Source organism: Sardina pilchardus, chromosome 22, assembly GCF_963854185.1.
Source record: "Sardina pilchardus chromosome 22, fSarPil1.1, whole genome shotgun sequence".
Classification (NCBI taxonomy): domain Eukaryota; kingdom Metazoa; phylum Chordata; class Actinopteri; order Clupeiformes; family Clupeidae; genus Sardina; species Sardina pilchardus.
Window position 1 is genome coordinate 21,986,446 of NC_085015.1, and position 123,542 is coordinate 22,109,987.

General features: G+C 47.3%; 4 protein-coding genes and 1 long non-coding RNA gene across 10 annotated transcripts; 3 read left to right on the forward strand and 2 right to left on the reverse strand.

Annotated features, from left to right (window-relative positions):
* Positions 1 to 3,281: 3,281 nt before the first annotated feature.
* On the reverse strand, positions 3,282 to 31,309 carry shisa9a (shisa family member 9a). The gene is made up of 5 exons (XM_062526841.1): positions 30,447 to 31,309; positions 28,812 to 28,918; positions 8,186 to 8,317; positions 4,112 to 4,297; positions 3,282 to 3,490 (listed from the first exon to the last, which is right to left on the reverse strand). Exons 1-5 carry the CDS (start codon positions 30,965 to 30,967, stop codon positions 3,282 to 3,284), a joined length of 1,155 nt encoding a protein of 384 aa, XP_062382825.1. The 5' UTR covers positions 30,968 to 31,309.
* Positions 31,310 to 34,274: 2,965 nt separating this feature from the next.
* On the forward strand, positions 34,275 to 55,217 carry cpped1 (calcineurin-like phosphoesterase domain containing 1). Its single transcript, XM_062526527.1, has 4 exons — positions 34,275 to 34,477; positions 36,545 to 36,763; positions 44,338 to 44,760; positions 54,449 to 55,217. Exons 1-4 carry the CDS (start codon positions 34,414 to 34,416, stop codon positions 54,679 to 54,681), a joined length of 939 nt encoding a protein of 312 aa, XP_062382511.1. The 5' UTR covers positions 34,275 to 34,413; the 3' UTR covers positions 54,682 to 55,217.
* Positions 55,218 to 63,845: 8,628 nt separating this feature from the next.
* ercc4 (excision repair cross-complementation group 4) lies at positions 63,846 to 74,845 on the forward strand. Its single transcript, XM_062526575.1, has 11 exons — positions 63,846 to 64,375; positions 64,596 to 64,776; positions 66,711 to 66,906; positions 67,232 to 67,439; positions 68,045 to 68,225; positions 69,483 to 69,611; positions 70,108 to 70,215; positions 70,906 to 71,488; positions 71,965 to 72,057; positions 72,282 to 72,394; positions 73,767 to 74,845. The coding sequence occupies exons 1-11, from the start codon at positions 64,199 to 64,201 to the stop codon at positions 74,498 to 74,500; spliced, it is 2,703 nt and encodes a 900-aa protein (XP_062382559.1). The 5' UTR covers positions 63,846 to 64,198; the 3' UTR covers positions 74,501 to 74,845.
* Positions 74,846 to 75,096: 251 nt separating this feature from the next.
* Positions 75,097 to 115,602, forward strand: mrtfba (myocardin related transcription factor Ba). 6 transcript variants are annotated; one of them, XM_062526647.1, is made up of 17 exons: positions 75,097 to 75,227; positions 81,218 to 81,293; positions 86,006 to 86,241; positions 94,617 to 94,682; positions 95,862 to 95,917; positions 96,491 to 96,566; positions 97,574 to 97,735; positions 98,751 to 98,947; positions 99,618 to 99,761; positions 100,382 to 100,629; positions 102,521 to 102,710; positions 103,268 to 104,164; positions 105,184 to 105,321; positions 107,260 to 107,418; positions 107,844 to 107,978; positions 108,846 to 108,906; positions 109,972 to 115,602. In XM_062526647.1, exons 3-17 carry the CDS (start codon positions 86,106 to 86,108, stop codon positions 110,523 to 110,525), a joined length of 3,219 nt encoding a protein of 1,072 aa, XP_062382631.1. In that variant the 5' UTR covers positions 75,097 to 75,227; positions 81,218 to 81,293; positions 86,006 to 86,105; the 3' UTR covers positions 110,526 to 115,602. The 6 variants fall into 6 exon arrangements, with proteins under 6 accessions (XP_062382631.1, XP_062382633.1, XP_062382634.1 ...); XM_062526649.1 differs by having other exon boundaries at positions 98,751 to 98,941; XM_062526650.1 differs by having other exon boundaries at positions 98,790 to 98,947.
* Positions 115,603 to 115,687: 85 nt separating this feature from the next.
* On the reverse strand, positions 115,688 to 118,327 carry LOC134070337 (uncharacterized). Its single transcript, XR_009936922.1, has 3 exons — positions 118,181 to 118,327; positions 116,757 to 116,904; positions 115,688 to 116,458 (listed from the first exon to the last, which is right to left on the reverse strand). It is a non-coding gene; the product is annotated as an uncharacterized LOC134070337 (long non-coding RNA).
* Between the last annotated feature and the right edge of the window lie 5,215 nt (positions 118,328 to 123,542).

Here is a 123,542-nt window from a genome sequence, read left to right on the forward strand (position 1 = left end):
AGAACAAGGGAGCTTGATTTCGCCCCGGTGGAGATCTCTTACCATCAGCGGACCATTTGTCCTGCTTCTCTGTGCCATGTCTTGGGGGGAGGGGAGGGGGGGGGGGTTGAATGACTAACGAGCACCTCATCTGATCACTCATTGCTCTCTGTGTTCCGTTGATGCTGAATGACCAAATGCTGAGATACTTCATGATACAATGACATAATCGAAACGATGGATTTAGACACATTAAATTCTGCAGCCTTTCTGTATATAAAAGAATAATCAACCCAGCAGTGTCTTTCTCCGCCTCTACAGTTTATGCATTCGCATTCATACCACAACCCTGCACAACTGTGTTGCATGGCACTATAAATATGTCACCATGGCCAAGGTGAGACCACAAGGTGCTAAACTGTTGCCCTTAACATTTTCTTCTGTAACATTTTTTTTTACAGTTTCTTTACTTTTAATTATTTTATTATTATGTTAGACACATTTTCTTCAATGTACATCGCCTTAAAGGCTCATGCCTATCCATACAGAATAACAACTCAATACAATAATAATTTGGTGGTTTGTGTTTTTAGGCCAGAGAGATTTGATACAGGCTGAAACAAAGATAATACCAAAAAGAAGATACCATAAACCACTACTCTCAACACATGTTTATTTAGTAAGACTTGAGACTGGAGACTTGAGTAAGGTTGCGCGGAACAACCCCAGTTGGAAATGAGCCCACTCTTTAACAGAGCCCACGACCGAGGGAGCGAGAGCAAAGGAGAATGAGCCTGATTCTGCTAATTAGGTCACTTGCACCTCCACTCGCACCATTTGCCTGCCTCTAGCGGAGAAGAAACTTTGATTTCTGGCGGCGCTCGAAGGCCTCTCCAGAAGCGGGGCTCCACTCAAAGCACCAAGCCCATGCCTGGCACCTGGGCTGAGGTGAATGGGCGCCAGCTGGGGGACTGGCGTAGCCAACTTCCATTTGCTGCTGAAAAAGCCTGGGCCTTAATCAGTCAACCACTCGCTCCTTACGCGCCTTTTTTTCAGCCAGAACTTCTGCACAATGTGAAATAATGGAGCTTTTTTTTCTTTCTTCTCGCCAAAAACTCTGACTCCGATCCAAATTGGATTCAAATTTGATTGGCACAACGCCGTTCTAAACAAAACAATTAAACTAAACCCAGGATTAATTATTTTAATCAATGAATTCTTGTGATTATGACTGAAAAAATTAACACTAACCCTTAATTATGTTTGGGAGGGTAAAATCAGAATCTCTTTGGCAATTTCCATCCAGGTGTACTCCATTGAAGCATTTCATTACTTACTGGCGCCTCTCAGCTACATGCGGCAGCAATCTCACTAATAAAAAAAAACCATGCCACAGTAGACAGGTATGACAAGTATAGAGTTGTGCTATGCTAGAATTCAATCAGAGCCGAATCTGACAAAAGTGACAAAATGGCAAATGGCAGTTAACGGCGTTAAAATGGCACCTCCTCTGCGCTTTTTGAAGGCTGCCTGTTTTGGAATGCACCACAGACTGGAGAATGTGGTCACTCACGGGCCCTGTCAGAAGGGTGGGGGTTTCTGGGAGCACAAATTCTCATCCAAGACGCGTGTAATTCCACGCTTGCCTCTGCTCTCAGACCGGCACAGACAGGTCAAGCTCTCCCAGATCTGCACATTGTTGGGTCTAGATTGGCGATCATGGAACTCAATTACGCAGTCTGCGGATTAAGCCTATCGGTGAAGATCACAGACACCGTGACCTGTGTGTGTGTGAGTGTATTTTTTCTTTTTTTAGCTATCACAGTGAGAATTAGCATGTGGGACAGCACTGAATGCTATTCAAAACAACCACACGTATATGCAGACAAAGAGACAGAACTTTGACGCTTAAATTGTGACTGGGCAACTTCTAGAATGTACACTTATAGACAGTCACTTGCACCTTAGCCGCCTCAAAGACAGCGTCAGAGAGACAGCGTCATCACATTCTCTCTCATTTGAATGAGGCTAACAGGCTAAACAGTATTAAAAGGATATCAAAACGAAACACACCACGATAGCACAACTCTTCGCCAGACATTTTTTTTCTGTGTTGTGTGCAATTCATGGACCTGCTGGATGTAAATTGAAAACTATCTGGGCATGGGAGCCGCAAATGTTTCTGGGAAAGAAGATCATTTTCTGGCTTCACTCTCTCGCTTCACCTCAGTGTCTCCGGAATAGCGGGTTCCCTCTTTGCCTAAATGAGGTTTTTCACAACCCCGGTCGAAAATGCTAAACCGAATGAAAAATAACCTCTCGCGCTGACATTAATCAGCTCTCTGTTGGGTGGGTCTAACAAAATGAATCAGAAAGAAGTCTGTCAGGGCAAGCAGTAGGAGGTGTGAGGGAGGGGGGATTTGGAGAGAGAGAGAGAGAGAGAGAAAGAAAGAAATAGAGAAAAAACAATGAATGGCAACGCATGTTTGCAAGCAAGCCCACAGTTTAGCCATAGATAACCAATGAGTGACTGAGCTTCTGCAGTCTTGGTCTGTGATCGTCGGTTGGACAGCAACACGGTAGCTACGAGAAGACGGACAGCCCAAACGTCCAGGGAGTGGAGCCTGTTGTTGAGTTGTTTTTACGCAGACCTGCGGTCATTTGGCACATCCCGCGGGCCAGAAACCGGCCTCGGCCGCCGTCCACCCACCGCACTGGGCTCTCACCAGCATTTCAGTGCGTCTAGAGGCAGTGAACACCGTTTGTCCATGCAGAGATTTCAGAGAATGGTGTCTCTGTTTAAAGGATTACACACACAGGGCATAATATGAATACATGGCCCCTTAAAACTGGTGAGAGAGGGTTGCTATTGGTTAAGTGGAGTTCCATGATTGTTCCTTACAGTCGGGCATGATGTTACAGTCCTTTGAGTCTCGCCATTTTTGCCATTCGCTTTGACACGGTCCTATGGATTTCGATGTATTGCTTGTGTAAATTGTTTCCATACAGTCAATGGCAATCCCACTGAATCCTCTAGTAATTCCTTATTCGTGTTGATAATTCACTGACACTGTGGAATTGGATTCTAGTCAAGGTTCTCACAGACAGTTAACTCTTTCTTCTCCACAACCTGGACGCCGTTGACTGACAACCATGAAAAAAACATGTTCGCCTCCCACCGCTACCCCTCCCATCCACTGGAAGGCGCTGCTGTGCACATATATGCCCTGGACAGAGACAGACGGCCCATTGGGGGAACACTGCTGTACTTCTCTGCAGAGAACCACACGGATGCCCTCTTCTCATACGGTTACCTCCGTCTTACTGTTGGTGACGAAGTAGGGCTGGGTGGGTAGGTAGTGGTGGCTGCGGGCCGTGTGGAGCTCGTTCGGCTGGTCCTGCGGATGCGACTTGCGGGGTCCGTACATCTTGCGCCGGCCCACCGTCTCTGTCCCGTCCCAGCCCTTGAGCATGCCAGGGGTGGCTATGGTGTTGGAGCTGTAGGTCAGCGTGTGCATCCCCGATGCCCCGCCAGACCGCCCTCCTGACCTCATTCCCGTTCCCATGCCTGACCCCATGCCTCCTCCCATTCCCGAACCCATTCCCGGTCCTAGGGTCCCTCCCATTGCTGCTCCGATCCCTGCACCTGCTGCCATTGCTGCTCCCATCCCCATTCCTGGTCCTAATGTTCCACTCATCCCTGACCCCATCCCCGGACCCATTCCAGACCCCATTCCAGACCCCATTCCAGGACCCATTCCAGGCCCCATTCCAGACCCCATTCCAGACCCCATTCCTGGTCCCAAAGTTCCTCCCATTCCAGACCCCATTCCTGGTCCATACGTGCCTCCCATCCCGTGACTCATTCCTGACCCCATTCCCGGCCCTAACGTTCCTCCCATTCCAGAACCCATTCCAGAACCCATTCCGGAACTCATTCCGGAACCCATTCCTGGCCCTAATGTTCCTCCCATTCCAGATCCCATTCCAGATCCCATTCCTGACCCCATTCTTGGTCCTAACGTTCCTCCCATTCCTTGGCCCATCCCTGACCCCATTCCTGGTCCTCCTCCACCTCCCAAACCTACTCCCATTCCCATTCCAGGCCCTTGTCCTGGTCCCGGTCCAGCTCCTGGTCCATGTACTTTGCTGCTCTTGGGCTTCTGTCCGTTCTGCTTGGAGCAGGGGATCTCAGTGATGTACTTGGCCGTGGGTTCGTGGAGCTCCATCCGCATGGGATGAAGGGGCAGGCTTCCCTTTGATGCCGTTTCGGACATATGGCGGCGTTTGTTGTAGAAGTCACCGTTGGCTCTATCCGCTATCGGAGCAAAAGGAGAAGAAAAAAATATATAGTGAGAAAGAGCAAGAAATAGTGTACCATACAATGACAGATCAGAATTGTACACTAGCAGGAACATTTATTTGAAATATACAAATATCACTATCCATCTCATTTCACAAGCAGCTCTGACAGGGTTTCAGAACACACTGTGTATTTTCCTCCCTCGTGTTGCGGTTAGACTGTGACTGTTGGCTGTCTGCTCTGGAATGCTTCAGCTGTGTAGTCAATGGCTACTAATCTCTCGTGCTCAGTGATCTGGCAGTTTACATTCCACACCGCGTTAACCCGACTATTCCCCCTGACACAACACGGCGACCCACTGACCCAATGTTCCCGGTGACATTTGTTTACGAAAATGTCTCTTCGTGACCTTTACTCTGTCAAGCTGCCAGGCTGCGGTGGTGCACAGGTCCTGCTCACCCCGTGAGAAACAACGGGACACCCAGCTCTTGTTTACATATCTGGGAGCCACTGCCATTTTTGGAGTTTTTAATATCACATAACTCTGTGTGACAAACCGGCGCTTTCACCTCGAGTCGCACACAAGCGAGAGACGTAGTGTTTACATGTGTGGCCCCTGTCTCCCTCTCTCCTTCTCTCTCTCTTTCTCTCTCTCTCTCTCTCAATCTGTGTTATCGAGGCCGTTCATCTCCTCGTTTAACTGTTCATTCATCTCCGCACAGAGAGATGGGGGGGGCCCTGGCTGTCGCCGTGGCGGCTGGCCTGCGGAACGTGTCGTTTTACCAGGTGATTCATGTTCACAGTGGAGTCATCACTCCTCCGCCCGCGGCCCCCCCCCCAGCATCCCCCCGGCGTGACTTTGATGAGGCCGTGTTTGATGGTCTGTTGCTTTTTTAGCCTGTCCTTGAAGATAAACTTTACACGCTCGCAAACTTTGCGCCTCCGCATGGTGCTAAATCTTATTTATCACAAGCTCGGGTGGAGGGGGGCTGACGTGAAAGTGAGGGAGTTGTGTTGGGGTGGGGGGGTTGCGTGTGTGTGTGTGTGTGTGTGTGTGTTAGGGGGGGCGGGGTGACTAAGAGGTGATGTTATGCAGACGTGTCTCCGTCAGCAAAGGATTCACTTGGCCGACAGGTGAATCAATCCCCGAGCCTAATGGCGCGTCGGCACACGCAGAGACCAAACCGGAACACTTGCTTTTTCCAACCGACAGAATTCAAATATAAATCAGCCGTGCGGCGCACCACTGAGCAAATAACTTCACACTGGGTCAAAGTCAGCCGTGTCCACAACTAATCAACTCAATCACAGCTACTTGTTAGGTCTTTTTCCCCTCTCTCTCCAGGTCGATGACTCCAGAAATAATTGGCCGGGGATTTGGCTCCTAAAGAGTGGTATCCAAATATCTTGTGGGTGTGGGGGGGGGGGGGGGGGGGGACGTTTCCACTACACCCTTTTATTACAGAGTTCCAGTTCTTCATGGTGGAAGAAAATCCAATAGTGTGACCTTAGAGATGCATTTGGGGATGGGGGAGATAAGTATTGATCGGCAGAAGTGTGGCTTATCTGCACCTCGGCTGCAGATCCTATACCTTTGGGGATCTCAGGGAAAAGGCAATTACATCAAAAGGACGCGAAATAAAACCTAAAGCAGCAGAGAAGGCAGTGGAGTGGTTTTCCTCCTAGTGATCTTTTTGCAGCGCCCTCACAACATGACAAGAAATTACAGTGGTATTTCTTCACTCTAAGCTGTGTGTGTGTGTGTGTGTGTGTGTGTGCGTGCGTGTGCATGTGTGTGTGTGTGTGTGTGTTTGTGTAGTGCACGCACACGCGCACATGCACTGTGTTTGAGTAGTACAAGAACCAGTTTCTGTGTGTGATGTTTCTGTGTGTTTATGGGAGCGTGTCCAGTTTGCATACAGTATGTGTGGGGGATGGGAGATTTTATGCCAACATTAAAGAAAAAAAAAACTGGTCACACTTCGCTTAAAGCCTCTATGCATAATACATAGCATGTGCTTTTAAAAAACATTCATTATGGATTACAACCCTGGCAATGACAATTTACAACTATTCATGACTTCTGAAACAGTAAATAATGAATTACTCATTCATACAATAAACACACACTTTCTACTCAGTTTGCCCATACTTTAATTTCTTATTAATATTTCTGTTCCTTGATAAATAATAAATCACAGTGGTCCCTACATCTGTGTAATTCATTCCTGGAATATAGCTGTAATAATCCAAAGTGGAATTTCCATATTAAAAGAAAATATAAAACAGAAATGAAATGAGTGACGATTGTTCCTTTCGTTTCTTTGTCAGTTCCTTGACAGAGCGTCGGAAAAGTTTTGTCTAAAATCTTAGCGAGGATGATAAAAATGATGAGGTGTTGTTTTGAAAACACCCGCAGGTGCTGCAGCAGATTTCCTTCTTTCCCGCATGAAGTTGTCAAGAGGCATGCATATTTAATGAGGATGCGCCCGGTGCGTTAGCTGTTCAAATCCAGTGAAGGCCATGGCCAAATAGCGCTACGGCACTCAGCTACAGATTACAGGTTTGCTAAAAAGCAAGATATGGCTCCTGTGAAGTTTAATGAAATGCAAGGTCTCTCGACTAGGCCACCGACGCGTTTGTGGCGTGCTTTTTGAACAACACAATGTATTCCTTTTTAATGACAGTTCGATGGCTATAGCTACATTCAAACGAAATAAATACCAAAAAAATAATTGAGAGCCTCTTGAAAGTGGCAACCCATTGAAACTTCGCTTTCTAACTGCTGCCATCTCCAGACAGACAGATCCGCAATCTCCGAGCTCGTGTGCTATCAGCCTCGCAAAATGGGCACGGCAAAAAAGTTGTGAAGGTGCCAGACTGCTACATGCATAATGGAGAGTCGCTGTCTTTAAAAAGCGCATTGTCTGTCTGTCAGAATCGGCACATTAACCGGCAGCCGCTGTGAAGCTGGTTTAAGCAGTAAAGAAACACATTTCTAAAAGCCGGATGGAGCGGAGGAGAAAAGAGAGAGAGAGAAAGAGAGCGAGAGAAAGAGAGAGAGAGAGAGAGAGAGAGAGAGAGAGAGAGAGAAAATCACATCTGATGGGGGTTGGCAGATGAATAGGGTTTCTCCCGGCAAAGAGAATCGCACCCTGCTTGCGCTCACTGAGACCACTGGCTCCGTGCCTGCCTGTGCCCAAACTCCAGTCAAAGGGAGAATAATGAGTGATTATGGCGGGAGATTGCAGGGAATTGCAGGGGATTGTGTTAAGTCATTCCATCTCCGCTGACACGGTGACTCTGGCTACAGTTTCTTGGCAATAGACAAACAGATTGATGTAAAACATAAATGAGCACGTATAGCTTAACTTGTATGCCCATGAGAGTCGCCATAAGACCATGAGCAGAATTCTTATTAAGGAAGACCGTATACATATCGATAAAAAGCATGCTTGTATACGTTTTTGTGTGTGTGTGCGTGCGTTTGTGCCTGTGTGTTTGTGTGTCTGTGGACGCATACGTGTGTGTGTGTGTGGAGGTGTGCAGATGTGTGTGAGTGTTCAGAGTTAGAGGTGTGCAGCAAACTATGGCCGTGAATCTGGAGTGTGACTATCATACTTGGACTACAGAACACTGAGGCGCAAAATAACCATTTTCAATTGTCCTGGTTCGCGGCGCGCCGCCTTTTCTTGCCTCAAAAATAGAAAAATGTGGCCCGCCGAGGGTGGCCGTCTAAATGCAGAGCACGTCCCACCGCGAGCCGACCCGCTACTGGACGCTTGCTGGGCCTGTTGTTGTTGACTGTTGTTTTTATGCGTGCGCACACACACACGCACGCGCGCGCACACACACACACATGCCGCGTCCGTGGAAACGTGTGAGGAGATGCGTGGTCCTTACCGACAGCTTTGAGGGAGGCGTATTTGTTGAGCTCCTTGCCAGGCTGCTGCTGCTGCTCATACATGGGTGCTATCTGGCTCAGCACAGGATACGGGTGCTGCTGGGGCATGCTGTTGTTGATCTGCCCACCTTCTGGAAGACACACAGACAAAAACAAGACAAAAAGCCGTTAGTAACTCTGACACACAAACACACACACACACCTTTTTAAAGCAGGCGTTTTAACTTTGTTTTGGTGTTTGTACAGTATGCATGTGATACAGTATGTGAGAAGAATGACACGCAGATGGATTCACACAAATTCCCATGTTCCCCTGCAATAGCCAGGCAGCTCTCGTTCCCCCTTGAGACAGATTGTCTTTATTAAAAGAAAAACAAAAAAAAACCTCCAAAAAAACCCCAAACCCAATGAAAGAGTTGTTGTCACGAGCGCTGGCGTCTCCTCCGCAAACTACTTGATCATTTTCAAAGTGTAAATTAACTTTGAGTGATTTGAAAGGGCTTTGTGTCTCTGTGGCAGGATTTGCTGGAAAACTTCCCTCTGACACGTAGAGCGGGGTGCAGAAAAAAACCTGCGATGCCTTTGTTGCGCCGAGACAGGCTTGTCTCATTTATTCACAGCTGGGGTAAATGTCACTCAGAAAAAGCCTCCTGTTTCCTCTGTTTCGTCTAGGAAGAGGGACAGGTGCAACGCACGGCATGTGCTTGCGTGTGTGTGTGTGTGTGTGTGTGTGTGTGTTTGTAGGTGTGGACATGTGTGTTTGTCTGTCAGCCTGTATAAGCAGGTGCATGCGTGTGTGCATGTGTGTTTGTAGGTGTGGACATGTGTGTTTGTCTGTCAGCCTGTATAAGCAGGTGCATGTGTGTGTGTGTGTGTATATCCGTCTGTCTGTCTCTGTATGAGTGTGTGTGTGTGTGTGTGTGTGTGTGTGTGTGTGTACCTGTCTCTAAACGAGAGAGTGTGATATAAAGACAGTGGAGTGATGTCAGTGTGTGCAATGTGCAAGTATGAATGAGATGGTGCTATCTTATATTAGTCTGTGTGTCTGTGAGAAAGACAGTAGGAATGTCCATAGATGACAGTGCATTATCTGTATCTGTGTGTGTGTGTGTGTGTGTGCGTCCCGTGCACCCTCGGCCTCGTCTGGCGATGATGGCTTGTCGGCGCGGAGTGACGATGAAAGCCTCCTAACCTGTGTGGCATGGCTGCTGGCGTGCCACCGCTGTTGAGACTAATTAATTGCTCCGCGCTGATGCAAAGGGGGTCACTGACACCCGTTCGACTACAGAGAGAGACTGGAATCAGCCCGCCACACAAACACACACACAAACACACACACACACACACACACACACACACCTATCAGACGCGCAGACATCTGCTCGGCTGCGGTGTATTCATAGATACATAAGCTAGGCGGCACGATTTCAAAGAGCACCTGAGACTCTAATAGAGGTTTATGTGACCAGTCGTTTAATTTTAGCCTTAGCTTCAGTACCTTCCAAATGTCACTACACAGGCACTTAGCAGAAGGCTTCCTTTGAACCAGGCAATGTCAGATAAAGACTATTCAGTGACATGGCAGTCTATAGTTACAGGCTCTAGCAGTCTGCCTTCTCCGCTGAGGCCACTGGCCTTTAAATAGACTGAAGGTGATTGAATTGTGCTCAGACATTCATCATGCCGTCCTGGTGGCTGATGTGTGCTGTGAACTGACAAGGGGAAATGACGGGCAAAAAAAACGGGGTCAAATATGAGCTAAATGTTTCCGATCCGAAAGCGGCAACGGACCTCACCGGGAGAGAGACTTTGGCTTTTGGTGGGAGGCTTGTCCTTGGATCGAACCCTTTTGTCCTGTTTGCGTACATGCTGTTCACTTTGCATGCCGTCCTACTCGCTTCAAAAAAAAAAAAAAAAAAAAACATCACAAAAATGTAGCATGCCAGTGGGCGGGAGCTCATGGCTTGCCTCTATTCATCAGGGTATTTTCGTGTTTGTTTTTGTTTTGTTCGAGTCGCTGACTCATCGCCGGTGGGAAAAAACCTCCTCCCGAAAGTGTTCAGTTGGAAATTGTCTTATAAGACGCTCTGGCGATAGCGCGATTATCGTTTTCCTTCATCGCCGCCGCCGCGCTCCTGTTTTGGTGTTTGTTTCGCCGGCGAAGCGATGCGATGCACGCCGCACAGCCTTTCGAGTGCCGTGCGCGAGTGCTCTCCCACGTGAGCCCGAGTGAGTGAGTGAGTGAGAGAAGGAGCGAGCGAACGAGTGCACATCGAGATCGAAGAGCTCCATTTCCAGCCTTCCTGCACGCACTGATGAAAGACAACACCACCTCAACTCCTCATTTCAACATACTGTTCAGTGTGAGCTCCAGTTTGGAAGCGGACACCACATTTCCCTTAGTTTCACACACAGCCTCCAGATATGCCCTGTTTTGCATATTTTGTTTCACACTAGTCAGTCAACTGATCACTAGTCCAGTACAAGATTTAGTTCAACATCTGGTTTGGTGACCAGTGACATAATTGGTTCCCTTTGGTTAGAACACAATGTCATGCTCAAGTGTGTTATATGAATGTTATAACATTGTTGTAATAGTGTAACAGCACTGAACTCATTTGAAAATATTCACATCTACAGTATATACTCAGAACAGAACAGTGAGAACTTGAGAACTCTGAAAACTTTGAGAATGTAAGAAATGACATTTTCAGTCTGGTCATGCTTTTTTTTATAACTCCCAGTGTGAGTTTTGACCTTGACACAAATACCCAGTGTTTGTGTTTGTATTTGTGTGTGTGTGTGTGTGTGTGTGTGTGTGTGTGTGTGTGTGTGTGTGTGTGTGTGTTTGTGTGTATGTGTGTGCCTGTGTGTGAATGGCAGACTATTTTGCAGGATGCCGAGGCGTGCGGGTCAAGGTGCCTGGTCCCCACGTCTGCCCCCACTGTGCCAGTCCACCCTCAGCTCAACCCCCACGGCTCCGCGCCGGGGTCACCTCTCACAGCTCACCACGCCTCCAGCCTCCCCTCATTACCAGATCCCCGCGGCTCGGCCTCCGGATCACCGGAGAGCCCCCCCCCCCCCCCCCCCCCCCCCCACACACCCCCCATATCACCGGCCCCGGCCCTCCCACGGTCACCTCACGCAGGCCCGGCGGCGCAGAGAGCGCTCAAATGGACAGAGGACGGCGGCGGAAACCGCGCAGGTCGGAGGCGGGGAGCTGGAGAACGGGGGCAAAAAATAGCGACACGTTCTCTCCGGGAGAAGGCGCCGACGCCGGCCCAATCAACCGGCGCGGACGTGGGAGGGAGGACCTCCGCGGCGTCTCGGACACGAGATGGATCGCTGAGAGCGCTGCCTGCGGGCATGCCTAACCACGGGAAGCGTTGTGACTTCCCAGAACAAGACCAAGAAGAAAAAAAGAAACCCTCCAAAAAAGAAAAGGAAATCTAAAAGATCAAAACAAGTCGGTGGGAAATAGTGGGGAATGCCAGAGGAAGAGGAGCGGAGAGAAGAAACAAACAATGACAGACGAACACAGACAACAATCGCCGCCGTGGACAGTTGGCACGGCCGGCTGAAGACTGTGGACATTTGCCACACGGACGTTTAGAGGATACGCTCGAGAGGGCCTCTCTCCTCCGTCCTCCCCCCCCCCCCCCCCCCCCGGCCCCTCGGAAACGCTTTCGCGAGCGCGCGAGACTGCGCGGCGCTAACACTGTTGTCCTCATTATCCACGCCATATGCTCATCTGTTCATTGTCTCTCATTAGCCGTCGCCCGAGCTGCTTTCTTCTCAGGAGCCACCAGTGAGAGTGAGACTCGGAGGGGGGTCCCGCAACAATATCCGACGTTTTCAACCCCAAATGCCTCCGCACACGCATCGCAAAAAAAAAAAAAAAAATTGACGATATCAAAAGGCTCGAGACGTGAAGATCTCTTAGAGTCTCATTTAAGGTCTAATTGTTCTGTGGCACCGGGGCCTCCGTACAGACAAATATGTTTTCTGAGTCTCAGACGAGCCACATAATACACACCAGTGGGGGGTGCAACCAGAGTTCTACGGGTCGCCAAACAATAGTCGAACCTCGCTTCTTCGTGTGAATTTCACAAAGAGGTTCATCTGCAGTGGCAGGAGATGTGCGAGGAGCGAGCGTGCGTGCGCGAGAGAGAGACACCCGCACACCAATCTCGGCTGAACAGCTGCTTAATTCCCGGCTGAATGAGTGGGGATGTTAATCTTTATCTCAAATCCCACGGCCAAACATCGGCCCGCTCGGCCGTCGATACGGCTGCAGGCCGAGTGAAGAGCTGAAGGGGAGGTTGATAAAAAAAAAAAAAAAAAAACCCCGCCTGTCAGTCTTCAGAGGAAAAGAAAGCCCGTGAGATCAAGGCATGGCCACTATCTGTAAGTGAATCAAAGTCCATTTTCTATTGGCTTGTGTAAAGTGCTTCATTTGATAATTGGCTGATATTGGCCAGTTATTGGCTGTTGGTTATATAGACCTGGCAGAAAATCCAGTCTAGAGCATTGATCCGAAAGTCAACACTGAAGTAGCCTCGTCCGCCATTGTTTTAAGGGTGTTTTCATTACTACTGAATTGAATTAATGACTTCCGTCTGTCCATTTCCCGGGTCCATTTAGCAGTGAGTGCCCTTGTTTCGCTGGATGAAAATGAGACTTCTCCAGCTCCGCTAAGAGTAATGGCCGAGTCATGACAGCGCCAGCTGGCCCCAGGATCCGTGTCAGTGGTCTCTGTTCCCTGAGTCTGCCTTCCTTAGGCTGTCTGAAGGTGTATGCCATGCAGCAGGTGTGTGTGTGTGTGAGTGTGTGTGTGTGTGTGTGTGTGTGTGTGTGTGTGTGTGAAGGGCGATTGGGGTGTGTGTGTGAGGGGGGGGTTTGTGGGGGAACCCGGTCGGAGACGAGCCGTTGCTCATATCCACTCAGCGGGCTTGGCATCACTCTGCTGACAACCTCATCATTCAGCGGGACGAATGAATATACGTGCCTCAGTAAACACTGGAATGGACCACAAAGCGGGCCATCCATCACGCCGGACGGACCGAAGGGGTCCAGCCGCGCCGGCGCCCGCACGACTCCCACTCGCCCGTGTCAGCAGGTACAAGCAAAGTGGCTGCGCGTGGCTTCGTCTCGGGGCGTCGACCGACCCGCCCGTCAAGTCCGAGGCGGCGAAGACGACTCGGGGAGCGATCGTTCAACGGCACAGGCCCCGCAGGAAGAAGGGATTCACCCCCTCTTCTGTTTCCCCCCAAGTTGCTGCCGGAGCCGACCTAGAACGCGATGTTTTATTAGGTGAGTAACGCGAGTTCTTATGTAAGACCCTCTTTAGACATCCAAGGCTGCCTCTCCTGTGAAGCACAAACTCAAGTTCAAGACCGAGGAGCGGTAAGGATCTCCAAACGAGCAGAACGCCTCATTCAAAATGTACATGAAATATTCCTCGTTGGGGAAGTCACCCTGCGATTTCGGTATCTAGAGCTTCTCTCTATAAAACATGTGGTGTTTCAATCGGATTTACAACAAAACATGACTTGCTGTTTCATCAGCATGTCATTTGAGCAAAACATTACACACATTTAATTGCCTTGGATTTAAGACTTTAATCATTTCCAAACCAAAGGGAGAGGAAAACAGTCAAAATCTGATTGTTTATTTCGCCCTGTAATTGTTCAGGAATGGAATAGAGAAATGTGGTGGATTACCAGAGTACAATTACCCTGGAATGGGCTCGTTGGGGCAGATTATTGCTATGCCTGACAGCAGAGGAGGCACTGCTGACTAAACCTGCGCTGGGGCACCGAATGAAGAAGGCTGCACAGTCGAGTGAAGTCGCTGTTGGCCCTGTCACAAACAAAAGAATTGTGTGTCAACAACTTAACACGTTCCGCACCATTGCAGTAAGTCACTCCAACCCGCACCAAGCAACCTTTTTTTTTGGCAAGAGGGAGAACAGGGGAGGGGGGAGGGGGGGGGGGGCAGTGCGCTGATTTGGGAGTGGGGAGGAGACGGAGGGTGAAACCCTCTTTTTCTCCACGAGCGCTTTACAAAGCCGTCGTCGTGCTTATCGGCGACATCCATCACGCGCGCCGTGACAGAACAATGACGGACGCGGGCCCCGGCGAGGAGTCTTCTTCATCCCCACGTTCCCGTGTCGTGCCGAAACGGCAGGCAGGGCTCGAGCGAACGGCAACAAAACAACAGGCAGACAAAAACAAGATTGCAGAATTCCTCTCAATTTCAATAAACACATTAATAAATAAGTAAGTCGCAAAGAGATTATACGAGGAAGGCTTCTCGACGCGCATACATATACACACAGACACAAACAAAAAAAAGAACATATGCATCTGCTCATTCCATTTGCCTGTCCATCAAGCACAGTCCCATCCATCTGTCTGCTATCTGTTAGCCATTCTTGTTTCTGTGATGATTTCCCCAGTGCCACAAAAATTGCTCCAATTTTGTCTTTTTTTCCCTCTCTTTTCCCCCCTTGTTGTTTCTCACCAAGCAATTTCGTGTCAGCCCTTGCTCCTATTTGTCCGGTTTGGGCCGCTGCCGGTGCGGATCATGGGGTTAGATAAAGCAAGGTTAGCCCAAAGCACACAGACGACCGCGTGAGAAAACACAAAGCCACGAGATACCTCTCTGCGGCACATTAAAAATGCACGAGTGTATTTGGGCAGCGGCACATCCCAGAGGACAGGGGGCTATAAGAAGGGCACACGGGCACACCGGTGATTTCCACTTGAAATGGGCCGGGGAGGGAGGGGGTATGGGGGGGACATTGCCCACCCCACCTCCTCTCCTCCAACTCACTTAGCTCTCTGTCTCACTGTCTCAGCTTCTTACTCTAGCTCTTTATGTTGGGAAAGAAAGGATTGTCAGTCAATATAACCCTTCCAAGCCCCAATACGCACTCAAACAAACCCACATTCTCTCTTCTCAACCACTTTGTGTCTTAGACACAAACAGCCTCAACCACTTTTTATCACCACTATCATCAGTACCATTTGCAAAAACACAAAGAGACACACAGGCAGATACAGATGCACACACACACACACACACAGATATATACATACGGGCACTGTCTAAGGTCATTTGTTCTTACAGCTGCCCTCTCTCTCTTCCTTTTTGTTTTTTTCTTCACCTGTGTTTTCTCTCAAGGCTTTGTCTCTTTCAGCCTCAATGCAGCAGCATTAATGTAGAGTAAATGACCTCACTGATGTGCCCACACTGGACATAGCAAAGCTGCAGAATAACAGTAACTGCTGTGGATATGGTTTATTATCAACTTTCTGAAGAAGAGAGTTTTTTTAACACACAATTTGTACTGTAAGAGTGACACAAGCATGGCAGTAAACCACTGAGAAGCTGACTTCTTCACATTCGGAAACATCTCTGACACACGCCCCCACAGTCAACACTACGACTTGCTACTTGCTTCACACAGTACCTGTAGTCAAGCACCAAGGAGGAGTGCAGAAGAGAGGAGAGAGAGAGGAGAGAGAGAAGGAGAGAGAGAATACTGTTGTTGTTGCAAATGTTTCCATGAAATCCCTGCAAATGTAATCCTGAAGGACATTCATTTGTCTTGACACAAATGCACAAATGGATGATTCTTCTGGCTCCTAGGTCAATAGGAACAAAAGACAATCCTCTAATCAATACGACTCAAAAAGCTACTTAAGATGTTTTTGTGTTGCTGCAGTTCATCAAATATACTAAATGACAAAAAAAAATAGAAGACAGAAAGGAGTTCAGAACATTGCTCAAAGGGAAGGTGCCATTCAATAGGAAAATGCTGAGAAACACCGCAAAGTGCTTTCTTGTACAAACCATAGCCACCACCACAGTCAGGATATTGAATCTTCTACGTCAAAGCGTAGGCTTCGGGAAATAGATTTCCATTTCACAATTGAATGAAAAGAGAGAGAGAGAGAGAGCTCTGCTTGCTTCCATACCGGCTAAAATGGGTGGCAAAAATAATTGCCGGATCTATTGATATTCCGTGAGTTGTTTCAAAAATAAAAAAGGAACTGGTGATTACAACGTCTAATTACATCAGACCGGTAGGTGGATTTCCCAGCCCTCTCTCTCCGTGTTTACTCAAAATATGTTTATGCCACACGTGAAACACCTACAGATCACTATAATGATATGGATGACATTTGTGGACTACAGTACAAGGCTGTGATCTCTTTTTTTTTAGGCGGCTGAGAGGTCTGAGAGTTTATGCAGTGTCTTAGCAACCGTAACTCCGAGTAACGGCACTCCGAGGCGAAGGACGCCCTTCTGCTCAGCTGAAAACGCTGATGCCAAGTATAAGGCCGGAGTCTCAACGGGAGGAGAGGAGCTGCAATGGGGAGGGAGAGAAGAAAAGGAACGAGAGAGAGAGAGAGAGAGAGAGAGAGAGAGCTCAAGGGAAGAAAAGGAGGAAATCCCATATGGAACCTCTTATCCCCCTGAGCAAAAGTGCCTATAGGGGTGCCTTTGAGCTGGGCAGCTCCTTCTCGTCTCTCTCTCTCTCTCTCTCTCTCTCTTCACTCATCAAGCCCAATGGCGGTGGGGTGAACCAACAGAAGGCATGCTGAGATGCCATCAATGCAAGAGAGAGAGAGAGAGAGAGAGAGATGAAGAGAAAGAGAGAGTAGAAAGAGAGAGAGAGAGAAGGAGAGAGAGATAAAGAAAGAGAAAGAAAAAGAGAGAGAGAGAGAAAGAGAGGGAGAAATTTAAATGGAGGAAGAGAAAGACTAAGAGAGTGCAGGATGCAAGGAAATTATGCTCTAATATCACTGCAATCACAGCTTTCAGTGGCCATGCTGTTCCAGATGTAATCACCAAAACATGCCTGCCTTCTGGGCTGGTGTGTGAGAACATCATGTGTGAGGGACACTGTGTGTTTAAAGACACAGGTCTGTGTGTGATGCTGATCCATGGAAGCTTTCTCTCGAGCGTTCCCCATTAGCACATGGAAATCAGGACTAATGAATCAAGTCCAAAATGCTCCAAGTCATAACTTGGAAGAGTAACCTCACCACACACATAACCTTCTGAGCATGCATACACACACACACACACACACACACACACACACACACACATTTACTGAAGCATTTAGAATGGTTAATTATGAAATCCATCCCTGTTAACACCTGTTATGCAATTAATGCCAATCACTGCCTCCAGAGAAAATTCCCCATCGCGGCAAAACCCAATTTACGTGGCAAGTCTCCCACCACAACTCATTATCATTTGCGACCCCATGCCCTCTCCCTACTGCTCCAAATTAGTTTGAAGTGTGAACAGGAAAGCTCACACAAAACAAACACACAAACTCCTCGTCGAGTCCTCATGCGAGACGCTCACTCCCTTATCATGCAAGGAGGGGTGCTCGGTGTTTGCGTATGTGTATCGTTCTCTCGGCGGCTTCGGATTTGTTTGGCTACCTGACGCCGGCGTTAATATTAATGTCATGTAAATGTTTGAGTTGTTCTGAGCCCACGGACTTGGGCTTGGACGTCTTTTTTTCCCCCTACAGTGTCGGGGTGGATATGTTTCAGTTACAGTTACATGCCAAGGGGATTGGGTACGTTCACATGAACCTAGAATAAGCCATTATTGACTAGACTGGAGGAAAACTTCACACAGCAATCACTATCCGCTGAGAAATGTCACTTGTAATTGTGGAATTAAATGGATCGATGAGAGGTGTATAGCGTCCATCAGGAAATACACTCGGGGGAGAATTAATATTCGTTGCGGACCCCTTTCCTTCAACATGATTATGTTCATCCTTCACTAATAATGAAATCGTGTTGTCCACATGTAGCAAAGAGGCAAGAAGCCAGGAAGCCGGGAATCATTTGCCATCGCTGTGTTGTGCCAAATGATAAACGGTCCGAGGCGCTAAAGTGTGTGTCTGGAAATACATTAATCTGTCATTTCCTTCATTGCAGAGGGCTACACGCCATGAATTATGCATCCGCTTCCTGCAAGAGGAGTGTTGATCTGAGAATTGGGCTATTTGTGTCCGCGGTGATGACTATGCCCATAACCAGACAGCAGGGGAAAAGGGTTCAGGGGGGCCTGAGGGGGGGGGGGGGGGGGTGTTGAGGGACACTAAGGAGGATGCAGGCTATAGCACTGATTAAAATCAATACATACATAAGCGAAGTCAATAAGCACGATGGGAGGATGGGGAGGGGGGGGGGGTTATGAAATCAAATGCATGACTCAAATGGCAACACACACAAGGCACATTCCCCCTGCTTGTTTGGCGTCCAGATCAAAGAGATCTCTTGTTTTTTAAAAAACCCACCGCTCTCCCTCACCCCCGTCCCCCATCGCTTTCATTTGGCCGGCAATTTCGCCCACACCCAAAAAATTTCATGTGGATGTTGCGGTCGATGCGGCCTCTCCCCGGCGTATTGTCGCTGTTGATTCATAATGAGTGGAAGGCATACAAAGCACTCTGCAGAAATTAGCACATTTGTATTTGACATAAAACAAGCACACAGTTATCACCGGAGGGTGTCTCTTCGATTTCCAGAGGCAACAGAAATGTATTTTTTTAGGAGAATGGGAGGAAAAGAAAGGGAGAGAGAGCGAGAGAGAAGGAAAGAGAGTGAGATAAAGAGCGAGAGAGTGAGGGGGAGAGAGAGTGAGGGGGAGTGGTGGGTGGTAGGGAGGAGGGTGCTGGAGAAAACTTTTTCTGAGATCCTTCCCCCTGGCAGCCTGACAAGCTGAGGGATCAATACGTTTTTTGGACAGGCACTCACTAGCCCACCCCCACCCCCAGCTCAGGAGTAGGCACCCCCCCCCCCCCCTACCTCCCCATACACACATCATCACCACACAGACACACACATACACATACACATACACACACACACACACACACCTCCTCACATACAAACCTACACACACACACACACACATCTCCTCACATACAAACCTCCACACACACACACACAGACACACACCTCCTCACATACAAACCTACACACACACACACACACACACCTCCTCCCGATCTCCGACAGAGAGGACACTTCCTGAGGGCTTCAGCTTGTGCCTCGCTCTCACCAGAGGGCTTCCAGACAGACAGAAGCCGCTCCAATAAATCAAGATGCTTCCTGTTCAGGAAATCCACCAGCCCCTACAAAAAAAGGACTCAATGCGCCGCACATTTTTCATGTTAAGTATTTTATCATTTTCTCTCTGACAAGGTGCCAGGGGGAATTTTTGAAGACTTGTGCATGTTTTGCCTCTGAACGGTCCTAAGGGACGAGAGCTCTGTTCTCTACCTTGTTTATCACGGCCATCTTTTCCACAGTGATTCTGAATGTGCAATCTACAGATTATATGTCCAATTCTGATGGGTACACTAATGTGTTTTTTTTCCCCACCCTGGATGCATTAACTTTATTACATAAAAATCAGCCATATTTTTTTATGTCAATTTTCACATCTATCAGATAGCTTTTAATGTCTCGCAAAGTGACAGCCATCCTTATGTAATGTAAACAAAATTCATGAGGCAACGCAGCAGGACCCATGCTTGCTGTCCAAGAGGATTCTCAGACTGAGCATTTGCATACTGCATATGCATCACCCAACACTGTATCAGTCTTTAGACAACAGGAAAACACAACTGTGATATCCCCCCCTCCACACACATGCGCGCGTGCGCGCGCACGCGCGCACACACACACACACACACACACACACGCACATACACGCACACACACACACGCATACACACACACACACACGCACACACTGACACACACACACACACACACCCCTCCCATCACTGGCAATTTCACACAGGCCAGTGGAACGCCACACAGATAGAGCTGCCAACCCAATGGAGCCTGTTGCATCAAAAGGTTGAGTGGGTGGGCAACACAAATTAGTTTCTCACTGTCTAGACTTTTGGCAGTGTTTTCATTCAGTCAAAGACATGGCTGGGGTCGCGACTCAAGCTATAGGTAAATACAAGTGATTTTGTTGTGCTGATTGTTGGGATGTTTGTTTTTTTTCCCCAAACTTGCACAGCAGCCGAATGTTTCATCTCGACCCGCTTTCCGCGATCGCTCTCTCTCTCTCGTTTCGCCGAGATCTCTCGGGCGATTCGCGGGGTTGTGTGTGTGTCGAAAATAGCCCTGGAGCTGGCAGGCGAGGCAGGCAGGCCGCTCGGTGCCCACAAGACTGTGACGCACTTCACATGGCCACAATGTCCCTTTATCCAAGATGGCCGCCGCCCAGGAGGCAGAGCCGCGCCAAGCTGTCCCTCCGGGCGCGAGAGGCAGAGCCAGTTCCTCCTCGATGTCCTCCCCAAACCTGGGAGAGGGGTGGCCATGCCGGCCCCATGGGGGGTGGGGGGGTGGTCTTTATCAGTGCACCATGGCAACCAGTGAGCCAACCAAAGCGCCTGCCTGCCTGCTTGAAGGGGCATGTGCCATGGCCCAATAGTCAGGATGGGACTCCTGCCTGGGGGAAAGAGAGGAAGGGGGACACACACACACAACACAAGCTTGGAGCGCACAGATCTATAGCACCATGTGTAGATGAGAGTGTGTGCGTGGATGTGTGTGTTTCTGTATGAAAGAAAGAGAGAACGAGTGGAGAGAGAAGAAGGAGAGAAGGAAAAGGAAGGGATAAAAGGGCAAGAGAGCAGGAGAGAGAGAGAGAGAGAGAGAGCCAATGCATACGAGCACTAGTAGTGAACTACAAAGGGAGCAGGAGCGAGGCTCAATAAATTAACTTATAATGCTATCATCGAGGAGTAAGAGCATAACAGGGGGATTTTCTTTCTTTCTTAAAAGGGGAAAAATATTGAAAATAAAACTCTTGAAGATGTGGGGGATTAAGAGGGATTTCTAAGAATCAGGATTTTCATACAAAGCTTAATGGAACCCTAATCCCTCCTTCACTCGTGTCCCCCATTGCTGGAATTTGACTTTTACTTGATTGCATGGAGGTCAAGTCCTCCCGTGGATTTAACAGTGTTGTTCAAGTCAAGCATTTCTGTCAACAAACCTGAACTCCATCACACAGTATGGCAGGATTTTCTTTCAAGTTCTTAAAACTTACTTGTACAAACAGGGAAGCGATTTCCGGGGAGAATAAGCTTAAGTGTGCAAAAGGACACAGAGTTGCTCGAGGGGTTACTCTAACTCCGAGTTTACACAGTCGACTTGGCAACAAAGTAATTCCAATTTCAGTTTACGAAAGCGGAAAACAATGTTGAGATCGTGTCAACTTAGTGCTGATGTCTGTCAGGAACAAAAAAAGGAGACGTAACAGTAAAACAAAGAAGCTGCAGTCTCGCACAAGAACCTCCGACTTGATTAAGCCAGTGGGTAACAGCTAGTCAGAGAGCCTGAGAGTCAATGAATGTGGGAGGTAAAATGCCACTTGCAGGAGCCATCTTTGCTCACAAGGACAGAGGCAGCCCATACACAGCCTAAACTAGGAAATGGAACAATAAAATAAAGAACCAGCTTGAAATAAATCAATGTGTGACTCAGAAATCAAACATTTAGTCTGAGAATTTGAAGTCAATGGCAGAACTGTGAGGACATTCAATAGGCGTAGGTATGTGGCCATCTCTGGTCACGGCTCTTGTTCATCAGCAAGGCAATACAAAATGAAACCCTACAGCTTGAAACAGACCACTGTGCAATTTAGACATCAATCAAAAATCAGAGTACTGGAGCGGCAGGTCTGTGAGGAAATACAACTTGAGCAAATTCCACACTCAAATTTCATAACACGAAAACAACGTCGAAACAACACTGCCGATCACTGCTGATGTCAGTCAAGAAGGAAATGCAACAACAAAACGAAGAAACCAATAAAAAATCAATCAAAAAATCAGAGCGCAGACTGAAGTAAATAGCAGGTCTGTATGGAGATTGTGGTGCTTGCAGAGCCATTTTGTGTCAGAAATGCCAGCGCTCCTCACATTTCTGGTGGGAATGCAACTCGAAAAAGATTCTCTGCATAATAACATAGGAATCAATCATCTAGTCCAGGGCCTGCAAAGCCTACTCTGGTCAAGACAGACACTGCTTATGATCATCAACAAGGAAATGTATACATCAGTGTATCACCAGTCAGAGTTTGGGAAGACATGGCAGATCTGATGGAAATGCATTTCAATTGAAATTCAAAAGGTGCTCGCAGAACCATTTCAGATGTCTGATGTCAGATGTATAGCCGCTGCTGTTACCAAGGAAATACAACAACTTAAACAGAGAACCTTCATCTTCAAAGAGATCAGTGACGTTCTATAGGAATCATTCAGCAGACCTGGGCAGACCTTCATGGAAATTGAAATTGTGCAGCAAAGGCATTTCTGATCACAGTCCAGCTCAGAGTCAAGAGGAAATGGCATTTATATACGGAACACTGACCTGAGTCAACAGTAACAGTCAGCGCTGGCCATTTGTAGACACTGCTTCTTTAAGAGGACCTGATTTATATGAAGAATTACACTGCTCAGACAGAGACACAGACACACACACACACACACACACACACACACACACTGTCGGCAACGGTGTTCACCGGCATAATAACCTGTCAGAAATGAGATTTGATTCCTTGCCTGTAAATTAAGTGATTAATATTCTAGTGGAAGACAGGAGGGGAAAGGAGAGTCTTGGATAAGAAATGAGAAGACATTTCGCTACAACAGGTCCTCCTGGACTTATTACAATAGACTATCAGACATAATGGAGGTGACACACTGTCTTAGTTCTGGAATAGCACATAATCGGGGGGGAAAAGACAGACTCCAACAAGGCAGCCGCCCTGATCAAACCATTACGGTAGCTTCGCAGGTACTTGAGAATGCAAGGAAAAAGATGTTTTGAGACATTTCCCGAAACGCAGGTCACGCTGCCACAAAGCCCCGTCAATTCCGGGGGAAGCTGCGAGGCCACACAGGCGTCCTAAACAAGCGCTAATGGATTTCTTGGGCTTCTGTGGGAAACCGCATTAAGGCAATTAGCCCTGGCAACGATAGCGGACTGGACGTGGACTGGACGCTGCTGACAAGAGAGACGGACGTGCCGAGCGGCGAGACGGGCGCGTTTGAAACAGGATGTGACACACGCGCGAGCGCCGTGTAATGATAGTCAAGGTCACGCCGCCGAGGTGCAGAGGACAGTAGGCTCGTCGATGTTCATTTGTCACATCAAAAGAGAGGGTGGGGTGAGAGGTGTGTGTGTGTGTGTGGGTGGGTGGGGGGGTGATGTGGACAAAGTGGAAACAGAGAAGTTCAGATAAACAGAAGACAATGGCTTGAAAACTTTATCTAGGTATTACCGTCACCCCAATCTGGGTGGCCTGGAAAAACACACACACACACACACACACACGCACGCGCACACGTTGCGCCCTGGTTACGCCATTTTGTGTGGCGGCAATCTCTCTCCTCTTCCCGCGCTCCATATCCCCTCTGGCGTGACTGGATTCTATAGTCGTGAATGTGCACTTAATTCAAAGTAATGAGACACATTTGATGCTATCATTCCACACAATGAGGCCTGATACTCCGATCCATTTTCTGCACGCCTCACATGTCGCTGAATCGGGTTTAGCAGACACAAGGGAGATACTCATGCCAAGGTTTTTCTGACTCCCCATACCCCCCCCCCCCACACACACACACCACCAACCCCCTCCCTTCCCTCCGCCAGTGCTTCTCTGGGATACAGGCAATTAGTTATTAAGACCTTCCATGCTTCAAATCACCAGATATGTTAAGAAAGATTATAACCTCAAGGAAGGTAATTACTTTAGCGAGGCTAAGTTTTGAATACAGATAGACCGGCTCATAGCGCTCCAGGAGCTCACAGTGGATCTAGGTAATTAAACAGGCAGAGAGACAGACCGAGATGGAGCTTTATCGCCCAGGCGCCCTCCCTCGTGGACAAACACGGGAGGGACCGCCGGCGTTCGGCGCGGGAAATAACACGCGTGCATTTACGAATGCGTGTCACAGACGTGCGGACATCACTGTCGCATTGTGATTTTGTTTGGGGCCCTTTCGTTTGTAAGGTCAGACTCTGAAACTGCTCTGGTTGGAACATCAATTGAGTGTTATTTTCATTGACAGCTGACAGATAATTGAGCACAAGAAAGTTTACCATTGTTGAATATTATAACAAAATAGTTTGTGCTACTTTGATGGTTTGGAACAAATGGTTTAATCTCCTATAAGGACAGGCTATGCCCACCTGTTGCATCTGATGGGTTTGACCACTTTTTTCTGATGCTAACAACACAAGCTATATATACAGTACGTATATATACTGTACATATATATATATATATATATATATATATACTGTCTATACAGTATATAAAATGAATATGTGTGCATTCCCTTTCAGAAGCAGGCTATTTATCCACAACGGCCAAAAGAACATGACAGAGAGCATGCCTCAGAATGCTGTTGCCTGAGCTAGCCTACCATTTCTGTCAGCAACAAGCCCCCTGTCACCAAAAAAAAAAAATGGCCTGTCACATATAGCTATTACTGCACTGAAAAACTTAAGACATGACAGGAAAGCTAACAGCCTCTAAGGAAGGATAATCCCCTTAGTACAATGTTCTCTCTTTCTGGTGGTGCACACACCGAGCCCTGCTCAGTCCCTTCCCTACACAGGCCTTATGCTCAATCCTGTGCTTTTACATAGAATCACATTCAACACCAAATCTATGAGGCTCTATGTCGGTGGTATATTTAGACATGCCAGGCTGCTGTTGTTGTTGAGCTCTCTCTCTCTCTCTCTGTCCCTCTCTCTATCTCTCTCTCTTTCTCTCTCCCTCCCTCCCTCTCTCTCTCTATTGTGGCTAATCTGGCTATAGACCCTGAATGACGAGCAGCTGATGCGGTTTTGTGATTCATGAACAATTCCTCCAGAATTACACCGAGCTGGTGTTCCACGGTATTATTTGTGGGGTGTGTTATTAGACGAGAGCGACAAGCTGACATATCGAAGAAGGCTGCTCCTCGGGCCCCCACCCTCCCCTCCCTCTCTATCTCTCTCTTTCTCTCTCTTTCTCTCTCTCTCTCTCCCTCTCCCTCCCTGCCTTGTGCCGTGTGGCGTGGCTGTGGAGGCCCTGGGAGCCGAAGCCCCTGCAGGCTCACAGTAACAGCCGAGCAGCCGAGCGGTGGACTGCATCTCGCCGAAAACAATCATATTATGCCGAGCACACAGGTTATCCTCGAACGCTCCGCAACACTCCTCCCTCCACACACACACACACACACACACACACACACACCTCTGCATGCTGCCACCCCTCACCCCTCACCCTGGTCCAACCCCCACCACCCTGCTCTCTGAGCCTCGGAGGGATTTCATTGGACGCCTCCTCGCTACTATGCATTCTCCATTCCACTTCACTTTTGGCTCAGTGTGACACCGTAATGGAGTCTCTTGCTCCAGTGAGCTGCGACTCCACAGCCCCCCACCCTCCACCCTCCACCCCTATCCCCCCACCCTCCTACCCCACGCCTGGGTCTCTGTGCCCCAGCTCCAGTTGATCACAACCTGGAAGGCCCATGACCACTGGCGCAGTATTGCTTCTCCTTGTGCTCAGCTGTTTATCTTTAGAACACTCTCCCCGAAGCCACGGAGCCAAACAGGGGGAGCGGCGACGACTCTGCATCCGCCGTGTGGCTCCGATGTTGCTGCCACTTATCTTCTATTTACGGTGGAGCCTCTTTGCCCCTGCATGCTTCTTTATACATATTTTGTGCTGGTCTTTTTTTGAAAGCGCCATCTCTATGTCAGTCACTCGAGGGCTGTTTGACTATGCTGGCATTTTATGTGTGCCATCAAACACTTGGCCCGTCTTGGCATAATGTCTCTCACCACTCATCCTCCTCTCTTGCTTTGAAGCGCCGGGCTTTTTTTTTTTTTTTCGCGAGGGGATTTTTTCGAGCTCTTCAAGAATTCAAAAACGCTGTGCCTATTGCCGGTGTGACATGAAAGGTGGCATCTGATCCCCCCCCCCCCCCCCCCCCACTCTCAGGAGAGGCCCTACAGGTTCGGGGGCCCCCAGGCAACCGAGGGGGTCGGGGCTGACACGTCACCTTTTTTAAACGCACATCGCTAAAAAGGGCGGCTTCGAGCACGGAGACGGCGTGAGTTCTCATAGACACAAACACACACACACACACACACACACGCACACACACACACACACGCACACACACACACACAAACACACACCAGCTAAACCCAGCCTTTCGACACCCTTCTCATTTTCAGGTGAAGGTGAGAGAGTGGATTAAATAAACACCGGCGTGTGTTGTGAAGCTGATAGGTGCTCTGATTTCATTTGAAGGTGTCGGTTGTTTTCCTGCTGTGGTATACACTGCATTATGCAAGGCTACACCAGAGGGACATCATTTGATTTGCTACCTCTAAAGGACATTATTGTGCTTGAACAAGCCTGGCAGGCTCTTCTGTGTCCCATCACAGGTGCAACGGAATAAGCTCAAGTCAAAAAGGACTATTTTCAGCCATCTCGTTTCTGTTCATGTTCATAGTCCATTATGAATCCACTAAATACTGCCCAAATTAGAAAGAACACTCCCAGCCCAATTCCTTCTATATTTTCTATATTTCATCAGCCTTTACATTATTCATTGTTCCCCCACTGCAATACAGTACATTGTTGAAAGAACAGCGCAATCAATAACTGACTTTTCTGTTCGCTGATCTGAAGACAGCTACACAGATGTAAGCACACCAATGAAAACGTTGCGCTCCAGCATGCAAATCAGCCTGGCAGGGCATTAGGACGAGTGGTGGCAGCAGCAAACGGCCCCCTTGCCTCACCGCTGTCCCCTGGAGACCATTCTACCTGCTGCCTGGCGCGCAGTCCAGGGAAATCATTATCCCCGATGCCTGGCACCAAAGACTCCGCCGGAGCCGATCTTTAGGGGTTGGGGGGGGGGGGATCAGGTTAGGGAGGTTAATAACATTCGGGATGATTACACCCGAGCCACCAGAAGAATAAGACCCGAGAGAGAGCAGACACCATGACGCTAATCATCATAATTCTGATGTGGGGGCGACCGGAGGAAATATATATATCGCCGCCTATTCATTTCGACCGCCAGAGAAATTGCCAGCGCCGCCGCGCTGGTGCCGGCTGGGGGGAGAAAAGGTTGAGTCCACGGGGATGTGCGCTTGTTTTATGTGCCGCATGATGCACCACTGTGGAAACAAACGCCGCGCCGGATAGATTGGCGCTCCAAAACAGCGCTGAATAGTCCTCTGCACTGTAAGCCCTGCTGTGGGATGGTGGGGGAACAAGCAAATAGAAAAATGTAACTGCCATTGTCATTTCACTTGGCTTTTTGGAACGAGACACACAGTGCTTGCCTTTGTCCTCGTGTGAGAGATTAAATAATCAAAGGCTGTCTTTTTTTTGCAAAGAAACAGGCACTTCTTCCAACACTGAGCGATCTGCCAAGTCCACAATGGCCACGTCGGTGGAAAGACATAATCTTTCTATTTGATACAGCCATGAAAGGAGAAGGGGGGGGGGGGACGACTCCTCCACTCGTGGTTTCTCAGCGATGCCCAAAATGGATCCCTCAAAGCAAAATGGGCCTGTGATTTTTCATTTTGCGTAAGTCCCTCCACAAACACACACACTGGCGTTTGTTCTCGCATAGGACTTGGTTTTATTTACTCAGGGGTCTGTGTGAATGAGGGGACGGAATTGTGAACACAACCACAACTCCCAACCCCTCTCTCCCCCCTCCAGGTTTCTCAAGCACCAAGTGTCAAAGCAGCTCCGCGGAGGGGCCCAGCCATTACTGCACGCAGGTTTCATCTCAACTATGCATTACTCAAGCAGCTTCCACTATATATAGTGTCTCTTTAACCAATGAGGGGGAGCTAATTAGTGATTTCAGCTGGTGGAGACACCCTGCATGCTCTTGGCTCGAGATAGCACTGACATCAATGGCTTAAACAGCCACTATGAACACGGCTATAGTTTCAGCCCACAGCAGCCACGCCAAAAATAGACAGCTCTCACGGATCGGTGTTTCCTGTTTTCTTAAACGCGGGGTGAGTCATGTGAGGAGGTCCTGCTTTAAGAGGCTATTTTCAGATGATATCACAAGAGGCAAAAAAAAAAAAGCAAGGCAATCTATCAAGCCGACCTCTGCGGGCCATTTAGGTGAGCGATGGAAGGTGTGTTTTTTTTTACAGGAAAGCTCATTGGTTGCTTTCTCCTGGGCTGGACATGTCTGTCTGGTCAGTGAGTCCCATAAATAAGTTAATGTACGGTTTCACAAACCGCTGCTTTCGCGATGTGTGTGAGGGAGCTTATCCATCCAGACTGAGGTTAAGAGGTTCCAGATAGGACTAATATGAATGGAGCACGATGTTGACCTCTTGGCAGGGCTACGGGCATGAAGGCCTTTTGACCCGTGTCTGCCCTCCACATGAAATGGCTTTCGGTTTGTAGTCCTTGGAGAAAAATGGTCAAAGGGATAGTTACACAAAGTGATTCACACGCTTCAAAATGACGAAGAGAAAGTGAACTTACGTAAGTTGCTAGCCCTTGCTTGCATGGTGTCATAGTGTTGGGCGTGCATTGCAATGGCCCCTTCGTGTTCCGCTGAACAGGCACTCTGCATGACGTTTGCTACGGCTCTGTGGGAGAAAAGGAACGTGTCAGGTGATTCAGAACTCTGTTGAATCATTCTGAATGACTTGGAATGTCTGCATGTTCTGATTGGTGTACTGTACTATCAGATTTTTGATGTTAGAATTTAAGTAAAATACCAAAGTGTAAACTAGAAGTGAAAAAAATATGGTTTGCCTGCGTTCTCTAAACCAAAGACCATAAAGCTGTCCATTGGGTCGCTGTCCATGGTGCTACTTTCTCCTCTGGTCCGCATGAGTCAGGTAGCACTCACAATGCAAAAGACTATCAGCAAAACACTCAGCAGTTCACCGTGAGGGGTGAAGACATCACTGACCTTTCTTTAAACGAATTAGTTGCTTAACCAGCGGTCACGGTGTGTTAGCTACTACAATAACACCAAAGTGCTTGCTGTGCCGGATGAGAGTCCTACGCCCCCGCACGGCGAGTGAAGTGCGTAGTGGAGGCAGAGATTTGTGTGATGTGTGGAGAGGTGTACATAGATATTACGCAATTGCTGAGGCTATAAGTCAACCGCCGCTGTAAGTCAAAACAATAATGTTGACACTAATGTCAAGACTTGCATCGAAAGGTTCGTTCTCACCAATCAGTCTCAGGAAGAGTTTCTCGCTTCATTTAAAGTGTATACAGGCTGAACTCTGAAGTTCATGCGAATATTTTTTTAAATAACCAAATATTTGAAGATTTCACAAAACTGCCAATTATTTGTTGTGTTCGTTTCTATGTATCTGTAATGTCAATCACTGACAGTGACTGCTAGTTTTCAACTAATTTGATTGTTGTGAAACTCATTATTGTTGACATTATTGATAGTTGTGAAACTCAATATTATTGACATTATTGACTAAATCAATACATGAGAGGGGAGATTTCATTATTTTAACCCTAATCTTTATCTTGTTTAATGCTGCTACCACAAACGGTTATGGGCGTGTGAAGTACCATAACATGAATAGGCCTACATCGAATTAACAGTTACATCATGTCATGTTCCGTTATAGCCTCTCCCGTATTGCGTCTCAGCGAGCTCTTATCTTCTGATACATTTTCCTGAACCAAATATCCTTTATCCTTTCTGCATGTTTGATTATAAAATAATAGATAAGTTATTGCCTAACTCTAGCTATCCAGAGTGTTTTGGCTTTTCACCATTTCGGGACTATTTAGATTTTAAAATAAATAAACTCAACGCTCATTAATAGCCCACTAGAATGCAATGTCCAGAATCCATGTGACCGATATTACCATTTCTCCTCCTGCGCCGCAGGTAGACTATACGTAGGCTATTACCGCTGGGGCTCGACACATTCTCTGACAGTGTCTGTACCGTAATTCTATTATTATGCTGTCAGAAAATCAATCAGACCTTCAATGGCCGTGCAACACACATAAACTGTCAATTTCACTCGCCTCTTTGAACACTTGCTCTGTGCGTGAAGTGGGCACATGCTTAGTCCACACTTCCCTTACAGAAAGCACATTTACGCATGACACATTTCTTGGACTGAGACCTACCTAGACATATTTTCTCTTTGGGGTCGATGTGCCTTTTCAAGTCCAAGTTTTGTAAATATCCCGACAAGTGCCATGATTGCAACCACTCCACATATGATATAGACAATAAAGTTTGTACTGTCCTTGGTCCGATCCTGGCTTGGATTTGCCTTCTTGTACGGAGTTTGACCAGATGACATCCACTTCGGAGTGTCATAATTTGTGCAGGTGCTTTGATCCAAACGGGAATCTTTGGTCCCGCAGCAAAATCGGAAGCCACAGGTGCCACAGCAGAACAAATAGTCGTTCGTTTCGCAAACGAACGGTGGGTCCCACTGACCCATCACGTCGTAGTATCCGCGGCATTTATCCTCTGAATGCGGGGCTTCTGTAACGACGATCTCCTCATCTCTAGAGCCGTTAGACCCCGTTATCATTATAAAGCCCTCCATCTCCTGTCCTTGTGCACCGTCCGCGGAGCACAGCAGTGCCATAACTTTGACCAACAAGTAGCCTAACAGAAAGACTGTCCATCTCATCATGTAGCTTCCCCGGAAATCTTCGATAGCAAAGCAAACGGGAAAAAAGAAGAAAACGGAGATCCGATATTGCTACAGGTCAAGACACATAAATCCAAACAGGAGACCACAGCCATGCGTTTCACTGTTGGTTTTCAACTAGTCCCCCTTGACAGGATTCTGTTGGAGGACTATTTATCTTCGCCCTGCTCGCAGTGCCATATCCTGGCGCGCGCATCCTTTGTGCGCGTAAAGAAGTATTCTTGGAGAAGTCTGTCTTCCAGTCCGCTCGCTGCGCCACAACTACTTCATCCAACGCATTCTTTCATCGACTGCTGTTTCGGGTGTGTGGGCACAGATACACTGTAAGCTACCAAATGGCTGATGAGAAAACTGTGCAGCTGAGTCTAGGCGAATGATTTTACTGGGAGGGAGAAGCGAGAACTGGGAAAGTCTGCTAGAAGAAGGATGAGGGAGGGATTAGAGAGAGACACGGAGTGTGTGTGTGTGTGTGTGTGTGTGTGTGTGTGTGTGTGTGTGTGTGTGTGTACCTAAGACACACATACAGAGAGAGAGGGAGGGAGAGAGACAGAGACTGAGACAGAGAGAGAGAGAGAGAGAGAGAGAGAGCGCGCATCGCGTAACATTCGTTTTTTATTTGGAGACCAATTCAGGCACCACCCTCTCTTTGTTCGAAATGATGGCATGCTTTACGCCAACAATAATAAAGACTCATATAAATCGACAATCTATTGGACGACCATTGTATACTTTTTTTCTTTTCTGGTATCATACAATGCACATTTTATGTTGTTCTTTTCCTGAGGCGCAACAGAGTTTTTTTCATCATACCGTATTATTAGGTATCGCTAATGTTCGTTGCTTGATTTCTACTTTGAGAATCGACATTACTGTGCATGCTGTCGCTTGTCAGGTCTGAAAACGTTCAATCGGCAGGATTGTTATCCTGTTCGACAGCACCACTGCGCACCACTGCGAACCATTGTGATGATGGACATATCAACGCAGTTTCTGACTGAATGAACGTGGCTTGTATTTTCCTATTTATCATAGCCTAGCTGAAACTTAATAGAACTTATGTATAGGAATAGCAGGAGTTCTTGAGGTATAGCCTAAATGGTTGTCATAAAGAAATGTTCGATTGTCTCACTTCAGTCTTCTTCTGTAAAAAAAAAAACAAAAAAACAACTAAAATGCTTTTGTTCTATCTGTGCTTGAGTACAATCGTTTTTAGCCCAGATGACCTCAACACTGCCTTCTTTTACTTTCGCAATGATTAAGAAGGAGCTGCTCACCTGGTATCCACTGCATGTCATGTGTCATGTTCTCCACAGGTCTCCTAATGTTGTCCAACAGAGGCCATATACTGACATGCGTGCCAACTGCTCTCTGGCTCATCACATTGTCTAAAACATTCTGTAAACAGAAATCCCAAAAGAGGCATGTCAAGATCAGAATGTCTACAGGTCATCAGTCTCCTTTTTCTCTTGTATTTTCTCTTCAAAAAAAGATGAAAAAAAAGGACTTATGTTCAACCATCAAGCACAGTTTTCTTCTTTATAGTTATAATTAAAAACTGATACATCTTAACTCGATCAGCTATGTCAAAACGGCATGAAGTGTGAATGATATTTCTACAAATCAAGGCTCACCCTTTTGTTGTATTTGACACCAAATTCATTTTCCGTGATATATTTGGTCTTTTGGGACAGATATGTTTGGTAATTTGTTGCTGTAGGCCTTTGTTTTCAACTCAAATGGCATACTTCTAAACCATAAATATGTCTATGGTTACTCAGGGATGTTACTGTATGTCTGATGTGTAGCTCCCTTGTGATCAGTAGCTCTGTTCATTCTGTTTTCATTCCACTTGTTGTCGGCTACTTCTTCCCTTCGCCCTGTTTATTCACTCTCCCTGTCTCCCTCCAAGCACTCACACCCATCTGATTATATTTGCCATGGGTGCTATTCTTCTCTGCAACATTAAATGCATCAACAGAGTAAGACGATAGGTCAAACAGTGGGAGAAGAGGCTAGCCTACACCTGCATGCCTCAGCTTATTACCCCACTGCCACACTGAACTACAGTATGAAATAACATTTGCTTGCCATAATTTTGTCAGAAAATGAGTGGGACTGATTAATTTGACTGAAGTGTAGGCCTACTACACAGGCTAGGGCATTGGCAGCATTACTCTTATTTGACTTGAAAGTAGCCTGTGGCATTTCTGTGGTTCAGTGTTGACATACATGTCCCTTTTATATCAGGTGAGTGATATATTTTGTATCAAAACCCTTCAAATGTTGTCCCAAATTACCTGAGACATGCTGTCCTAAATTACCACACCGCATTTGGTAATTTGGGACAGCAAGAAAATGTACTGATTTGAAATGTAACCTAAACATAATTTCTTTTGATACACTATAATACCCTCTATGTCTACAGTACAGTAGATTAGTAATTCAGCATTACATTGAAATCAAGTGTTTGCTACATTACGTCCTGTTAGATGCAGACCACGTCATGATGTTAAGACCTAAATTCACCCTATTACAAACCAGCTGGTGTCTCTAGTGCACACAGCGTAGAACTCCAGTCTCCGCACCCCAAATTTAGGAAGCCTCATGAGTGACTATTATGCAATATCTTCTCAATTGATTGACTGATTGATACTTTATCGATCATTTACAGGAAATTACTTGGATTATGCATCTTCAAAGCACCACACAACACACTAACCTGTGTCCACTGCATCCACAACACACACACACACACACACACACACACACACACACACACACACACACACACACACACACACACACACACACACACACACACAGAGCATCTGATGCATTGCCATGCCACAGACTTGCAGTCATGTGCACACATTAACATACAGTAACTTGTGTGCATGCCTTTGTAAAGCTTATTACTGGACATAAGAAAATGTTTTGAAGTTGAAGTCTTCTTGCTGGCATTTATAACTTGACATTTTCAGTAGGCTATAGGTTAAGAAGGTGACCTAACAAAGCATTTGAAAAACACAGACAAAACATTTGAAAAACACACATTCCAACAAACACAACCATAGGCTACTCTACCAGACTAGAGTTCCCAACTACCAAACAGTCTGCTGTATTTTGTTAGCGTTTTGTATGCTACCAACACAAAGCAGTGCATAGGGTCACACTGCGAGATTGGCATTGGAAGCGCTGGTTTGGCTTGACCAACTTGTTATAGGACATTTAATCGCAAACAGAGCGATGGATTAGCGCGGTTCAGGAGTAACTAGTTCATCGCCGAGAAAATCTATTCAAAATAGCGTTAGGTTAAAGTTCGCTTTAAACATGGCATGCCTGTAGGGACAAGACAAGACCATAAGCGGTTTCATTAAACATTTATCTTAATCAACTTGTGTAATAGCAATAGCCTGTAACTTGAAAGAATGGCTGCGGGCGAAGAAATATTTTTGAGAGCCAAAGGACGGACGTTTGTGGGACTGACAGAAGGTAGCCTAGTTAGCTTTTCACAAGTCACTGCACTAGGCTGCTGCTATCTAACATCAACATAGCCGAAGTCAATCACGTTAATGTAATAACTGACAAACTACAGGATTTCGGTGCACCGTACGTGCCGAACACATTTTAAACAGCGTATTGCCACGGTGGACGTGGCCACGTAAAAAGAATTTCTGACTGGTGTGCCAATTATTGTGTAAAGTTATACGAGTCTGCTGCAACAACTGTCGGTGACTTGTGTTTTGGGCGTCACGTAGCCCAGGGACTGTAGCGACACCACCGATGTAGCGTGCCGTTCATCTTTGACAACAGATTGGGTTTAATGTTTAAATCATGTAGTGAATTATCCCGATCAGCATATTCTATGACATAAGCTCTTATGTTACATTAATTGAATGTTTTTTTGTCATGTGATGTGGCATTTTGGAAACGCAAAACCTCCGTTCATACGCTAGTACTAGAAGTTTCGTATCAGTGTCACGTAAACGCAAACAGCTCGGCTCTTTTATTTGGACTTGTGATTAGCTTTGTTTGAATGCCTCTACCACCTGAGATAATGGTTCTGATTCATGTCAAAGTGTCTCGGGCTTCGGCCTCAGATAACGCGTGCGTGAGCGCATACTTATCGGCTGTCACGGGAGCTTTGTCTGCTCTTTTCAACTCATGTTTTCAAAGCTGGCTGAAAATAGTTTTCGCCGTCTCCGTGGACCGTAAAGTTCTTGAGTAGGAAACAAACACATAGGCCTACACTCACTGTCTTTCGCAAGCGCTTTAAAGCTCTACATTCGAAGGCATTTTTGATAGACAAATACAGTCTGATTGTCAACTTGGGAGTTGTAGGCTAGTATGTGGTAACCGGTCTTTGCATGTTCTCTGTGCTCATGTCTATCCAAAACAGGGCAAGGCCATTTATTGGCCTTTCAGACGTCGTGCTATGTAGGAACATAGCCTAGTAGTAGAAACCTTCTTTTTTAAACAAGAGGTCACTGACATTAAAAAGGGTAATCATAGCCTACTGTTGTTGTTTTCTCAGTGATTTATGATAGACACATCTTATTAAAGGTTCAAAACATGGAGAGACAATATTTTAATTATCAATTATTTCATCAGGCTAGACAAGTATCTCTTCCTGTTTAGGCCTATATTTGGTAAATGAGGGCATTCCCTCTTCAGTATGGTGTGTAACATAACGAGAGAGATTTACAAGTTGCTTGTGCAGAAAGTGTTCTTTCATTTGTCTCCAACATTCTGATGGGTGCAGACCAAAAGAGGAGAATCCTGCTGAGGCTCACTGAACCACAGACAGAATGTCTGATACAGCAGAGCGCACTGGAAAAGACTTCTCTTTCATCCAATCTGCAGCTGTGTGCGAAATACACTCCCTAAATGATGATGGCAAGGAGCAAAGTCGAGAACTTGTAATGGCATTCCCAGTAGGAGGATTCTCTCCTCTTTTCTTCTCTTCCTGCAGTTTTGATGTGTGCGTAGGGGAAAGAAAATTACCATGAATCCTGCAGGGAAAAAGCTACATAAAGATGCATGGGTAATGCCTTGTATGCCGAAGGAAGAAAGAGAAGAGAAACAATAGCAGCGTGGCAGTGACTGGGTCATGGCGCGTTTGCCCAGTCCTCTGTGGCCTGTTGTTGTTTGGGTATGCAGCGCGGCCAGTGGAACCGGAGGAACGTACGGAACGCGTTCCATGTGAACTCTGAGGGACTGTCAGCGGAGCGCGTGCTTGCTTTACATTTGCGTACAGCAAGGGGAGAGGGGGGGGCACATGCATGTAAATGCGTCGTCGCAGTCCCCCTCATATCCCTCTTGTCACACGCTTGTCTGACAGATCACACGGGGTTGGCTTGTCCTCAATCAGGCTGCCGAGTTTGATGAATTATTGAGAGTTGTGTGATTAAGAAAGGGGAGTTGCGTAAGAGTGACAAGATTGTGCTCAGAGCACTTTGTTATGCATGTGTTGACAGAAGCAGGGGGAAAGCTAAGATATGCCAAGGAAACAACTGAGAAGGATTTCCCCCCTTTGTTTTTTTTTTGCTCCATCTTCAGATGATGAGAAAGAGTGGCACGGTCCTTTCTGCTTCATCCAGGCGGCTGACCCCCAGCTAGGGCTCATGAAGGCCTGGAGGATCGGGGACAACGACGGGGGAGGGGACGAGTGGGCCGAGGAGGTCCAGCTCACCAGGCAGGCTGTCCAGGCCGTCAATAAATTGAGCCCCAGGCCTCGCTTCATGATCCTGTGCGGGGACCTCGTCCATGCCATGCCAGGTGAGATTGCGCAATACCACTCACTCCTTTGGAGGATGCTGATGGGTAATAGTTCACAGATTCTGACGTATTGAAAGCCTGTAAGGACCATTGTGAGTACTGCACTGGAAAAAGTGCATTCATGTCTCACCATGCTTTTGAGCTATATAGCTTTTATTTTTTCAGCTTTGATTAATCAGAGGAATATTTGATGTTAGGGAATCTTTAAGCTGCCTGTGTGTTTTTAATATATTATTAGTGTCGGTTCTCTCCTAGCATCCTAGATCCTATCCATCCTATCCTAGCATAACAAATCCTGTTAGAAAGAATTGTACTATGTTTTTGTGACTTACAGTATGCATTTTGATGAATAGATAGATTCAGTACATTTTTGATAAAGCAAAGAGTGTACTTTTTTGTAGTAAGGGAATTCTGTGGTAAAACAGAAGTAGCCTTTGTCTGCAGACTGGTGATTTTATACGGTCCTCACATGGTTGTATTTTTGGATGGTTAGAGATTCATTCTGAAGTATGTGAAGATGCACGAGTGTTAAGTTCCTCTATTTTTGTGAACGCACTTCCTTAAATTAAGAGGCCTGGTTGGTCACAGGTTCCCTAAAATGGGGCTTGAACTGTGTTAGTTCCTGCACTCAGAATAACAGAATTCAGTTTAGGCAAATCACTGCCTCCTCAGCCATGCTAGTGTCTACTGTTATCTGGGGAGATTGTATGACAGAAATGCTTGTATTACATTTGTTCCTCGTACCCAGTGACATATTGAGGTATTCACTCAGCTGCATGTGTTATAGGGACACACAAAGGCACACCCCATAATTCTAGGCAACCTCTGTGAGATGGGAACATAGTGTCTCTGAGCCCACATCGATTTCATCCAGCAGTTTCGGGCATCGTAACCATTTAGGCAACCCCATTGCCAAAAAAGACATCTGCCGAATGATTTTCGACGCTTTGCAAAAAGAGACAGAGTCGGTGACGGAGTCCCTGGGTCCACACTCTGCGCCGGCCTGTCATCCCTCATTTCGGCTCGTGTCTGTGTCTCTCGCCGTCGGCTCCGTGCCGTTTAAAGCGGTCTAACAAGCGGGAGCTGGCAGGTGACGCTGGGGCACCGCGTAGTCGCTGGGCTGGAGTGACAGGCGAACGTTTGCACCCCTCCGACCGATCTGATAAGGAGGTCAGGGGGGCGCCTGCACCTGTGGACTGGACAAACACGCGTGACAGCAATGAGACGCAGAACGCTTCAGACGGAGGAAGGCAACAGGAATGCAGCTGGGAGGGGCGATGCAAGGTGTGTGTGTGTGTGTGTGTGTGTGTGTGTGTGTGTGTGTGTGTGTGTGTGTGTGTGTGTGTGTGTGTGTGTGTGTGTGTGTGTGTGTGTGTGTGTGTGTGTGTGTGTGTGTGTGTGTGTGTGTGTGTGTGTGTGTGTGTGTGTGTGTGTGTGTGTGTGTGTGTGTGTGTGTGTGTGTGTGTGTGTGTGGCGATGCAATTGTTTTCTTCGGCAGGCGGTGGGCTCTTTGTTTGAAGCTCCGCAAAAGGCCTGGAGGAAGCGAGTCCCTGTTGCAGGATAGGCTCTGCGATTACAGCCATCATGCCTCGTGACTGACAGCACTCTGTCCTACAGCTCAGAGTTGCTCCATGGTAGTGCTGCGCTTGTAATGAAGCTTATTTTCTCCCACAGATTTGTCTTTTTTTCTCCATTGGCACATGTAATGCAGGGGATATCAATTGAGCAGACAGCTTCATATGTGACCCACGACGCATGTGTGTTCGCTCCATAAACTCTATACGGACACGTGCATCCTAGACTGCCTACAAATGTGATCACAGGTATTGGATCTCGCATGGTGATTGAGTGCATTCACACCTGCCATTAGAGATGTGAAATAGCAAAGATCGGATCTTGCCTACCAAGTGTTAATGGTCCACTGTATATTGTACATCACAGATGTTGGTGTCAGAAGTCCAGATTGATTTGGTAAACATAAACAGATACGTTTATGTGTACATTGTTTTTTCCCCATATGTGTTTGCTTAATGACAAAGCGGGGTTGGGCGCTAGGAAATCCACAGAGACTGACAGAGTGTCATCTCTGCTTTGATTGAGCGCTTTGCCTTGTGCGCCGCAAGCTGCTGATGGGTGTCATTTATAGGTTGCCGCGGCGACAAAGCGTCCTGTAAAAGCACAGCGCAGCTCCTTTTTTTTTTTTTTTTTTTTTTGAGAGATTCTGAGACCTTTACGGTCCAGTGTCAGCTCTCATTACTGTCAGGCCAGAGTGGCTGGTGCAGGGTGCCAAACGCATTACACGCCAGGTCTGTCACACTCCAACACACACACACACACACACACACACACACACACACACATACACACACACACACAGACATAGATACACACACACGCACATGCACATGCACATGCACATACACACACTCTCATACTCACATACTAACACAGAGATTCACTTATCCACTCACACACATGCTGTCCCACACATATCTGTTTGGACGTCCCCCTTATTTGACACACACACACACACACACACACACACACACACACACACACACACACACGCAGGCACAGACATAAAGAGCTCAGGGCCTCCTGCACCCAAACACCCGTATCATTAGCCCTTCCCCTGACATTTCCCCTAAACTGTTTGTTTTGGGGAAGCGTGAGTCTTGGCCCCGAGGATGTTGTTTGTCATCTGTTTGGCACAGAGCTGAGACAGTCTGCGTCTCAAGTGCTCGGGTGTCTGTCTGTGTGTGTCACTCTTTGTCACTGTCCCTACCTCTATGTGTGTGCGTGTGTGTTTGTGTGGTGGCTTTTCTCTCTTTTACATTTCTCTGACTTTTCTTGGAGTGCATCTCTCACATCCTCTCTTTTCTCTCTTGCACTCTCTCTCTCTCTCTCTCTCTCTCTCTCTCCGCCACCCACTTATCTCTCCTTCTGTCAAGCCTGCACACAACTGCTCTGTCTCTGCTGGGACTTCCCGAGCTTGTCAATACAGCCTCCCCAATCATGCAAGATGCATATGGATTTTCTTTATCCCCCCCCCCCCCCCCCCTCCCCGTACACAATTCATTTTGTGCGAAACAAAACAGGCGTCTCCGATGACAAAGCCGGAACCTAATATTCGCGTTCCGCAGCAGAGTGGCTGACAGTCGCGAGGGTCCTGTCATGGCTCGTCCCCAGGTCACCATCAGCTTGAGCGGCGCAGGGGCGCGTGAGTGGGCGGGTGGGTGGTTTTGGTGAAAAGTAGCTGTCGGTGTGAAATGGCGGCTAATAATTGGGTCACGAGGGACGCGGTGTTGATGGCGTCCCACCACTGAGCCGTGAGGGTCGAGTTTTTAGCGTTTTGTCGTCAGCGTTTACACGTTCTCCCACGACGTGGAAGACTCAGCGGTATACGTGTCAGGGTGATCGGTGTGTGTGTGTGTGTGTGTGTGAGTGTGTGAGTGTGTGTGTGTGTGTGTGTGTGTCTGTGTTCCCTTCCCCTTACTAACCCACCGTCACACACTTGATCAGCCCCACGCTCACAAGCGTTAATTGACAGACTAGGCGTTGGTGACGAGGGGGGGAGAATCCCCCAGAGAGGGCTGAGAACTGGGGGACACTTTCACGGCTGATGACGACGAAGAAGTAGTGGTGGCTACAGGAGGTGTGTGTGTGTGTAGTGTGTGTGTGTGTGTGTGTGTGTGTGTGTGTGTGTGTGGGGGGGGGGGGGGGGGTGGTAGAGGAAGGAGGAGGAGAGAAGGAGGAGAGGGTGATTACATTATGAACGCAGTGGACCTGATGCTCTGCTAATGAGGCCCTACAAAGGGATTGCCTCAGATGCTGATGGGGCTTTAGTGAGTGTGTGTAGTTTTGTGTGTGGGCGCAGTTGTGCGTGTGTGTAGTTGTGTGTGGGCGCAGTTGTATGTGTGGGCGTAGGTGTGTGGTGGCTTTGAATGTGTGCGCATTTGCGAAGACAAGGATTTGCGTAGTAGCTTGAAGATGTGGATGAAGTGGTGTTTTCCTGAGTGAGTGCGTGTGTGTGTGTGAGTGAGTGAATACTGTATGTGTGTGTGTGTATAATACGTGTCTCTTGTCGCACAAAGGAGATGAGAGGGTTCTCCACCGACTCCCCATCCCCGGCGCCAGATCTGTTTGCGCTCGAGCGCCCGTGGAGAGGCTATGAAAGGGAGAGAGCGCTCAGCGGAGCGTTGACGGAGAGGGCCGCAGGGAAATCAGCTGGGGGAGAGGCACCCCCTCCGTGTGCTTAGCTGATAGGGATGTGGATCGGCCCAGTTTTTTAATGGGCTGCTTTGGGCTTTTGGTGCCGCCGACGAGACCTGTTGTTGCTGCTGCCGCCGCTGCTGCTGATACTGCTGTTGTTGTTGTTGTTGTTGTTGTTGTTGTTTTTGGTGGTGTTGTTTTGGGGGAACCAAGTGCTACTTGATCCCAGGATGGGCTGTCCCGTCACTGGCTGGTGGCCAGAGTCAGGTTAAGAGGCCAATACCCCTCAGAGCTGGTTACTTGCTTCTCTTGAACGCTTACACCGCGTTCACACTGTCTACGTCTGTCCACGGATCTCGGAATGCCTGTCTGCCGTATGTATATTTGCATACACGCTATCTGATTGGCTGACGGATCCGTCGCTGCCTGAAAAGTTGAACATTTCTCAACTTTTTTGACGGAGGCAGTGGAGCTGAAGGAACGGACGGACCCACAATTCCTTTCGAGTCCGCCCCTTGCAAAAGTCAATGAGATCCGTTGACGGACGTAGACAGTGTGAACGCGGTGTCAGACTTGACTTCTAGAAATGGCCGCAGATTGACATTCTGCTCCATCCTAATAATGGCTGGTGTACATGTAGCTAATGGCGAAACAGCAAGCGCGTCAGACACATTCACTTGGAACAATTTTTTTTCCCCCCTCAAGCCTTTTATGTCTAATAAAGTTGAGATCTCCTGTTTGTAACTTTCCTAAACTACCAGCCCACAGTGCTTCATCGGTATGAAAGTGCCCTCCCCGCCTAATTAACTACTGGGTAGGCAAAATTGACGTGGAGGTAATGTTAGGAGGCCCGGTCTCCAGAGGCTCCTCAGACTTCCTGAGAGCAAAAGCTCACTGCTTTGAAGTCCAGGTTCGGCGTGTTCACGTGTAGCCCACAGTCTAATTAGGAGCGGCTGAAACATACGAGGATGACAAAAACAGTGTGGAGAGGCTGATTTTTTTTTTTCACAGGCCGTTAACCCTAATCGTTGTATGAGTGTTGCACATCATCGTAATAAGCAATATTTGCTGCATCTGGTAGACACAACCTTGCCTGCTGATTTTTGTGTGTGTGTGTGCGCATGTGTGCATGTGTGCGGGTGTGTGCGCGTGTGTGTGTGTGTGCGTGTGTGTGTGATTCTGTGTGTGTGCACATCTTCGCAGGGTGTGTTCTCTTCTCTCCATGATCACCCGCATCCTCAAGTGCTCTTATCGTTCTCATCTCTCTCTCTTTCTCTCTCTCTCCTTCTATCTCTCTCTCTCTCTCTCTCTCTCTTGCTCTGGTCTCCTCCTTAAATCTACCCAGGCAAGACGCTCAGCCTGTCACATCACAGGCCAAACTGAGGCTGTCTTCTCCCCCACTGCGCGCTCCAAAATGCCACAAGCTGTGGTTCATGCGGGCCCGGGAGAGATGCGCCGAGATTGTGTTTACTCGCTGTTGTGATATATTACACGAGTCGAATAGGTTTTTCTTTTAAAGTGGCACCTCCGCTGTCTCCAGCTTTGTCTTTGATGGTGGTGTTGACCTGTGGTAAATATAGTATATTTATGCATGCGATGTGCGGAGAGACCCAAAAATATATAAATAAACCGATTTTAAAAGGGCTCTGTATACTTCTGGCTGTCAGCTGGAAGCAAATTGATTGTTCTGATGTTTAATTCACTTGTCCTCCGTGTCATAATTTGATAGTTATTCCGTTTAATTTGATTCCTTTCTTGTTGGTGTTTATTTATAAAAATGCTCTCTGTCAAACGGACCCCGGGTCCCTCGCGAGACGTCTCACTAAAAATGGAATGCGACTTGTCCCAGCAGGAGCAGGTAGCGCGCGCGGCGAGAGCAAATGGCAGATGTTCTGTCGCCACGAATTTCCAAATCATCCTCCCACGGGCGTCCCGCCGGGCCTCGAACCTGTCGATAAAATTAGGCGAGTGATGTTTTTCCGCGTCGGCCCAGACGCAAAGGTGTGTGTGTGTGTGTGTGTGTGTGTGTGTGTGTGTGTGTGTGTGTGTGTGTGTGTGTGTGTGTGTGTGTGTGTGTGTGTGTGTGTGTGTGTGTGTGTGTGAGTGAGAGTGAATGTGTGTGAGTGAATGTGCACGCTTGACAACCTACAGTCACAATGCACTCGGCATGGGCCCTGATTGCAGCCCTCATTAAGTGGACCTCTGACAGCATCGGTGTGTGTGTGTGTGTGTGTTTAGCACTGCCTCAGGTGAAATGGCTGAAATGAGAATGCTCTCTTTAGGAGGTCCATGCCCTCCCACAGACTGGGCCGTCCTCACACTGTGTGAGCTGAGCTGACCCCTCACTGCACATGAGTCTGGTGTCCATCACTGCTGTCCAGCGTGCATTCTCTCCCTTCGTATTGACCGCTCATTATTTACAATATTGTGTACTGCGCTGTAGGTGTGATGCAAATGGCAGGTATAGAACAACTGCAATACGTTGGCAGTATGTATGTGCATTAAAATAGAATTCACTCGGATCATGCTGAATTCCCCACACAAAGTCCACCATTTCATAAATTATTCCACAAAAAGTTCTGCGCCATTTCGCGAATCAAAGAAGACACACATGCCAGTAACACTGTATCCGAAAACCAGCTGAGATTATGCCGGCCTGTGTGTGCTTAACTCCTCTTGCTCCACCGGGCTTTTGCGTGCGTCAATCACTGTTGCATCAAAGATGAGGCCTTGTGTCTCTGTGAAGGCAGGAAGGGAAGGGAGGTAATGGTCCACTGCTGACCTCCATATCAAAGGAGAGCGTCGAGCCTTTGAGTGCAAGGTTCACGTGCGCTGTTAAACAGTGAGAGACATCAGACGTTAAGCCAGGTGGGAAAGTTAAGCATGTCCCTCCTCCACAGAGGTGCAGCTCCTACAGCTCCTGCCCCGGGGCGTCGGGAAACATCCGGAGCGTTCTGCCCTGCTGTCACTCAGAAGCCTTTGATTTCTGGGCTCTGTGGCCAAGGCCCTGCGGCCCATTAAAGGTGCAGCCTTTTGAATCGGGCGCAAGGTTGTGGATACTTTAGATATCTCTGCTCGACAACCGTCCAAATTACAGCCCCCTCTTTTAGTGCTCCTGATGTTTTTATGTTTTATTTATTTATTTATTTATTTATTTGACATTCTGTCTTTGTTATGTAGTGTCTGATACTTTAAGTCCAACATAAAACATATGTTTCATCTAGATCTAGATTATTCTGATACCCTTGAAGCAGAATGACCTTTTCATCTCTCAGAACTTTTCCAAAATAGGATTGCAGATTTAGATGTCTTTGTGTTTCACTTCACAACGAGCGTCCGCCGTGTTTTTCCGTTACCCGCAGGTACGCCGTTTCGAGCGGGCCAAGAGCGGGACCTCAAAGAGGCGCTGCGCGGCACCGACGCCGCCATCCCGCTGGTGTTCGTCAGCGGCAACCACGACCTGGGCAACACGCCCACGCCGGCCACGGTGAGCGACTACTGCCGCGCCTGGGGCGACGACTACTTGGCCTTCTGGGTGGGCGGCGTGCGCTGCCTGGTCCTCAACTCGCAGCTCTTCTTCGACGCGTCGGCCTGCCCGGCCCTGCGCGACGCCCAGGACGTCTGGCTGGAGGAGCAGCTGCGGGCCGAAGCGCTGCGGCCATCGCGCCACCTGCTGGTCTTCCAGCACATTCCGCTCTACCTGCGCCGGCCCGACGAGGACGACGACTACTTCAACCTGCAGACGGCCGTCAGGGAGAACCTCATCACGAGGTTCAAGAGGGCAGGTAGGGCCTCACAGCGACCTCCTCGCCTTCTCCTCTCCTCTATATGCATGTACAGTATGTTGTTCTGTTCCTGTACTTCTGAATGTCTTTCTATGTACTCGGAATGTACTCTGACAGGGACATGGAGAGAGACAGGCAAGAATTGCAAAAAGAATGTTGGTATGAAATGGAGAAAGTAGTCTTTGTGTGGAATATCTATACTTCTTTAGCCTCATCAAGATAAACATTTTCTATACAACCATTACCTTTGGAACAAAATCATACGTGCCCTTTATAATGCATGTGAAGCAGTGCTTAAAAGAAAATACCAAGAAACGTTAGCTCTATAACTTGAATGACTTTATATAACTTTATAACTGAATGCCCTGAATGCAACCTTTTCAGAGACTTTGTCCTTGATGTAAAGTATAAATATTGTCTTCCAGACGACTTTTGTCAAAACACTTGAGTGCGTGAGTTTCATGCATAAGTTCTGCACCATAAAAAAAGGAGAAAACCGTAGACGTGGGGGGGGGGGAATCCTCTTAACCTCGTAAATTCGCTCAAAAGAAATTCACACAAAATGTTGTCGGTGACATTGTTTGGGTCTCAGCTCTCCACATTTCTCGCAGAATCAGTAGCACTGCGTTCGTCTCAGCACACGTGGACCTGTCCCAAATGGAACCCTTTTGATCACCGCCACACTTCCGTAAGCCTGTTCCAGTGTGCTCGCATCTTCAAAGCCTCGCTCGCACCCTTCCTTCCACCCTTCCCCTTTTCAGGGAGCGAGTGAGTGAGTGAATGAGTGAGTGAGTGAGCGATCGAGCCAGGAGACGGAGACTGCAGAAGAGAGGCAGGCTCCCACCCCACACTCTCTCTCTCTCTCTCTCTCTCTCTCTCTCTCTCTCTCTCTCTCTCTCTCCCTCTCTCTCTGCATGGGAGTCTTCACCAAAGTTGTATAGGAGGGTCCCATGGGGACGAGGCTCACGGCTTAATCTCCCACACTCACTCACTCACTCGATCACCCGTCCCAGGAAGGCTGGATTTGGAGCGCTAATAATATGCATGTTTTGGCCATGGGATGCTTATAGCGGAGATCACGGAGATCTCGCATCTACCTATAGATAAGGCCTAATGCAACCTTACAGTTACTGCTGAAGCGAAAGAGAAAGGGGTGGAGGGGGGGCGATGCTTAGATAAGCTGGAGTGTGTGATGTATGGTGAGGGTAAGGTAGCGTAAATCTCCTGCATTGCAGAAGTGAGATGAGTGACAGCTGTCAATCATTCCCAAGGGCTCCTCTCGAACAGAAAGCATAACTTTGTGAAAGTCCTTGGGTATACGTGGCAGCCCTATGAGGATGTCCAAAACACCGATGTACCAAGCAGCTCTGCTTTCGGCACAATCATAACATTGTCTGTACGCATATTTCTGCCTGCTTTACCTCCAGTCCAGATTTTAGTATATCAGTACGTCTGTAAACAGTTTCGAAATATCGCTACAGAACATGGGCATATTGCCTCCAAGTTATTCATCTACTGGGTATTTAAGCAATACGACAAGAGCGAGAGTGGCGTTCACTTGATGCTTGTTAACGATCACCCCCAAGCCTGTAGTTCTGAATGAAAGATTGAAAAATTGCACAATAACGATGTTACGAGTACCAACCCCAGTGTGGCCACTTGCAGGGAAGAGGCCGAGTGGACTTGTGCCCCACTCATGGAGTTCCCCTCTTCTGATCAGAGATGAATAAATGATTAGACCGGACTTTACACTTACATAATGTAACAATATACAAGCCTACGCTGAAGTCATAGAATGTATAGGCCCTGTGTCTTCATGTCATGTATGTAGCTTTTGAATAATGCCAACAGAACTTGAGTAGTGATGGGGTAATGAGATGCAGTGGGTATCTCTCCATTACAGCACAGACCTCTCACTCTTTCTCTCTATCTATCTCTCTCTCTCTCTCTCCCTCTCTCTCTCTCACGCATCCATACCCATGTTCACATGCTCCGCTATCAATCACAGACTTGGGCGAAATGGAAAGCGCTCGGCATAACATCAATTATTGATCAAAAGCCGCATTCCACGGGTGTTTAATTTAGCAAGACACAACCGAGACGTACATACATGTGCACACCCGTCATGAACGTACACACACACACAGACACAGACACACACACACACACACACACACACACACACACACACTCACACTCACGCACACACATGTACATACACACACACACACACACACACACACATACAGACTCTCTCTCTCTCTAACTCACACATACAGTACACACACACACACATACACACACACACACACACACACACACTCTCACTCTCACGCACATATACGTTTACCCTGTCCTTAACCCCCACCATCTCTTAATTAGTTTTTTTCTCCCCCGTCCTCTGAGGCTGAGGGGGAGCAGTGGGCCTTTCCTGGCCCCTTGGCTCCAGTGGAGATGAAAGGTGTGTGTGTGTGTGTGTGTGTGTGTGTGTGTGTGTGTGTGTGTGTGTGTGTGTGTGTGTGTGTGTGTGTATGCATCCGTGTGTGTGTGTGTGTGCATGTGTGTGTTGCGCGCATGTGTATGTGTTTGAGAGAGAGAGAGAGAGAGAGAGAGACAGTTTGGCTCTGACAGCAGAGCTCAGGACTTTCTGATCTGATTTGATGCGACCTGTCTGTCTCTCTCCTCTCCACCTCCTCACATCCCGAGGCCCTTTAAACTCATGCTGATAACGCTCCTGCTCCTGCTGCTCCAGCTGCACGGCACGTCTAAGTCTCCTCGACCCCCCAAACTCACTCGCGATGACGACCGTGGGTTGAAGCCGGCCGCTTTTTCGTTATATGTATTTTTTAAAACCGAGTGTGTTTTCAAACTTCAACCTGTAAAAATGAAAAGTGTGCAATGTTCTAGTCCTTGAGATTCTCACTCTTTTTTTTCCTGTCGATATGTGTGTGTGTGTGTGTGTATGTGTGTTTGTGTATGTGTGTGTGTGTGTGCGTTTTGAAGCGTTTCATGCGCATGTGTGTATGTTTGTGTGACACCTCCAACTTTGCACTTTAGTTTTGGTTGCAGCTTTACTGGTTCTAGCTGTTTCAATTTCATGGCAGATTTCATGATGGCCAGAGAAGCTGTCAAAATCACACAAAGGCAAAGAGAGGGTGAGTGAGAGAATCAGGGAGGGGGGGAGAGAGAGAGGGAGGGAGGGAGGGAGAGATGGAGAGAGTCAGGGAGGGAGAGCGGGAGAGAGAAGAGACAGAATAAGAGAAAAAAGAGGGAATTTGTGGGACAAAATAAGCTCGTTTACTCATTCATCTCCAGAGGGCTTCAATAGAAACGGGAGAACACGGGCTCCCGGCGAGGCAGTGCCCGCAAACTCATTTCCCCCCAGTCGCCCAGAAAAGCCTCAGATCTAATATAATGCAGCAAATTTTATTCCCATGATTTAAACCATATTTCCTACAGAGAGACCCTGGCTGAGGCTGTCATCTATTCCTGAGGTGCTGTCCTCCTGACCCAGCACCCCACCCCCAACCCTCACCCCCGTGTGTGTGTGTGTGTGTGTGTGTGTGTGTGTGTGTGTGTGTGTGTGTGTGTGTGTGTGTGTGTGTGTGTGTGTGGTGATGGCTAATGCTTTGTGGTAACATTAGGCAAACCATAGTGCCTGTCATTCAGATCCATTAAGGTGATGCACTGCTGCCAATGGCTCTGTTAAAGTCTATCCTTCTCTAATCTTCTATCAGACCCCCACATCATAGCTTGATTAAATGAAATGGACAAAAGGGATATATTTGATTTGGAAAACACACACACACACACACACACACACACACACACACACACACAAAGGACATGCACAAGCTTGCATGCTGTGCTTTCAGTTATGCCTACACACACTCATATGTACACATGCAAGACACTTACTCCTACTCATTTTTTTTTCTCACCAATTTGTGTGTCCATCCAGATTCTGAAAATACACATGAAATAGGCTCTTCAGGGCATGCACGCATGATAAAAATACCCACCAGAAAACAAAGCTTTTCTCAGAACAGAAAAAAGAGCAAATGCAAGGCAAAGGAAAAAAAAGGACAGTTCTGCAAAATAAACCTCATCTATCAAGTGTGATGTCATCTTCCATTCAATTCAGTTTTGAAAAGGGGAAAAAAAGAAATCCACTATGAACAGTGAAAAGGTACATTCTGTCCTCTCGTTTCTTTTCCATTGTAAGTTGCGTTTGATTGGCTTTGTTCCGATCGCTTCGCTCTGTGTTCTCTCACGCATGTTCCTGTGAAGCGTAGTGAAGAGGCGACCACTTCGTGAGCATTCAGACTCGTGAGTCACTGCTGTCTTACACTTAATCAGTCGCACCAAAATGCACTTTGATTAATTGGTTATCCTGTGTTGGAGTTTGATGTCGAAAGACCTTTCTTGATAAATCAGTAACTAGTGTGAGAGGATTGATATTGTTTTTGCACGCATGGTTTGGGGGTCAGTCGTGTACCCTCTTGTAAATCCTTTAATGTAACCGTTGACCTACAAATCTTTCTGTATAACCTTAAGGAGCTATCTCTTCGCACAGGCCCTAAGATGAAGGAGATAGACTTTGACTTTATCTCGTTATTTACTGCCACGCCAAATATCTCCACCAGCATTTAACAAATAACTATATTATGCGATTATTCAACCGTGGTGTTTTCCTTTAGTGATAAATGAACTTGTTTGCTTGTCAGTTGTTTTAATCTCCGACCAATCTCCGCGGTTGGAATTCCTCCGGAGCCGTCTTGAGAGAGGAATAATTTAACACCTGTACCTCAGTATGTAAGGCCATGCTCTTCAAAGGGCATTTCAGATTCCCACATTCCCTCTGGGGTAAACTTGTTCTTCGCTAATTAACGACGATAAGCTAAGTGTACTCTCACCACTATCTCAAGTGGCCTCGGGCTCTAACTCACAGCCAGCTCATGTAAATCGGCATAGGCCCTAGTCGACGAGGGGAGCATTTGTCAACGGCGGAGACTCGCAGATAAGCCGCCGCATTGTTTTACCAAGGGAATGACGAATGGTAGTGTGCCGTTAGACTGGCGATGGAGACGATAATGTGATTGAGTGCGTGGCGTGTCTCGCGTTTGTTGGGAACTTGGCGAAGTGTCCTCGGGCGTTTATATTTTCACAGCTCTCCCAGGGTCGTCGGCCTTGTTAGAGGTGGAGTCATTAGTGCAAGTTCGTGTTACCTTGAAGTCGTTATATTTATACATGTGTGCATATATGTGTGTGTGTGTGTGCATGTGGAGTGATTTGGCCCTCTGTGTATTATTTGGACAGACATCGACCGTAGATATTTGCATGAACGCGCAGACATACTCCCACACATACATGCACCTCTTTAAAGCATAAAGAATGGAGAGAGGATAGTAAAGGCTTGATATATGAGCTGCATAAGCAATGGGCGTCGCTCAGAAGCTCATTCTCTCTCCTTCTGTCATGCAAATTATCCGAGGGCAGGGCACAATCTGTGATTAATTACTTGCCGTGGTTTAATGACATCTTCACCACGTACACACAGACACGTACACACTTTGTCTTGATACACACACACACACGACTACTACATACACGCTCTACACACACACACACACACACACGCACAGGCACACACACTCAACACACACACACACTCACAGGCACACACACTCAACACACACACACACGCACAGGCACACACACTCAACACACACACACACACACACACAGGCACACACACAGGCACACACACTCAACACACACACACACACACCCACACGCACAGGCACACACACTCTTAATATCCCAATAATGTAAGCCTCATGTTCAATTTTGAGTTGTTTTGAGAGAGAGAGAGGGAGTGAGAGAGAGAGCTGGGGGATTTGCGTCGCCCAAATCTGGCAGTGCTGCTACTTGTTTGCATAACACTGTCAGAAACACTGGAGCAGTTTCGGTGCTCCCTTTCGACAGATACTACGACTAGGACCTGGCCCACCTCACAGTTCGCCGACCCGTAATCCCGCTCCTCATCTCTTTGTCAGCCGCAGTCATAAATATTTCCCGGATTTGATCACCTCCTCGGGCAAACTTTGCCTCGCTCGGCGGTAATGCATTCTCTAATATTCTTATTTTGCCGCAATAATGGATTCAGTCATCTATCTGGCAGTTAAATTGTCTCCCTCTCCCAAAGACGCATCCAAGTGGTATGAAATTATAAACGGGGAGACCGGCTTGCCGTTGTGCACGGCGTCGCATCTGTATCTGCGGTGCTCAGCAGATTGGGTAGGCCTACATAATGCAGAACAACAACAAAGAAATCACCAGCACTTAACAAGCTATGGAGGGCCGAGAGGAGGCCAGGGATGAAGCTGAATTCAGCCTCGTCATTGTCTCTTTGTTGCAGCAGTAGAGTCGAGATTATGTGAATTCTGATTGGAGCTGGGCTCTTTCATTGCCATGGATACCAAATTGATGCCTGGCCACCTGACCGTTGTATCAGAGAGAGAGAAAAGGCATATCGGGACCCGACTGTTGTTGTTCTGCGCGTTTTTTAAGTTGTTCTGTTCTGATTAGTTTGCTTTGAACATGAGTCACTTTCATCTGCTTGTTCGAGTGCTTTTGTGGAGGCACAGAATAGCCCAAATCTTTTAACAGTCTGTCCTTGTTACTCATTATTTGCTTTTAAAAAAAACTATTTTGTGCATGGGAGTATGCTGTTTGCTAAACCTTGGTTACCAAAACAAACAGTGAACCAGCAAAAAAACAGATAATTAACATTGATTCGCTTCACTGTCAACATTGAAAGGCTATTGAATGTGAGCGATTCACTGCCAGTTCTTGTCAGATAACAAGACTTGTGTGCGTGCGTGCGTGCGTGTGTGCATGTGTGTGTGTGCGTGTGTGTGTTTGAGTATGGTCATTTGACCCTGTCTGAGGATCTGCAGGAATGTCGCCTAATTGCTAAAGTGTACTCGGCTGGTTTATTCAGAGCATGCAGTCATTAGTGGCGTGCGGCACGCCTAATTATCCTATGTGCCGGTGCCATGCAGAGGTACTCCTCTGAGTAAACGACTTGTTTAAGAAGTACTTTGATTTTTCTTCCCCCCGCTTGTGCTGTTACACATCTGACTTCTCTCAATAATTGGGCTGTCTTTTCCCCCCTCTCTCTCTCTCTCCACTTATGTCACGCTTTAGTTGTTGATTTTTTTTGTGTGTATTTTTTTATATTCATCTTTCCTAAGGGGTGGTAGAAAGGTTACAATACTTTGGAGTTGCTTAAAAATGTGCATAAAATCTCAGCGGTTGCCTTTGAAATAGTTGTTAATGCGATTATGATTCGTCCTCCTGTGATTTCGATAGTGATCCCCTCGGCTGCCTCGCCTCTGTTTGTTTGTTCGTGTCTAATTGCGGAACGATTGTGTAATTCCGTGGGGGTCAAGGTAGTCATGGGTAAGTGCGACTACAAGGCTGAGTTGCGCGCTACCCGTTCTCCCTAAGCGCCGCGTGAGACAGGCAAAAAAAACATCTCCGGACATCTGAGGACTGACTCCCTGACAAACAATTTCAGGGATTTTTTTTGACGTTTTTTTTTTTAATGGCATAATATCTTGAATTGGAGCCACTGTCTGTAATGTTAAGTGGTCTCAAAATTGTGTGAGTAATGAACGTTGCCGCTCTTCTCTGGTCTGGCGTCGACTCAAGGGACTGGAGGGGCAACAGCATCATCGAAAACTGAAAATTGTTTCTCAGAGTTTTTTTAGGAGCGCGGGTGAACTGTCAATTTGCCTGTGAAAAATAAACAGGACCAGCTTTTGCCTGAGACGATGACATTTTAATTACTTTTTGGAGCCGCCGAGTGCGGTGGAGTTGTTCTTATTTCAAGAAGGAGCTGGATGCTCTCTTCATATATGGGTGGCCTCTATTTGGGCTCTCTTTCATACGGCAGTCACTCGGAATCAGGTCCCCCTCTCTTGCCTGGCCTTGGTCTGTGTGCTTCCTAGGTGGCATTAGAAGGGGTGTGTGTGTGTGGGGGGGGGGGGGGGGGGGAAACTTCAGGCGCCCTCCGGTCTATTTCCGTCAGGGCTCCTGTGCGCGTACAAGTGAGATAATGTAAGATATTTTCACATCTCCAGTGACAGCGTAATAGCTAAAATATGAATGCCCGTTGTTAGCGCCACCCCCAGCCTCTCCCTCCTCTGCCCACCTCCTTAAAAAAGTGGGCTTTCTTGCGCAGGGCTCCAGGCTGCCGTCGTCGCTCGCCTCCGTGAGTGGGCTGTGTGGAGGTGCGCCGCCAGTAGCCGTGAATGAGCCGCACAATAGCTCTCTACCCCCGTGCCTTTCGCTCGGGGACGGCCGAGAACTCATTTTCGGTTCCCGTTCTCCCGTTCCGTGCGACTTGCTTGGCCAGCCGCAATTGTGAAATCAGGTTTTGCCCATCTCGGAGTCCTTTAACAACCAAGGCAGAGGAAGGGAAGGGGGAGGGGGGGTGACGAAGAAAGAATGAGAGAAAGTATAGCTCCAGGGGAAAGAGAGGGAGAGAAAGGACGAGAGGGATGGAGACAGAGACAGAGTGGAAGCCATTTCAATAATTACATCCATCACAATGAAGAGTGGGAAAACAAAGACTCAAGTGAGACGTGACAAAAAGTCAGCTCTCACTCTCTCTCTCTCACACACACACACACACACACACACATATACACACACACACACACACACACACACATCACACAGTGAAACAAAAAAATAAGATAAAAATGTAAATGAAGAAACAAGGCCAAAGCGCCTTTTCCTACTGTCACACATGGATCATGAGTGATCCCATTTATTGCCAAATGCACAAAGAAAACTCATTTGGATTAGTTGGTTACAGTTGGGATGCACCGCAGTGACTTACGTAACCTCTCCTTGCCATCCATTATAGGGGGATTATTTACAGTGGGGAATTGTTGCCTTTTTTTAGTGACACCCTATTTGGGGCTCGTGAATTGGAAATGACTTGGCACATTTATCAGAATTCTGTGCTATTGAACTGCTGCTTTGCCTCAATACTTTCCCCGATGATGGATGGGGGACTTCTTGGAAGCACAACAGCGTCCAACATCAACGTGTTTTCATCACACGTTTTTCCATGGTGTTGTTTTGACAGGGCTTTGATTCTGATAACTAAACCACCCACTCAGCCCTCATTGTCCACACTGTTTTGGTCATATTCTACAAATTTGAATTAGAATGAGGGGGTCATGAAAAATTGATGTCTACTGAAGATAGAATATGCTTAAGCCTCTCAACCATAGAGGACTGTTTAATATTGTAATGATATAAGTGTGTGTGTGTGTTGTGGAGACTGTGTGTATGCGGTGCGTTGTGGAGACTGTGTATATGTGTGTGTGTGGTGCGTTGTGGAGACTCTGTGTGTGTGTGTGTGTGTGTGTGTGTATGTGTGCGTGAGTATGAGTGAGAGAGAATGTGCCCAGGCTGGCCCATTCCAATTGCTTGTCAGCACGCACACACACACACACATATTCTTCCTGAAAAGAGCAGTGGCTCCCAGCAGCAGCACTGACCCACATGACAGTGTGAGGAGTGTGGCGCGTCAGGCCCGATCTGCCTAATGACACTGTTATTTCCTCCCCCCCCCCCCCCCCCCCCCCTCCTTCTGTGTCAAAAGGCGTGAAGGCCGTCTTCTCCGGCCACTACCACCGCAACGCCGGGGGGTGCTTCGACGGCCTGGACATGGTGGTGAGCTCGGCCATCGGTTGCCAGCTGGGGGAGGACACCCACGGCGTGAGGGTGGTGGTGGTGACCGCCGACCGCATCGTCCATCGGTACATCAGCCTGGACCAACTGAACGACAGGGGCATGGACGAGGACCTGAAGCAGCTACTGTTCTCATCGACCTGAAGAAAAACCACAGGACTGGAGAAGGTTCCATTTTATAGAACAGGGACAAAAAAAAAAACTAACCCCAGTTAGCCGACTGTTTTTTTTTTATATCTCAGGTTTGACAGATTTAAGGAAGAAGGCTGTCAGGGCCTGCCAGTTTAAGATTTGTTCTTTTTCAGTTTTTATTATCCGCTCTGTAGCTCCAATTTTCTCTGAACAGATGTGGGTGTTTCAACCTGAAAGGTTAGCATGACCATATTCTGTCTTTACCTCAAGTCTTCCATACTGCCATGAACGGTCATCAAACTATTTTCACGCTAGAGCGAAAGAATAAATCTGTATGTAGCATACGACACTATATAGCCCCAGAGTTTCAGGAAGGCTAGTTATTTACTGAAAACAAGCCTCTTTTGTGTTTTTGTTTGAGCTGTTTTTGTAGAATAATTGCCAGTGTGTCATTTGGATGCGCTGACTGCTTTTTCGAGTTGGACGAGTTCACCCCCAAGCATCTCTCTGCCCGTTCCACTTATCAGACCAGAAGAGGCAGGAACAGGGATGGGGGGGGGGGGGGGGGGGGAGGAGGAGGGGGGAGGCGGTTTCCATGGAAACCATTGAGAAACACACACAGCCGTGATGCGATGACCAGGACTGAGAGGCATGTTTGGTGGGTGGATTGTCAAAGACGCTAGCACTGCTCTCATTTCACACGTTTAGTTTTGGCCTCCCGTTTTCAGCGGCACTGTATTTTGACGGGGGGTGGGGGGGTGGTGTTGTGATGAGATGGCGGCGGCGATATGGCGAGGAATCATCCAAGCACTCGTCAGTCTCCCCTTACGTGACGTTTCAAGTCTTATTTTCCCTTCAAGGCTCCATTTAGGTTGATGTGACTCAGAGTGAACTTGTCACTCAACTGAGACAGAACCAATTTATCCCTCACATATGGACCATTTCCTGTCCAAAGTCACTCTGAGAAGCATTTTAATGTTTCATCTTAGAATAGAATAGATGTGTAATTACTAACAAGCCAAATGATGAAATGATCATATAATGTATTTTGATTTGACACTGAATGACCAAGCATCTATTGTGTGGACTCTATCTGAGCTTTGTAAAGAAATAATAAATATTATTTCAAAAATGTTGTATCGCATTGTGCTTAGGAGTGTACACCATTCACAAGTTTGCCTGGTAAAGGGCATCGTAATGGACCATTTTGAAGCAGGTTAGAGTCAGATAGCTTTTTTGATCCTCTATCACTTCTATCACCATCTTAATCTGCAGGGATGAGCATGAGCATCAAGGTCCAGGTCCTAGTCAATCATCCACTCGTCCTCGTCCATCTACGCCGCAGAAGAGTGTTAGCCTCTAGTGCTCTTTCAGGTTTCGGCCGGCAGATCACACTCAAGGCATCCCCAGTGACCCCCGTTCGGACGAGAGGCGGCCGGCGGCGGATCAATGCGAGCTGCTCTTAACCGCAGCTCCTCAGCCGCTCACGATGCCCTGTCAGCGGACGCTGCTCGCGGGTGTAACACTCGGAGGCTGCCGGGGCTGACACTCTCTCTCTCTCGGCCCAGATCACCAGGAGAGGGGTGAGTGCTCTGTGTGTCAGTGTGAGAGTGTGTGAGTGTGTGTGCGTGTGTGTGTGTGTGTGTGTATGCATGAGTGTGGGGCTCTGAGAAATGTGTCACATGGGGCCTCGCCTGGAAGTGTTGAAAAGCTGATTCGGAGAAGCGTCTGGCCCTTTCGTCACCACCATCAGCACATCCCTTCGCTTCCCCACCGTCGGCCCCCAAGGGCGCCCTCAGTCCGACATCAGTGCCTTTCCTGGTCAAGGAGAGCCAGAGCAAGAGTAAGACATCAACCAAGACGATTTAGCCAGTTTGTTCCTTGAGCGCCGGCTTGTATGTCTGCTGGGTGCTCTCTCCGCGCCTCTTCTGAGCTCGCCGGGCTGACACAATTTGAACATTACCCATCATCCACTTGGCACGCCTCAGTAACCAGATGTCCTCCGAGGTCGCTGTGCAAAAAGGAAGTAAATGAGAGGAGGGGGGCGGGGGGTGGGGGGGGGGACGTTGTCCGGGGCCTGTTGGGGGGTGGAATTGGTTTACAGAAGGTTGAGCAGGAGAAAAATAAATAGAATTAGAAGATCTTCTGCATGACTGCACTCGTCTAGTTTACCCGATACCCTCGGCTCTATTGATGGGCTTTTTTTTTTATTTTTATGGCAGCCTTTGGGGAGAGAGTCTCGACTGAAAAATCTATCACCGGTATCTGGATCTCAGGGGTTGTGAACACAGATTGGCCCAATTAAATTATACGGTGTTCAGCTTCAATGAGAGAGGGTTTTCACTCAAAGCTTATGCCAAAGGCACCGACACAAAAGTTCCATTTTCCAAGTTCCATTTCCCCCCCCCCCCCCCCCAAGCTTATCTATTATTTATTTCCAATGTGTACCACCTGCACAGGAACAGACCTGACTCACTTCCCTCACGTCAACAGAACCCTATTCAGGAAACAACAAACATTCTGTCGCTAACATAGTTTTTATCAACATAATGTAGATAAAGATTGGTCGGAACATGAAGCCCTATCTGAAGAATAGATGAATGAATGGATACTTGGCAAACCTTTAAAAAAAAGGTCTCTAGGTTTCTATTGGACAACAGTGCTGTCATTAGAGACAACTGGCATAAGAGCAGGAGGGGTCTGGAATAGGCCCTTGGACTTGTCCGTTATTCTTTTGCCCAAGACTGTAATGTGTCTCAGTCAGGCCTCTTCCAAACAACCTGGTTCCTTAGAGAATTATCAAACGAACAACTGGCAGAAATGGTTGACTCGGGAGCCACATAAAGTGTCGTTCCTGACTAGTCGATCGAAAGAAGAGAATGTGCCACCTGCCGCCTCACGGTCTCCCAATCCAATAAATGTAGAGCCTCCGTGAGCACAATATGGCAACAAACAGCCAAACAGTCTCCAAAAACAGCTCAAAGAAACAAAGCAAACAAATCAAAGCAAAAACACAGTTTCATTTGAATGTTTTTCATTCCAAATTCTGGCTAGAACAACCTGCAGCCATGATAGCAGTTCAAAGAGCAATGACACAACCTAAGCCTCTCTGGCAAAAAAAAAACCCAAAATGCACTGGCACCAATAACCGGCATTCCGGCAGAATAAGCAAGCAACTGTGTTGTAACCGAGTGCACGAGGAAAAAGGCTCTCTTTGGACTGTCGCCTCAGTGGCTACTCTGGTGTCCCCTATGGATTGCATAGCCTTCTGCCATCCCCATTGTTAGTGGTGCTGTAATTAGGAAGTGTATAATGACAAGTCTGGCACTCTGACTCACGATGGCGTCAGTGACGTCAGCGGTAGCTCTGGAGCAGGAGCCAGTGGTTGGGTGGTGTGAGTTGTTGTGCAGTTCACACTTTCTCACTCACTCTCTCTCTCACACACACACTACACTACACACACACACACACACACACAGTAGTTTGGATATGACTGGAGCCCATCTACGCCTCGGTCAGGGGCCAGAGGCATTGGCTGTGCAATTAAAGCACAGCCTCTCCACTCTGCTCTTGGCACCGCAGCACTATTACCACCAGAACCTTCCAGTCACCCCTCCACCCCACCCCCACCCCCCCCACCCCCTCCTTCCCGCCCCATCTGCCCACAGAGGGAGCACCATCTGGGGCCCAGGGTCCTTATCTCGGTCCCCTTAGCCCACCCTCCAGGCCTGTGGCCAGCTATCGAAATGGCTGACAGGCGGTCTAATGTTTTCTTACAATCCCTCCCGCCCCTCCCTCTTCACCGTGTGTGTGTGTGTGTGTGTGTGTGTGTGTGTGTGCGCGCGGCTAGCCTCCGTCGTCTCCAAACCACGAGGACAGCAGGCGAAGTGAGAATTAATGTTCCCAACTGGCCATTCAGGCCCCTGTAAAGATAATTGCCATGTCGGATATACTAGCAACAGGTGGGTGAAAGTCATTTTGCACCACAGGACTGTTCACCTCACCACACAAGAGCTTGAATCGGAGTGTGTGTGTAATACACAACACAGGCCCTTGTTGGAAATGGTAAATCTCCATGATTTCCTATCAGTAGGTATGATGATGTGGAATCTCGTGAATGGGACCACAGCTGTTACTAGCACGGCTATAAAAATGTCGACAGCCGCCCCGCACTGCCGCTGGTGGGTTCGCGGAGGCCCGAGCCGTGCCTCGTGCCGGCCCAACCGGGGCCGGATGGCTGATGGGCAGTGACAGAAGGACCGGTGACATTTACCAGGTTGCCATTCCTCACACAGCAGAGCTCCCAGACTCCCACTCGCGCCCAGTCAGAGGCGCCGAGCGCCGAGCATCAACAGCTCAACTTTTTCGCTGGGCTCAGTCATCCCATCTGCCAGCCAATAATGCTCTTTGTCTCCCTCATACTGCCGTTGCCTTCTCTCTCACCTCGGATTGTTTATTCCCTCCCCCCCCCCCCCCCCCCCACACACACACACACCTCACCCAATCACAAATCTCACTTTCCACCACTTTCGAGTTTATTTACGTGCCGGCTGCCATAACTTTGGAATTCCCAATGAGGCATCCTCTGTCAAAAAAGAAAATGTCAATTTTGCCAGCCGCCTTTTTGAGCTGTCAATCACGACCCTCCACCTCCAACTTTTGAACGATCGCCTGCTCGACAGCCCCATCTGCATGCTATTATGGCGGAGGGGAGTGGGGGGAGGGGGGGGGGGGGGGATCCGACAGTAATGGAGCCATTTTCCAGAGAGCAGCGGAGCGGAGGAGACATTAGTGGAGAAATGTGGGGAACATGACGGAAATGAAGAGCCGCTGACTTGCGCCGTGTCATTAAGATGCCTCATTGGTACTCCAAATGACTCAACAAAAAGAATACCTGAAAGAGAGAGAGAGAGAGAAAGAGAGACAAATCTCCCATTATTTGTAATCTCATAAATAAATCATAAAAGCACCATTACTATGGTCCAGCAGCTCGCTGGCCAATGTATTCCACGGCGCGCATTGTTTATGAATTTTATTATGCGATATGCAGCATTTGGATTTTGACTCTGTGCTTTCACAGAGATCATCTCTGCTAATATATCAACAAATTGCACACATTTAGGGAACGGTACGTTCTCAAATGTGTTTTGAACATCTACAAACCATTATAAGCTTTTACCCACTTGTTTCTAAGGGATGTTTAGTTTCCAGTGGTGTTTCACAATGGCATTTTTGCTGAGGTACCATTACAAGCCTCTTACTTCAAACTATAGCAAGTTAAGCTCCAGCCTGTGTAAGTTATACGCTGAAAACACAGAGCTATGGAGAACATATGGTAACCTCTCACGGAGTCATTAAGCAACCAGTAACAACACTAATTAATCCAGCTATCATGTTCACACACACTGGGATGGCCTTGGTTTACACCCTACCCATCCATAGATTTACATTTATAATGTTAGCGTTGGAATTTAATTGGAATTACACAAGAAAGGCTAATATTATAAATCCTCCTGGCTTGCGAGAGCCTCCTCCTATCAGCAGCAGTGCAGCCTCCCAAGGCTCAGCGTGCGGTTCTCTTTATGTTGCTCTGAACATTGTAAACAATCCTACAGACGGAGGCTCTCGTAAGGAAATGGCTCTCACTTTCTGCTCTCTTTTGTTGCCGTTAAAGTAGCCTTAGAGAACGACAGAGGTGCCATCCTGTTCTCTCAAGCTGTGCCGTGTATGTCCTACCCCATACACCAAGCTACGGGGGGGGGGGGGGGGGGGGGGGCAAAAGAGCAGGAGGTTGTAATGAGAAGGAGGAGGAGAAGAAAACAAGGACATCGGGTTAATAAATGCTCCATGAAGACCAGGGCCTTTGTCAGGCTGGACATTTGGCTCCTTCTCTTTGAAATCTCGGCCAATGCGTGCACGTGCTAATCAAAAATGCATGGATTATTTTCAATACATTCATTTATTTAGTGAGTAAAACCCAGAGCCATCTGCTCTGAGCTCACTATTGAGAACCTCAGTCAGACGGCTATTGGACATTTTGTAGTGGTGGTGGTGGAGGCAGAAATGGGGAGAGAGTGCCATCCATCCTGACACGAGTTAGATTGTAATGTGACTCACATATCTGTCCCCCTCATCTGTGCACCTCTCACAGTATACGGGCGTCTGGAGAGCAAACACTCAGCCGTAATGAAAAGGCAGCAAAACATGGAGGGGACGGACGGCCCTGAGTGCACTTTTAAAACTCTTGTTTAGGTTCTCTCTAAGGATGTTTACATTGCATCAGAGCCCCAGAGATTTTCTCAGACTGAGTCACTGATATTAACTCGGTCAAACAGTGTGCACCTTGTCACCTCTCCCGACAGAGCCCTTGGAAATCCACTCTCTGACAACCGACGGGTTCTGGTCAATTATTAATGTGATGTGTTTCCTGACGGAGGCTCTACCATTTCTGCCGGAGATGGCATTTGTTTTTTTTTTTTTTTTTTCGCCTTTTCATGTTTCTTTTTTTGCTATCCTTCGACGAGGAATATTCTCGCTGCTCTTTTTCATCCATATCATCCATCCCCTGTCACAGTGATTTTCGAAAAACGGATCTGACAGTTCAAGAGCCTTGTTCGTGCTGCCAAGAAGACCATGTGTGGAGCTAAATAAGACCCCCCCCCCCCCCCCCCCCCTCCCCCCCTCCCCCCCCCTCCTATTCACTGTCCTGCTCTTTGGCCACAAAAACATTCCCTCCGCGCAAAACCTCTCAGTTTGTCACATTTCAATAGCTGAAACTGAAGCTCCCTAGAAAAGTAGGTCTCTTCTCTTCCAGCCCTCTGTTGCACAATATGTTCAGAGGAAAAGGAAAAAAGATTGAAAAACGACACAAAAAAGCGACCTGCATTCTTGCTGTGAGGCTTTGCCAAAGATGCCAAGGTGCTCTCCCCTTCATTCATATTTCAACAAGAGAGCATGCAAAAAAAAAACCCCAAAATAAATTCCTAATGGCGCTGAACGAGCAACAGAGGAATACACTTACACACATCAGGGAGTCCAGTTTCACATGACTCCCCCTCTCTGATGCCAGACTGAGCCCTCATCTGAGCCCTTATCGCCACACAAACGCAGCAAGCCCACAGTCTTTCTCACTTCCCGTCAGTATCAGATGATGGGTCATATAATTAGTGCGGTATTATGTGATTTGTATCTTTACTTGTCAGTGCATTACTAATTAAAACCAATGTGTAATTAGGGAGATCCATGAAAGATGACCTACTTATTTTTCCAGTCACACCGCTGGTGATTACATGCAAATCGGCGTACAGTAGTTTTAGTGATGAGCGCCGTCTACACTGTCAGAGCAGGAACCGGAGTTTAATTTGCTTGTGAGCTTGTGAGTGTGTGTGTGTGTGTGTGTGTGTTGGTGTAGGTGGTTGTTGTGTGCGTGTGTGTGTGTGTGTGTGTGTGTGTGTGTGTGTGTGTCTGTGTGCATGCGTACATGTGCGTATGTGCCCCTATGTCTACGTCTGTCTGTCTGTCTGTCTGGTATTGATGGGATTCTGCCTCATCTTCATCCTGACAAACTGACGAGCAGCTCGAAACCCTCAAGCAGTCTATCAATTTCAAGCTGTTCCCATCCCATTTAAAATCAAATGCAATCTCTAATGATGCTGGAGAATAGCTCTGGTGTGGGTTTTGAAATCTAAATTTTATCTGGTATCTGCAGAGCTACACAAAAATGCCATCTATGGGTTATGAGATTCCCCCAGGTATTTGGGTGCTATTAAATTTCACAGCATAATGGATCTTGATCACAATTTCATCCTCATCTCCCTTTCCATTAAGGCTTTTCTATGTAATGCTCAGAACATGAAAGCAGGAGAAGACCCATCTGCATACAGGTTGACAGATGCCAGTGTCAATCTCAACTGCAAATCAACAATTGTGTGTATACAGAATAGCTGGTGTCAGCATGAGTCATTCCAGAAGACAGGAAACAAAACTAATTACAAATAATAGACGCTCTATGTTTGCGTTGTGTCTTGATTGCTTGTATGTAAATATGTAGAAAAAGATTGCTCATGCTAAAGTAGGCTTCTGCTACCCTCTAGTGGAATCGATGGAGACATCCATCAACACAAAGTACAGTCTCTGAAGGGACTGCTGATATGGTGAGGCAAGTGAAAAAGGCCCTTAAGATGTCTGCCTTTGGCAACATTGAATTATTTTAAATCTGATATTTTTCGCGATCAATCTGTCAGACAATATTGGACCCTGTAGCCTATATCACGGATTCCTGAGACCCTAAATGTATTGTCTATACATTATTTTTAACAAGATGTTCTTGTTGCATGTGCTATGAATCATTTAAAACAGAGTCAGAGGCTATGGACATGTTTGGCAAGGGGAAGGTGGAAATAGATTTTCAAAAAAGAAAGTATTAGGTGAGAATGCCACTTGCTAAAAGTCTTTCATTTAATACAAAACAGCCTTGTGTTATATTTGCCCAATATAAAGAGCAGAAGTGGCGACAACAGAGAAGGCACATTGTGGGGGGCTAATCTCCTCCTCTGCTCTTCCATTTACAAGTCTGTGCTATTCTGAGCTGTGGCTGCACTCCTCGGTCCGTGACTGAGCATCACTGGTTCAGTGAAAGCACAAACACCTAAAGAGCCCAGCCAAGCAGAATTAGCAGCACAAACAACACAATGTGCTACCCCGTCATCACAAAGTGGAATACTTTTTTCTCTACCCCTTTCAAATGGGCCTTTTATAAAGTTGTCTGAAGCTTAGAGGAATTAGTGGCTATGTGGTCATGCAACTTATGTCTTGTTTTGTTTGGGATTCATGTAATGATCTCTTCTTTTTGAACAAGTGCTGTGTGCATAGCAGCCTACACCTATGGGCTCAACATGGTACTATAATGCATCAACATAATGTTCAGCTTTGTTTAGATCTGATTATGGTTTTGCATGGCATCAAGCAATTGCAATTAAATTATTCGATGAAAGTCACTGTGGCACACATTCATTTCTATGAGTTCAAACCCAATTAAAATGGTGCTAAATTTAGTCATATGAATGAATGAATGAATGAATTAATTAATTAATCAATACATGTATATCATATGCATGTTCTGAATGGTCCACGTCAACAGAGGGCGCTAATGGTACAAATCTTACTTTAGAAAGTGTTAGTATCTGTGGTGGGTCTGACGACAACATAACGCAATATCCTGCGAATTCAAAACAGAACAGAACAAAACAAGGTAGATGTCGCTTTCACACACTGCATTTTGTATTTTAAAACAATGCGAAATTAAGAAGGTTGATCTTAAACATGGCGCATTTCAGGAAAGAATATAATTCGGGTCTTGATTGGAGCAGAGATAGCAAATCTTGATTTTTAACAACATAACTTGCCGGTGCAATTGTATTGAAGTCTTGCTAGCTCGCTCGCTCGCCCTGTGAAAAGGGACATTGCCTTTGACAGTTGCATGTGATTGCACATGTAGCCTAGCGTGTACAGCTCAGAGACAAAGATTACGATGGCGGGTCCTCTGTTGGAGTATGAGACGGAGATGTTTTTGAGCCTCTTCACCACAGACGGATTGTTGGTGACAGCAGAGGGGCTAGGCATCGACCGAATTCTCCTACAGTTCCTGAGAGTGTATTCAGAGGAGGGAAGTCTGGTCCTTCTCCTCAACACAACTACACCTGAACAGGTAACGCAAACTAAGCTATATTTCACGAAAGACTATCTGCATTTTCTTATTGTTGCACGTTCTGTTCAGTAGACCTGCACCTGTAGATTCGTACTGTAGATCTGTTCTGGTAAGCACTGCTTGTCAGTCAGGTAGTTTTGTGCAGCCTTTACAATTTGCACTGCAGACTCATGCAAAATACATAAGGTGTTTTTGTAACCATGCATACCAATTATTTCAGGAATACTTCACGGAACAACTGCGCGCTGAGGGGGTGAGCCACCTCCCGCGAACCGTGACCAGCGAGGTCCAGGGCAGCGAACGCTATGATGTTTACACGCAGGGTGGGGTTCTCTACGTCACCAGTCGTATCTTGGTCGTGGATTTCCTCACAGAGAGAATACCTGCCCACCTCATCTCAGGTTAGTAGTTCTTTGTGAACATATTTGTATCATGATTATGTGGACTATTTGAGAAATGTTTGATAACGTTTGCAGGGTTAGGAGCCAGCAGTGTTTACATTCAAGTCGTTTACAAGAGGGCCATTGGAGCCAAAACACAGGCTGCAGCATCAGTACCACATAAGGGTCCAAGTGCCCATGGTCTGATCAGCGGCCAGCTGATCCCACCCTATCTCATTCTCCCACTCACTTCTTGTCACTCTACACTGTTTTATCTATATAAAGACAATTACCCTACACTGTCCTATCTATAAAGACAACTACTCTACACTGTCCTAGATATATAAAGGCAACTACAAAATTGAAATACCTACATCTGCTACATCATGGCAAAGATTGATTATTGACCCTCCGGCACAATGGATGCATTCTGATGGAGGTGTGATAATGATACATTCACGTGAGCTCAGTGAGACCTACGTACTGTAGGACGTGGTTCAAAAAGTCTTGATTTGATTGATTATGGGTGCATCTCAATTCTCTATTTGTCTACCCTTCCTTGCCCTCCCCACCTTTCCTTCCTTCCTTCCTTCCTCCTGTCCTAACCCCTCCTTCTAATTCATTTTGTGAAGGAAACGAGGAATTAACAATAGGATGGAAGAATGAAGGAGAGACAGATGTCTTGCTCACTCATGCATCATTTTTACATCACTTACTGATGATGCAGTGAAGCATCACCTCTTACAGGGGAGCTACACCAGGCGCGTAACTGAAGCGTTCCATTCACAAAGCGTATGTGGCAGCAGTTAATAATCACTATAATCAATGGATGTATCTACACCACAGGCGACAGTGATGCGTACATAAAAAATAAAAAAAATAGACCAGTCTTCTAAAATGGATTTTACTCGTCGCAAACGGAATGCCTCAGTTACGTGCCTGTTGTAGCTCCCCTGTTAGGTTAGAATAAACAGACCATTGTTAGACTCAAATTGCAGAGAACATGAGCTTATACCAAAATGTGAAAATATCATACCATGGACATGGAGTATTCCCACTTGTAGACCCTGATAATGAGGTAATGTTTGATAGTTCTCGAGACATCAGTGAATACTTATTTTGCCTGCTGAGTTTGAGTTTTTTAAGTCGGAGAGACAAATTGACAAGCGTGATTTATTCTTGCGGAGAGAATGTGCGGGACTAAGCGGCGGTCATACTCTATACTGCCTGCGGTACATCTAGTTTAAATACAATGCGTAGATAAAACAGGCATCAACTCTTTTTTCAAGTTTGCATGGTAGTTCATGATAATTCCTAGCCTGGGTGTTCCCATCCTGTCTTGCGCGGTGATTTCATTCATGCTGCTAAGGCAGTCTGGAAACGAACACCTACATTTTCGCCTGATGTTGGCGACCAATCACAGAACAGGGGAGAAAGCAAGACCATGATGAGCTATGCACAGACGCATTTGATAGACATCCCAATGAACGGATCTGAGCATTTTTTCAAATACGAAAAACATGAACGTCTGGTTGCCAGACCACGTCTTATTTGAGAAGTCCTAGGCGCTAGCCAGGCTAGATAATTCCTGCATAATTCCTTAAGATCTTCTCTTGGTCTATCTACTCATTTCTTGCCCATAATAAATCTCTTTTCACCTTTGACAGCTTGGACCAATGATCACAAAATTCTAGCTAAAAAAACGCTTCCGCATAGGATGCTCTTGTGTTTCTTCATGTATCGGCCTTTCCACCTCTCTCTTCATTCTCACCTCCTCTAGTTGCATTTATAGAAATGAGACATCCTCGACAACGTCAAGCTTTGAGCTATTTGCGGCACACGAGGACCGAGGGGAGAGGCTGCATGCAAATAGATGTTTGAGCTCCAGCTATTATGTCTCCTCTACATTTTCCAATATGCCTGATGTAGACTGACTTGTGCTTGCTTGCACTCAGGGATCTTGGTTTACCGGGCCCACAAGATCATCGAATCATGTCAGGAGGCCTTCATCCTGCGGCTGTTCAGGCAGAAGAACAAGACGGGTTTCATCAAGGCTTTCACAGACAAGGCCACGTCCTTCTCCTCGGGCTTCTGTCAGGTGGAACGGGTCATGAGGAACCTCTTTGTCAAGAAGCTCTTCCTGTGGCCCAGGTAAACGAGCAGTTGTGCCAAGCTTCTGTGTGTTATACATATCCTCTTATCAACTTTTGTCCTTTATAGGGTTCATATGTGTCCATGGCAGCTAAGGTTCAGATTTGGTTGGAAAGGGACAGTATTTAAGCAAGCGTGCTAACTCCTCTCCTTCCAATGAAATTTGATTTCAAAATAGGCCACATTATGCAAGACCATTATACTATTTTTATTATATTAGTTCACATTCTAAATATGTACAGTATGATTTTATGTAAGCATGTGGATGTATACATTGAAAGTCTGGATGTACTGTACAGTAAGTGAGTGTCCGTGTGTGTAATAGATTCCAGGCGTCTGTGAAGTGTGTGCTGGACCGCCACAAGCCTGATGTGGTGGAGCTCCATGTGGCACAGACGCCGACCATGCGGGCCATCCAGAGCTCTGTGCTGGACATCCTGAACGCCTGCCTGAAGGAGCTGAAGCGCTACAACCCCAGCCTGGAGGCCGAAGACCTCTCTCTGGAGAACTCGCTTGGCTCTGCGTTTGAGAAGGTAGGTGGGTGGGTGGGTGTATGGGGGTGTATGGACATAGTGGAATAGTGGTTGATTTCTTATACAAAAAGGCTATCAGAAATTATTCAATTATTCAGCTATTCAATAACTTTTATTGAAATACAGTGCTTTGCAAGTTACTTATGTAATGAATGGATCTCTTTGATGGCCTTAGCTGCATTTCAATCAAAAAGGGTTCAAGGGTTCATTTTTTAAATAATCGCTGATCGGCCGATATCAGTATACAGTGTTGTTGTTGCAGCTGTGGAACGTTATAGATATGTGTGTACCAGCAGACTCCAGTCAGAACTATATCAGAAGAGAAATGCCTTGTTTTGAAGTTCATAGAGAAATTGTTCTGTAACAAACCAGCACAGACCATTTTAGCAGCAGAAACACTTTGACTGAATCTCACTAGTTAAATGTCACACTCCATAGAAGATGGCGGTGCATCATTTAAGATGGTGGATGGGTACAAGATACAGTGTTTTTTATCTTGACAGAGTTGAAGTGACCTTCCTATCTTGTGGTGCTCTGTGGTACATTCATTACTGATTATATGGACATTTTTGTGTCTCACACTTGGGAGTTGTTCTTTTCCCCAGACTGTTCGTCATTATCTGGATCCCTTATGGCACCAGCTGGGAGCTAAGACCAAGTCTCTGGTGCATGATCTGAAGATCCTGAGAACCCTCCTGCTGTACCTTACCCAGTACGACTGTGTGACCTTCCTCAACCTGCTGGAGTCCCTTCGCTCTAGCCAGAAGAACTTTGGAAGCAACTCAGGTGAAGCTTTGTTATGAGAGGAAGGAGTAACAGTTTCACGTGTAGTTAAAAGGACAAAGGCTGATATTAGGACTGCGGAATATGGCTTCTCTAAAGCAATAATGATTTCACATATTGGTGATTATAAATTCATTACAATTTATCTTAAAAGACCCAATCCAGGCATTAATTAACTCATAAAGCTCATCTTTGTTCTTTAAAAAGTTTTGATTTTTTAATGGAAAGAATCCTTTCATGGCCTTGAAATGGCTTGCATCTCTACACCCTCTGCCTTGCTTGTGCTGTGGAGGGCTAATTGTCCCTTCCCACATGCATCGTGGAGCTCCCAAATGCATCTCTTAAGTAGACTTAGATTTACACAATGCTATACAATGGCAGATCCTAATATTGGAGTAATTCAGCCAAGGTTTCTTGCAAGTTGATGCATCAAACTGGTAATGTATTAGCTTTCTATAGCTTTGTACAACATTAGAAGCTCAATCGTACCATAATAGATGGCTATGAAGTCGGTTTGACAATGTTTTCCAACAGCAAACAATATTATGCTAATGTAAGACCGCTTACGGTACTCTGACACGTTAGACTGCTTAACTTGTAAAGCTAACTGTGCAGATGCTTTTTCCCCAAATTATTAATCCCCACCACACGAGTCAGTCAGGAGTCCCACTCCCATTGTCACATAACTTAGCCAGGTCATTTTACAGTTTATTTCGCTCATGATGTGTGTTGTTACACATAAAATCATATCATTGACATATTAAAGGTTAAAAAGATTTTGCTGGAGGGGGTCTTTAAAAGACACCACTTTTGAGGGAGCTGCACGGTGACCTGGGTTTGAATCCAGTCATTGCCTGATGTCATCCCGTCTGTTTCTCCCACTTGCTTCCTGTCACTCTTCAAAGTCCTATCTGAATAAAAGGAAAAAGGCCAAAAATACACTTAAAAGAAACCCAAATATATAAAATCTTAATTTATGCCATTGGAGCATATGTCTGTGGCAAGTATGATTGGCTTAGACAATATCAATATCAGCTTAGACAATATCAGTTTTAATGTTTGTATGAATGCAGACGTCTGTATATTCCGTGTTCTTCATAATATACAGTAACACCACAGTGTGACATACTTAATATACAGTGATGAAATTATTTCTGATTGTGAAGAAATTTGAGATGTGTATATCAGTAACTTTTCGGCTAATTGTGCTGCCTCAAAAGATAGCAGTCTTTTTCTTTTTTTTTTTTTTAATCTCGACAGGATGGCTCTTTCTGGACTCCAGCAACTCCATGTTTGTGAACGCTCGTCAGCGCGTCTACCGCGTCCCCGAGGCCAAGAAGAAGCAGCAGAAGGTGGGGGAGGAGAAGGAACAGAAGAGGCCCGCTCCCGGTACTGCGCTTCCCAGCCCCTTTTATCCATCACTCTTTATCTGGTTTTCAGAGAACTCCGAGGAAAGCTCAAGGCGACTGTAAAAGTGATTTGGTTAGCACTTCAGGCTTCTGCTCCCGGCAAAGCTGCTTTGATACGAGGTATTTTGTCAAAAGTGATGCAAATGAGTCTAACTGCTTTTAAAAGTGGCTTACTGGGAGCTATTGGGGAGAGGGAAAGGGCATTCTGAATGAAGTAAGTGCTCTCTGAAGGCGCAGGCACAGTTTCATGCACCCCCAGAAAGTCGTTGCTATTTTTGGTCTCATAGTCTCAGCGTTACCATTGTGTCGGTGTTCTCAGATACTGCTGACTGTCAGTTTTGGAAGACACTGTGTCACCTTTGAGTGATTTGTGTGTGTGTGTGTGTTTTTGTGTGTGTGTGTGTGTTTTGTGTGTGTTTTGTGTGCGTGTGTGTGTGTGTGTGTGTGTGTGTGTGTGTGTGTGTGTGTGTTTGTAGTGGAAGTAAAGAGAGTACTGGTGCTGGAGAGGAACCCAAAGTGGGAGGCTCTGTCAGAGGTGATGCGGGAGATTGAGAAGGAGAACAGCAGCCGAGAGGATACTGCAGGTCAGACACACATCTGCAATTTGTGTGTGAGTGTGTGTATGAGGTGATTGTTTGCATAGACTTACTGTGTGTGTGTGTGTGTGTGTGTGTGTGTGTGTGGGGGGGGGGGGCATATTTCAAAGTGCAGTCAGAGTGTGTGTGTGAGGTGATTTTTTGCATAGATATACTGTATGTGTGTGTGTGTATGTGCGCACATATTTGAAATGCATGAAATGCATGGCATTTATGTATGCATGTGACTATGCGTTGTACACTTGCATGTGACTGCATTCATGTGCTCTGTAGATGTGTGTGATAGTGTGTGGTATGGTGGGTATTTGTGTGTGTAATGTGTGTCATAGTGTGTGGTATGGTGTGTATGTGTGTGATAGTGTGTGGTATGGTGTGCATGTGTCCTTGAATTTCCCCTTGGCGATCAATAAAGTATCTATATATCTATCTATCTATGTGTGTGTGTGCTATAGTGTATATGTGTGTGTAATGTGTAATGTGTGTGATAGTGTGTGGTATGGTGTGTATGTGTGTGTGTAATGTGTATAATGTGTGTGGTATGGTGTGTATGTGTGTGTGTAATGTGTATAATGTGTGTGGTATGGTGTGTATGTGTGTGTGTGCGTTGCGATAGTGTGTGGTATGGTGTGCATGTGTGTGTGTAATGTGTGTCCATCCACTCTCTCACTCTCTCCTCAGGCGGGGTCCTGATATGTGCTAGCGATGACCGCACCTGTGCCCAGCTGAGGGAGTACGTCCAGCGCGGGGCCGAGGCCCTGCTGACCCGTCTGTACCACCGCACCGTCGGGAAAGGGGAGGCTGCCGCCGTGTCCACCTCGGAGCTGGCCAAGCGAAACAAGCGACGGGGCAACAAGGAGGGAACCGGCAAGAGCTCAAAGGGCAAACGGCCCAAAGCCAAGCAGGGGAAAGCCGGCGCCAACAAGAGCCCCCGGCCCTCCCTCACCCTCACCCAGATGATGGGCAGGGACGGGGAGGAGGATGGCATGCGCAGCGGAGGAGAGGAAGAGCTGGGCGCAGAGGAGGAGGACGAGGAGCCGGAGGAAGAGGAGCTGGACCTGAACCTGTCCTCGGACTCCTACTACGGCATTCTCAAGGAGCCGCTGACGGTCATCCACCCGCTGCGGGGATGCAGTGACCCCTACAGTCTGACACGGGTGCTGCACGAGGTGGAGCCCACCTATGTGGTGCTGTACGACGCCGAGCTCAGCTTTGTGCGTCAGCTGGAGATCTACAAAGCCAGCCGGCCAGGAAAGCCTCTGCGGTATGTGCACACTCGTCGTTCTGGTCTGAAGCGCCGTAGTCTCCTCTCGGCTGAGTCCCAATCTCCTCATGGCTACTTGTTCTGCGATGAGTCACTGCGGGCTTTGAGGCCTCGATGCTTAGTGTCTGTGGAATCTGTATTTGTCCTTCGTTAAAGTAGCTTGATGACTTGAGTTCTTGTTTCTCGACAGTCATATGTTTATTTTCGTTCTCTCACTTGCAGGATATGTTATTAATTCAATGTCTTTTAGTGGACTATATTTGATACTATTAAGGTTATGTTGATTATAATAAAAGTATATTATTCTTGTTAAGAGTTGTATGTACTGTACGTATTAAAGCTTTGTGCATTTATATTTCACAGTAGCCAGTTCATGTGCAGTATAATGTGTCTGTATTTTATTTCATTAACATGCTGAAGGATTATCTCCATGTGATGATGGAACAGTGACTGCATTCATTCTGTCTGCGTTCCAGGGTTTACTTCCTTATTTACACTGGCTCCACTGAGGAGCAGAGATACCTGACCGTGCTGCACAAAGAGAAGCAAGCATTTGAACATCTCATCAGGTGAGCAGCTGTGCAAGCACTTCACTCATAATGTGTGGCAGATTGGAATAAGCAAATTTGATCCAGCCGTCGCGCCTCGAAATTGCATTTCGCATTGCCTTCTACGTCACATTAACATAATCTGCAACATTTGGAGGCAAATTGAATATACACGGTCCTGAGGCTCAGATGGTTGTTGTTTTTTGTTTTTGTTGCTAAATCGGTTCTTGTGGCGGCACACACAGGGAGAAAGCCACCATGGTGGTGCCCGAGGAGAGAGAGGGGAGAGGGGACACCAATTCGGATCTGTCGAGGAGCCAGGAGCCGGCCAACGAAACGACCAACTCTCGCAAAGCAGGCACGCTCCTCTACCTCTTGACCTAGTTCTGATCCGCATTATTCTCCTGCTGTTCTGTTTTTATTTTACTGTTCTTTGGGCTACAGTAGGGACGGAGTTTTGGCATAAGCCACGGTCACGGCCTTCACGCCAGACCATAACAGATATAGCTGAGCTCGTAAAACTTTCTTGCTGTACTCATAAAACAAAACGGAGTGGAAAGTAGCTCAATTTTGCAGGACACAGTTGTTCTCCAAGCCAGTCTGCATGCCTGTGAAATGTGCTCAAAATAGCCACGGAGAGGTGTGCTGACGGTGATATTTTTAAGCTAATCATGTTTTAGCCCACAATGACGCACAGGTTTATATCAGTTAAATAGGAATAAAGTAGGAATAAACACTGAAGTTTTGTGCTCTTTTTGAATGCTTGAACCCTTTGGTCATCAGGCAATACCACAGTCCACCCAGGTTTCTGTATCATAGTAACCTGTGTTCAGCACCTGAGATCAGTTTTCGATTGGATTTGCTGTCTGTCCTTCTTCACATCAGTTCCGTGTCCATCACACTATTGTGTATGTTAGTAATGTATCTATTTGCTGTCTGTCCTTTCTTCACATCAGTTCTGTGTCCATCACACTATTGTGTATGTTAGTAATGTATCTATTTGCTGTCTGTCCTTTCTTCCCATCAGTTCTGTGTCCATCACTATTGTGTATGTTAGTAATGTATCTACAGTATTTGCGGTCTGTCCTTTCTTCCCATCAGTTCCGTGTCCATCACACTATTATGTATGTTAGTAATGTATCTATTTGCTGTCTGTCCTTTCTTCACATCAGTTCTGTGTCCATCACTATTGTGTATGTTAGTAATGTATCTACAGTATTTGCTGTCTGTCCTTTCTTCACCTCAGTTCTGTGTCCATCACTATTATGTATGTTAGTAATGTATCTATTTGCTGTCTGTCCTTTCTTCACATCAGTTCTGTGTCCATCACTATTGTGTATGTTAGTAATGTATCTACAGTATTTGCTGTCTGTCCTTTCTTCACCTCAGTTCTGTGTCCATCACTATTATGTATGTTAGTAATGTACTGTATCTATTTGCTGTCTGTCCTTTCTTCACATCAGTTCTGTGTCCATCACTATTGTGTATGTTAGTAATGTATCTACAGTATTTGCTGTCTGTCCTTTCTTCACCTCAGTTCTGTGTCCATCACTATTGTGTATGTTAGTAATGTATCTATTTGCTGTCTGTCCTTTCTTCCCATCAGTTCTGTGTCGATCACTATTGTGTATGTTAGTAATGTATCTATTTGCTGTCTGTCCTTTCTTCCCATCAGTTCTGTGTCGATCACTATTGTGTATGTTAGTAATGTATCTGTTTGACTCCTCCAGGGGGGCAGGAAGTGAAGGAGCCCACCCGCGTGATCGTGGACATGCGTGAGTTCCGCAGCGAGCTGCCGTCGCTGCTGCACCGGCGCGGGCTGGACATCGAGCCGGTCACGCTGGAGGTGGGCGACTACATCCTGACGCCGGAGCTGTGCGTGGAGCGCAAGAGCGTGAGCGACCTGATCGGCTCGCTGCAGAGCGGCCGCCTCTACACGCAGTGCCTGTCCATGACGCGCTACTACCGCCGGGCCGTGCTGCTCATCGAGTTCGACCCGGCCAAGCCCTTCTCGCTGGTGGCGCGCGGCGACCTGCGCTCGGAGATCTCGTCCTCGGACGTCACCTCGCGCCTGGCGCTCCTCACGCTGCACTTCCCGCGCCTGCGCCTCCTCTGGTGCCCGTCGCCCCACGCCACCGCCGAGCTCTTCCACGAGCTCAAGCGCGGCCGGCAGGAGCCGGACGCCGCCGCCGCGCAGGCCGTCACGGCCGAGTCGGACACCGTCGCCGAGTCGACCGACCTGTACAACCCCGGGCCGTACGACATGCTGCTGCGGATGCCCGGCGTCAGCACCAAGAACTGCCGGGCACTTATCAAGCACGTGAACAGCCTGGCAGAGCTGGTCACTCTCAGTCAGGAGAGGCTGGCAGAGATCCTGGACAGTGCCAACAATGCCAGGCAGTTGTACGAATTCCTGCACTTCACTTCAGAGGTCAATGTAGGTCAGAAAGGGAAACGGTCTTAAACAGAACTAATGAGACCCTCAGAGAGGATTTTGCCATGAAGTGCTGAGGTCGGCGGTTGAGGGTGAACATTTTGAAATTTTTCGGGCGGTATTTTATTACAGAATGATTTGGAAATTCAAAGCCATGTAGAATTGTCTTCAATGTCTTCAGGCTCTCTGAGGAGTTTAACTTAAAAGATTTTCAATGGAAGATGGTAAAATATTTCACACTGTGGCCTATATTCAAAGTTTAAAGAAGTGTTGTAATTTTGCTAAATTATTTTGTGAAAGTGCAGGGCAAAATGAAATATGAAAGTGTTTTTTTTATATTTGATTGTAGAAATAAAATGTGGAGGCAGCATGACATGAAAATCATTCAGTACCACATTATTATTTTACCCGCATTATTGCACCTTTGGCTCAGTCATTTGGTTTGTAGAAAACAAATTGTGGAGCGACAAATATCAATCAACTTAACTCCATAAACTCTAACTCTCATTTGTTCGGAAACGTATTGATCCACACTTGCTTGGCGCCCCCCTCAGGTAATCTTGAAAACAGTGTTGAGTCAAAAGCTCCCGATTGCGTCACTGGAGGCAGACGAACAGCAGCGGCCATTTTATTCCGCGTAAAACTTCAGCACTAAACAAAAAAAAGGAAATTGAGTCCTGTTTATGTAATAGTCTTAAGTGGACCACTGAGCCAACGACTACGCTGAGGTGGGCATTTTCAACCATAAAGGATAAAGGTAAGGCCTCTTATTGGTGAAAGAAGTACAGCTATTGGCTCAGATAGCTATGCTGTCTACCAGCTTGGTGACATTAGTATGAGACATCCGTCGCTCATGCAGTAGTGTATAATGCATGTAGGATATGTGGGCTTGCCAGCTAGCAGCCCCGCTAACATAACAGGGCAGACAATTGTGGCCAGCCTCATTAATGTTCAACAGTTTCTTCGAAAAATAGTGTCAGTCATGTCGACTCTTTGGGTTAGCAGCGAGCAAATGCTCATTTTCGAACAGTAATGATAACACATGCAACATTCATTTCGGACAATTACTAAGCCATTGAGATAAAGCGTTTACTTGGCTAGCAAGCTAGCCATGTTATTTGTTGGCTGGAATGGTTGTTTATGTTTTCAGACTCGCTTGACAGTCGTGTCACATCGTAATACGATTGTCACACGACAAGGTGGGCCAATATAGATGCACAAGGGCTGACGTTAGCAAAAGAGCTAAAGTTGTGATAGCCACCACATTCATTTTTTTTCTATTACTAAATCCCTGAACTGTGTGCTGTCAGTAACAATGTAGAGGCAATGTCAACCATTGCGACGCAGAGATCTAGACACAAAGGGGACATATTTTAAATACATGTCTGTACTAATATTGATCACTATTACCTAGTGGCTCAAAATTACACCTTGTTTACTGTTAAGGTCACTTATTTATGGTGTACCCCATTCAGCCTTAAGTTCAGTGCAGTATTGCTCAGTACTGCATGCAGGTAGGTCTCCCTCTGAAGTCGATGCGTGTCACTAGGTGTCATTAGGTGCTTCCTGTGACACCACACGATCTGAAATCAGATAGGCTCATTTGACTTCATGCAGCACACATCCAGCGTGCATTACGTTCAGCCAGATCTGCGCAGTGCTGCACGAAGTCGAATAAACCTGGAGACATGAAAGGAGCAACGCATCAAAGCAGTGCTTTTGGTGCAGGGAGAGACTGATGAAAGTAGGGGTGGAAAGGTGTCACTTTTGCCCCTCTTTTGATGACACAACTCATGAGTCATTCACAGGTGTTCCAAGTTCATGTTACATCCCAGACACAAACTCGACTGCTGTCTCCAGCTTGGTGTTTGTTTAAACAAGCACCTTATTATGTCATGGCAACAGATCTGACTGATGCTGTCTAATCCTAAAAACGAGTTTGTGTTTCAAGTGTAAATTAATCACGGCGCTGCACCCTATTGTACTGCAGATTACAGGAGGGAGCTGTGGTGCCTTTCAATAAAACATGTTTTTCAAGAAGCTTTTGTTCCCAAGCAGTGATTCAGGGAGGCATCACATTCCAGGACTATGTCCCATGAGATTCGGTGACACATTTCTTAGAACTGACATCAGCACGTCATGTGGTCGCGACTGGACTTAGTCTCTCAGCTCCTGAGTCGAACTTGCGAAAGAGAACCATGGGCCAAATTATTTTATTATTTACAGTAGGTTTATCTTATCAGTGTATAGCCTACGCATGCCACGCCTCTGTTTGTTTATTCTTTAATAAGCTGATGTCATCCACTGGTATGCCCACAGTCAAAATGTTTTCAGTGAGGCTTAGTCATGTTGCTGGGCGCCACAATTGCTTGGTAATGTATGTCATGTTTTTGCTTTCTTTATTTTGTGTGCCTCCATCCGTGCCATATCCTGTGATTTTAAAATGCCTGCCTGATAGTGGTCTTTTTGGTGCAGCAATTTTAAATGCATCACCATTAATGGCATATTGCACACTCATTTTTCTCCCGGAACAATTTGTGGAAAGATTTCCTCCGGTTGCACTGCCTTGTAAGATCGAGTGGATTTCTCTGCATTTGCCAGATCTTGATTTTGGCTTAACGAGCTAGTTTTGCTTTGATGAGATCATCCCCAAAGTTCTCTCAAAGCGCTCACGGGAACCAAAACAGAGAGCTTGAGGTCAGCAATGCGGAGCCTCCTGCCAGCTCCTTGACTCTTTGTGGCCACTCGTTCGCATTTTCTGTCGAACAGGCTCTCATTAACTTGTTACAAGTGCTTCTTATTTTGGTCGACAGCCTTGGCTCTGGCGTGGCACAGTCTTGAAGCAGGCAGAGACTGCGTGGAGTTAGCCAGGAAATGCAGTCAGCCTGATAGGCCTGGTCTCAAAGGGGGGGGGGGGGGGGGTGTCGTTGCAGCCCAGGGAGAGAGCTGCACTTCTCGACACTGACCAGGATGTGGGTTCAAAAGGCCCTTATCTCCGGAAGGAGCCGTAGTTTTTGTTGGACATTTTGTCCACGTTAGTCGGACAGGAGTCAGCTGGGGCTGGTGGAATTGAAATTCATTCGTCCACTGGCCCGGCGGCTTCTCTTTAAAGCTGACCTTCGATGTCCTTATATCAGATGCAGCACTGAGATTCCACTTTGTCAGGGTACATACAGTCTATGGATTGTGCTATAAAAATACACTTGAAGCTGTTATGTTATAACATACACAATTTATGTCGTGCTTTGTAAGTTTATGTATACGGCCAAAGCCTTCCTTGAGTTTCTGACTTGTTTGATTGTGTATTCATTTCAGTTTACAAATCCCTTGAGTATGAAAACAAGCTGCAACAGCGGCGGCATCCAGCCCTGCTCTGTATTCCACACAAAGCCTGTGTGTGTGTTGTGGTGTAGTAGGCTAGTCTCTGGGTTACTATGGGCCCATTCTGTCTGTGATAAAGGTGGGTGGAGGTGTGACTGATTGAGTGTGTGTGTGTGTGTGTGTGTGTGTGTTTATAGTCACTTCTTGTTATTCTAGCACACTCACTTGAGCCAGCAGGCTATTTTAAGGTCTCCACTGACCCCTCTGTGCTTTGTAGTGTCGAGGAAGAGCAGGCCTGGGCATTCGTGTGTGGGTTTATTTGTTTGCTCCAGCTTGATATGATCCATTTGGAGTGGGCCATCTTGTTGATTGAGGATGCAGAGATGCGACTCCCCCAGGTCTTTGCACATGTGTTTCCTGCCTTTAAGCCGCACCGTGGCTTCCTCCTAAAGGTTAAGCCGGCCAACGCTCCACTTAACTTGAGCTATCGCACAGCATGACACGGAACACACCATATGCCTCCTTTTGAAGGCTGTGCAGTGTGTGTGTGTAGGTGTGTGTGTGTGTGTTTTCAAAGGTGTGTGAGTGTGTGTGTGTGTGTGTCTCTCTCTCGGTGTCTGTGCTGGGGCTGGACTGATAACATTGTCCAGAACGAAAAATAGCTCATTGATTCAACTCTGGGAGCTGACAGCTTTCTATTGCCCTCCGTATGAAACTGTTTGGTCTACAATCATAAGCAACACGGCCACCGGTTAATATATAACAGCCACCTTCACCGGAGGGAAAACACATCCATAAAAGGTTAACTTTCAAATCCTGACCCGAGTCGTGCTATCTGTCCACACAGGTTTTATTTTTTTTTCTCCTCCACCCACGCCGGTCCACCTATGTGCCAGTCGCGTCCTGTTTGATACACACATGGCAGCGATTGGCCCCTTGTGTTTGTGGCAGAACGGGGCCCCCGGGAGAGAGCTGGCAGGCGGCCGGCGTCCCCGCTGATAGCTTGCAGTGGTCTTGATGTTTACCGGCGAGTGTTTAGTCACGGTTCAGGTGTAGCCGCGTGCCATCGTGTCCTCGGGAGATGGCGCACAAGCGTGGCGGGGCCCCCGCTGTTTTAAGTGTGGCGTGCTCTGCTGTGTGATGTCGGTCGAGGGGGTGAAAGGGGCCGTTGTGTTTTGTCGGTGAACAGAAACAGCTGGGGTCCCTGGGCCTCCGCCATCGTTAACCCGTCGTATCGGCCTCATCGGCTCCGCAGGTCTTTCCAGGAACGAGCGATTGTCGAAGGGTCTGGAGACCGGCTCACTTGTGTTTAATTTGTGATGTCAAACACAGTAGTTTTATAGTTTTGTTATTGTTTCGCCTATGACAAAACAATCAAGGGATAGACTAAACCCAGCGCTCTATGAGAAGTGCGAGTTTGAATGCTATCGACTCCTTTGGTCTTTCTGGGCTTGAGGTGCAGGGAGTTTATCAGCTTAGATGGATCTGTTTTCTTGTCTGATGCCAATTTGGCATAGCAGTTGCACATGTTCCAACCTACAGACTTCATTGACTTCATTGTTCCTGCCCCGTTAGCCTTAATTTCTTCAGAATAATGGTTATAATAAGATTAAAATGGTTTATGCCTTGGCCATTGTGTTGGCACTAGCCAATGCAGACCAACAAGACTAGACAGCACAGTGTTCTACCTCATCCTTGATTAGAAGGAAAGAGTTAGGAGGTTGTGACGTGGTGGGGAACTGTAGTAAGTAAACCTGCTCTGATATGATGACTCTTATAGTTAGACTAGACTGAAAGTTGTGGAGCAAGAGACATAAGAATACACATAAAAGGAAGTGAATGAACTATTCTATATTTATATTTAATCTTAACCTCAGTCTGTACTGATGTTGCACTATTCCCACCCTCTTTTCAATTGTATATCGCACCTTGCTTGTGTCTGTTGAGGTGTCCACAGCCATGGTAACCTTGACAGGGACAAGAAGGAGGTGGATGCTCCCAGCCCCACTCCCCCTCCAGACAGTTGCATTACCCTATCCCACCAGCAGTGTCTATTTATTTGCGAATGTACAGACTGTATTTATTCTTATACACAGCCTTATTTTACTGCCATTCATTCTATTATTACTGTTCTGTTTTTTCTTCTTTTTATGTTTTATTTGTTTGAGAGTTGTACTTTAAGTGCAAAGATTAACCGGAGTCAAACTCCTTGTTTGTTTAGGCAGACCTGGCCAATAAAGCTGATTATCATTCTGATTCTGATAAAATATTGAGTCATTTCAGGTGTGGAGATATCAAGGAGATAAAAGTTCATGCAACAATCCAATGTGACTGAGATCCGTGCAGACTCTTAAAACTATTCTACCGTTGATAGTGGCAGTGGAAAAGAGAGGGTGAAAAAAAAATAGCCTGCCATCTGAAATCACACAGGATATTGAAATGATCACCTAGGTTAGGTTATCACTTTCCATTACAACATCGCAGAGGAATGTCAGGCAGTTATGCAATGTTTGAGGCCATCACTCTGTATTGTTGTCAGAACCGTCCTGACATGTTTGTGACTTTGCTCTTCCACATGACTGACAAGTTGATTGGCAGATATGCTTTCGTTCCAATGACCTCTGCCCACTCGTATTGTGGTATTTTGACTTGACACTGTAGAACCAAAAGCAATGTCATTTTGAGCCAAGCCAACATGACACTTCACCACCAGGCAATGTCCCAGGTTAGTGAACCCAGCCGAGGCAGTTTAAACTCTGCCAGGAGAATGTGACCCCCCCCCCCCCCCCTCCCTCAACAGGAGTGCATTCTAAAACTGGCTAAGTTAATTAAAAGGTTGCCCATCAATATTTAATCGCCTGTTCAGACGGACGGCCCTGAGCTGTCCGCCGCTCTCGCCGTTACCGCTGCGGGTCGTGCTCAGAAAAGCTCGCCAGCCCCCGAGTGAGCCGAGATAATATCGGGTCCCGGATCCCCTTTGAGGAGCGCGCCGGGTTCTTCTTTACGCACATCTGTAGCCCCTGTCGCTAGAGAAACGGTGCTCGGTTGCCACAGCAACCCCTTAAGCCTTTCATGACATACACACTCGCACACTCAGACACACACACACACACAAGTAGTGTTCGGAGGTCTGCTGTGGAGAGCTGTGCCGTTTGGAAAAGCCACACATCATTGCTGCTGCTGCTGCTGCTGCTACTGCTGCTGCACAGGTTCACGGCTGCCAAAACTTTATCTGAGTTCATCCTCTTCTTATTGCCTCGGGCGAATGCTGTACTGCAGTGTGAACTGTGAATGAACAGGCTCGTTTTCATTTTCATCCTAATTGAAATTCCTCTCTCTCTCTCTCTCCCTCTCTCTCTCCCTCTCTCTTTCTCTCTCTCTCTCCCTCCCTCTCTCTCACTCTGTCTCCCTCCCCCTACCTCGCAGGTCGGTCTCCATGGCTTAGAGAGTGAACACAAAGTCTTGTCACCCTCTGTTTCGTCCCTCACTTACCAGCATTAAGGTAAGCAAAGTGTTTGCCGATGAGTCAGTGGGAAAGCATTTCAGATCACACAGTGAAAGTACAACAGGGCCTACAGTACTTTCACTCGAGAGGTAGGTAGCAGTTTAAAGGAAGGGTCTGTTTTGTGTTTAAGTAAGCTGACAAGATCAACAAAATGAAGTTGAATGCTGCCTTTGCCTGTACCCCTGTTGTTATAACAATGATTTACAGAGGAGTACCTAAGGTCACTGAAGGTCATTGGCGAAAGGGAGTGGAAACTTTGATGTCTGTAAGCTTATGAGTGAGTCAGTGGAATTCAGGATGTTAAATTAAAGGTGAACATCTAAGAGATGCCTTCAGGGAAAAACATCTTTATAGTTAAATAGTTCATTCATCTTCTTCCCTCTCGATTTAGCCGAGTATCGTGCCAGGTCGAGCTTGATACTCTGCACCCTGTGCACGGCTTTACTACTCGGTCTTAATTTAGACGGGTGTCACTGCCAATCCATTCACATCTCCACTGAAGTTGGATCAAGTTGGTTGCTGGGATGGGATAGGATGGGACGCCATCAGCTGTCCCATGGGGACACATGGGAGGAAACAGTTCTGAGGCGGCGCTGCAAACTGCGAAGTTTCCCTGACGTGTTGCCACGCTAGTGGGCACATCCTTTCGCCCCATATCGCAAGCCTTTAATAGCTCGCCGCCAGTTGGTGGTTTGTCAGCTGGTTGTGGTGTACGTTTGCAGAATTGTTCTGGCAAAAGCCAGGAAAGATAAGCTTACCAAAGAGATTGTCGCAGTAACACGTGTGGGGTTTATGTTCAGTCACTTAAAGACTTCTGGACTTTGAAGGATCGTTAAACCTTCCAATGACTACAAATGAAGTCGGAACGCATGAATCAGATCCAGAAAATGAAACCAGAATTGACCGTTCGGTGTAAGAGCTCCATTGCGCTCCTTGGCCTAGTCCTGAGACGCTGAAGACCAGTGAGGTACCCCAGCTGAAGAGCAGGCTGCTTTGGTATCGGTTTGCGTTTGCGCGCAGATCGCCGTGAGAGGGGCTGTATTGTTTTAACTTTCGGGCTCTTTTTGAAGCGCGCGGTGTGTGCGAGCGGCCTTTGGAACAGCGGCAGCCTGGAGATGAAGTGGGCTTTAATTTGATTTCTGCCGTGTTTTGACTGGCCCTTCATGTCATCTACTCCTTATGGCTCTGAGCACCGCTGGATTGATAGCAGCTAGCCTTTGGCTGCATCCTAAACTCGGGTTTTTTTCCCCTCCTCCTTCTTTTCACGAGGGCAGGAGTTCCTCATAATAAAAATATTATGCCCGTCAGGGTCTGGAGGTGTTGTACTTCTCAGCGGTTGTCACTTTGCTGGCTGTCATGATGTAAAGTGATTAAAAGTATCATCGTTTCGAGTTTGTTTTGTTATAGGCATGTAATCAGGACTGTTATGGTTCGAGGCCACGGCTATCTATTGGCGTGTTAAATTTAGTTAGAGGCCGGGATTCCTGAGACTTTATTAAATTAGTGCACCGTGCTCTGAAATATCAGTGTTTTACCGCAGCCCCGTGCTGACAGTCGGAGATAAGCCGTGTGCCATTACAGCCCTTTTTAGATGATTAATATTTGACCACTTTTCCGGTCAGGAGAGATCCTGCTGTACATTTGAGTGAAAGAGAATAATAGCAGTGAGCGTCGGTGTGTTGGCGCAGTGGCTCCCCTGTTGGGATGGATATGGAGCTGATACCGAAGCAACAGACTGGGTTTTTTGAAGTGAGCCCAGGCCGGTGCACACACACACACACACACACACACACACACACACACACACACACACACACACACAGGATTCCGCCTCGGGAGTGCTCCGCTCACACAAGTTTATTTGTGGAGGTGGCAGCTGCGTCTCTTAGCAACTGCGGCTTCCAAGGACAAGTAATGGAGTCGCATTCTATGTAACGTGTGTGTGTATCTGTCTATCTGTGTGTGTGTGTGTGTGTGTGTGTGTGTGTGTGTGTGTGTGTGTGTGTGTTTGCGATAGCTGGGCATGCAGCCCTACAAATATAAACAAACAGGAAGGCAGCTCAGAGGCCAGGAGCTGTGCTGGCAACGGCGGCGAGAGACAGTCGTGTGCCCCTCAGCTCTGCAGAACAAACGTTTCAAAAATAGCGCTTTATCTAAACACATGGAATTAGCCCGACGCTAGGAGGAACCCACACACACACACCAGCACGTCGAACATCAGTCAATTAGAGACACGGATGAACCCGAGCGACGCAGAGTAGACGACGACGACCGCTGTTATTTTCATTCAGCGGCGTCGCCTGGCGTTTTTGTTTTCAACCGCCTCTCTCTCTCTCTCTCTCTCTCTCTCTCTCTCTCTCTCTCCCGCGCCGGTCGGCACAACGGAGGCTCATAATTATTGCCGACGCAACGGGTTTCCGTCTGCCGACATATCCTTGTTTCACATCCCCGATTACATCAGCGACCACAGGACTTTTTTCGTAGCGTAGGTCTGGTTCTTTTTCGACCTCAATGCATATTTCATGTGTGAGTCCCACCCCCCCTCCACACCCCCCCCCCCCTCCTTCCCAGGCCCTGTAGTTTTCCTGGAAGCCCCAGCTGACTGTCGCAAGGGCCCGGTGGAGTGTGGGGTATGTCTGAGAACATCTGGAGTCCTCAGCGAGCAGCACTGTGTTATTTTTATGGCCAAGGGAATTTATGATTAGAATTAAACGTGTGCGAGAGGCTGTGGGTGTGTGTGTGTGTATATTTGTGATGGAAAGGAAAGCGGTGTGTGTGTTTGTCTGCATGAGAGAGAGAGGGGGGGGAGAGGAGGAGGGAGGGAGAGCGAGAGAGCGAGAAATGGAAAGAGAGGCTGTGTGTGTGTGTGTGTGTGTGTGTGTGTGTGTGTGTGTGTGTGTGTGTGTGTGTGTGTGTGTGTGTGTGTGTGTGTGTGTGTGTGTGTGTGTGTGTGTGTGTGTGTGTGTGTGTGTGTGTGTGTGTGTGTGCGTATGCGTATGAGTGTGAGTGTGTGTGTGTAAGAGATAGAAAGAGATAAATGGAGAGAGATGATGTTTGTGTGTGTGTGAGCGTGTGTCTGGGGGGCGGGCTCCAGATTTCCCTTTGAAAGCTGAACTGCACGGCGCCCCTGGAGATGGAGGAAATGGGCACCGGTGCTGCCCATCCTCAGGGAGGCAGAAGCCCACCGAGCGCTGGACGCTGCAGGACAGGACAGGACAGGACAGGCAGGGGGGAGGAGGGGAGCGGACGAGAGAGCAGGGAGCCTGGCAGTAGAGTTGGCCCAGCACTGGAGCCCTCTCTTCCAACACACACAAGCACACATGCGTGCACACAAGCACAAACCCCCACAGATGCGCACTCTCACACACACACACACACACACACACACACACACACACACACATACACACACACACACACACACACGCACATACACACGCACATACGCACATGCTTGGATAGATGGCTAGACTTTCCTTCAGCACTGTGGACTTGCTCCACCCAAACAGAAACAAATCATGCTGCAGAGCATAATTAATGTCAGAAGTTAATTAGGCCCGTGATTGTAGGCTGTCTCTTTCTCTCTCATTTGCCGTGAAAAGGATCGCCTGGACGGTAATCACACGGTGTTCATTATTGTTATTTGCGTTGTGATGTGGTCCGACATTCAGAGCAGATCATTATTACGACTCTACCGGAACCCAAGCTGACTCAGTCCAAATACCTCTTGGCTGTCTTGATCGATCTGCTGGTGTGTCTCCAGCTCTCTTTGTTTTTTTATGCACTTCTGTGCTTCTTTCTCTCTCACTTTCCAACAGTGACTGTCATTGGATTCCAATTTGAACAGTCAAGGTTTAACAGGGTAGATTGACCATTTTGGAATGAAAATCAGCTTGATTTTTTGAAAAATACAACAGTTCTTCTAAGATCACAGATTTAAGCTACTCTGAAAAAAAAAATTAGTTTCATATGATCAACACTCAAGGTCCGGATTAAGAGCTTTTCAATTTTAAGTGCTCCATCATGGTGAGCGATGCATGTGGTTGAATGGAATTCAATCAAGGCAATCCATCATTTCACCATTCCGAGTCTTGTTATGATTCCATGGCGAAAGCAGTATTTGCGCACCCACGTTTCCAAATGTTAAGCCTCACCGCAATGATGTAAACTCGAGATAATTATACGTTTGGAAAACACTGGGTCCGTTGTGCACGAGGTGGTTATGATTATTGGTTGACATTTCTTTGTAAGTGCATAACTGTGTCAATTGTGCTGTTGATGTCTCCTGGCACTTTAAACTGCCTGTTGCGCTGCATTGATAGAGCTATAACTGCACCGTCGCCCACAAAACCAGTAGCAGAAACATCTAATAAAAGAGTGTATGAGAATACCAGACGTTTGACTTCCTGCTTGGCTGAGAAGCGTACAGTTTTCAGCAGTCTCGCCCACTTTACAGTAAATCTGGTTAGCCATTCTCTCAGCGTTAATATTAAGTTACCGCTCAGTGCTTGATTGACCATGCCTAATGCGCTGGAATCGGTGGAATTGAAGCAGAAAGTTTATCCCCAGTCTAGCGAAAAGACGCGAGGCCAAACACACACGGTCAGGTGCCTGAAAAAGTGTTTGAATGAAAGTGAATACCCAGGTGTCCCTTGCCTTGCCCCTGACCTCTCTCACCCCTCCTCTCCATCTCCCCCCCCCCCTCCCAGGGATCCACGTGGAGGATTGCGCCTGGACCGACCTGCTGCTGCCCCTCTCCTGCCTGCTGGTGGTGGCCAGGGCGGACCCCGCTGACCCCTCGGTGAGGAGATGGAGGTCCGGGGGGACTCTGCCATGCTGGGCCTGCTGGCGTCCAGCCCGCAGAGCGAGGCGGTGACCCACGAGCTGGAGGAGTTGACCCTGCAGCCCAACCACAGCCTGCCTCCCCTCAACGAGCGCAAGAACGGTAAGCACCACTTCCACGTTTCCCCTCCTGGGCTTTTTTCAGCTGAAGTAACCTTTCAGGTTTTGTTTCCGTCCGCTTCACTTCATACACAAGAGTGTTTGGCAGCACCAACCCTCCTGGCATCAGTAGGTCTGGGAATTGGCACCAATTCCTTGATTTGATTGTATTCCGATTCACACGCTAGTAAGTTCAATTAAATTAAATGAGTTTCCGATTCAATATAGATTAGAATTAGTCTCAACATACAGTATTGCAGCTTTCCATAGTTGCAGAGATGTTTAAAGATATCTAAAGTAGGTTGACCCCCCACCGCCCCTTGCAAATTGAATGAATGTTTATATTTCTGGAAATTTGGAGCTATTGGGCGCTTGCCATTTGTAAAAATGAAAAGCTCGACAAATGCTTAGCAAACTCTGATAAGTCTACACCCATGTATATAAAAAAATGCTGAGAATTAGGACTGAAAGTCAAGAGGTCTGAAAAAAACATTTGATCTGATCACCCAAGGAAGGGAACACACATTTGCAAAAGAGTTAGTAGAAATAAATTGCAAAACCTCTTGAAAAATGGTAATAGCCATTACCGTATACCATTTTTATATTTGAGGCACACATGGTAACAATTACTGGAAAAAATGAAGTTAAATGAGAGAGTGGTAATAACTATCTGTAATGTTACTAATGTTTAACCATTTTGGAAATTAACCTTGGAAATGGGGAAGAAATGCATAGTTGCCTGAAAGTTTGATCCAGAACGGTTTCAGATCGAGATCAAATAAGACAAATTTAAAAATTCCAGCATTTAAGCTATTTTTGCGGCCCACACAGGCACAGCATGTTCCGCTTGCTAGGCATGCACGAGGCCTCAGTGCAAGGCTGAGTCCCGAGTCCCTGCGCCCCATTTTTCTCATGTTTGCTTCTCTTATCCGCAACATCAACGTTTTTGGTGCCGTGACACGCCTCATTTGATCGAGTCATTTTTGTAGCGAGGGACTGTCATTTTTCTCTCTCTCCGATCGCTGTACCTGCGCTGGCGTACTCTGGCCGGGGTCCATTTAACACAAAAGCTGTGCGCATCGCCCCACTCTGCCCTGCACACACACACACACACACACACTCCCTCGCAGCTCTTGCGCTGACTCAGCAGTTCCTTTGTTGTCTTCTGTCCTCCTTGCTTCCTCATGTGGCCGGCTGGGTGGATGATGTATGTGTCTCATCGAGTCTGATGTAAGGCCAATATTGGTGTTGTGTGTTGAGAGGATGAATGAGACAGTGGGGGACACTCAGCGTTGGGTTACACCCATTGTCCGTGCGAACCCCGGTGACTTTTATCTGGAGATGACATCTGTAAAGGATTTGGGTTGCAGCGGAAAAGTGCAGAAAGGCTTCTGCAGGTCTTTTTCTTCGCCCGCTGCTGAAAGAGAAGCACATTGTCTCTCCAGATAGTGTTGTGCACACTGAGCTTCCCCACCTGGAGCGTACTGTTTCATCTTCTGTTTGGGTTGCTGTTGTTTGTGCTTCATATTTGCAGTGTTGTATAAGCAGAGGCTTCATTAGCCCGAGGTAGCAGAATGTGCTGCTAGCGTGTGTGCTAACCATTAGTCAGGCACTGGCCGTGTTTTTGGCAGCGGAGCTTACTTCACTGTGACCGATGACTTTACCCACAGATGGGCCGAGATTTCGCTTTAAAGGCTTGATTTGGAACGGCCAGCCTTTGCCAGTTGTTAATCATCGACCCGAATGGTATTTTTTAAACGGTTAACTCTTTGGCCGCTTTTTCCTGTCGGGAGCACAAGCAGCGGTTATTAGCCAGATGTGCCCGAGACGAGTTGTTGTTGCAACACTCCCATTGGCGCGAGGGGGGGTGCCTGAGATGTGAAGTTTCCAATCACTGATATGCTGGCGAATGGGCGGAGACACGAGGCTAAGAGGCAGGGACCAGTGTGTCAGTGACTTTGGAGATCTCACAGATCTCGGCCTCAGATTGTTATCCATTCCTGTTTGGGCTGTTTTTCCCACTCTAATTTTCCCTCCTTCCTCTCACCCCTCAACCCCCCACCCCCCACCCCTCGTCCACCCAAACTCCCCAAGCCGACCCGACCCGACCCCTCCACCTCCCACCGTTTCCCCGGCAAGTCCAACATGTAGTCTTGGGGAGGAGCTCCACGTGAGCCTCTTAAGTTCCCACCACGGTGCCAGAGCCGGGCCTCTCTCCCCAGGGCTGCTGTCTGGAGCTCTGAGTGACATGTGAAGGGTCAAGGGGCCCCGGGAGCCTGGGGAGCCCAGCCGAGGCTCCCAGAGGGGGGGACTCGGGGGTGGGGGATGTTTTGGGGGGGGTGCGGGGTGGACCGACCGACAGACAGACCGAGCCGAGTTGGCAATGGCCCACTATGCCCGGCACGCCGACATGCGAAATCCCACGGATCTGCGAAAAATCAACAGGCCAGCAGTCCCAGAGAGACAGCGACTCACTGAATGACTCAGAATACTTAGTTTCTAGCTGACAGAGAGAGGGGAGAGGTGGGGGGCATGGCTTGATTTTTAATCTCATAAATAATCCATGTTAAAAGAGCCATTACCATGGTCCAGAATGTCAGCCAAGACATTATACATGTGTCATGAATACTTTTCTGAGGCGAATGAATTTCTTATCTTTGCGTACGTGGTGTTTTGATTTTGTCGTTTATGCTAAAAGGCAGGCTTTCACAGACCATGTGATTCAATTTCTGTTTAATTTCAACAAACTTTGCGTATCAGGGGGCAGATTTTGTGAGGGCCTGAAAATGGTTGTGATTATATCGTAATATTTTCCTTTTAGTCAGACTGTTTATTTGTATCCATTTCACAGTGTGTCTGCAGAATCCTTGTTTTGGTCTGCTGTCTATTCGGGGAGTATTTTCAATCTCTTTTTGGTCTATTGAGATGCTGAGAGAGAACAGAACATTGAGAGAGTGAGAGAAAGTTTATTGACCGGAACGAAAGCCTGATGGAGCTAGAAAGTGCTAAAGAAAGAGGCGGTAATTGGACGGTAATTGGATGAATGTCCAGTGTAGACCTGTGACCTGTGTCTGGTCGCTAGCGTGGGACTATCTGCTGTATGATGTACGATGTGGTCGCTCAACCATAACCATCGGCTGTGGTGAAGAAGACATCTTGTTCCTCAACTGTGCCACCTCAATGATCGTAGCGTAGTGGTATCACAACACGGCTCAGTCACTATACAGCCTGCTACAGCTAAGCTCGGAATCGTACTTCTGATCCAATCAACACCGCCGCTCGTCTTGCCAAGAGAGCACGGTTAGAAACAACATAGTGCTGCTTCTCACGCTATTCGGGGACTATGAAGAGTATTTTTAGATCACTATACACCAGATGCTTGGTGATGTCAGTCTCCACTGCAGCGTTGCCTTTGGGCCCCTCCAATGGTTGCTCTATATTCGGGGCCCCCCCAAAACGCCTCGCAGCAGCAGACATGTGGTTTTATTAGGGCTCCACAGGGGAAACGGGTGCCAAACATAACAATAGTTTTTTGAGTGTTCATCATCGGACGGTATGAGAAAGGAAACATGGGTGCGGTGGAATTTCAGCTTGAGAAAACAACAACAACAGTTTTAATGAGAAGGTCCACATTTTAAATTTAATACCGTTCAGTAAGTCACGACTTATTAATTTGTAAGTGGCCATTAATTCCCGACGTGCCCAGCCATGTTCCACGTGATTACTCTTAAGGCCCCACGTTGTGTCTCAAAGCAGCGTCAATCATGTTGTGACCTCACACCTCAGAAGCTGTGAAGGTCAGGCGAGTGGGAGCCTTTTAAACCTTGATGATGACATCAAACGTATATTTATGAGAAAAAAAAATATTTTCACACAAACATTTACATACTTCGCATTCTTCGCCTAGGTGGTCTCCAGATGTTACAGCTGCTCTGAACAAACACTGTTCAGGATCCAACAGTGGTAGTAGGATATGTCCTAATCACTTAATTATGTCCATCTTTTAATGACTTAAACCTTCATTTGATGGTTATATACTAGCAGTAGGATATGTCCTAATCACTTAATCATGATCCTTTTTTTAAAGACTTAAACCTTCACTTGATGGTTATATATTCATTTCCTCACAGTAGGATAGGTCCTAATCACTAAACCGTGGCCCTTTTTTAATGACTTAAACCTTCATTTGATGGTTCTATATTCATTTCTTGGCAATAGGAAGTGCCACCACTTCCTCAGCTTCTCTGGTTGGTGACCTTGACTTTGAGTGACGTATCTGCATTCTAGTTAGTCCATGGCGAAGTGACAGCGTTGCAAAATATGTGGTAGCTGCTGGGGGGTCAGCGTTGGGAGGTGTTGCGACAGCAGGGTGAGGTGAGGATGACGCACCGGGCCTGCAGTGTGGCCGCGCTGATTCCCCTGACCTCAGCACGGGGTCACTGAGGCCGAGACTGATTCACCCAGGAGGTCAGCGGTGCTACCTCCCGCAGACGGGCAGCTCACAGACCCCCACCCAGACATATATACACACACACGCCCACACGCACACATAAAGTCCCCCCACTATCTGACTCTCTCTCTCTGTCTCTTTCCCTGTCTCTCTTTCTCTCTCTGTTTGTCTCTCTCTCTCTCTCTCTCTCTCTCTCTCTCTCTCTCTCGCTCATGAACACACATATACTCATGCACTCGCACTTACTTACTCATACTCAATCCGCACAGACATGCTCTCAGTCTATCACCGGCCCACTCACACATTCACACACACACACACACACACACACACTCACACACTCCCACACTCACACACTCACACACTCACACACTCACACACTCACACACTCACACACGGGTAAAGATACACAGACGCAGTTTAACCCGTCCGACAGGGGCAGCGGGCGGCACGGGGTCACCGTGTCAACCGGCTGGAAACTTGTCCACCCTCTCCCCAGCGGCACGCTCAGCCGCCCCCACACACACGGCCGCCGCTGCCCGCTCTCGCGCTTCTCTACTGCGCTTGTGTGGCCGTCACGTGGTCAGTCGGTTGTTTTGAGTGGCCGGGGGATTTCTGTGGAACTGGGTGAGATGTTCATCGGACCAGATCAGTTATGAGTGGTTTACGTTCTGTCATGACGTAGCTGTCGTCAGTGGAATTATACAGTCTTTACTTTACATTTCCCAGACTTGGCTAAACCTAAACATTTGCTTTGCTGTTATGCTGTCATGCCACCAAGGGGGGGGTTCCATTATTTTTCCATTGTTTTGTGAGACCTCTTTTGAATGACCTCAACCCAAATGTAAGAAAAGGATTTTGATAAAAATCTTTAATTAAATCGAATCTCCCAGGAGTACAAATGTCTCTCAGGGAGAAGACATCGAAGATCACTTTTAAGATTACTGTTATTCGTTTTGTTGAACTGGCTGTGTAAACTAGTCGTCATGAGCAAGGCTTGTTTTGCTTGTGGTGTGGTGTGCTATGTATGCGCTGTGCTTGGGGAGGTAAGGGTTAACACAGCGGTGCCGCGTGTGTGTGTGTGTGTGTGTGTGTGTGTGTGTGTGTGTGTGTGTGAGTGTGTGAATACTCCCTGCCTTCCTCTCCTCCTACTAGAGGAAAGTACTCACAACTTTGTTAGCAAGCTCTCCCAGAGAGAAACAGAGTGTGTGAGAGAGAGTGAAACCGAGAGAGAGAGAGAGAGAGAAGGAGAGAAAGAGAAAGAAAAAAGAAAGGAGCATGAAGGAGGCAGTGATTTAGTGAAGGCACAGCGAGGAGCGAGCCGCGTCCAGGCCCTTTTTTCCCCCTGGCTCTTCTTCTCCGTGCGGCTGTGTGGTGGCAGTACTGTGTGGAGGCTGAGCAGCAGCATCATCCCAGCCCAGCAGGACTCGGTCCAGGGACCAGCATGGCCTGTCTAGGAGTGGAGGCGCGTCCGATTTGCAGAGCCGCTTGTCCATCAGGTGCCGGTCACTCTCGTCTTTGTTATTGCCGCTATTGACCGCTGAGTGCTGTAGTGGAACTGTGATGCGATTTACAGTTTGTGATTTTTTTTTTGTTTTTTCTTGATGGACTGATGTTTAAATGGGAGAAAGTATGGAGACTATTTGTCACAATTTGTCACACTCTTTGTCACAAGTGTATGAGTTTATTTTGACTTGTTGAAGTTAACACTATAGATTTTACTTATTAGTGATAACATTTGAGAGCTGAAAGCAGATGCAAATCTATTTGTGTGGTGTGTGTGTGGGGGGGTTGTGTGTGTGTGTGTGTGTGTGTGTGTGTGTGTGTGTGTGTGTGTGTGTGTGTTTTGTGAGCACGTGTCTGTGTGTGTGTCTTCAGGCGTTCTGAAATGCCAGTGGTATTCCGCTGTGATACCAGTAAATCCTCCTCAGCCTTCCTATTGTTGTGCATCTGCTCAGGCGTTTTTGTCTGAAAACCGTACAGTTTTCTCACTCAATGATTAGCCTAACCGTAAGGAAACGTCGTCCACAGCAGACCAAACAGGAAACGGCTGGTGATTGTTCCCATCCTTCTTAGTGTGTGTGTGTGTATGTGTGTGTATTGGGGGGAGGGTGACGACTCGCCAGAAGTTCAACCACAGCTTAGATGAGTCAGCCTAGGCCGAGAATCAGCAGATTCACCCTGGAGGTGGGGGGACCACCCCAACGACATGATAATGCAACCAGCCAGACAGTGTTATCTGAGAGCTCAGTCATCTTCAGTTAAATATCCAATGTGGTGAGATGGGAGATTGTCTCCTGTCTTCCTCTCTTCAGCAAGCAAGAGGAAGGCCCTGGAAGGTCTTGGAGGTCTGTGTTTGTTTTTTCCGAAATATTTGAAGTATTTCATATGAAATATTCCAAACCATTCCAGAGTGTAGTGTTGTGGTTGAACCATAGCATGTGGTTTTGAGAAGGATGAGATGTTGTGAAGTAAGTTCAGATGTTCCTTTGACATTTTTCCGTCAAAATACTGCTACTCTTGATTGGCTTGGATTTAGTGAAGTGATTTAGGTGCGTAGTCAGAGACGCAGATGCCTGGCAGTCAGCTTCCTTTTTTGGCGTGCGATATATTTTTGGTTATTTGCCTTTTTTTCGCACTTAATAGGTCTGTCAGCAGCCGAACAAACCATAATTATCTTTGCAGAAGTTGGCAGAGTTGGCAGTCTGCGCCTGGGTCCAAAAACATCACGGCAGATATGAATTCTCACTGTCACACCGCTCTCCGACAGCCAGCCTAATCTTGGCTCATCCATTTCGCGACCAAGGAGATTGGACTTTCCCTGTGTGGGCTCTGTGTTGACAGAGACGGCTACCAGCGGCACTTGAGGACACATCTTAACTGCAACCTTTTTTAACTTGAACAAAAAAACCCCCACATCTTCCGGCACGAATATGTAACATTTTAACCGGCCTCTGGGTTACGAACGGCTGCTTTTCGCGTCCAGCTGGAGCCGATTGAGTGGGCAGTTCAGTGACCTTCGAGAGTGGCCTTGCGCTCTGAAACGGGAGTTCCTCATGGCTTTGTGGCCTTCTCCTGCTCCCCTGCCCATTTAATCCTCTGACCCTTGGCTGACGTCATCCGCTCCGAGGCGGACAGAGAGGCCCGCGAGGAGACGGACAGTGGTTTTGGCCGCTTCCAGCCACATTCGCTGCTCTCTCACATGGAGGTTGTTTAAACATTTTCAGTAGCAGTTACGCAGTCCATCAGGGGAAATGTTCCCAAGGAGACATTTTTACTCAAGCTGAGGGAGCTATTCGTGGAGCACTTATCTGCATTTTGGAAACCAGCGCAACAAAAAAAACCCCATACTTTTTGATACATGCTGTCCAGTGCAGGCCATTAAATCTAATTAGACAGAAACATGGATTACCTCATACTGGTAAAACGCTGGCAGAAACCTCCCATGGCCTGGCATTTAAAACGCTATATGAAATGGACCTTCTACTGTGATACTAAGGTGGGGTAATGTTGAGTTAGTAACAAGAAGTGAGAGTCAATCACTTCTATGGGCGACAGGAATAATTGTGTTTGTTCAATTGGGTGTTATGCAATGTGGCCTTGCCAGAGAGGAAGTGTGGGGGGTTTCACGAGTGAGTCCAGCCTGAGTGTGTGTGTGTGTGTGTGTGTGTGTGTGTGTGTGTGTGTGTGTGTGTGTGTTTGTGTATGTGTATGTGTGCACATTTGTCTGTTCATGAGTGTGGAGATCATTGAGCAATTGTTTTTACACTGAGGAAGCTCATCCCAGTCTCTGTCTTCCTTCCCACCCTCCCTTTCTCTTTCTCTCTCTATCCCCCTCCCTTTCCGTCTCTCTCTCTCTTTCTCTCTCTCTCTCTCTCTCTCTCTCTCTCTCTCTCTCTCTCTCTCTCTCTCTCTCTCTCTCTCTCCAGTGCTCCAGTTGAGGCTCCAGCAGAGACGCACGCGCGAGCAGCTCGTAGACCAGGGCATCATGCCACGTGAGTACCAGCGGTGCCCCCTCTGCCAGCGCACGCAGTGCCGTGCAGCTCCAGCCCCACTCCATTTCATCCCAGTTATGCTTCATGCTAAAGACATTAGCCCTTATTTGGACGCACACTCTCTCTCTCTCTCTCTCTCTCTCTCTCTCTCTCTCTCTCTCTCTCTCTCTCTCTCTCTCTCTCTCTCCACTCTACACAAACACTGTTATTTTCTATGAGGGAATATAAAATACCTCCTTCGTCTCATCCGCTGAGGTAACTCTGAGTTAAACCAACTGAACGTTTTGTGATACTATTAGACTAATGCGTAGCCATTACAATATTAGACTGACCGTTTTTGTTTTGTTTATGTCCCTGTGTGTTTACAAATAGTGTTGGCTGGAATGCCTTTGACACCCCACAGGTGGGGAATAAGTGCGCCCGAGTCGTTACCTTGTGCTCGTAAACATGGTCTGTGGCATTAGCGCGCCAGTGGCCAAATTGAAATTAACCAGAGCTGGCCAAAAGGGTGTCGCAACAAACCCGAGTTTTCAGAAAGTATGCAACTAAAGCCACTCTGCAGTGTGATTGCCAGCCCAAGCAAGCAAGAGTGTGTGTGAGTTTGAGTGAGTGTGTGAGTGTGTACGTGTGTTTGTGTGCATGTGAGTGCATGTGCACTTGTGAGTATGTGTGCATGTGTATGTGTGTGGGAGGGGAGTGTTTGCTTTTGAGTGCATGCACATGCTTGTGTGTGAGCGTGTGTGTGAGCGTGTGTGTGTGTGTGAGTGTGTGTTGCTTGCGAAGGTGCGTACGCGCTGCTGGCAGCTTTGTGAGTGTCTGGCGTGATGGATAGGTGCGGAGTGGGCAGGAGATTGCTCACATCTGTCTTCATTATGAAGTGGAAACTGAGCCCGCGGAGAGATTGCGCAGATAGAGCTTTAGTCACTCAGGGAGCAGCCTCGCACACACGTCACCGTAGTAACAGTAGCCCCTCTCTAGTCCTGTTGGACTAATCCCAGAATTACCCTCTCTCCACGACGCCCCGGCCTGTCTGTCTGTCTGTGTGTGTGTGTGTGTGTGTGTGTGTGACGACTTCTGTTTTTATGTGTGGAATGCATATCTGTGTATGTGTGTGTGTGAGGGAGGTGGAGAGCGAGAGACTCAAGTGTGTCAAACTCCGAAATTTATCTCTCCTCGCAGCCCTGAAGAGCCCGGCAGCGTTCCACGAGCAGATCCGGAGCCTGGAGCGCGCCAGGGTAAGAGCCAGCCGTTCCCCCGGCCCCATCCCCAGCACCTCTCCCTCCCGCCGGGCCTCCATCAGCCGCATATCCCCCCCTAAACCCCGGTAGATCACCGAGAGATCCAGGGGCTTGGGCCTGTAATGTGACGCATATGGATCATCGTGATGGAGGACGGCGGCGCTGTGAATGTGTTTATGATTAGGCCTCAGGGCTTTCATGTGCGTCTGCGTAAGGGTCCTCTCAGGGCCTCTTCGGCCCCTCTGCTGCGGCCCTTTTCTCAATGGATTATCTGTTGAATGGAGCGTCATGGGTTTAGTACGGGGCTGATCTCGTGTGTGTGTGTGTGTATGTGTTTAGCCCTCTTTCGCTTATCACGTAATTTGCCAGGCTTTCATGTCTCTTTGAAGGCGCGAGACCCCCCCCCTCTTCTTCGACCCTTTTTGAATGGTGTATTTGTTGAATGAAGAGGTATAGTCCTTTGAAGTGTGTGCGTGTGTGTGTGTGTGTGTGTGGGTGGGTGTTTGTGTGTGTGTGTGGGTGTTTGTGTGTGTGACCATTCACCCCTGACTAACACATCTCCTCCCGCAGACGGAAAATTTCCTGAAGCACAAGATCCGTAGTCGGCCCGAGAGGTCAGAGCTGGTCCGCATGCACATCCTGCAAGGTGAGCTTCTCCTCTCCTCTCTTCTTCTCTCTTCTCTTCTCCTCTCCTCTCCTCTCCTCTCCTCTCTTCTTCTCTCTTCTCTTCTCCTCTCTTCTTCTCTCTTCTCTTCTCCTCTCCTCTCCTCTCCTCTCCTCTCCTCTCCTCTCTTCTCCTCTCTTCTTCTCTCTTCTCTTCTCCTCTCCTCTCCTCTCCTTTCATCTCCTCCTCTCTCCTTTCCTCTCCTCTCCTCTCTTCTCCTTTCATCTCCTCTCCTCTCTTTTCCTCTCTTCTCCTCTCTTCTCTTCTCCTCTCCTTTCATCTCCTCCTCTCCTCTCCTCTCTTCTCCTTTCATCTCCTCATCTTTCCTTTCCTCTCCTCTCCTCTCCTCCTCTCTTCTCTCCTCTCCTTTCCTATCTCCTTTCCTCTCCTCTCTCCTCTCCCCTCTTCCTCTCTCTCCTTTCCTCTCCTCTCTCCTTTCCTTTCCCTTCTTCTCTGCTACTCTCCTCTATTCTCCTCTCTTCTCTCTCTTCTCATCTCTCCCCTCCTCTCCTCTCCTCTCCTCTCCTCTCCTCTACTCTCTTGTCTCCTCTCCTCTCCTCTCCATTCTTCTCTCTCTCCTCTCCTCTCCTCTCCTCCACTCTCCTCTCCTCTCTCTCTCCTCTCTCCTCCTGTTTGCTCTCCTCAGGGAACCCCAGCCCCTCTAGTTCAGGCAAATGGAGACTGATGTATCTGTTCCCGAAAGACCAATAAATAACCACATAGCTTTACCAGAAAGCCAACAGTTATTAATTCTGTAGCTGCCCCGTGTTTTGTTATGTCTCGTTTGATTAATGTTGATCCTAATGCCTGGAAAGGCAACCAAATATTTACTGAATTACGCCTCTCATTAAGAGGCTTTAGTCCAGTTTTCAGACGCCCTGTTACTTCCCTCGTGTGTGAAGTGAAGCGAAGAGAAGATTGTTGTTGTGCTCGCTGATTGGTTCCCCCCTCACTCACACACACTCTCACACACGCACACGCTCTTTCAGAGACGCTCGCGGAGCCCTCGCTGCAGGCCACGCAGCTGAAGCTGAAGCGGGCGCGACTGGCTGATGACCTGAACGAGAAGCTGGCCCAGCGGCCCGGCCCTATGGAGCTGGTGGAGAAGAACATCCTGCCCGTGGACTCCAGCCTCAAAGAGGCCATCATCGGTAAACACCATACCTCACGCACTCACATACGCATACACATACACATACACATACAGATGCACATACGCATACACATACACATGCTATGCACATACACATACACATACGCATACACATACACACACACAGATGCACATGCACATGCACATGCACATGCACATGCACATGCACATGCACATGCACAGACACACACACACACACACACATACACATGCATACACACACACACAGAGAGATACTCACAGAGACACATCCACACATAGCCTACATAATCATATAGTGATTGCAGCCGATCATTTGGCCAAGGGAGAGAGTGAGCTTGTCTCTATGGGGTAATAAACCTCCATCTTGCCCCCCACCGTCCACACCCTACTGTCCCCCACTTCAGCAAGCACAAAGCACAAAGCTCGTGTCCGACCACGGGGCACATAGTCAACATGGCGGCATAGGGACATAGTGACAACACTTTGTCACAGGAGCCCCTTCAGATAGGAAAAAAAAAAGAGACATCAATCTGCAGGTTTGAAGAGAAATATGTGGCCTGCCTACACGTGCTGTGGGCTTTGGCCTTCAGGTGCGGCGCAGCCTTTGTCACCGGCCTGATAAGAGCAGTATTGATGGCACTCTGCCGCAGCTCTGGGACAGGAGGAATGCAGTCAGATAGATCAGAGCAGAGCAGACCGAGGGGCCTGTCAGTCCAATGAGAAAATGTGTTCTCGGTGTCAGTATAAAAGATGGGCCTCTACTAGGATGAGTCATTAATACGTTTCAGACACTCACAGAGACACGTGCGTGCACATACACACATGCACACACACACACACACACACACATACACACACACACACATACATAACAAACTCACATGCAAGCTCTTACCTCTCCACCACCCACACACACAGATGATACACACACACACACACACACAACACACAGACACACACATACACACATACTGTACTGTACATGCTGTGTATTCTTTTGTAGCTAACCCACCTAACCTGCTACTGTCCAGAAACATCCAGTGACAGTCTCCCCACCATCGTTCCTCCAGATGGGCAGATGCCGTACCCAACGACGCTGGAGTTCGAGGAGGACAGCAGCGACGCGCTCTCGCCGGAACAGCCGGCCAGCCAGGAGTCGCAGTGCTCTGCCCCGTCTCCTGCAGACGTCAGGCTGCCAGAGACACCCTCTCCTGTAGCCACAGTACGGGTACAGACAACCACCCCCACCCCCACCACCGCCTCCACCCGCCTGAACACACCACAGCTCTCCAGTTCAGAGTCAGAGCACTTGGATTGTACCACAGTCACACAGTCACACACACACACACACAGTCACACTCACAGCACAGCACGAGCACCACAGCCCAGACAATGGCACAGTCAAGCTCAGCTCAGACACTCAACCACAACCAGACAAGTGTGGTGGGGTGCACTGCACCATATGTGCACTGTGCACATTAGAACAGATAAATCACACACAGACACACACACACACACACAGACACACACACACACACACACACACACACTCACAGACACACGCACACACGCACACACACACTCACAGACACACACACACACACACACACACACACACACACACACACACACACACACACACACACACACACACACACACACACACACACACACACATACACACACACACACACTGCCTGACTGTACGGTGTCCCATTCCACAAAAGAGTGGAATCCTTGATATGATAATGAGGTGCACCTGGGGGGAGATGACTCATTGCGTTCAGCAGCACATCTGAAGACTGGCTTCCCTCTGAAGTGCCGAGTCATGAAATCCTCCCCTTTCCTTTTTTCTTCCTCCTCGGCTTTTTTCTCATCTGCTTCTGTTTTGTCGACAGCCGAGTCCCCCGGTCCCCCCAGCGGCCGTGTCCGACTTCTTCAAGCCCTTCGCCAGCAGCCCGCCGCACCCCCCGGTCGCCCCCGCCGTCCCTCCGACGCCCACCACCCCCGCCCCGACCAAGCCCGCGCCCACGCTGGTGAAGGTGAGACCGCCGCCTCGTCGCCACGTGAAGAACAAAACCTCCCGCCGAGCGCCATCTGGGCACAATAACAAAAAAAACAAATGCTGTTGTTGTGAGCGTCCCTTCAACCACAAGTGACTCATTCTCCGATCCTCTCTGTCCTTCTGTCTCCCTCGTTCATCTTCCTCTCTCTCTGTCTCCCCATTCATCTGCTCTGCCCTTTTCACTCGCTCTCCCCCACTCCCTCTCTCCGTCTCTCTCACTCTCTCTGTCTTTCTTCTTCCCCCTCCATCTCTCTTTCTTGCTCCTCTCCTCTCCTCCTGTCTCCCCATTCATCTTCCTCTGTCTGCCCTTTTCACTCTCTCTCCCCCACTCCATTTCTCTCCCCCTCTCCTTCTCTATCTCTATCTCTATTTCTATCTCTCTCTCTGTCTCTCTCTTCTTCCCTCACCATCTCTCTCCCTTCCATCTGTCCTCTCCTCCTCTCCTCCTCCTCCCCTCTCTCTCTCTTCCTCCCTCTCCATCTCTCTCCCTTGCTTCTCTCCTCTCCTCCTCTCCTCCTCCCCTCTCCTCCTCTCCTCCTCCCCTCTCCTCCTCTCCCCTCTCCTCCCCTCTCCTCCCCTCTCCTCTCCTCTCCACAGCAAAGCCAGCCCAAGCTGCCGGGGGACAAGAGCCGCAGCAAGAAGAGCAAGGAGGCCAAGCCGCGCGTCAAGAAGCTCAAGTACCACCAGTACATCCCGCCGGACCAGAAGCAGGAGCTGCACGAGGCGCCCATGGACTCGTCCTACGCCCGGCTGCTCCAGCAGCAGCAGCTCTTCCTGCAGCTGCAGATCCTCAGCCAGCAGCAGCAGCACTACAACTACCAGGCCATCCTGCCCGCGCCGCTCAAGTACGTCGCCGCCACACACACACACACACACACACACACATACACAGACACCGCCACCGCCGCCGCTCGGGCCCCCGGGACTTTTTACGCCCAAAAAAAAGAGACTTTGATGATTTCTGCGCGTTAGCTGTTTAAGTGCCATCAGATAGATGCGTTTGAAGTGTGAGCGTGCTAATTGATTTGGAAGAGAACGGTGATAATGAAAGTAATTAATCCTTCTGCACAGCTTGGGTTGCTGAAGCAATAAGCCCCGGGGGGGAGGGGTGGGGTTCAGTGGTCTTAGAACAGCTAAAGGGTGTTGTTAGGCACAATGTTTACTACACATATCTGGCAATGTTTTATCAAATGTAGACACGTGCAGCAACAAAAAAATCTATATTTGGTCATTCATAAATGATCATTCGCCAAAAAATATATTTATTCCAGCGGAATAGTTGCCAAGCAACGCAGAGGTGCAGCAATATGCATAGAAATTTAGATCGCAGTGTGGTTAAATGTGAAGGGTTGCAGAGTTACAGTGGCTTTGAACACCATTCAGCCAATCAGAATCAAGAACTGGAGCTATCCATTTTAGCATTCTGTTTTTGCTTGCTACTGTGAGTACCGTTGAGCAAATATTTTAGGTTGGTGAATTGTTATTGCTGAATAAAGAAGGGGCTTTATGATGTCTTTTGATTCAAGTTTACTACAGCAAAGCACATCATAGCCACATATCAGTGTGATTCAAAGACCCACAAAACGTAAGCTTTCTGTAAAGTATGTATGAGTTGTGTGAATATGGAGAACAGGAATGATGCTCTCGAAAAGACCATGTCCCCCGTTTGACCACATGCAATCCATCTGAAAGGCGACGACTGCCAAAGTGCACTAGGCCCTTAAATATAGAACAGCAGGAACCACATCCATAGGAACTGATGACTAAGCACGGGCCCGCAAAGGAGACTGTGCATAATTGATATGCTGATGTCTAAGGTCTGGCCCCGGTTCCTCCGTGGAGATCGGTCTGCTTGGGAGTCGCATCTGACCTCAGGCTCAGGAGAAGGCACCCACAGCATATCTAATGGCCTGCCGGTGGCTTACCATGTTGGGCCATTTTGGCCCACGTTTGTCACCAGATGTATAAAGGTTATGCATGTTTATCAGGCGGCAAAATGGCCTGAAACGCTAATGTTGTTTTTTCCAATTGCCCAACGGGACAATTACCGAGTTTCCAATAACAAGTCCGGTCGGGCAATATCAATTAATTGACGGATGCGGGGGAGGGTCCACCTTCCTGTTCCGCTGGTTGTACGCAGGCGGCACATGTGGTGGATTTATTTGGACTCCAGTTCTGGTTCTGCCTGAGCATTGTTTGAGCGTTTAAAGCGTTTGTTTATTGAATGAGAGAGGGACAAAGAGAGAGAGGGAGGGAGGGAGAGAGGCAGAACAGAACAGTGAGCGGAAGAGTTGTTTCCTCCGGTGCTTAATAATAACCCCCCCCCCCCCTCTTTCTCTCTCCTCCTCCTCTCTCTCTCTCCATCACTCCTTCCTTCCCTTTATGCCTTTTTCTTCATCTCTCCTTCCTTCCTTGTTCCTGCCATCACTCTGCACTTCACTCTACCCCCCCACCTCTCCTCTCTCAATCTGTCTCCTTTTTCTATCTCTCTTTCCATCTCCATTTCCTTCTTTGCTCCCTCGTCTTCACTCTACCCTCCTGACTTTACTTCCTCTCTTTCTCTCTCTCTCTCTCTCTCTCTCTTCTCTCACCCCCTCTTCCTGCTTTTCTTTCTCTAAATGTTTCCCTCCATCTCTCTCTCTTTCTCTCTCTCTGTCTCTCTGTCTCTTTCTCTCTCTCTCTCTCTCTCTCTCTCTCTCTCTCTCTCTCTCTCTTTGTCTGTCTGTCCGTCCACAGGCCTGTAGTGGATGGTCAGCCTGGCAGCGCGGCGGTGGCTCTGAACAGCACCAGCAGTCTGCCCGCCTCCATCGTGGTGTCGCTGCCCGCGGCTGCTCCTGCCACGCCCACGGCCGCCCCCGCCAAACCCAACAGCAACACCAGCAACCGCAAGGTGGGCACGCTACCTGCCAACCTGGAGGAGATGAAGGTGAGCAGCGCATTTCGAGTGCACGTTGCATCTGGAAGCTAGCAAAGTAATGAGTGACTATTCTAGCCCAGAAACAAAATAATGATGATGAATCTGACCAATTATCTCTCTAGTGGCTGGTAGAGGTTCACATTTTAAGAAGTTAATTTCCTATCCTGCATCTGAAGTCTCTGAGGGAAGTTGTTTACACACACAAACTTACATACCGGAGCTTGTGTGTGTCTCCTGAGGACACACTTCATTTGTTTCACCTTCTTTGGTTTTGTTTTTGTTCTCTGTCTAGTCCTTTCAAAAGACTCGTCGATTTCAGAACACTTTTAGCAGAAGCCATGTCTTGGCCCCTATTTCAGTGTCTAGCGGTGTGAAGTAGGCCCCTATTTCAGTGTCTAGCGGTGTGAAGTAGGCCCCTATTTCAGTGTCTAGCGGTGTGAAGTAGGCCCCTATTTCAATGTCTAGCGGTGTGAAGTAGGCCCCTATTTCCAGTGTCTAGCGGTGGGAAGTGGGGCCCTATGTGTATCGGTGGGATGTGTGTAACAGGGTTGTGTTTGTGCTGTCAGGTGGCTGAGCTGAAGATGGAGCTGAAGCTGCGTGGCCTCCCCGTCTCCGGCACCAAGACGGACCTCATCGAGCGGCTCAAGCCGTACCAGGACGGCCCCGCGCCCCCTACCCCCGCCAGCGCCGGTGCCACCCTCGCCGCCAGCACGCCCATGGAGGTCTCCATGGCCGCGTTGTCTCCGGGCCAGCACGCCCCGACGGAGAGCATGGCCTCCACGCCGCCCGTCTCGCCCATGCCCACCGACCCCGGCAGGGACGACCCCGCGGGGGGCCCGGAGGGCCAGACGGGGGGGACGGTCAACGGTCCGGCGCGGGTGCCGGAGGAGCGCGACCGGCAGCTGCACGAGAAGGAGCGGCAGATCGAGGATCTCCTGCGCAAGCTGGAGCACGAGCAGCGGCTGGTGGAGGCGCTCAAGATGCAGCTGGAGGTGGAGAAGAGGAGCGGCGTCAGCCCCAGCCAGGTGGAGCCTCCTCCGCCGCCCCCGCCTCCCCTGCCGCCTCCTCCTCCCTCTCTCTCCCTGAGCGCCTCCGACGCCAGCCCCCGCGGCCCCGTTCCCGTTCCCCTGTTCGCCGCCCTGTCCCCGGTAAAGACTGAGCACCACGCGCCGGCCAACTGCACGCTGGGCGGTCAGGGCTCCCCGCGCCTGGTCAAGCTGGAGGACGCTCACGCCGCCCAGGTCAACAGCATCTCCCCAGCGCCCCAGGTCCAGGTCCAGGTCCAGCCCCAGCAGCTGCCCCAGTTCGTCATCAGCCACCAGGGCATGCAGCAGGTGCTGACCCAGCCGCAGGCCGCCCTCATTGCCGCCCAGCACGCCGGCACGCCCATCGTGCTGCCCGTCTCGCTGCCCAACAACGCGGGCACCATCCAGCTGCCCACCGTCACCAGTGTCAAACTGCAGGTACCAACACAGCACTCAATCTCTCACAGCAGGGATGCATTTCCCAAAACCATAGTTGCTAACTAAGTTAACTAAGTTAGCAACTTTGTTGGTTGCAAGTGTAATTTCCCCCATTGCCAACCAACTAAGTTGCTAACAGGTTAGCAACTATGGTTTTGGGAAATGCAGCCCAGCACAGTAGATTTATGGAGCGTGTTCAAAATGACATTTCCCACGCCTGACGCTACAATAATCTTGATGCGTGTTGGAGCCGTGAACTGGCCCACCGAATGTTTGTGCTTAGGATCTGACTCGCGGTATTAATAAATTCACCGATAGATTTTGCCAGGCTGTTAAATCAGCTCGACTTTGGTTAGACTTTAGGCTTGGTGCTTTACCTGTCACCTAAATCAAGGCCCTCTATTTCAAACGATGACCTCAGCACGGCATTACGACAGCACAAAATGGCAGCCGTGGCTGTGTGAAGTCCCGGCCCTTTCCTCGAGAACGGAAGACATTTCCTGTAGCGGTTACAGTCTCGCTCTGGCACACCTAGCCATTTGGCTGGGGAATATTTAGATAGGGCGTGTTCGTGTCGAGCTGCAGCAGATGGGAGGAAGTGTTGGTGTTCCCTCAGGAAGCTGTTGGGAACTCCTAAACGGTTCAGAATGGATTGGGTCGATGAGACATGGGCTTGTTGGCCACTCTAATTCCTAATGGATGAACAGCCTCGTTAGTTTCTTTGGACTGAAGTAGGTGTGCTGTTAGTACGTGCAGTGTTTTACTGTAAGTGGTGCACAACGAGATGAATTGGTCTCCTGTGAAGAGACACAGAAAGACTCTTTAATGCCAATTTGCGAATTTCAATGAAGTCACTCGTGCCACTAAGAATCATTTGAAGTGCACGTCTGTTTGAAGTTGTGCCACTTCAAAAGCAGCCATGATATGACATGAAAGCGCTGTCAGAAGAGATTTATTTGACCACATCAGTCAACTTCAGTGTTGCTGTGTCTCCCTCCCTCCCTCCGTCCCTCCCGCAGCCGATCCTCCAGGCGACGGTGTCCCCCCAGACCCCCGGCCTGATCCAGGCCACCGTGCCCCAGCTCCAGCCCCCCAAGGCAGAGAGCCCCTCGGCCCTCCAGCCCGGGCCGCTCTCCAACCACAACCACTTAGTACAGGTCAGTCCGTTCGCTCAACACTCACCATCGATCCAACAGCTCGAAATCAATCACACCGGCCACATAAATAAGTTTCTCAGACCTGTCTCGTTCGTTTTGGTTGTTGTTGCGAAGGGAACATAAATCCTGCTCGGCCTCACTTCTGTAGTCAGATGTTTATTTTAATATTATTGTTTTTCTTTTCGACTTTATTGGGAGACCCGATAAATCTGTCCTGCCTTGTTTCAAATCTGAAGGTCAGAGCTGCACAATGCCGTCAGAAGTCTGTCCAGCTCATATTTTTCAGCAAGATAAGCCCGTGACATGTTTTTCCATATACACACACATACACACACTCGATCACTCGTCCACACTCGAGCAGGAGTGATTGAAGAAGGCTGGATATCGGGTGTCCTCGAGGAATCCGAGTAACACGCGTAGATCATTGTCTGGGAGGCCGATCAAAGCCAGGCCCAGCGAGAGCCTTATCAGGTGACTCGGGGATTGACTTGTCGGGCCTGTGGTCATTCGAGGCCATCCATCGTGGAAGTGTTCTGGTCTCACCTCGGCGCCCTTACTGTCCCTCAGACACAAAAACAATACGTTCAATTGGATTAACAGCCCGCGAGCCTCGTTTGTGTCACTGGACACATCGGCCAGTTTAATAGCACGCCTCCGACGGACGCTTCCGTCGGCTTCAGAAGCCTCGTTCTTGCGTATTTTGTAGCTCTGTCTCTGCCGCCGTGTGTCGGCCACGGTGGAGGTGCCACAGCTCCAGGCTAGCGGGCAGGTGGGGCGTCCGTCTCGCAGGGCAGGTGAGGGGGGAGGAGGAGGGCCGAGGAGGCTCCAGGTGTCTGGTCTGGTCTGGTGCGGTGGCGGGGCCCGAGGAGCCTGGCGCCCGGCCGAGGAAGGGAGCTGGCTGCAGGCCCACGGGAACCCAAGCTGGGGGGGGGAGGAGGAGGAGGAGGAGGAGGAGGAGGAGGAAGAGGGGGGAGAGTGGTGAGAGCGATAGCACTCTCGCTGAAAGATGGCAGCCCCGAGCTCTGGAGCCGCGCCAGCGAGCCAGCGAGCCAGCGCTACCCAGCACGGCCTCACCTGACCTGGGCCGTACTCACATTCACACTTATGCCCACACACACACACACACACACACACACACACACACACACTGCACACTTGCCCGCACACACACACACACACACACACACACACACACTGCACACTTGCCCGCACACATGCACACACACAAACACACACACACACACACACACACTGCACACTTGCCCGCACACACGCACACACACACAGACACACATTTGGCCACACACACACACACACACACACTTGCCCGCACACACACACACACACACTGCACACTTGCCCGCACACACACACACACACACACACACACTGCACACTTGCCCGCACACACGCGCACGCGCGCACACACACACACACACACACACACACACACACACACACAGACACACACACACACTTGCCTGTTGCCTGCACACACATACTCACCCACACACACACACTGGCCCACACACACTCACTCACACATGCTCAAACACACACACACACACACACACACACACATACACAGGCAGGGGGGAGATGGAGTGACTTACAGGATTAACCTGAGTAGCTCTGCTCGTTAAGGAGGCTCCCTGGTGGTTAGAGAAATGGCTGACTCATGCGCCACAGGATTAGACTGGGATGCTGGGATCGGGGTGGGAGGAGGGTGAGGTACTGGTTTTGGTCCATGTTGGAATGGGTTGAGTTGCTCTACACAGCTTTTGGTTGAGACTTTGTGTGATGTTTTCTTTTAAGGCCTGGGTTTATTTTGGTTTGGTATGTGTTGTTTTTTGGGCCTGGTTTAGGTTTGTTTGTTTATTTTCAAGCTTTGCATATTTGGTGAAGTGCTCATGACCCCCTGCATGTTCTCCCATCCAGACACTGCCTGTGTGCACCACTGCTGGCTTCCAGCACTGCCTCACTGAGAGCCGGGTAGGCCCCGAGGGACCCCAGTGTTTCCTGAGCACCTCCCCAGACAACAGGCTGTCTCCCCGGGGCTCTCCTGGACACAACGTCTCCAACGGCCCTCTGAGCAAGGTACCACCACTATAATATCTCCGTCTGGATCCATTAGACTTTTCAAGAATTTTTGTTCAACTCCATATTTTGTCTGCTGTAGACTATAGATTGTATGGTATGGTGTTGCTGGTATGCGGTCTGTTGTATGGTTGTTGTGTGTATGTTGTACAGTATGGTATGTTGTGTTGTACTTATACATTGTAGTGTGTGTGTGTGTGTGTGTGTCTCTGTCTCTGTCTGTCTGTCTGTCTGTTTGTCTGTCTGTCTGTGTGTCTGTGTGTCTGTGTGTGTGTGTGTGTGTGTGTGTGTCTGTGTGTCTGTGTGTCTGTGTGTCTGTGTGTCTGTGTGTCTGTGTCTGCGTGTGTGTGTCTGTGTGTTGTGTTGTTGCATTGCGTTGTTGCATTGCGTTGTGCTGTACTATAATGGCTCCTCTCTGTGTCCAGTCCCCAGTCCAGCCCCAGCCCACCTTCATCCTGCAGCCCACCACCTTCGCCAGCATCCCCAAGAGCAAAGAGCCGCCGGCCTACGAGGACGCCGTCAAACAGAGCCGCAGCATGCAGAACGCTGCTCTCGCACAGGTACAGTACACACACCTGCACTCACACACACACACACACACACACTGATGCAGTGACACCAACACAAGTAACCACTAGCAGTGTGCGCATTTCAAAGGTGTAAGGAAACCAAGCCACAACACTTTTTCTCACTCGGAGTAGGAATGAACTTCTTGCGTTCTTGTCTGTGTGACAGTAGTTCATCTGAATAGCGATGACTTCAACCGTGAAACAGCTCAGTGCTTTAAAGTAAATTGCATCATTGTCATGCAGAGTATACAAAAATATCTCAAAGGTCATACCGCAAGGGAGTTCTTTGTTTAATTCAAAACCACAACTTCATGTAGTATGTAGAGACCGTCTGGACTGTTTACTTGGTGACGGTTCCACTTCCTCATGGTGACCGCACGCACAGCTTCCATTTTACTCATCTGTAAAAGACACAATGTACTCGGTGTGTGCTCATGGTGCTTTAAACTCTCATCCCTCTGCTGTTGTTAGCGATTAGCACCACCCTGAGGAGTCATACAGTAGTGACACCCTCTGATGTTCAAACTGTGCCAGGGTTAATGTGGACAAATCCATTTAAACGATATCTATCTATCTATCTATCTATCTGTTTATTTATTGATACTTGAAGGCAGTATGCATTCTTCATTTCCCCCAAGATAAATTCTAACAGTATATTTTGAGTTTGTTTAGTCTTTTCTATTTGTGCTTGTGATAAACACGCGTCTCACAGTGCTGAGTACGTTTCAATTGTGTTAAACAATAAAAGTGCCGAGTGCTCTCAAGTGCCCCAGACGACGGCGCGTCTCTTGCAGACGGCAGCAGCTCGCTACCTCACTCAGACCCGCCGCACTCAGCCGTGCTATTCTTGTGCCCCAGGTTCCCACGGCAACCAGCCAGCAAATGGACGACCTGTTCGACATCCTGATCGAGAGCGGAGGTAAGAGCCTGCGTGAGATGAGATGAGATGGGAGCGCATTGTGGTCAGACAGACAGACAGACAGACAGACAGACACACAAGCAGACCCCCCCCCACATCTGGTTAGGCTGTCAGCACTCTCTTGCTTCTCCCTGAGGAGCCATGAAGAGCGTCAGGGATCAGTCAAGAGACTGAGGGCAGGACCAAAGATTACCGGTCCTCTCTGGCAGGACTGATTAGAGATCAGCGCTCAAAGGGATGTAATGAAGGCAGACAGTGCTCTTCTGGATGTCCTTTTACATTACATTACATTACATTATATTACATTACACTTCTTTAACCAAAGCGACTTACAACATGGTAAGCGTTTTAAGCTTTTATAGCAATTCTTACAACAATTTTAGGAACATTTAAAAGATAGAGTGCAGTAAGAGTGAAGAAAATAGAAGGTAATAAAAATAGTGAAATTAAAAAAGGTGGAGTGCAGTAGGAATTCATCAATGTCCTACCCACAATTTACAAGTAGCTTGACTTGATCACCTCCCAGTCCAGCACTGCTTCTCAGGCTGCTAGACAATAGTATCCAAATGGGAATATCACAGTTAAAGGTTTTAGAGAGAGTGTGAGATTCCAGACCTTAGTATGATGCACATGCTCTTTCGTCTTAACCCTCTTGCTTTTGGAGGGCACAAGTCACATTCCTGTGAGGATATTTAAATGATGCAGTAGCTGTGTTTCTGCAACAATTCATCATAAGCTGGAATCTCCATGCATTACCATCCGCTGTGTTCTGACAATGAAAACATTGAACCTTCTCCTAATCAAGGGAAGAGTTCTTATCAGCTGTGAGATCAAAACACAACGTTGTCAGGAATGTAATGGTAGTCAGGCAAATGGCACAATGCAAATAAGCTAAATAAATTACATTTATTCAAATGGAGAGTAGAGGACCTCCTTGTAATAAGCTGCACTGTTATCTGCATTGGAAGAGTGAATGTGTATTTTAGGTGAAAATGTAAATGAAAAACCCAGCGCTAGTCATGCCAGTGTGACTGATGGCCTTGTTCCCCTGTCCACCCTCTCCAGAGATCACGCCCTTCAGTCCCCACGAGCCCTCGGCGGCCAAGCTGATGCCCGTCACCGCCAGCGTCACCACGCTGCCCGTCAACACGGCGCTCTCGCGGCCGCCCGCCCACGTGCAGCTGGCGCCGCCGCCGCAGGTGCTGTGCGGCGACCCGATGCCCGGCCTGGCGGCGCTGGCCTCCGACAACCAGCTGGAGGCGCTGCTGGACGGGGCGCTGCACGACGCCGAGCCGCGTCTCCTGGACGACCTCCACGCGCAGCTGATGGGCGACGCCCAGCAACACCACCACCACCACCACCACCTGTCGCCGGGGACGACGACGGCGGCGGCGGGGAACGCGCACTCGCCCATGGACACGTCGGACCTGGGCTTCAGCGAGAGCGGCTGCGGACCGGGCCCGTCCAGCTCGTCGTCGTCCTTCAGCCTGCAGGAGGCCGGCCTGGACAGCATGGAGTGGCTGGACCTGACCATGCCCGGGCCCATGGGCACACTCAACCCGCTGGGCATGGCCGCGGACTTCCTGGACACGCACGATCTCCAGATGCCCTGGGACTGAGGGCTTCGCCCCACCACCCCCACACACCCGCCCCCCCTCCCCCCTCTCTCCATCTCTGTCAGTCTTTCTTTTTTTTACTGCTCTCTCTCTTCCTCAGCTGCATTCACATTGGCCTTGAGGGAGGTGCTGGATTTGTACTGGAGAGGGTCGTTGGGTGAGTTGGGTTGAGTTAAGCTCAGCTGTGCTGTGGATGAAGTGTGTGTGCGTGCGTCTCCCAAGTGACCATGCCAATCTTCATACTGTAAGAGACCCACTCACATTTTCTGCCTGCTTGCCCCCGCCAACCTTTACACACACACACACACACACACACACACACTGCTCACTTCCTTACACACATCCAGAGCTAGAGGGTATGTCAGCACCCTTGAATTGCCTCCCTCTGTTGGGCACCTAGTGTCCCTCAGTGGGGCAGAAGTGCTCTCAAATCTCACCGATCACCTTGCAGTCTGACAACACTTAATAATTCATTCATGCTCTGACAAGCTGATAAGGGAGGGCTTCTCATTTCCTTCAGACACAGTGGGCTGAATGCCACCCTTGTGTGGCACAGACCAGGCAAATCCTTAAAGGGGCTAGGCATGGCAGACTCCGCTTTTTTGAACCATATAAGATGGCACAGCCACACAACAGCAATCAACTTCTCTTTTAAGGCTGGAGAAGCTCTGTGGTGGAGTTGCAACAACAAAGAAACCCAAGACCTACGAGGACTTGAGCGTCTGAGTTTAGATGTTACAATCTCTAAACATCATCATCATGCCTGATGCATCCGTCGAGTGGTGTGTTCCAGACGGCGATGAACGACCAAGTGTGGTTTCAGGAGAGACGCAACAAATGTTTGACTGTTTTCAGATGAATGTTCTCGACTATGTCTCAACAGGGAGAGACAGCCGCGTCGCTGTAAAGAAAGGAAACTGCTACATTTGCAGCAAAATACAAACCCATTTTTGGGTTGTTTACGATGAACACATTGAGGGATAAAAACAACAACAACAACAACAACAACAACAACAAAAATGAAAAATGCTTGCCAACATGCAAAGCTGAACACCCCCTCCATGATAGACTGTCCTGCGGGGTGGTTTGGACTGTCCGTGCCATACAGAACAAGACTGATTCTCAGCTAAGATGGAGGTCTATCGGCATCTCAGTTGTGAAGAAGGATACAGGAACTGTGTCTACTGTTCACTTTAGCTGTGGTATTTGAAGGTCTCTGCGTAAACCACAGGAGTAAATCAAGGAGAGCATAAACGTACAGTACAGTACAGTATGTTGGCACACGAAATTAACCACAGCTTCACCCACACACATTCTCCACTGCTCCCAACAGTTTTCCATACATCGCCGTGTCTCCTGTTACTTGACCATGGAGACATCTCCGTTTTCCATTATTATTTTTTTTGTTTTTGTTTAAAGTTTCCATTTCTTTTGTTTTTGTTTTTGTTTTTGTTTATCCTGCATCTGAGTGGATGGATAAATTTCAGAGCTCATCGCCTTCAGCTGGAGCCGTGTGCAGAGCAAGTGCCGACCGACCGACCAATAGGGACGGTTTCTCTGGCAACACCACTACACCCCTTCATCACTAAAAAAAAGAAAAAAGAAAAAAATGTCCTCACTTGCACACGTCACGCTTCCTCATAGTAGTAGTTATTGTTCTTTTGAGTGTGTGTGTGTGTGTGTGTGGGCAGTCTGCACGCTCGTTTCACCTGCGTTATGGCGTGCAGACGAGAGGGTTGCACTGCAGGTGAGGCAGATAATGGGCACGCTGCATACCTCAACCACTGAACCTTCACTGAGCTGGCAAGAGCACACAGGGCATGAACCATCTATCTCTTTAGTTTCTCCTTTGATTTTTGTAGTTTAACTGACTTAACCAGAAGGACTGTTTCAGCTGCTGTAGATCAATGGCATTTGGAGGACTTTAATGTAAATACAGGCAGGCTTCTTGGAGGACGAATTTGCTTTAATTTGTGTGTGTGTGTGTGTGTGTGTGTCTGTGTGTGTGTGTGTGTGTGTGTGTGTGTGTGTGTATGTTGTCCGGACCAATCATAGTCTCTAAAGGATGGACAAATCTGTCATTGTCTGTAAGAGATGTGCCTCCTAAATAGCAAGAAATTTCAGCCAACGTGCTGCCATGGAATTTGTAGTGCACTACCATGTTTGTTTAAATTCACAGTCAATCAAGTAAGGCCGAGACCAAATCTGGCCGGACATCTGACTGGACATTTGAGCTTCACTTTATAGAATTGATGTTTTCAAACTCTACTGACAGATTTGCAACTCGAAACTTCTGGGTCCTTTAGAAACACTCACTTTCCCTTCTATATGCTGTTGGTCGCATCTAATGTGGTCCTGATGACGGAGATAGTGCTGGTCACCCTTGGCAGCTCCATGACTTTTTCTGATAGGAAGCGCCACTCCGTCACAGGGGTCATGTATTAACAGCAATACCAAGTCACGCACACATACCAGCACACATCCCCATGTGCCATGAACAAAGACACCCACCAGAGCAAGGAGGTACAATGGATTTGACTATAGGCAGAAGGGGATTATTGGTGAACGGTAACAAACCTATCCCGTAGAAGGAAAAGAGTTAATCCCCTTGTGGTTATATTCAAATCCATTGTACCTGCTTGTCCCAGTGTGTGTGTGTGACTGCGCATGGATGCTTGGATGTTTTCACATGGGTATGGGTGCTAGTGTGTGTACGTAACTTTGTATTGCATTCACCTAGGTTTTTGCCAGCTCATTACTACCCCCACCACTTTCAGCATAGACGACTATTTTTAGTTAAAGAAGAACGACGTGCTAATTGACTGGAAAGAATTTGCCAGCGAGTACTTTCAGCTAAATGTCAACTCCATGTAGAACTGAGGGTCTGTGTGTCTCCTGGGACGAGTGTCACCTCCATGCCAAACAGTAGGCCATCATTTGACCTATCAAACATTTTAAAGATGCCGTCTTTAATGATAATTTATTGATTATGTAGGCTGACTAATAACTGCCTTGCTAACCTCTAAGGTGGTTGTATTGAAAACAGACGATTGGGGACACAGTCACTGTGTCCTGAGTAAGAATGAATCACCTTCACCCATACATCATCATCCTTGTACTGATCTGAACATTTTGCATCAGTACTTCCATTAGAAGTAATAATATGCAAAACGTTTTCTTGGGGATGGGGTGGGGTGGGGGTTAGAATGCTGACGAAGATCCTAAGATCTCTTTTCCTCTGTTCAGATAGAGGTTTAAGCAGTCATGGTAACAGTCAATGACTAATTGTAAGCGCTTCGACACTGATTGTGAGCAGTCTATACTCGTGCATGAGAGCATGCAAGCAAACCTTTACCTGCCCCTAGGCATCACTAGCTCCTGTAGACATCCCGGCAATTGCGCTTACCTCACCTCCATTCGGAAGCAATACTTGATACAGTCACCTGAGAGTTCTACTTCTACTGCTGCTGCCACCTCTGGCAGGCAAACTCAGTCCTGCAAGGCTTCGATTGGACCATCACGCAGACTACGAGCACTTTTTTGCTGCAGCAATCATGAAAAGAAACAAGCACCTTTAGTATTGATGTCGTTTTTTGTCAAGGTCTTGTCTTTCTGTCTATGTTTTGGAAGAGGTGCGATGTTTGTGTGTATGTATGTATGTTTGTATGTATGTGTGTGTGTGTGTATGTATGTATGTATGTATGTATGGTTGTTTGTATGTATGTATGTATATGTGTGCATGTCTGTGTTTGAGCGCGTGGATTGTGCTTTGGTCTGTTTTTTTTGCTAAAGCTTGCGGTCATCACAGTAGCTCTGTTTGTACAGTCATGTTCGGCTCTGTACTGTTGTTTACCCAACGCAATTTACAATGTCACGCCCTGGAAAGCTGGGCTCCGAGGTTGGTATGATGCCAAATACATGCTTGTTACACGTCAAGAGTCTATAGCTCATATCTAGATACAAAAGACCCATTGACGGGTCTGATATCATGAAAGATCATACCTAGAGGCCTTCCCAGACGACAAGCCACATTGCCCTGCCATAGTGCAGGTTGGGGGATTGCCACGCATGTTTGTTATTTGTGTTGCTACAAGGTAAATAAAAACAGAAACAAAAATAGAGCCATAGTTGCCAAAGAGAAATATTGGAAAATATCTTGGGATGGTCAGTGATAAACTTTTTTAAATCATTGTTTATATTAAAAAAATGTTTTGAAAGAAAGAAAAATATCATAATAAATGGTTTTATGGTATTGTCCATGGATGATGTTTATCCTTTTTTAGACGTATGAAAATATTTCATATATTGGTTTGGCTACAAACTGGTCCGAAACGCACGAAAAGGAAAGCGACACCAAGTGGAAGGGAGCGTCAGGACGAGGCGAGCAAAGCAATAAGTCTCTCCACTGCGTGGCCCTCGCCACCCCGCCCCCCCGGCTTCATATCATCACACTGCCTTCGCCTCCTATCAAGAGCCACGCAAACAAATCACCAAATCTGGTTGTGTTCGGTTGAACGACGACGAGAAGGGACTCCACTCGTCTTGTCTGTGTCCAGCCTCTCTTCTCCCTGCTGCTTGGACCACTAGGAGTTAAAGCAACCCCCCCCCCACCCCACCTCTACCCCTTCATTTTTACATTGTTTTGTATTATTATAAATACTGTTATGGTTTTGTCAATGTTTTTTTTTTTTTTACTATCTGCCATCTCTGTCCTGCTTTCAGTCCTCTTCTAGCCTCCTGTCGTCGGTCTGTGATGTGTGTTTCTATAGCAGAGGTGGAGAAAGGGAAGGAGGAAGGGCAGAGAGAAAGAGAGGGAAAGAGAGAGAGAGAGGGCAGACCCAGGCCAGCTCTGTATCATCTCTTTCCTCTGAGAGAGGCTGGATCATCCGTATGCCATACGTTTTGCACATTGTGTATATATTTGAATGGATGTACTGTAATGCATATTTTTATACATGTTTACGCATCCATGAGCTCTTCTGTGTAAATAGTTCTAAGGGATGGAAAGAAAAACAAAATGAAACAAAAAAAACAATCTATATATGCTGTTATGTGTCAATAAAATTTGATGTACTGTGAACGTGAACTGTGAATGTTTTTATTTCCAAAATTGTAGATGAAGATGAATGTGAAATGTGGCTGACTACTGGCAAACTGCTGGCAATATTTATTTTAAAAAAAATTACAGTTCAAAAGCCAAAACACTAACATCACATCAGAGAGGGTCATTCATCAAAATAATGTCATTGTTTTATTTCACAGTTTATCCAAGTAATAGTAAATGTTCACAAAACAAGAAGAGGTTTTAGTTCCATGCTAATTTATATAGAAGTTCACAGTGGGAAGACTAGCAATTATTGATCTTTGCACATTAATGCAAGCAATTCTATTTTTAAGCATTTTTATATATTTCCCTTTTTCCTTATTTGATAGTTATTTGTTTCAGTGGTATGCACATGTCAAGGACAGGTTATTCCAAAGGGTTTAACTGAATGGCATACTCTCATTGGACTTAGACTAAGGTCATGTAGATACAGAAGTGATAACTCAACAGGAAATTGCCATTGTCATAAACACATCATCCTTGTCATAAATCAGTATGTACACGTAAGCATTCTGGTTATTGCTGTGTTCCAAAGAAGCCTACTGTATATCCAGATCACAGGTCGAGTCATCACAGGCACTGACAATTTGCATTTACTGTCCTCGATCAGTTAGTTTCAGGAAAACTTTCAGAGACCACTGGACCGACTCCCATCGCCAACAGCCATCCAATCGCCTTGACCCCACAGTCACGTCTCAGCCCAGCTTTGTCCCAGAGCCCATCTCAAAACATGGGTACGCTGTGAATCTTTGCCTTACAGTTGGGACAGTGATGGCTGACGTCCTTCCATTTTTTTACACAGAATGGGACGAGGCAGCACCCAAACATACACCTGCCAAGAGAACAAAGCAAGTCCTTTAAGATATGATCTGCCCAAACAAAAAGGAAACCCACTTTGAATGCAGCCAGCGTGGTCTTTGAGGGGAAGTGAAAGGATCGGTGATGCTTTGCTATGGGTCAGCTTCACATGCATAGTCTGTCCTAAACTATATGATTTTTTATCAAAGCAGATCTCTCTGTGGCAAATTAAACCACGTGCTCTAGGAATGGTTGCTGCTGTGGTCCTGGTCATGATAACCCTGAATGATCATATACTACTCCAACCATCACCCCCTATATATTGTACGTACCCAATGGAAGAAAGTGTGACGCACAGAATCCAGGTGGTGCCAGTGACGTTGTGCTTGACGACTGTGCGAACGACTCCTGAGCAACTGGAGCATGTGACCCAGTCAGGATCCCGGAAAAGTTTTTCCTGAGACACTACTGGCTGGTTGACTGCACAACAGACAAAAGAGCAGCAAGCATCAGTTAAAGCCCAGATCGGCCTCCTGCACCCCAGCAATGTGTACATGGTTCAAACAACTCTTCACAATCAAGCCAAGTGAGCAGTTTATTACTCGTAAAATGTTTCTACCACAGAGTGTTTGTAGAATTTAATTTGTCCATCCAGCTGTTTTCAACAAAACAATTAGAATACACTATGCTTCAACCATATCTATACCATAGCAGTGGTATTCATTAGTTTAGACCCCCATTGATGCCTTAATGCCTTAACCAAAATTACCAAAATTACCTTTTAATTGATAGGCAATGTTGCCATGCTCCTTCTGGCAGGGGGACTATGGAAACTAGACTTTTGGCTATAATTGGGTGTCAATTAATGTACACTGTCCCTCTATAAAAAAAAAGTTATAATAGTAATAATGATAATAATAGTAATAATGATAATAATGATAATAACCCAACCTTTAAGGACACCAAATTCTTTGTGAATGAATAATGTACCGTAAATAAATTTAAAAAAATTCTTCCTTCAATACAGGGGGCATACGTATACACACCCCTAAATTCCCAAAGAGGCAGGCAGATTTTTATTCTAAAAGTGGAATTAAAATATCCCCACCATACCCTTCACCATAGAGATTGGCATGGTTTTATTTCAGTTAGCCTAATAGCTGGTTTGATCTCTATTGAGAGATGATCTTATGGAAAGCACCCCATGGCAATCTCTAGGTATGGTGAAGGGTATGATGATGTAGAGCTATTTTTCAAAGGCTAAGGGAACTTGGTCAGGATGTGTAGTATCCTGGATCCATGAAATATCTGGCCTTTAAAAATGAAAATCTGCCTGCCTCTATGGGAATTACATAGGGGTGTCCATCCTTATGCACCCTTAACATTGGGGTGTCTATACTTATGCACCCTGTATTTTAAGGAAGAACATTTATTTGTTTACGATACAGTATTCATTCACAAAGAAATGTGTCCCTAAAGGTTGGATTTTTCCAATTTGTAAAAAAAATTAAGGCATTAAGATCAATTTCCAAAAGATTATTTGTTTTATTCCTCTCTTTAGTCAACTTTAGCATGGGGCAACTTGTGCATACTACTGTATGACATGAGCCCATTTATAGCAGTTATCACTCCGATCAGTAGTTCATTGTGTGAATGATACTGCAAAAAAAAAAAAAAAGCCCTCTGATAGTGTTGGGGAGTATCACTTTTACACTCTAATCACCAGCCAGGGGAATTAAGTAGGAACTTTCCTTACTGATTTCTGGTGGCTCAGTTTCCTCAGGTTCGTCCATATATATATCGTTTGCCTCTGATGATGGTTCCTCTGGTAAAGGTTCCTCTGGCGATGGTTCCCCTGGTGAAAGTTCCTCTGGTGATGGTTGCTCTGGTGATAGTTCCTCTGGTACATCGTAATCCGGCTCTGGAATCATTTCCTGAGGTACAGGATAGTCTGGTTCTGGAAATGGTTGAGTAAAAAATTATGTCTGAATCAAGCATGAAGTCATATGCTGCCTTTGCTATATTTGCCTTTAAATTGTTCTACCTGGGAAAATCGACTCTCCAAACAGTCGTACATCTGAGAATGAGATAGCTGTTAATATGTAGGATAATACATGAGAGCAAAGTACATCTAGAACATGTTTTACCAAGGGGGTCCTTTTGAAGTTTTCCACTTTTGAGCAATTCTGTCTGTCGTTTTGATACATCCTCAAGTTCTGCTTCAATGGTCTCCAGCTCTGGTGGTGGACAGATTTCACATTTTAATGAATTATTTTCTCCTACATGGTCTTAATCTCAAATCCATTTGATTATCCACTCATGTCAAATGTTACAGACTCTAGTTACTGTGTTACAGTTTCATATAAAATAGGTCTGCTCTGCCCCTAAGGGTTATTTTCCAGGTCAATTAATCAGTTGTTTAGTTTCTAAATAATCTGGAAATAATTAATAAAAAAAACATGACCGGTGTTTCCCAAAGTAGGCTACTCTAAAAGAAATTTCCTCAAATCTTTGTTTTGTCCAAATACCAAAGATACTATATTCAGATTACTGTCATCCAGAAAAGTCAACCAGAAAATATTTGATCAATATAACCAATTAATTGTTGTACAGTAACTCTAATTCAGCCATTGCACCGTTTACTTTAAACTCTTTCTTGTTTGTTTGTGAAGGGTCAGTCAAATGTCTCATTTTCCACTGGACTGTCTCTCTCCTCAGGTGAATAATCTAGAGGTCAAGGGTGTGTGATGTGGGGGCCGCTGACCGGTAGTGTTGATGCTCTCCTCAGGTGGTGCTGAGCTAAACTCTCGGGCTTTGACCAGCAGGCCGAGGCGGTGTTGCAGCTGCTGCCGCTTGAAGGCCAACAGCCACAGGGCCGTGGCGGACCGGTCACTCTCCGGCTCCTTTGCGGACATGCTGCAGGTGGCGACGGTGATGGTGGACAGGTGAGAGAGCTACACAGTTCATACCAGGATGGAGGAAGTGACGGTGGTGACGGTGGTGATGGTGGTGGTGGTGATGGTGGTGGTGGTGATGATGAACACCATATAGGCAGCTTCAATGGCGCTTGCTTGTGGTGAAATCGAAGACAGTGTGTAAACTCCACAGTCAAATGCTGTACAACTATATATATATATATATATATATATATATATATATATATATATATATATATATATATGTATGTATGTATAAAAAAGAACATTTAAATGTTTCAACAAAGTTACCAAATAGTGTGGAAACCACAATTGAACATAATATGCTGTATAAGTGACATCTTTTTCAATTTTTGCTTACACACATCTAACATCCATTTGATAAAAAATAAGCCTTCTCCTGTTTTAGTAATTAAAACATTGTAATAATATCCTGTGGTGTTAACACTGAGTATCATATTATATATTATAACTGAGGTTTCCTGAGACTTTCCAAAAACAAAAGAGAGTTAGGCAACTAGGCCTAACATTTGATCAAACAAGATAAGCCAAGATAGTTCTAAAGATTTTCAGCATTGTAGAAGTATAATACGAAATATACAATTGAAGTGAAAAGACACACGTCTGTCTACCCTCAACTTGTTTCCCTCAGCATTTCTAAGATTTGCACCAACATTACCTTCTGAGTCTGAGTCTCTGGTACGGCACAGCTCCGATTACGCTTCCCCTTGTAATAAAATCCAAAAGATGAAGAAAAGAACCAGAGAAAAGAGTGTGCGCGCTACGAGTGGGTCACAGCAAATTGAAACTGGTTTGTTTGTCCTATTTGACGGACGTGTCCTCTTAGTTCAAAATACTGCCCATAAGCAAATCAATAAAACATTTGCATGTTATTATGCCTTATTCGATACCAAACAAAACAGAGGTGCATTGTTTAGTGTTACTGTTGCAGATTACCAGAAAAGAGCTACAGGTGCATAGTATTGTATCAAAATACTTCATTGTGTGCTATTGTCTCCTGACCTGGATCAGTCTTTATGTTATTTTTCTTCTCTTACAAACAGGTAGATATTCCACTCCATCTTTTATGACTCCATAAAAACTTGGTAATTTGCATGTTGTTTGATGGGAGCATGTTACGGTCAAGATTATGGTTTAGCAGACACATTTTGGTCCAAAGCGACTTACAGAATATACAGAAGTTGATAAGATGACATAAGCAGTAGTATTTATAACAATGATATCAATAACAAGGCCCTTCAAGGTATGGAGTGTGCCCCTGGCCTGGTTGGAATCCCTATAGACTTTTATAAGTCTTTCTGGTCTGAGGTGGGGGAGGATTTTCTCACAGTGTTTAACGACAGTCTTGCTGGCGGACTCCAGCTAGCGAGCTGTCATAGGGCAGTCCTCATGTTTCTACCTAAGAGGGGTGATCTCACTGATGTAAAGTTCTGGAGACCCGTATCAATCCTGTGTAGCAACTTTAATTGTTATCCAAAGCACTGGCTAACATGACTATGTAGGGTTTATATGCCTTTGGATTCAGTGAAGGTTTCGTTCAGCAGGTCAGGGTTCTGGTGTGGAGAGTAAGTCAGTGGTGGTATATGTGCTCTCTGTAAATGTGGCAGAGGTGTGAAGCATTAATGGGGAAAGGGATATAGAGATGGTTGTTGACATCCTTAAGGAGTTTAGGTCACTCTCATCGGCCAAAGTTAGCTGGTCAAAGAGGCTGTATTACTGGGTCAATGGGTGGGGGGAGTGCCAAGTCTCCCGGATAATTTGAATTAGAGGAAAGATGGTTTCAAGTATTTGGGCGTCTTTCTGGGGAATGATGAAATCATGGAGAAGAATTTGGAGGGGGCAGTTCAACGGGTTAAAGGAAGGCTTGAAAGATGGAAGTGGCTATTGTCAAAAATGTCATACAGGAGGCGTGTACTCATCATTAACAATCTGGTAGCATCGTCCTTCTGGCCTTGGTTTTAAATATGTATAATATTTAATTATAGTATAGTATTAAATATTTATACAATATCACTAGGAGGAATATGATTGGGAATCAACCAGGAACTAATGTTGTTGTTCTGTTTCCAGCCCTGGTTGCTAGAGTATTGGTTGACTTCCAGTTGTATAAGCTAATGCAAAATCTGGAAATCTTTGAGGATGTATGGTGTTTTTTTTTTCCTTAATGTTTTTATTTACCTATTTTTATCTATACTTGAAAATTTGGTCTGTATCTATGCAGCGTCCCCTATGGACAAAATGTCATGAAATTCAGTGTGCCTCCAAATAATGTTATATTAATTACATGTAATAGACTGGATTGGTCCGCACACTGGGTAGGCTCCAAAAATACACTTTATTTATTTCATAAAAGGCAACGTTTCAATCCGCAGTGGGATCTTCTTCAGGCCTGAAGAAGATCCCACTGCGGATTGAAACGTTGCCTTTTATGAAATAAATAAAGTGTATTTTTGGAGCCTACCCAGTGTGCGGACCAATCCAGTCTATTATATCTATACTTTTGTCCGGCACCTGGACTATTTCTGTGGATGTGCGCACCCCAACCAAACGCCATATTAATTACATGTACCAAGTTTTGATAAGATTGGACGGTAACACTTTAGTTTGGGGTGTCGCTGTTACAGTGTACCTACCTGATTAGGTACAGTGGTACAACCTGTGTAACAACATGTACTATCAGGTACTATCATTGTACTTGCATTATGTATTTGTGGGTACACTACCTACATATAGTTGTTACATTGTAATACTGAGTGCTTTTACAAAACTTTACCAATTTGCCTACATTTTTCATCAGAGGCAAAGGGTTGACCTGAGACCTGCTGGATGGGGTAAACTGGTCATGAAAGATTTGATATACAAACCATTCTTAGCTCCAGTCAAGGGGTCATTGTCTTCAGCTGTGCTGCTACAATCTTGTTATGGGTTTATGTCACTGTATCAAAGAGTAGTAAGTGTGTACCAACACAGTTGATAAATGTAACAGCTGCACTGCTACACCTTTGTTACTCTTTGATACTGTGGAATACACCTGTTTAGTGTACCAGTCAATTACTTGCATGCACATATGACATGTATGTTGTGTCTTTGATGTATTGGAACATGTCTGCCATTACCCTATGTAGCAGTGGCACATGTATCAACTGTGTTGGTACACACGTATTACTCTTTGAAACAGTGCCATAAACCCGTAACAAGGTTGTAGCAGCACAGGTGTTACATGAAGACAATGACCCCTTGACTGGAGCTAAGAATGGTTTGTATATCAAATCTTTTATGACCAGATTTACCCCATCCAGCAGGTCTCAGGTCAGCCCTTTGCCTCTGATGAAAAATGTAGGCAAATTGGCAAAGTTTTGTAAAGGCACTCAGTATTACAATGTAACAACTATATGTAGGTACCCACAAATACATAATTCAAGTACAATGATAGTACCTGATGGTACATGTTGTTACACAGGTTGTACCACTGTAGGTAGGTACACTGTAACAGCGACACCCCAAACTAAAGTGTTAAGGACATATTAGAGATATTGATTAGAATTAGGCCTCAGGAGTAGCCTACCCTGGTGCAAAGAGAGGCCCAGGTCAGGTGTGTGGTCTAGAGGAATAAGGGGTTGAGGTGATGAGGTGCTGTAATGAGGGGCAATCCAAATGGTAGACAGCTTATGAAACTACTCCTTAGATAGACCTTATCGATCTCAAGGGACATATCCTTGGTATGCTTTTATATAGGGTATTTTTTTTTGCTTTTATTATAAGTCGACAAATGAAAAAGAATGTTAACAAATTACCTTCTTGCAGGCCTATAGTTGTGTGCCGTTGAAGTAGCCTGCCTGGCTAAATGGATTTACTGAAATGACTTACTGGGGCTAGGCCTTCAAAAGAAAACACATTGCCAAAATGTATTCAGTGTGTTTAATGAGAAACGTTTTGAAAATAAAACCTTTCCATTCATCAACAATAATAGCGGGTCGAGGTTAAGTAATATCCGATGTGGGTAAACACATCTCTGGTCCAGACTGTCTGGAGAGTCGTGCAGCCACAGCAGCAGTGCTGGTTACTCCTGTCTATCACTGATCGAGGTTCTTGATGTCTATTTTCCCAAACATGGAAACCTTACTTCAGCCAACCGGTTACGCAATCTTTGCTGATCAATAA

Coding starts and splice junctions, on each gene's coding strand:
- ercc4 (XM_062526575.1), top strand. CDS start 64,199: ATGGCGGGTCCTCTGTTGGAGTATGAGACGGAGATGTTTTTGAGCCTC. Junction 64,376..64,595: donor ACACAACTACACCTGAACAG/GTAACGCAAACT, acceptor CAATTATTTCAG/GAATACTTCACGGAACAACT. Junction 64,777..66,710: donor ACCTGCCCACCTCATCTCAG/GTTAGTAGTTCT, acceptor GCTTGCACTCAG/GGATCTTGGTTTACCGGGCC.
- mrtfba (XM_062526647.1), top strand. CDS start 86,106: ATGGAGGTCCGGGGGGACTCTGCCATGCTGGGCCTGCTGGCGTCCAGC. Junction 95,918..96,490: donor GGAGCCTGGAGCGCGCCAGG/GTAAGAGCCAGC, acceptor CTCCTCCCGCAG/ACGGAAAATTTCCTGAAGCA. Junction 99,762..100,381: donor CCGCGCCCACGCTGGTGAAG/GTGAGACCGCCG, acceptor TCCTCTCCACAG/CAAAGCCAGCCCAAGCTGCC.
- cpped1 (XM_062526527.1), top strand. CDS start 34,414: ATGGCTGCGGGCGAAGAAATATTTTTGAGAGCCAAAGGACGGACGTTT. Junction 34,478..36,544: donor GTTTGTGGGACTGACAGAAG/GTAGCCTAGTTA, acceptor CTCCATCTTCAG/ATGATGAGAAAGAGTGGCAC. Junction 44,761..54,448: donor CACGAGGTTCAAGAGGGCAG/GTAGGGCCTCAC, acceptor CTGTGTCAAAAG/GCGTGAAGGCCGTCTTCTCC.
- shisa9a (XM_062526841.1), bottom strand. CDS start 30,967: ATGATGAGATGGACAGTCTTTCTGTTAGGCTACTTGTTGGTCAAAGTT. Junction 8,318..28,811: donor AGCAAGGGCTAGCAACTTAC/GTAAGTTCACTT, acceptor TGTGTCTTCCAG/AAGGTGGGCAGATCAACAAC. Junction 3,491..4,111: donor CAGCAAAGTACATGGACCAG/GAGCTGGACCGG, acceptor CGGGGATGCACA/CGCTGACCTACAGCTCCAAC.